We start from the raw sequence: 121,896 nt of genomic DNA on the forward strand, positions 1-121,896 counted from the left end.
CAAAACAATAGTAAAGAATAAAATTGTCAGACATGGAAGAACATAATTTGTTGGGCAAAAGTCAACATGGTTTCTGTAAAGGGAAATCATGTCTTACTAATCTATTAGAATTCTCTGAAGGGGTTAACAAACATGCAGACAAGGGGGATCCAGTGAACATAGTATACCTAGATTTCCAGAAAGCCTTTGACAAAGTCCCTCACCAAAGGCTCTTGTGTAAATTAGATTGTCATGGGATAAGAGGGAAGATCCTTTCATAGGCTGAGAACTGGTTAAAAGACAGGAAACAAAAGGTACGAATAAATGGTAAATTTTCTGAATGGAGAAGGGTAACAAGTGGTGTTCCCCAAGGGTCACTCCTAGGACCAATCCTATTCAACCTATTCATAAATGATCTAGAGAAAGGGGTAAGTAGCAAGGTGGTAAAGTTTGCAGACAATACTAAACTCTTCAAAATAGTCAAGACAAAAGCAGACTGCGAAGAACTTCAAAAAGATCTCAGCAAACTAAGCGACTGGGCAACAAAATGGCAAATGAAATTTAATGTAGATAAGTGTAAAGTAATGCACATTGGAAAATACAACTCCAAATCTACATCCTATGTGATAGGGGCTAATTTAGCTACAACTAATCAGGAAAGAGATCTTGGGGTTATCGTGGATAGTTCTCTGAAAACATCCACACAGTGTGCAGTGGCAGTCAAAAAAGCAAATAAGATATAAGGAATTATTACAAAAGGGACAGAAAATAAGACAAAGAATATTTTACTGCCTCTTTATAAAGCTATGGTACGCCCACATCTTGAATACTACGTACAGATGTGGTCTCCTCACCTCAAAAAAGATATTTTGGCATTAAAAAAGGTTCAGAAAAGGGCAATTAAATGATGAGGGGTTTGGAACGGGTCCCATATGAGGAGAGGCTAAAGAGATTGGGACTTTTCAGTTTAGAAAAGAGGAGACTGATGGGGATATGATAGAGGTATATAAAACCATGAGCAGTGTGGAGAGGGTGAATAAAGAAAAGTGATTTACTTGTTTCAATAATATAAGAACTAGAGGACATGAAATTAAATTAATGGGTAGCAGGTTTAAAACTAATAAAAGAAAGTTTTTCACACAGCACACAGTCAACCTGTGGAACTCCTTGTCAGAGGAGACTGTGAAGGCTAGGACCATAAGACAGTTCAAAGAAGAGCTAGATAAATTCATGGAGGTTAGGTCCATAAAAGGCTATTAGCCAGTAGTTGGGAATGGTGTCCCTGACCTCTGTTTGTCAGAGGCTGGAGATGGATGGCAGAAGACAAATCGCTTGATCATTGTCTTTGGTCCACCCCGTCTGGGGCACCTGGAACTGGCCACTGACCCAGTAATGGCCATTCTTATCTTCTCATGTTCTTATGTTATGTTCTGATACCCATTACAAATATCCCCTGCAGGGAGTTCATGGTTCTGTCTCTATTTTTTTTTGTGCTGCCTGGCGCCAGCCACTGCCCCGCCGCACCACGTGGCAGCAAGGCTGTTGTGGGGGTCATGTTTGCTTGCATAAGACACAGAGAAACTTCTCAGCGGTTTACATTGGTGTGCAAACTCCCCTCCCTTCCACAGAGGCACCACACAATCAGGGCCTTTCCTGCACTCAGCCACATCACATGGGTAGCCCCCGACCCAATAAAAACATGCGCCTGCTGGTCAGAGCTGACCATGCTGACAGGCAGCACCATGTCCTAGCTTGCCCATGTTTAGGGTTCCAAGGGCAGGAAAGAACTCCAGGGACTTGCAGCCACCGAGGAGAAGTCTCCCTTGTGACTCAGATATTTGTGGGCTTGCTGCTGCTGGGGGGAAGTCTCCCCTGGCAGCTAAGATAGTCGGGGGGTGGGAACCACTTCAACTGGCCACCCACTGAACCCCCCACACCCCTAGCAAGGGAGCAGTGGTGCTTGCTGCTGCCGGGGGGGAAGGCTCCCTCAGCGACTAAGGTAGTCGGGGGACTGCTTCATCTACTTCAACCTTCCAAGTGGCTCTGCAGTCTCAGACCACCAAAAATAGTTTCGGGAGCTTGCTGCCCATTGCAGACACCTGCTGGCTTGACACTTCTGTTATAAAGTCCTTTTACTCACATTTCCTATCTCTCTTCGTGCTTCATCCCCTCAGAAACCAGGGGAGCGGGGCACTAGCTGAGATTCCTGTTTCTGTTATAAGGTCAGTGTATGATATTTCACTGCCATCATCCAGGTTGGCAATGTCTGTGTAATGAAGAGGAAAATAAAATAAAATAAAATAAGTAAATTCCTAGAGATTTTTCTATCCTCTTTCTTCTAACTTTGAGAATACTGCCCGGGCCCCCCTATTATTTTCCGGGGTCGGATGCAATGATGAGTGAGGGGACATTCAGTGGATGGCCAATTGAGAACACAGTCGTTGCACAGGGGTCTTATAGTGCACCAAAAAGCCAAAGACTCTTCCCTCAGCAACTCTCTTTTTTGAAAAACTTTCCTATCTTCTCTTTCTACAAGCTTTTCAGGGATAGTTCACTGCCAACACCCGTATTGGCAATTCTGTGTAGTGAAGAGGAAAGTCAAAAAATTTTCCTAGTCTTTTCTATCCTCTTTCTTCTAACTTTGAGAATATAGTCTGGGCCCCTGTATTATTTTCAGGGATCAGATGCAATGATAGGAGCAGGGACCCTCAGCTAATGGCCACTTAAGAACAGAACAGCTTCTGCACTGAAGCCTTATAGTGCACCGGAAAGCCAAAGACTCTCCCTTCAGCAACTCTCTTGCAAAAACTTCCCTATCTTCTCTTTTTCAAGCTTTTCAGGGTCCCTGTATTATTTTCAGGGATCATATGCAATCATGAGAGGAGGAACAACTGAGAATTCAGCTACAGAAGAAAGGCACTTCTGTAAACTTTTTTACCATCTCTGTAGATGCTCTACTTTTGTTTCCTTCCAACAGGAAAAATAGACATTTGCTTACCCTGAGAGGGGAATGAGGAAAATGCAATAAGGGAAGATGATCTCAAAGACCAGCGAGCATACCTAGAATGCCAGAGGGATGAGGAAACTGTGGGATAGATTCCCAAAATGCACTACTGCAACTACTGATGTTTGCCAGTTGAGTGTGGCAGCAATAAGTCACCTTTTCAAGGAGCATGTGGGGAGGTGAGGATAGTCAAACTCAAACTTATAAATTCTGGAATTACAAAATCAATATTAATCCATTCGAATTTCTCTCTTAGTGTAGATGCAGCCTTGGAGAAAGGTGGTCCTGCTTGGACTTGCTTCTGGAAGTCAGGAACCTAAACATCTACAGGACATTAAATGGAACCACGAAAAAGGAAAGCAAAAATCTAGCCATGCAAATAAGCCAGGTCAGATAAATCAAAAATCTAAATACAAAACCACTCAGGCACACATATGGATTTGTGCTACTTTGTGGAAGATTCTGGACCCACAAATCATAAAACATACTCCATTGAGCTATAATTTTTTTTAATTTGTGAAAATTCTAATCTTTCTCCTATACTGCTCATACTATGCAAAGGAAAGCTGCCTTTTCCTTAAGCAATCTGAATTTTCAAATAAGGAGCACCTCTCCATGGCCGTGTCTACACTAGCCCCAAACTTCGAAATGGCCATGCAAATGGCCGTTTCGAAGTTTAGTAATAAAGTGCTGAAATACATATTCAGCGCCTCATTGGCATGCGGGCGGCCGCAGTACTTCGAAATTGACGCAGCTCGCCGCCGCGCAGCTCATCCCAACAGGGCTCCTTTTCGAAAGGACCCCACCTACTTCGAAGTCCCCTTATTCCTATGAGCAGAGGGGAATAAGGGGACTTCGAAGTAGGCGGGGTCCTTTCAAAAAGGAGCCCTGTCTGGACAAGCCGCATCAATTTCGAAGCGCCACGGCCACCTGCATGCTAATGAAGTGCTGAATATGCATTTCAGCGCTTCATTAGTAAACGTCAAAATGGCCATTTGCGTGGCCATTTCGAATTTTGGGGCTAGTGTAGACAAGGCCCATGGGTGAAAATTCATCCCAATGAATACTGTTTTCTGTGTACACTTTCCATCAAAATCACAAACAGTTTGTCAAGTATGTAAAACAAAATTTTACATTAATATTATTATGCCAAGTGTTGACATGGAGAGCCTCTCTATCCATTTTCAGTGCAGTTTTTTACATTTTAGAACTTCATAATGCAAACCACAAACAACATATTACAACACAAGTATAATAGGCAATGTAATTATATGTATGCAGAACAGAAGAGGCAAGGCCCTTATCTAGCCACCTGGAAGGACCCATATATGGAATGTTGAAGTATATTAGGCTAAGATCAGCCTATGGTTATTTATATCGGTTTTAAATAAAGCCTGACAAAAGAATTAATTATTCTCAGCCAAGTGTGATTAAAGTCAATGGAAATATCTGCCCATCCTTCTGCCAGAAGTTGAACTTATGCAAGACAGAATTGTTCCTGGTAGAAGAAATAGATATTTCATAGAGGGCTTAGTAATATAACTTCACCTAACACTTAAGCTGTGTCTACACAAGAGTTCTGTCGACAGAAGTCACTGCTGACAGATATTTCACAACAGAACTTCTATCTACAGAACACATCTACACTTAATAGAAGCTCCCCCGTCAATGCCCTCCGCCAACAGATAGCAGCCAGACTGTCCAGCCCTCTGTCGACAGAGCAGCCAACTGGAAACTCTGCAAACAGGGCAGCCCGATGAACTGGAAGCCCTCTCTGTCAACAGAGACACCCCCACCCCACTCCACCCTAGGAGCATCTACACTATTTTTTGTCGTGTCTGTCAACAGATGCACTATGCCTCACGCAGTCGAGACACAAATCTGCCGGGAAAACTGTTGTGTTCTGTTGACAGATTCTCAACAGAATGCATATGTAGTGTGGATGCTCCCTAGTTTTGTCAACAGAAGGCCTCTCCTGCCAACAGAACTCTTTCGTGTAGACCCAGCTTGAGAGTCAGTCTGCAGACTGCCACAATGCTGCACAGCCTTTGGGTCTCTCAGATGTCTTCTCTGCATCAGAAGCCCCAACAAGCAAGGGATCTCCATTAATCACCAGATCCCTGTCAAGGTTATGGGCCTAATTTCCAAATCTCTCCATGAGCTGAGTGCAAAGCACCTAAAGCAGAGTCTGAAACCTATGGCTCTGAAGCCGCATGTGGCTCTTTAAGAATTCCTTTGTGGCTCCCCAGACCCAGACCATCCCTGCTGACCAAGTCAAAAGCCTTGGTCAAGTCGATGAAGGCTATGTAGAGTGGCTTTCTCTGCTCCCTGCACTTCTCCTGCAGCTGCCTTAGAGAGAAGACCACGTCAACGGTAGACTTCTCTGCGCAGAATGCGCACTGTGATTCAGGGTACACCCTCTCAGCAATCTTCTAGAGTCTGCCAAGGATGACGCGAGCGAACAGTTTACCAGTGACGCTTAGGAGGGAGATTCCACGGTAGTTGGTGCAGTCGCTTCTGTCTCCTTTGTTCTTATACAATGTTACAATGTTAGCATCACGCATATCCTCTGGAACCTCACCCTCTTTCCAGCACAGGCACAGTAGCTCATGCAGGGGTTCCAGGAGTGTGTCCATGGCACATTTGATTACCTCTGGTGGTATACCATCCTGACCAGGGGCCTTTCCTGCTGCAATGCTGTCAATGGCTGTCTTCAGTTCATCCACAGTCGGTTCTTGATCCAGTTCGTCCATTACTGGTAGGAGCTCGACGGCATCGAGGGCTGCGTCAACCACAACGTTCTCGCGTGAGTACAACTCGGAGTAGTGCTCAACCCAGTGCTCCATCTGTTTGGCTTTGTCAGCGATGACTTCACCAGACTTGGATTTCAGAGGTGCCATCTTGTTCTGGGTGGGTCCTAATGCCTTCTTCATACCCTCGTACATTCCTCTGAGATTACCAAAGTCGGCACAGGTCTGGATGCTGCTGCATAGCTGGAGCCAGTGGTTGTTGGCACAGCGCCTGGCTGTCTGCTGTACTGTTCTTCTGGCCTCTCTAAGCGTTTGCTGGGTACTCTGGCTCGGTGAGCGTTTGTACTCCAGGATTGCAGCGTACTTCTTTTCAATGACTGGAAACATCTCATCAGAGTTAGCTTCGAACCAGTCGTTCGTGTTTCTAGCTCTTCTTCCAAACACTGACAAGGCCATGTTGTAAACTGTATCCCTCAGATGTTGCCATTTGGATGTTGCATCGATGCCCCCAGGGCAGCTGCGCAGATTTTCCTGGAGGGTCTCTGAACTTTTCAGCTTTCTCCGAGTTTGCCGTCTTTCTGGCGTCAATGCGGGGCCTTCCAGCAGGTTTAGAGCAGTACAGCTTCTTGGGTCTCAGCTTGAGCTTGGAGCAAACTAGCGAGTGATCTGTATCACAGTCAGCACAATGATAGCTGCGTGTCAGAAGGACGTTTTTGAGGTTATTACGCCTAGTGATGACCACATCTAGTTGATGCCAGTGCTTCGAGCGTGGGTGTCTCCACGACACTCTGTGCTGTGCCTTCGTTTGGAAGAATGTGTTTGTGATGCACAGATTGTGGTACATGCACAGTTCAAGGAGACACTGTCCATTGTCATTCATTTTTCCCACACCAAAGTGTCCTAAGCAGGAAGGCCATGAGGCCCAATCAGCTCCAACTCTTGCATTGAAGTCACCCAAGATGTACAGTTGTTCACGAGCAGGTATTTGCACTACAGCAGCACTAAGCACGTCGTAGAACTTGTCTTTTACTTCTGGTGTGGCGTACAGGGTTGGGGCATAAGCGCTGATCAGGTGGACGGGACCGGCACAAGTTTGAAGCGTGATCCGAAGAAGTCTTGTTCAAACTGCTCCACAAGACAGGCTGTCCTCCACGGTTACTCAAGATGATCCAGTCGTTCCACGAAAACATGAGAGGAACCATCCAATATGACGGCACATTATCGGATGCTTTCAGAATCAGGAGCGGCGTCAAACAAGGATGTGTGCTTGCTCCGACATTGTTTGGGATCTTCTTCGCACTCCTCCTGAAGCATGCCTTTGGATCTTCAACAGAGGGCATCTTGCTGCACACAAGATCTGATGGGAAACTGTTTAACCTTGCAAGGCTGAAAGCTAAGTCTAAGGTGCGAGAAGTCCTCATCAGAGACATGCTGTTCGCAGACGATGCTGCTGTAGTGTCTCACACAGAAGATCAGCTTCAAAAACTGCTGGATCGGTTCTCCAAAGCGTGCAAGGACTTTGGGCTTACCATCAGCCTAAAGAAGATGAACGTACTCGGTCAGGATGTTGCTGAATCCCCATCAATCAGCATTGACAACTATATGTTAGAGGTTGTCCACGAGTTCGTTTACCTCGGGTCCACCATCACTGACACCCTGTCGTTGGACACTGAGCTAAATAGGAGGATCAGAAAAGCGGCCACAACTCTGTCCAGACTCAGCAAGAGAGTGTGGAATAACAACAAGCTGTACACTCACACCAAAATTCAAGTCTACAGAGCCTGCATCCTCAGCACCCTCCTTTATGGCAGCAAGACTTGGACCCTGTATGCCCGCCAGGAAAAGAGGCTGAACGTCTTCCATTTGCGCTGCCTCAGGCGCATCCTTGGAATATCATGGAAGGACAGAGTTACCAACACTGCCGTCCTCGAGCAAGCTGGAATCCCAACCATGCACACCCTCCTCAGGCAGCGTCGACTCTGCTGGCTTGGCCACGTCCACAGGATGAACGATGGAAGGATTCCAAAAGACATCCTGTATGGTGAGCTAGCCTCTGGCAAAAGACCTCCCGGACGCCCCCAGTTGCGTTACAAAGATGTCTGCAAGAGAGACCTCAGAGAGGTAGACGTCGAGCTGGACAACTGGGAAGAACTAGCAGACGACCGCAGCAGATGGAGGCAGGGGCCTTCAGAAGTGCGAGTTGAAGATCAGACAGCTAGCAGAGGAGAAGCGAGCCCACAGAAAGCACAATATGGACTTGCCAGACACCCACTACATCTGCAAGAGATGCAGCAAGGACTGTCACTCTCGTGAGGGTCTTTATAGTCACAATAGACGCTGTAAATGAAGTCCTCAATTTAAACTTTAAAGGGCGCGATCCATAGTCTATGCAGACTGAAGGATGCCTACTACCTACTACTACTGTGGCTCCCCACACTATAATTGCAAAGTAAAAAAAAAAAAATCCTTTTGATGAACAGTGAAAGTCTAAAGCTCACCAATGAACAACTCATATCTAAAAAGCAAACTATATGTGATCTTGAAATGCTGGATAATGCCTTCATTAGTATGCACAGTGCATCGTGGGATATGATACTATTTCTGTGTTTTGATCATGTTGGTAATCAAGTCTTGATTTCGTAAAGGAAAATGAAGCTTGCCACATTCCTGCTGTAAAGTACATCATGCAGTTTTAAGAAAGAAAACAGAAACTAAACGTGAAACTAAAATTGGCATAATTAAAGTGGGGTTGGAATGGCTTCAAAAAAAAAGAGAAAAATCAAAGATGAAAACAGAGAAATTTCAGACTGAATGAACCCAAGCCGCATTTATATCAAGTTCGGCTGGGCTCCATTTATGTCTCATTTGCAATGAGAAATTTACCAACAACAAAAATGCAAACTTGAAAGGCATTTTCTCAAAAAACACACTACTTTTGCCAAAGATTATCCAGCTAGAGATGCCAGGAAGAAAAAAGCTATGGAGGAGCTCTGCGCAAAGCAGAGCAAAGTAAGAACAGGTTCGCTAAATGAGTGAAATCATCAAGTAGTATAACTGAAGCTAGTTTTGTGGCAACTCAAGAGATCGTGAAATAAGGAAAGTCATTTACGAATGGTGAACGTATTAGAGTGCTTTATCAAAGTATCAGAGCAGCTGTACAGTGACTTCAAAAATGACATTGTTCAGAAACTAGTGTCCTCCAGCGAGACAGAAGGTTCAAGAGTGAAAGTCAGGATGATCATGATATAAAGACACATGTAAAGCTGAGGAAATAGAATATGTAAAAAGTTTGTGAATGTCTTGCAGTAAACATGTATCACATTATAAATCATTTTGTGTGTGCTGTTCTTAAAATAAGGGTTACAAAAGTATGGTTTGATAGTATTTATTAAGGACCATCTCATGTTCACATGCATTGAAGCTCTAAAAAGGCTCTTCTTGCTCTTTTAGTTGCCAACCGCTGACCTAAAGCATCGTCTCTTATTTCATAACCAGGCCTCCCACAACAACTTTGCTTCTCAGGAGAAATGGAGACTTAAGGCAGAGTTTTCTCAATGCCAAACTGTGATGGGGTGTTTTTCCCATGCTGTCTGGTGGGGTTAAATAGGTCACACCTGAGGGAGAGTTATGTATCATGTGTAAGCAGTGGTTAAGGACAGAGCCTGAGTAGGAACAAGTGGGCCTAGTATAAAGCCAGGAAGTTTCCAGCAGCAAGGGACTGCAGTACAGTGAGGGAGTCTGCAGTCACACTCTGGTCTTAGAGAGGGAAAAGGAGAAAACCCAGGGGTAGAGCAGGAGTTCTGGGATTCCAGCTGTGAGGGAAAGCAGCATCCAAGCAGCTAATGAAGCAGGAAGCCTAGTAGAGGTGGAGTGGGAAAAGGCTCAGGACGTGGCTGTAAGGTTTGGGATGGTGCAGACTAGCATTGCCTGTAAACTGAGAACCTGGTTGGCTGCTCAGCAGAGAGTCAGGTGCTGCCCAGCTGATGAGCAGAGCACCCACAGCCACCCATCGTTGGCAGCATGTGTGTCCGCTGGTGGCGCACAACCACAGATGCCTCAGTGCAAATAAAATGTATTCCGCTTATGGATGTTAAAAAATAGAGGGAACATGGGCAGACTTTGGCTGCTGATCCATGGGCCTCTCAGCTGGAATCTGAAGTAGTGGATGAAGCCAGACTTCCCTATCAGTCAGTGGGGAAAACAGTAAAGCTTTTACTTGGAGGACTGCCATGAATGTGTTGGGGTTGGCCCTACTTTGAGCAAGTGGTTGGACTGGATGGCCCTTTGAGGTCTCTTCCAACCCTAATCTTCTATGATTCTATGACTGCTACCCAGACAAGAAGTCCAGTCAGATTCTGATATCCCAGGGCCACACCCCAGAGACAGCATCCCGATTCACAATGAGGAAGCAGCGCACGCCTGGAGCTTCCAAGAGCACTCAGCGCAAGCGAGAGGTAAAAGAGGGTATAGAACAGGGCGACACTATTCCCCAGATACAGTCACAAGAGGCACCACAACAGTGGGTAGAGAACCCTGTGAACCAAGTCCACAACTACAGCTACTCCCTCTTGCAGAGACTGGAATGTCCCCAGATCTCACACCCTCATAGATTTTAAGACCAGAAGGGACCAAACCTCGACTGACCTCCTGTATAACAAAGGCCAAAGAATTTCACCTGGTAATCCTACCTCAAAAACCAAAAGCCTGTGAGTGCACTAGACCAGTGCTCCACAAACAATGTGCTGTGAGGCAGTGTGCCTCACAGCTGTGTGCAGTAGTGCCATCCGCCACCCTGCACGTGCCCGTGCCTTGTGGGAGGAGTGTGTGACAGCAGCTCTGGGTTGTCAGCAGCTCTGGGCTGTCAGCAGCAGCAGCTCTGGTGAGTCACCGGCATTGAGTGGAGAGGACTGGGGGTGCCTGGCTCTGGAGGAGGGGAGAGGCATTGGGTTAGAGTGGGAAGCCGGGGGTGCCTGGCTTTGTGGGAAGGGACTGGGTTATAGATAATGGGTGTGCCATGAAGTTATGAACGCTGAAGTGTGCTGCGAGGTGATAAATGTTGCTGAGCCCTGCGCTAGAGCATACCTTAAGACATCCAATCTTTATTTATTAAAGACTCTACCACATCCCTTACTGAGATGTGGCTAATTACTCTCACTTAAAAGTTCCAGTCTGCATTCGTCTAGCTTCAACTTTCTGCTGTTGGCTCTTATTAAGCTGTTGTCCAATAGATTAAACAGTGCAAAAGTATCATGAATCTTCATGTAATGCCATACACAGAGGTACTATCACCTCTCTTCCCCTACTTATATTCCCCCTCTTTATACATCCAAGGACTGCATTAGTCCTCTTGGTCACAGCATTGTATTTGGAGATTGTGTTATCTGCCATGACTCCTAAATCCTTTCCAGTCACTGCTTTCCAGGATACAGCCCTTCAACCAATACTTGTGGCCCACATTCATTGATGATTTCCCAGTAACAAATATATTTTGAGATATATAATTTAGCTATGATTTATCAGCAGCTGTATCATATTGCCCTCAGTTAGAAGCACAAGACCTGTCCCTCTTCCTTAACTTTTTCCTCAACAGCAGTAAAACAAACAAGACACACCAAAGGGAAACAAAAGAGCCTGCTTTATCTGGGTATGTGAGAGAAGCTTTTGACAATGAAGCATCAATTTTATTGTCTTCAAGGGAACTCATGGTTATTTGTGAAGAACTGATAGAGGAAGAATGAGTCACCCTATGAAAATACTCACTCTCTTGGTAAGTGGTGCCAACTGTAGAATTAGTGTCTGAGCATTAAACCTTCTATTCCAATTCAGGAAATACCAGCTCCTTCTCATGTTACTTCACACAGGTAGTTCCACTGCGGTTAATGGGGCTATTCACCAACACGGGCAAAGTTAGGAGGATTTGCCCCAACATAATTCCAATTAGGGGAACAGCAAACAAACAATATAATGCACAAACATTAGCTCAAAAGAACCCTTATTCCTTTTCAGGTCTTTTTGTTCTGAAAGTTTGTTAATTAATGAACCAGCAAACAAATGACATCTCTTTATTCCACCAGCACACTTTTCCTCCAGAAGCAATAAAGCAACAAACTATTTTGGTATAATATGAGATGCACCTGGGATACTGTTGCTTACTTATTTCACTAAACGTTTATGGGATATAAATAAATGTTAAGACATCTGCAGGGGCCATAGCAGGGACACTTTAAAGGTTGCACTCTCAACTGTGTCACTTTAAAGAGCCCAGCAATGTCTAATTTAATTCCCTTTTGGAACTTTTAACTAACTGGAGATGAGGTGTTATTTCCTTTTTGAGGTTGGAAATCCCTTTATTAATGCTGGTGCATCTACCTCATGCTGAATGGGCACTTGTGAAGCAAAACAGAAGCCAGCTAAATAGTGCAGGCAGAAAGAAGGCTGGGGTTTGTCTGTTTTCTCTACTTGATTTGTAAATTCTTTGAGGGCAGAAACTGTCATGTAGTTTGTCTGTACAGCATCCAGCACAGCGCGACCTTGCTCTCAGTCAGGGCTACTCATGCTACTATAATACAGGTTGAACATCTCTAGTCCAGCACCCTTGGGACCTAACCGGTGTCAAACCAGAGACTTTGCCAAACCACAGGGGGTCAATATTGTGTAGTAGCATTATTAACTTTTCCACTGCTTACTGGGCTCTTAAAAGACAGTTAGGGGGTAAAGTACAGCTGAATAACAGCATAGAACACTAAGAGCCAGGACCAGTGGCTGGAAACAAATCTTATGAGACTTGGAAACCATAAGAAGTGCTCATCCGGCTAACTAAAATCATGCCAGACTATGGCTATTGCCAGACCAGAGTGATTCAACCTGTACAAATAAATGATAATGGGAATAACAGGTGGAATATTTAAAAGTAACTAAGTGACTGAAGCACACATTTTGATTTTCAATGGTCCTAGTGCCCCTTAGTCAAATAGATGCTTTTGAAATTTCACCCTCTATTTTCAGAACCTATTGAATGCAGTCTTTTGGGAAGCCTCATGAAGGTGGGGGGTAGTTTTCAAAATACTGTCACAAACAACAATGATCTCTTTAGTGAACTGGGCCCATTAGCTACTTCTACGGAAGCAATACCACGGATTATCCATCCATTATTTCTGGAGTGTTTTTAAAGGAGATGTAACAGCAACAAAGGGTCCTGTGGCACCTTATAGACTAACAGAAAAGTTTTGAGCATGAGCTTTCGTGAGCACAGACTCACTTCATCATATGCAAAGGAGATGGTAACATTATGCCATTTCACGCATAAATAGGCATTATAAAAACTGCCCGTGAATAATTCTGTGTAAGAAAACACTCTTGTTTTCATTTTTGGCTTTGTGATCACAAAGAACTCAGTAAAACAATGAGATAGTTTGAGGCTCTTTAAAGAAAATTTAACTGTTTATAGAACTCTGTCTCAACAAACAGGTTTCAAGTGCAGCAGTATTTGGGAGATAAGTTTATCATTCATGTCACAGATGATCCAAATTTCTATGGATGGCCATATGAGCATGACAGAGAAGATCATTTGAAAAACATTATTTCTTCATTTCTAATACAGTATCACCTTGAGGACCCCAGCTGTGGACTGTCACTAAACTACAATCACTTTTTTTTTGTGTAAGAGATCTTTCTAGAAGGTTGACATAAGCAACAGATGGGCATTTTCTGTGAGTGGTGCTGCCTTGTAACACACTTGCTTCTTTTATCATTGGCATATATGGTTTAAATATATGGTTATATATTAGGTCACAATGACATTAGATCCAAACTAATCTCGTGGGCAATTGTCTATATGAAAACCACTACTAGGCCCTCATGGGTATTTGCCTATATCATGAAAACCACTACTTAAGGTAGCACAATTACATGTATATGCTGAGAAAACACCCAAGATTATAGCAGCAGAATAGAAACAGGTCAGGATGAAGGTGTACTCCTAGAGTTTTACAGAGAACCCCATTTGGTATGTTTAGCTCTAGCCAGGGACATAAGTTTCTCTTTCACAAGCACTGCAATCAAAGTGGTTTCCAAAGCAAACAAACAAACAACCCTTGCTTATGGACCTATATAGTCCTGTTCCAAATTAGAGTCAGGCCATATACAGGTAATAAATATAAGCAAAATGCATCTATGGAAATTACACATTTTTGGTCATGTTTCTTCACAAAGTTTTGAAAATATTTTTGTCTGATACTTCAGATTTCTTACATTTCTTCCAGCCAGTGCTCCTCCACAGGTATTAACTCCTGCTGGAGAATGCAGGCACAGAGGTAATAAACATTCATTTCATTACAACATCTTTAAAAATGTAAAAATTCTAAAAAACCAACTGTAAAATGACCTCCAGCCAAAGTACACATTAATTATACAGCTTAAGTCAGGCGGATGCTCAAGGAAAAGAGAGATAATGTTACACCCAGCTGGATACTTTGTAGTTAATACAAATGTAATATAAAGCGTACCAGAGTTTGTCAAGTGTCTGTCTGGATTTTCAGTTTTCATTAGTACTATAATTAAAACCACATTTTCAGCTATATTGCCTATAACAAGAAAGGAATGAGAAATGAGGTTGTCAAGGTCAGTCGCTTTCTGCTCTTTATTCTGAGTATCTGCAGGCCACAAGTTGTTGAATTTGGTGTAAACCAGAGTAATCGGATGGAATGTCACATTAAACCAAACCTTTGGGGTTGAAAAGACAATCTTATGAGGTCACTTCCTTTTAATTACCAACAGAGCATATACATCTACACTACATGTAAGTTGGGAAGCCTAGCAGCAGATGAGACAGACAGACATATAGAATACGGGGACCCCAAAAACTCATGCTAATATATAGTACAGTTTCCTTTTATTAATTAATGTTTGCTATTAAGCCATAATAATTTTACTCCTCTTTACAACAGCCACTATTGCCAATGACTTTTTTGTACCTTGCAGCTTGTAATTCAGGCCAGAAACATTAACTCTCCTAAAGAAATGTTACAGAGTTTGGTGCATAAACTGGAGACAGGAACTCGCTACAAAATTTAGAGCCAGACCTTGATTTTCGACACCCACAAGTTTGAGGGGTTTGAGTGTTTTGATTAAGGTTTCATTAGACAGAGTCACAAACCATAGGACACAAACAGTAGGAATCACTAACAGCAAGACATACTGAGCCCCATTACAGCAGTGGGTGCCTTAATTAGGACATGCGAGCCCACATCACCAGCTGGTGTAAATCAGCATAGCTCCACTGAGGTCCACACATTAAGTATCTGATCATAAATTATGCATGTGGATGTCTAGGTTATTACTTATTCACATAAATACCTTTTTTAAAAAAACTAACAACTAGTTGCAAATAAGCAGGCCCCTGGCAAGGTACCCACATTTGCAAACTGGTGTATCCGTGTGAAACAAGAGTTTTAAAGGAAAAAAGGTTTCAGTTTTTATAAGATTTCTCTGTGCTAAGGAAAAGCAAGGCAGCCGACCAACCGTGTAAAACATAAATGGATGAAGCATTTGTGATGCTAAAAAAAGGATTTCTGTTTCATTGATAAAAGAATGAGAGAGTGAATCCTCTTAGGAAACAGATGACTGAACTATTATGAAACTGAAAGATCCAAAGATGATATCTCAGAAGATAAGATTCTGAGAATAAAGTGAAAAAGCTGAAATAAAATACAAAAGATGTGTTGTGAGTCAGGATCAGAAGGGCAGACTTTGAGCTTCATCTAGTCATAAATCAAAAGCTTGTTCCCCATCATTCTTGACTATGAGGTCGGCTTTGATTCCCAAGCCATAATTCCCAAAGGATGGAGATATTTCAATTGACAAGTATGTGACTTTCTTCCCCCAGGCTGGCTCTGCCAGTCCGGCTGTCACCATGAACTGTCATTATCTCAATCTCTTTACTGCCCTGGATTGCTCCATCCTGGAGCCATAGGTAACTATCACAGGATTGAGAGGAAAACACAGTAGGAAGACTAAGGGCATTTGCAAGCAGATTCATTCACAAAGATGTTTATCAAGATGAGCCATCTACAATAGCTCAGTCATTCCCTCATTCAAATGTTTTAGCACACTTACTGCAGCAAATTATTTGTTTGAAATATTTTTATTGTTTAAAGTATTCACTAATGCCATTGGAGGAAATACTTCAAAATATAACTATGATAACTTACCTGCACCTTATTTGTGTATTTTGATAACATAAGGCCCATTGGTAAAAACCTAACTCATGTGAATAGTCTTTGTTCACAAGAGCCATCCCATTGTTGTTAATGTACTTGAGTAACAGTTGCTGACTCAGTGCCTTAATTTGCAATCAACTGTCTCCATTCGCAAACATCAAAAACAAATATGCATTTCATGTCAAATTTTTGTCAAAATACATTTTGGATAAAATCACTATCTTACACCTTAGTGGCAAATAAGAAGAAAAATATTAAATCATTTTCATGTTCAAACTTTTTCTCAAAGGCTTGAAAAGTTAATTTTATTTTGCCTCCCAACTATGACCCAAATGCAGTGAATATACATAACATTCCCAAAGCAGCTGATTTTATTATTTGCTTCATCACTCAGAAGAGCTTAACTTTCTTATAGAAATGTTGCAGTGTGCTTTAAAACCTGAGTTATTGCAATTATCTTTAACATAGATAACATTTACAGACACTTGATCCTATATATTTCTAGAGATAAAATCCTCAAATCTTTCTGCTACAGTGTGTAAAAGAAAGGCAGGGTTGATAGGCTTTTAAAGAATTTTGTGCCAATATTTTTAAGACAAGGCTGCCCTCTACTGTTATGAAGCTGTATAGAGGCATATTTTTCAATTTCTCCTCATTTAAAAAGGATTGTCCTTAGACAAAAGAAGCTGTGCTAAGACTTTATATAAAATCTATACTAATTGACTGGAAGACAGGAAATGTAACACTGGTTTAAAAAGGTTCCAGAGGCAATCCTTGAAATTACAGGCCAATGAACCTACTTTCAGTACCAGGCAAACTGGTTGAAATTATAACAACACATAGATAAGCCCAGTTTGTTGAGGGAAGGGGAGGGGGGACATCTCTCTATTACAGTTTTTTGAAAGAATCAACAAGCAAAGTGTATGAGGATGATCCAGTCATTTTATATATTAGGATTTTCAGAAAGTAAATTAAGCAGCCATGGGATAAGGTCCTTTCATGGATCAGTAACCAGCTAAAAGACAGGAAGCAGAGTAGGAATAAATGGTCAGTTTTCACAATAGAGAGTGGTGAACAACAGGGTCCTGCACGGACATGTAGAGAGTCCTATGCTATTCAACTTATTTAAAAAGCTATCCAGTATAGAGGACAGACAGTGAATCGGGAAAATTTCCAGACATTACAAAATACATTCAAGGTAGTTAAGTCCAAAGGTAACTGCATAGAGTCACAGATGGGTTTCACCAAAAAGCTGACTAATGCATCATGGGAAAAAATAATCCCAGCTATCTATATACATACAATGATAGGTTCCAAATCAGCTGTTACCACCCAAGAAAGAGATGTTGGAGTCACCATGGATAGTTCTCTGAAAACTTCTGCTCAATCTGAAGCAACAGTCAAAAAGGCTAACTGTACATCAGGAACTATTAGGAAATGTTATTATTAGGAAATGGATAGAAAATAAGACAGAAATTACTACAATGCCACTATATAAATCATCTTGAATACGGAGTTCAGCTCCTATTGCCCCATGTCAGAAAGGATATAGGAACTGGAAAAATACTCAGAGGAGGACAACAAAGATGTTAAAATGTATGGAACAGCTTCTGTATAAGAAAAAAAACTAGAAAGATTAGGGCTGTTCAGTGTAAAAAGACACACCTAAAGGTCAGTATAACTAAACTCTATAAATCATGAATGGTACAGAAAACAAACAGAAAAGTGTTACTTACTCATTCATAGAGCATTGAAACCAGGAGTCTCTAGATTAAATTAACAGAAAAAAGTCTTGATACATTAAAGGAAGCATTTTTCCACACAACATACAGTAAAACCCCTATTTACAGGATTTTGACTTATGCATTATTTGGATTAACGCAAGTCGGAATCAGCAAGTGAATCTTAAAATGTAAACCCTAGATGCTTGACATCCGCATATATACACGAACATGCGCTCCTGGGGTTCCCAGGGGCCAGCCAGAGTGCAGCCCTGCCGCCAGCTCCCCCACCTGGGGAAGTCAGGGAACAGCCACTCTGCAGTGCCTGTCTGCCCCATCTCCCCAAGCTGGGGGAACCCAGGGAGAAGCCAAACCACCACGCTGGTCCATCTCTCGTTCCTCCATCTGCAGGAGATGGAGCAGATAGCCGCCTGGGTGGTGCAGTCTCACAGCTGCTCTGCTGCCTGGGATTCCCCCTGGCCAGGTGGCTCCGTGGGGGGTGGAGCTGGTGGGAGTTCTAACCCTTTCCCCCCTCCCCTGCAACTTGCGTGAAATTTGACTTACATGTGGTTACCTAGGAAGGCAACTTGCGTGTAAGTCAGGGTTTTACTGTACAACTAACCTGTAGAATTCATTGCCATGGAAAGCTGTGATGGCCAAAAGCATAAGTAAGTTAAAAAAGAACTAGATACGTTTATGAATGACATGCTCATCAAAGGCTGTTGTAAACACGGTCTAAATGAGTTCTGCTTGAACATGTGAGCTAAAAGTTAAAAAAAATAAAAGTTTTGCCATTGCAAGTGTGAGTGTGAACAACACATTGTTAACAGGAGCGCTCTCCTGTCAACAACACGAACACTGCTCATTGGGGGTGGACGTATTTTGTCAGCAAAAGTCCTGACAAACAACAGCTACAATGTCTGACTTTTAGCACCATGACAGTGTTGACAAGACTGCGAGGCTAAAAGATGTGATGTGTAGACAACATTTAGTCTCACTGCCACCTGCTGTTTTGATTACTCCTTGGAGACTTCCTTCTCCTTCATAGGCACAGCTACATAAACAACACTAAACAGAATGTAAATCATTTTGTTTGCATGTAAAACCTTCCTTATTCAAAGCAGTCCAGAGGCTTTCAATAATGAGTGGTAATAAAGCAAGGAAACATGTTTTAATATGTTAACAAAGCACAAGTAGTCTCTTCTGGTAAAAAAGCAAAATAAAATTCGTTTTCGTACAGAAGAAACAATAAAAATTTACTTGTAATTTAGTATATGCAATTGAAGGCCAATTTCAAAGCTGGTTTTGCTGCAACGGGTGCATTTTTTCAGCCTCATCCATTGCATCTTACACATGAAACATTAGTAGTTTATTACTGTTATTTATATTCCAGTAGTTCCCAAATCAGAATATGGTCCCCATTATGCAAGAAATAGAAAAAAGTCTGCCTGTTATGAATCCTCTTGTCAGATAATGTAACTGTGAAACAATGAAAATAATCAGTCCACACACTAAGGAAGGCCTTGCTTTTAAATCGTCATTTATGGGAGTATAGTTTCATCAAAGCCACTATGAAAGGAAAGAAAAGTAATACAGACAGTAAAAGGTAGAAGTTACAGAAATTGTTTTGTTTCCCAAAAACATTAGTGTGCTGTGTTGAGTATAAAAAGGAAAAAACACAGCCTACACTGTGATAATAGGATGAAATTCACTCCTGTACAGAGGAGCAGCATAAGACACATACTTCAGTCCTACTGTTAGATTCCATTGATAGAATTACAGCCAGAAGCAAAATTCCCTTCTGCAAACCTCACTTAATCTCTATTGAAATTCTGCACTCATTCCACTCACAAATGGGTCCATCTGTGCAATAGAGCTCTGCAGTAGAGATGTCAGAATAATTATTTTTCTTTGGACCACTTAATAGGATTCATTGCATGCATTTCAACAGGAGCAGGACTGTACCCTTTTTATAGAATCAAGTGTATGTTATTCTTTGTGCCAATAATGAATATTAATTATATTGAAATAGCATAGGATACTGCTCTAATTTACCATGGTTCTCAGTGGTTAATCTGTACATTTGTAGCTGACCACCAGATACAGGGCCAAATCTCTCCTGTGACTTTCATTTAACCGAGATACAGTCAGTGCAGATCCATCTTGATTGTGACCCCTTCTGTTTTACCCCAGATTTTTACTACTAGGATGCTAAAACATCCATGTCTTTTCTGAGTCCATTACTGTGTCAGAGAAATCATGCCCTTTCGAAGCTGTATTGATGGGGAAGACAGATAATCAATCAGTTTTATAATTCCAACCAATATCTACAACAGATGCACTTGGGTGTTGGCTGAAAGTAATGTAAAAAGAAATAGATGATGCTTCCTCATATTATGCAGTTTCAGTTACTTGCCCTTTTTTGAAATGAGATCTTGCAAACAGTCTGCTGGTGGAAAACAGTTAAACTTTCAGTGTGTGTTCACTACTGACATTGTATTTCTAGCCATCGGAGTGTTGTTGGCAGAGCTCCATAATAAAATCCTATCAAAACATAATCAATTGTTAAACTACGCTTAGGTAAGAGTGTGGAAAACACATAGTATCTCCTAAAAATACCACCAGCAACTTCTCTGAGTTTTTGTGTACCAAGAAAGAAACGTTTGCCAAACATCATCATCAACCATGGGTTCCTGGTGTCTAATGCCTCCCTCACTATTTCCTTCCCTCTATCCCTGCCCATTGTGGAGTGGTTTAGTTTCTGTAGATCAGCTTCACACCAATCTACTATATCATTTCTAAATGACACAATTTTTTATCACATCCAGTATGCGTTGTCCATTGTTTTCTTTATTATCAAGTATAATACAAGCCCTGAGCATAATCACACTCTGCAAACAGAGAATTAGACACAAGACCTTGTGATGAGCTTTTTGCACCTTCGCAATGAATATTCTTGGGACCTGGAATTGTGCAACATTACAGGAGAAATGGGGTTACACCTAATATCACTCTAATGTTGTGGTCCCCAAACTTTTCAGGATCGCTCCACTCTTTACGCCAAATTGCTGGCCTCTCTTCCGGAGCTGGGGCCAGGAGCAGGGCAAGGGAACATGGACAGGAATAAGGAGGCAGAGGCTGGGACCGAAGCTGGGAGTTGGCCAGGAATGGAGACATGGGGAGCCAAGGCTGGAGGTGGGATTGGCCTGGGTGCAGACTCACGGCCAGTTTGTGGATGGGGGCTGAGGCTGGCCGGGGCGGTGCGGGGGGCCTCAGCTGCCAGCAGGCTGGAGCAAAGCTGAGAGGCAGGGCTGGGTGGCATTCCCCCACCCACACCCAAACTTTGTCGAGAAAGCCAAATGGCATTAATATTTTTGAAACATGTTACAATTCTACTTAAACCTCCCCCTTAGTCAGAGCATACTATTCAGAACTTCCCTTAAAAGTGAATGAAATCTCTCATTCTGATCTCCTAAGCCACCCTTTCAAGACTCTTCCCCACCCCTCTCTTTTGACAATGATATGCTGGCTAGTCATACTACCATAATAATGCCCAATATCAGCACCATGCATGTATTCATATGCATCAACTCAGCGTTGCCCAAATGGTGTTCTGCAGAACCCCAGGGCTCCACATGAAAACTTCCTGTAAGAAGTCATTTGCTGCTCTGGATGCTGCCCCCGACATGCCACTGTTGAATCAGCAGAAGTAAATGTAATTGGTTTAACAGCTGGCAAGGTGGGAGGAGGGATCCAGAGGTTAAACCAATTAAATTTAGTTCCATTGTTTCAGTGGTGACAGGGCACAGAGCCAGAGTCTCTCACTCGCCCCACTGATCATCCCTCCAAGCTGCACAGCTGTCGCACACAGATCTGCGACAGCCTCCACTCCCCAGCTCGCTCCCTAGCTCCATGCTAGGTTGGTTCCACTTCTCCTTGTCCCCAGCACAGGGCCGGACTCAGAGAGGGGCTCCAGGCTATGGCTGGTACAGCCACTGTGTTCTGAGCCATCCCTTCTGTGGCTGTGAGAAGGCAGCTCGGCATGCTGCCATTCCCTCCCCCTCAGTGGAGCCATGTCACAGAGGAGAGAAGCTCTGCTACTCAAATAGCCATACCCCTCCAGTGGGCATGACTCGACCTCCACCAGCAGAACACCTCCATGCCAGCCTTCCTTCTGCTGGGCGCATGTGGCCGCCTGGCATAGGCTTCCCAGCCAGTGTCATGGATGGGTTAGTCCCAGGGGCTGGTTTGGGGCTGAGGCGGGTTAATCCTGTGAATGCAGCAAGGCGAGTTTGAGGCTCAGGGGGGTTAAGCCTGTGGATGGGGGGCGGTGTGCAGGGTGGAGTGGGTGAAGCTTGGCAATGGGGAGCTGAGGACTGAGGCGGATAAAGCCTGGAGATGCGGTTCTGCAAAATTCTTTTGAGCTTTAAAGGGCTCCATGGCCAAATAAAATTGGGAAACACTGCATTAACTCATCAAGCACAAATCCTGTAACAGTGCTATAGGCTAAACTGACCTATGCCATAATGCTGTTCATTTATGCTAATTATCTCAAAATTCCTTGTATTAGCTGAAGTAATCATTTAGCATAAGCAGGCAGGAAACTTCAAAATCAAGACACATTCAGTATCTTTATGTAAGCTAAGAAAATACCTTCATGGACTGGCACCAGGATTGATAGTATCCAAAACAAAGATAAGGTAAGAACAGAACAAGTTGTAGATCTGGGACAAACTGACAGGTTTGATTTTTGGTGTCATGTAAAGAGGTCTCTTGTAAAATCATCATATAAATAATACCAGGTGAAATGTGCCAAGGTATGCCTTCTACTTAAATCAAATGTAACATCGCTGCATGGGACTGTTCTTTTGGTACGTATGTAACCCTTCTGCCGGAAGGAATTGGCAGCAACGAAGGTCGGGTTCAACATGGATCTTTTTCATCCATCTCACACGGAACCGGCTCAAGCCCCACCCAGTAGCCTGGGAACATCACACATCCCTAGGCGCCTCGGAGAGGCGATGCTTCCCCACTCGCAAGCACAGAGTCTGAGTGTAGAAAAGGACTTTTAATAAAAGAGGCAGAAAAGTCAATTAGCAAAAGCTTGGGAAAATTATCACATGCAGAGTTTATAATGAGTTCTCAAGTAACTGTCCCAGCTCAAATGAATTGAGCAATGTCCTTGGCCTCTCAGGCTCACCAGTCCAATACTGTAAACAGCCAATCCACACACCCAACTTTCTCTGCACCCCCCAATTCAAATGCCCCACTTACAACTTGATCCAGCCCATGCGGGCACTGACACCTCACACTGATGCGTTCCCTCATGGAACCTGAGAATGCCACCTTTGCACCTGTCCAGTGTTCTGATTCTCCTACTGCGCCGTCTGTCCGCTGCTCCTCCTAGCAGCCACCCACCGGTCATGCCGTCCGTCCACTGCTCCTCCTCGCAGCTGCCCGCCAGTCATGCTGTGCATCCATCCACAGCTCCTCCTACCAGTCACACCATCCATTGCTCCTCCTACCGGCCACCTACCAGTTGCACCATCCATTGTTGTGGGTCAGGCCTGAGGCAAAACCCTGTAATTTCATCTCTTAAGCTGTGTCTACATGTGCACGCTACTTCGAAGTAGCGGCACTAACTTCGAAATAGCGCCCGTCGCGGCTACACGCGTCGGGCGCTATTTCGAAGTTAACTTCGACGTTAGGCAGTGAGACGTCGAAGTCGCTAACCTCATGAGGGGATCGGAATAGCGCCCTACTTCGACGTTCAACGTCGAAGTAGGGACCGTGTAGACGATCCGCGTCCCGCAACGTCGAAATTGTGGGGTCCTCCACGGCAGCCATCAGCTGGGGGGTTGAGAGACGCTGCCTCTCCAGCCTGTGCGGGGCTCTATGGTCACCGTGTGCAGCAGCCCTTAGCCCAGGGCTTCTGGCTGCTGCTGCTGCAGCAGGGGATTCATGCTGCATGCACAGGGTCGGCAACTCGTTGTCGGCTCTGTGTATCTTGTGCTGTTTAGTGCAAGTGTGTCTGGGAGGGGCCCTTTAAGGGAGTGGCTGGCTGTTGAGTCCGCCCTGTGACCCTGTCTGCAGCTGTGCCTGGCACCCTTATTTCGATGTGTGCTACTGTGGCATGCAGACGTTCCCTCGCTGCGCCTATTTCGATGTGGTGCTGCGCAACGTCGATGTTCAACATCGACGTTGCCAGCCCTGGAGGACGTGTAGACGTTATTCATCGAAATAGCCTATTTTGATGTCGCCACATCGAAATAGGCTACTTCGATGTAGGCTTCACGTGTAGACGTAGCCTTAGTAGCCTCAGCTAACATTCTGTAATTCCAGCTCTTGGTGGCTTCATCCACCCTGTAACTTCAGCTCTTGATGTCTATCCACCAAAGTGGAGTCTCATAAAAACACTAGTAGCCAGTAGTATTTTTCAACAGGTGAGGAGGGCTAATCAAACCAGACTTACAACTATATGGCCAAGGCATAGACAAGGCCAAGTCACTGAGCTAGCCGTTTCAATCCATACCCCATCTGCTTTACAATATTTTAAACCAGGGAACCCTGTGTAATCCATGTCTTATGCAGTTATATCGACTGCCCTGTACCCCACAATGACTTGGAACATTGGTGAGATTTCACAATTCTTATACTGAGTGTTAGCATAAATTGTGATTTTACAACGTGTTTACAACAGACAAAATCTTATTGCTTCCTTGCTACCCATCAGTCTTTGTTTGCAAGGTATCACATATGCACACCTTTGCATTCTCATGCAAATGATCTCTGGGAGACACACTATTCCCAGCCTTCAGCAGCATTGAGTTCTTGCTGGCACATTCCTTACACAAAGAACCTTGGAACATTCAGCAGCAGATTTAAAAGCAGCCACCCTGCAACAAAAAAAAAATTCAAAAACAGACTCCAAAGAGAAACCAGAGCTATGGTTTATTTGCAAATTTGACACCATCAATCAAGGACTGAACACATCCTTCGAATGGCTGGCCAACTACAAACGCAGTTTCTCCTCTCTTGGTGTTCACATCTCCATATCTGCTGCTGGAGAAGGGCCACATCCTCCCTGCCAGAACTGACCTGCCCAGCTCTGGCCTTCCTCCATCCCCTTCTTTTCATGAGCCTGTTTTATTAGACCTGCCCTGGAACCTCCATACCAATGCATCTGGCAAATTGGGTCTTTGTCCAGGAAAGCTTATGCTCCAAAAAATCTGTTAGTCTATAAAGTGTCACAGGACTGCTCATTGTCCTTGCTCTTAACCCACACTTGTCTCTGTCCCACTCTGCATTGTGCTCAGCAGATCATTGCTATGACGACCACAGGCACAAAACTGGTGCAACACACACACAGTACACCAGGAACTTTGAATCCTGCAAGGGATTATGGCCACTCTGTGCCTTTCTCCAGAAGAGCCAGTTAGACTCACAGAACAGGGCCATCGATATCCCTCATGGAAGGAGATTATTTTTCTCCCTTTTGGCAGTGGTGGTGATCCAACTCTTCAAATCCCTGTAAAAGGAGCTGTGAGATCCTCACCCTTCTGCCCCGCCTTGGCAGCCATCAGGGCTGAAATGCGCTGCCTTGGCTAGCAAGGATCCTGCTATCTCCTTCATCCCTCAGGAGCCACTTTGCGACCCTACCCCAGCAGAGATAACCCTACTGCTATGTCCCCCGCCCCCCATCCCCTTGGCAGCCATCTTCAGCAGATACTTCCCTAGGCCGAAGGGACTGGACTGGACACCCCCCTCCCACCACTGACACTGCAGCCACCATCTTCCCGACCCCCCCGCGGGCAACTGACAAGAACGCGCACGCGCCCAACCGGCGGTTTTTTTTACCATTCAGCAGCGACCGTCCATAACCCCGCCCCCTCCCCCCAGCTATCTCCAATCCCGTTAGAGTCTGGGTGCGATTTTCCAAACGCCGCCTAATTCGGCCAATCGAGGTGCCCTTCGTACCCGAGGCAAAGCGACTCGTGCGTTGGCAGAGGCGGGGCTTATTTGCGGCCGGCGCGCGGCTACTGCCTCAGCTAATTGGGTGAAAGCGGGAAAGGGCTGACCAATGAGCGGCCAGGTCCGGCCGAACTCTGGGGAGGCCTGTTCAAAGGGCCGCCGGCGGGCGGGGCTGGAGAACGAGGTGAGGGCTCCTCGCGTGCCGGGAGTTGTTCGGCGCCTTGCGCTGTGCTCCTCCCTCGGCCCTCACAGGTCGGCGTGCGGGGGGAGCGTCGCTTGGCCACCTAGCGCCGCCTGGGCGGGGAGCTGCCACCCCCGCGGCCGCCTCAGCCGGGCCGGGGGATGTATGGGACGGGCCCGGACCGGTTACCCCCACCCCGTCCTGAGGCCCGAGGACGGAAACAGGGTTATACCCGGTCAGAGTCCGCTTTTCCGCAGCCTCTTTCCCGGCCTGAGCCCGTTACGTGTCCTCCCTTCCCGTTCTCTCCGTGCCTCCGGGGAAGGGGATCGGCTTATTACCCCCCCCCCCCCCGTGTCCCGCCTCAGCGCCGGTTAGACCTCCCCCCCCCCCCCGTGTCCCGCCTCAGCACCGGTTAGACCTCCCCTGCCCCTCCCCCCCCGTGTCCCGCCTCAGCGCCGGTTAGACCTCCCCTGCCCCTCCCCCCCCCGTGTCCCGCCTCAGCGCCGGTTAGACCTCCCCTGCCCCTCCGTGTCCCGCCTCAGCGCCGGTTAGACCTCCCCTGCCCCTCCCCCCCCCCCGTGTCCCGCCTCAGCGCCGGTTAGACCTCCCCTGCCCCTCCCCCCCCGTGTCCCGCCTCAGCGCCGGTTAGACCTCCCCTGCCCCCCGTGTCCCGCCTCAGCGCCGGTTAGACCTCCCCTGCCCCCCCCCCGTGTCCCGCCTCAGCGCCGGTTAGACCTTCCCTGCCCCTCCCCCCCCGTGTCCCGCCTCAGCGCCGGTTAGACCTCCCCTGCCCCTCCCCCCCCGTGTCCCGCCTCAGCGCCGGTTAGACCTCCCCTGCCCCTCCCCCCCGTGTCCCCGCCTCAGCCCCGATTAGTCGAGCCCCTCCCCAGGGTCCCGCCTCAGCCCTGGTTAGCCCGCCCCTTCCTAAAGCAGGGATTGCGGGGGACAGGGTTATCTTTCCTCCTGCTCTCCTTTTCTGAACTGTGAGAGGAGCGCAGGTCTCCCCTCTGTTCTGTGATAGCTCTCCCCAGTATTTCGTTGCATCCTTAGTGTTCTGGGTCCCTGACATGGGAAGCCAAGAAATGTGACACTCCCCACAGCTCCTACCCTGGGGGAATTGTGTCGCTGCTAAGAAGCTATAGTACCTCAGCTGTAAGGAATGTATATCTGCCATCCTGTTTGCTTCTCCCCCGCCCCAGTTACTATACATGCATGTCTAGTATTATGTGTACTTTGTGCGATTGCAATAGTGCAGGTGAAGTATGGTGCAGCACCACTCACCTCCATGCCTGGGTAATCCTTATAGTAATATCAGGGATCTTTGCTTCTTACACTATTCTGAGATTTTCATAGGGCTGCCACAACCCTTACTCTGTCCCAGATTGGTGCTGCCCTCCTTTGTGTAGTATCCACCTCCACGGCAAGCATGCCCACAGACACTTAAGTTTTTTATTAACTATGGGGCTTATGCCTGCCATGTTGCCTGACCATTTCAGGACACTGTTCTTGTTTCTGCCATGCATGAATATGGAGCCTTTGACATCTAGGGTAACAATTTGAATTGTTCCCTGTTTGGTAGTAGCCAGACTTGTTATTGAATGGCTGTTAGTGATCTATCATTTGAAATTTGTATAGTGTTCTCAGTCCAGTTCAGGTGGCAAACAATCATTATCCTAATTAGCAATAACTTTTTTCTCAATAGAGAAGTCAAGTATCAACTCAGCCTTGGAACTAAATTGCCCTTTCATCCCTAACGATAATCTCTCTAAAATGAGGTTGAGACAAAGACAGAACACAATGAGAGAGCATGCATAGCAGGTGCCAATGTTATATCTGTTCAGTGTGTAACACCAGAGGCAGAGAGATCCCATACTAGGGAGAATGAAGACTTTGCTCCACCCATTTAGTAGCTTGTTTCCTGCCACTTCCTTCAAAATTAGGCATGCTACGTGCAATTACATCTAACAAATTGTTTGCAGTTCTTCCGTTCACTAGCTAGAATGTAAAACACAATCATCTAATGAAATCAAAATAAAAAGAGTCAAGTAGCACTTTAAAGACTAATAAAATATTTTATTTTATTAGGTGATAGGCTTTAAAGTGCTACTTGACTGCTTTTTTCTTTTGATAAAATACAGACTTACACTGCTATCTCTCTGTCACTAACGAAATCAATATGGTGAAGATCATAAAATGAGCTAGCCAGTTTTATTCAGAGCTGTGTTGTCAGGTACCATGCCAAATTTCTAGATGCTAGCTAAGAGCTATAGATTTCCAAACATTCACTGCTTTACCCCTCTCTCATCAACATTTCATAACAGTTGATTCCTCCTATTAGCAATGCACTATTCTGAATCACCATTGAGTCCTCTCACTTCATAGACCATTTTAAAACTTGTTTGAAAAATAAGGCTAGCAAGAATTTTGATGCCCCCATCACTTTGAGGGGAAAAAAGTTCTCATTCCAGCATTAAAATGAGAGGCTATTTCTAATATCTGCATCTTGCATTATGATTGTGTAAATACTTCAGAGTAATAGGTATTTAGAAAGAGAACCTAATGTTTTTTGCTGTTTGAAACCTGAGTTTTTCACAACCATAGTGAATTATTTACATAGATAACTACAGACAAGTACAGGTTGGAACTCCCTGGTCTAGTACCCCCAGGACCTGAGTAGTCCCAAACAAGTGATTTTGCCAGTTATGGGGAGGTCAGGCCTCCAGGCTGGGAGGTGGGGGCACTAGCCTTCCCTGCCAGGTTCCCCACCTCAGCCACCAGGCTCTGCTGCCAGCAGCCCCGTGGGTCCTGCTTCCCCAGCTTCACTCCCTTGGACACACCTGGCTACCTCCATGGCCTCACAGTCTGTCAGCCTGCTGGACTGGTTCCACTCCCAGTCACCAGCAGCTGGAAATGGAACCACCCCCCAACCAAACCATCAGCAACCTCTGCAACTGAGGCTACCTATTCCAGTGGCTCCCTGGTCCAGCAATATCTGTGGTCCTATTGGACCCGAGAGTTACAATCTATATGCAAAATGTGGCACAATGGCTAATGTTCAGTAATGTTGCATTCTTACTGTTTTGAAACTAAATCTTTGAGCAAAATCAAAGTGGTCTTATAAGTAATGCAGCATATGAACAATGGTGACCTTTTACTACAGAAAAAGCTCATCTATTGTAGTGCACATGCAACATAGCAAATGTTGACAAACAATTTCTTATAGCAGTTACTCTTCTACTCAAATCTTGCACAATGCAAGAAAATGAGTTTGACTCATGTGATGAAGAGCCTATTCAAGATGATAAGACACCGCTTCAGATATCATGGTAAGATGAATATTTCTTAAGCAGAAAATCCTCTGTAATCAGATACCCTTGTAGTTGTTTCACTCAGCAATTTTTAACTTTGCAGAAATATCCCAAGTAACACATACAGGGATTGAAGAAAACTGATCTCAGTTTCCATGCTGCTTGCAACTAGATATCTGCAGTAAATGTGGACCTAAATGTTTCATAAAATCACACGGCTGAACAATGGTTAGTACATGTCCTAAAGAAACCTGCAGCATGCCACTGTCTTCCGTTGTATTTCAGAGATTTCATAGACATAGTAATGAAATCAAGCACTGGACATACTAGCAAGTATAGCTACGTAACTGCCATGTCTCTCTGCAACCTGAACATATTAGTCCAGACTCTGTTTAAAAAAGTGAATGACTAAAATCCATTTACTGTAGTTTCCAAGTAACTTAATTGTAAATCATTTCTGACACACTATGAAGATATAGGTTAAGATTTAATCCATAGCTCTCTGGATGGAAGCAACATGGAATTTAATCAGGTAGTAAAATGGTTTGGAATGAAGTATTGATTTTAATGTACACTTTAGAAGTGTTAGAACTTCTTTACTCTGTGTGTGTGTGTGTGTGCGTGCACTTTTATGTACCTCTCCTCACTTAAATATGATAGTAACAGAAAAAGCCGTGTTGGTCTATATACTATCAAAACAAAAAAGCAGTCAAGTAGCACTTTAAAGACTAACAAAAGAATTTGTTAGGTGAGCTTTCGTGGGACAGACCCACTTCTTCAGACCATAGCCATACCAGAACAAACTCAATATTTAAGACACAGAGAACCAAAAACAGTAATCAAGGTGGACAAATCCAGAAAAAAAAATTATCAAGGTGAGCAAATCAGAGAGTAGAGGGGCAGAAGTGGGGTGGAGTCAAGAATTAGATAATGACTTAAGAGTTTGCTTGTTACTGAAGAAGAGTTTTCACAACACTCTTAAAAGAGAGGCTGCTGAACTCTCTTTTATATTCAAATTCTACACATTAACACATGGTTTGAACTGGTATGGGAATTTTCTGGGTCACTGTAGGGGCTCATTTGCATACTTGGCTTAATCTAATTCTTGACACCCCCCACCTTTTGCCCCTCTACTCTCTGATTTGCTCACCTTGATTTTTTTTTTTCTGATTTGTCCACCTTGATTACTGTTTTTGGTTCTCTGTGCCTTAAATATTGAGTCTGTTCTGGTATGGCTATAGTTTGAAGAAGTGGATCTGTCCCATAAAAACTCACCTAATAAATTATTTTGTTAAAGTGCCACTTGACTGCTTTTTGGTTTAAATATGATAGATGTGATCAGAAATGTATTTTAGTAGTGTGGACATGTGTTTACTGATCAGAGAATCACTACATATTTTTCTGGCTGTAATTCTTGTGATTCAAAGTGAACTACTGGTGAATAACTTTTCCACAACCCCACTGAAAAAGTGGCTGTTTAGTACTGAAAACATTAATTGGAGTTGTAGTTTTAGTTTATATTATGCATTTTGTTTTGATAGGTTAGCTCTGTCATCTGTCTATTGTTCCCAGTTCCTGGGAGTATGTTCTCTACCAGGTAAGTAGCACTAGTATTAGAAGTTTGGTAGAAAGCATGTTTTAAAACTGGGAGGAAAATGTGCTGTTTCCGAAGGGCTCAAAGCCCATATTTGCTTAGTGGAGTGATATGTATGCCCTCTGAGCACACAATATTGAAAGGAATGGAGCTATCAGATTCCTTGGTTTGATGCTCAAGACTGTTATGCCTAATCCAGAAGAAGTGATGAAAGGTAACTGCTGATAAACTAGTGTGCTTTCCAAATTGATCATAAATAGTAATGCAAGCCTGTGAAATGGCACTAATCTGGCAAAGTTACATTTTTCTACTAAAAGAAATGGCCAACTAAAAATCATCTAGAATTCTACAATGTTACATTATAGCAGTGTAAGATATTAGTAAAGTATTTTACTTGTTTTTAATCACTAGTTTTCTTTATTGCCTGTATTTCTCCCAGCTTGAAATCAGTTATTGTCTTGTTCTCATGCACTTGCATTCTGCTGTAATGTTTGGGTTGCAAATGTCAAAATAAAGGTGTTTAATTCCAAACAGAAGTGCATGAACACTGTAAATACATCTGTCTAAATCTGTCCAAAATGTTGGTCTTTAAACTGTGTCCCTTCTTAGCGCACATCTGTTCTTTAAACACTGCCAGCCTCTACCTGCTGCACAAAATTTCACCTGTTAGAGGCCAGCAGATATAGTTTCTTACTTGAAAGAACCCAACGCCTCATCTTCAGAAAGGAACAAATGTCTCCCAGACGGTGCCTATTCTTAAGGTCATGAGGGTGGCTTTATAGTTAGTAGACCTAGGGGAGAGAAATGGTTTCAGCAAGCAGTAGGTGGCATACACAATTTAGCCACACACATTTGCCTTATATGCTATATAGCACAATCCATGCATTTGTCAGGCATTTCAGGAGAAGCCATGCCATTTTCTGTCCTGATAACTCTCACTGTTGGGTATATTCATGATGTTAAAAACACTTCTATAGCTCTTATTTGTGGGAGAAAGTGGGAGAAAATAAGGTAATGATGGCACTCCTAGAAGCCAGGTAGGGTGGAGAGTATAATAATCATTTTATGCCAGAACTTGTGTGGGGAGGGAGGGAACCCTATAACTATCCCATTTCTTGCTGATCTTTTGCCAGCGTCAGTTAATCACGGCCAAAGCATGCTCTGGCTTGAGTCCCCCCTCTGCCCCTGACAGGTTGAAATACTAGGGCTGTTGATTAATTGCAGTTAACTCATGTGATCAACTCAAAATATTAATCAAAATTTATTGTAGTTTTATTTGCACCGCAAAACAATAGAATACCAGTTGAAATTTATTAAATATTTTGGATGTTTTTTCACAGTTTCAGTTACACCACAGAATATAATGCATACAATGCTCACTTTATGGTTTGCATATGACAAATATTTGAACTGCAAAAATGAATTATTTTTTATTTAATTCATACAAATAGTCTAGTGCAATTTCTCTATCATAAAAGTGAAACTTGCAAACACAGACTTTGTTTTTGAGTGCAGTTATGTAACAAAGCAAACCTTTAGCGTCTACAGATCCATTCAATCCTATTTCTTGTTCAGCCAATTACAAAGAGAAGAGACTTATTTACATTTGCAGCAGATAGGGCTGACCACTTTTTATATATAGTATTACCAGAAGGTGGAAACAGGTGTTTGCATGGCACTTTTTAAGTAAGCATTGCCAGGTAAACACGTCAGACATTTTTAATGCCCCCTTGTGCTTCAGCCACCATTCCAGAGGACATGCTTCCATGCTGATGCTCATTCAAAATTATGCATTAATTAAATTTGTAACTCAGCTCCTTGGGAGGCCATTGTATGTCTCCTGTTCTGTTTATTACCCACATTCTGTCATGCGTTTCAGAGCAGTCTTGGATGATGAACAAGCATATTGGTCATTTTAAGAAGACTTTCACTGCAGATTTGACAAAATGTAAAGAAGATACCAATAAGAGATTTCTAAAGATAGCTATAGCACTTGACCCCAGATTTAAGAATCTAAAGTGCCACGCCAAATCTGAAGGATAAGGTGTGTGGAACATGCTTTCAGAAGTCTTAAAAGAGTGACACCGTTGTGAAAACTACAGAATCTGAACCACCAAAAAAGGAAATCAACTTTTGCTGGTGGCAACTGACTCAGCTGATGAAATTGAGCATGCATTGGCCTGCATGGCTTGGGATTATCATCAAGCAGAACCCATTAGCAGTACAGAAGCATGTCCTTTGGAATGGTGGTTATCATGAAGGAACTTACGAATCATTAGAGCATCTGGCACGTCAATATTTTGTGATGCTGGCTATAACAATGCCATGAAATTGCCTATCTTTACTTTCAGGTGACATTGTAAACAAGAAGCAGGCAGCGTTATTTCCTACAAATATAAACAATTTTGTTTGTCTGAGTAAACAATAAGTAGTCCTGAGTCGACCTGTAGGCACTGAAGTTTTACACTGTTATTTTTTAATGCAATTCATTTTTGTACGTAATTCTACATTTTGTAATTTCAACTAGCATGATAAAATTATTCTACAATACTTATATTAAATGAACTAAATACTAATTTTCTTTACAGTGCAATTATTTGTAATAAAAAATAGAGCACGGTATCCTTTGTAATTGAAATCCGTTTATTTGAAAATGTAGACCACATCTACCCCTGTTTAAAATGAATTCCATTATTGTTTAACAGTGCAATTAATCATGATTAATTTTAATCACTTGACAGCCTTATTAAAAACCAAATTTTAGTTAGAGGTATTACCATATTAAACATGATGATTCTGTCTGCAGATCCTGCCCAATTATTCTATTTGCAAAAGTGAACTGGTTTTATTTTTTTTTCCCCCAAATGTTTCTGTTCCATACAACTCACCTCTTCATATTTTATTTTAGGTTGTAGGTTCAAGGATGTTAAAAGAAATCTTCAGAATGATATAGGTAAGTTTATGTAAAAGCTAAACACTTGCAAACATACTCACTCTTGATTTACATATAATACATACCACTATGCTAATTTAGAATTTTTTTTCATATTGTAAATAAGCACTTTTGATGCACAGGGCAAATTGAGCATAAATTTGCTATTTTAGTCACTGGAATCTTGACTGAAGATTTTACTGCATAATATCTAACTAGCAAATCTGTGTTTATATATACCATGAGTATCAGCTCAGAAATTATACCATCATAGTGACACATGCAAGTGATTAAAATGTACCATCTGCAGTATTGTTCAGTGTTTCTCTTTTCCAGTATACGTTAGAACACACAAGCATTTTCTTTTACTAGGTGAAAAGTTTCTCAGTGGGTACTGATTTGATAGATTTACCAGGCTTCTGTAGAGCTCAGTGTGCTCAGGGAAATGTGAAGCTGTGGGCAATATTAAATGTATGGAGACAGTTTTACAAGAAAACAACATCACCTCTTACATGGGTTCACTACCAGCTGAGTGTACTCACTGCTGAGCATATGCAGTCTCTGTCCGAAGGCAGTTGTCTTTAGCTTTTACCTCTACCATACGGAAGCTCTGATGATTACAATATAGGCCAGCCAACTTCCCAAGAAGAGCTAGTTCAAAGCTTAAGCACAAATACTTCTAAATCTTTATTGCAATACCTTGTCAACTTCAGAATCCCCTCAATGAGCATAAACAGTGTTCATGGGTAACCCTACAGCTGTGTCTATACTAGAGAGTTTTGTCAACGGAAGGGGCCTTCTCTCAACATAACTCAGGGAGCATCTACACCTTTAAAGCATTGTCAACAGAGTGCTGCATTTGCCTCAACAGTATTATGCCTCCAAAATGTGAGTGGTAACAATCTGTCAGAGTATTGTTGACAGAAGTACAGCGTGGACACTTCTGTCAACAGAGAGGGCTTCCAGTTGCCAGGCAGCCCTCTTTGCAGAGCTGCCATTCTGCTTTCTGGCACCAAAGGGCAATGCAGTCTGGCAATTATGTCGACAGTTGTGTAGAAGCAATCTGTTAACAGAGGTTCTGTCGAGATTTCCCTCGACAGTAACTTCTGTTAACAGATGCTTCCAGTGTAGACATAACCTACCAGTGTATCAGCTTCACACAGGTAAACCATACTAGAACCCATATGTTACCTGACCAGCTGTTGTGCTAAACATGGCACCTCCATTCGTTTAATGCTGCAATAGTTAATGTGATTCCCCAGTCTTTTGTTCTAACACACCTATGCTGTCTAACGCAGACATATATTGTATCAGTAAAAGTCCTCTCCTGACTCTTCAAAGGAGACCAGAAGTGAGACCAGTCTAATGCTGAGACTTTTTAGTTTTGGCTGATTCTTACATTAATTCCTGAAACTGAATTAATTAAGATCTACTTTGGCAAAACAGCTAAACTTGATCGGCTTTATTTGCAAGTGTTTTGGTTTGTTGGCAGAAGAATTGAAGAGGCATGGGACAGAGGATATATTTGTGCTCTGCACCAGAGGAGAACTCTCAAAATATCGGGTGCCAAACTTACTAGACTCCTACCAGCAGCATGGTATTCTTGTACACCACCATCCTATTCCAGATGGAGACACTCCAGACATTGCTACCTGCTTGACCATTCTGGAAGAACTAAGGGGCTGTTTGGAAAGCAACCGGAAAACATTAATACAGTAAGTTCCTATTTCCTTCCTATCTCTGTAATGCATTTATCAACTTCTCTCCAGATAGGGGAACAATCAACATTTTAATATACAAGAAACAGTCAAGACGGGTAGCTGGTTTCCTTTACGGTTAAGTCAAACTGTGTGAGATACCCTCCCTTTCGCTGCCTTCTCCTGGCACACACTTATTGCTGCCTCCATTTCCTTTCCCTTCCCCATTCAGTGAGGTAATATTAAGCCTTCTAAAGCTGGACACAGCTGTCAGAGTGACGTACCTTCAAGCTTTGGGAACCACTAATGGCTACTAATAAATGAGTCTACATAGGGATATTATGGTGTATTTTTCTGATCCATTGAGAAATGGACTTACGGCAGGCATGTTTTGACCCCTAGAGGTAGGATGAGCTATTTCCAGTGGATGCAGTTTTTCTTCTTTTCCACTGGGCACCAGAGAAGCAAAAGGCAGATAATATATCAAAATGATCCTTTCTGTGAATCTAGAACACAACTCTTTGTCAGGGTGGATTTCCACAGGTTTTACCAAATGAATTTTCATAAAATTAATGTCCCAAGCCCAAACTGTTAGCCTTGTTTCCTTAGATTATGGGAGACAAGTGGTATTATGGTCAAGGTGTTCTTGAATTCTTTTCCACTGATCTCGCAAAAGATGGAAGTAACATACAGCCATCTTGATCTCACCCATTTGATTCTGCAAAGATCACCAACCACAATGAGGCCGCAGATCTAATTTGGGACTTCAGGTGCTAGTGCGCTATTTAAAACAAGTCATTCTTTTCTTTCAGCTGTTACGGGGGACTTGGACGCTCATGTCTCAGTAAGCATCTTTTCCCTTCTCCCCGCATCATTGCTTAATTGTGATACTATTTAGCCAGGTCCTTTTCAGATAATAGGCACCAAACTAATGCATATTTGAGTTCTAACAGACTAAAATGCATTATGAACTAGCAGTTTCTGAGGTGAAAATGGTATCTGGTGCCTTTGCACAGTGGAGACCTAATGGAGACATGTATGGAAAATAGTAGTTTTAATAGCCTGCTAAAATAAGAATGATTATAGTGTGACGGGCCTCAGTCACTACATTTATTGGCAGAAATATGGGCAAGAGAACACAGCAGGACTGACCAGGCATCCACTGAAATAAGCAGAGCTGGATCAAGCCAATTTATTTGTGGTTTATGGTACTGAACAAGTGAGAAATTGTTACCTAGTCACTTGTTAAAGAATAAAAGAAAGCCAGTGAACAATGTACCATAACACTAATGTGGATGCCAACAGCCCCTGGCAGAGGTGCCAAAAGTGGCATGCATGCAGATTTTCATCAGTAGATGAGGCAGGAGCTCAGCCCCCTCTCCGTACCCCATGCAGCTGGGAGCTTGCTCAAAGCCAGGCTGCCTATGGATTAACAAAACACCAGCTAATGCTACCAACTACCACCTAAATGGTAAAGATCTGCAGCTTAGTTCATTAATGAAGCTGTTGTATAGGACTACTTGTGACTTTAGAAAGTATCACCAGCACTTGGACAGTACATAGAGGTCAAAAGGTCAAATTTTGGCACTCTGCCTTGGAAAGATTGTTGACCGCTGCTCTAATATGTTCACAAATATATGGAAGTGTGGAGAGATTTCTTGTCTGACTGGTAAGGGAAACAAACCAAACCTTGCCTCTATCTCCTTTTGCATACTGACACTGACTTGCCTCTATTCCTGCCAGAGTGGGGACTGCACTCTGCTCTCAGAGCTGGCTGAGCTCTCTGCATTACCCTCAATGAGGGGGAAGCAGAAGAGACAAATCTCATTTTGCTGCTTTTATTTCCTCCCCTTAGTTCTCTCCCTGAAGCTTGAGGGAGGCCAAAAGCTGCAAACACTCCAGAAGAAGAGCAGATCTGAGACAATCTCCCAAAATGCAAATATAGCCCTCAAGGTGTTAGGGGCCAGATTTCAACTTAGTTTCAAAACTTAAACATTCCCTCCAAAAAACTCCTGCAGCCAGGACACAGGCAGAGCTGCTGGTGATGCAGAGCAAGTTGAGCCAAATTTCCTGCTGATTCTGCCCCCACCTGCCACCTAGCTGAAGTATCCATTGTTGCAGATCTATGGACCTTCGTGTGGTGAAGAAATTCCAGTTCTGAACTGGCCATGAGACTCTGGTGATTGTCTAAGCACAAACCGGTGATTAAAAGCTTTACTAGATACAGAAATGACAGAATGCATATTTATGCAGCTCTTTTCCTTACAGTAGCTGCATGTCTTCTGCTTCAATTATGTGATGCAATTGAACCCCAAGAGGCAATAGAGAGTCTTCGCAACTTAAGAGGATCTGGGGCAATACAGACAATAAAGGTAATGAGGCTATAGGTGCGGAGGGAATACTAAAATGAAGACTGCCCCTTTGTACTAGCATTTCCCTTCAGGAAGGGATGGCTTTGCCTTTCAAAGAGTCAAAGCAGGTCTCTAGTAACTCATCCCCTTACTGTCTTTGTTGGATTTGAGAGCTTTTAAACACATCCTATCAGACCAGTTCAACCAGTCTGTCCACACCAGAGCTTCATATCTTTCCTCCTTTATTAATAGCCTTCTGTCCACCACCTTCACAGGCTCTGTTCTTTACCTCTCTCCTGTTGCACCACCTCCCCCAATTAGGTCTTATCCTAACCGCTAGAGACTTGCATAAACTACAAACTATTTAATATTCTAAATTCTGCATGTTGGTCACATTCACCACTTTTGCTTGGAAGCAGTTTGTTAAAGTATGCAGTTCTTATTCTGAACGTGCTTGTACATTTTTCAGCAGTACAACTATCTCCATGACTTTAGAGAGAACGTGGCTGCACATCTGTCAACAAAAGATGCATTATTAAGATCAGTATCACGATAAACTAACATGGGCATTACAGTATTTGCTTTGTGTACACGCAACAATTTGAGTACAAGTTCTGCATAAAGACATCTTGCACCTATATGAACTTTAATGCTTCATTAGTCACTGCTTCTAAGTATTACCCTAACATTCACTCCCTCTACTGTGAAGATACAAAACTGATGCCAGAAAGGGCCTTGTGAGCTATAGTAACATGTAGCATTACTAAGTTCCATGGAATAATTTCTAAATTCACCCTCTACAAGTATTTCCACCTATAAGGGAAGAAATGCTTATGCTGGTGTCCCCTTCATTTCTAATGAACTTGTTTTTAATACAATAACTTCAAGTTCACTGCTGATACATTAATTCCCTTCAGATATGTCCTTACCAGTATACAAGTCTTGCAACACTGAACTACCATTATGGCTTTTTCTATATGTCATGTTTTATGTATTTACTCAACTGAAAGTATTGTAGTGGATGTCAGAAAAGAAATAAAATGAGTGCATTATATTTGTGCTTTTTTTCTTGTCCTTGGTGGTAAAGGTGTTACTGGCATGGGAAGGAAAGTTTGAAAGGGGAATAAAAAGATTGGATAATAGTGGCAGCTGAGGTTTGAGAGCTAAGGTTACTGTGGGCCAGAAGAGATCACTTCCTACTCTTCTGTTGTGAAGGATTTTGGAAATTCTCCAGAGGTGTAGTCTAGTACTTTCCACAAGCCCTTCATTACTGTACTTTGATAGTATATGCTTGTGTGGGGCAGTCTGATTCAGTACTAAACAAATGGGTCACTACTGTAGTTAAAGTCAGTGAAGTGATCCATAGAGTAAAGAAATACTTTGCCCTCATGCTGAGGGTCCCAACTGAACTCATCTGCTCTGAGTTCTGTGTCCTGTAATTCAAATGAGAAAATAAGGCCTTAATGCTACTTGTTAAGGGACGTAGGAGGGGAAATGCCCAGCAGAGCCTGGCAGTCGTGCGGCACCTGGGAGTCCTGCAAAATCAAAAGAAGTGCTGGTGAAAGGGGGATTAATAGGGGAAATGCACAGCAGCAGCATGGCACAGGGAGGGGTCATGGAAAATGAGAAGAAATGCTGGTTGGAAATGGACATGCAGGGCGGAACCTACCCCCGCAGAGCCTGCAAACTGCACTGTGCGCAGAGGAACAGGGCACCCACCGACTGCTGCAGGCCAATGTAAAGGGGCAGGAAGCAGTTAAAAAAAAATTCCCATGCTTCTGCAGGTTGCCAAAGACGACATCACCCTACTAAAACTAACATATGAAGAAAGACCAAAAGCCTGGACAATTTGCTAAAATGCTGTGTGGTTCCGTGACACCAGATCGCTATCTTGTTGCCTGGTGTGGCAAGGTGTTACTGTGGAAGCTGCAACAAGTCAGGCCTGCCCAAGAACCTTATGAAAAAAATACAAGAGTGCCTGGATGAGGCTTTTGAGGAGATCTCCAAAAAGAAGTGCTCCAGCCCAAGAAACACTAACATGCTGTTCTGAGGGGCACAGAAGCACAGCTAGCAAACCTGTACCTATGCAAAACCCTACAGCTATACCCACCCCCACCCTGCTTCTAGTATGCAGAATAAAGACTCACCTGAAATGCTTGCTTGAGAGGGCTCAGAGACCAGCATGGAGGGGATCGGTTCCAGGTCTATGATGAAGAGCTCCAGGCTGTCCAGAACAACTTCCACTGTCCCCTGCTCATTGCTCCCTTCCTCCTCTCCATTGCCCTCTTCCTCCAGGCCATGCTGCTCCTCCGTGCTTATCCTGGAATCCATACCAGGGCCTCCACAAGTATTGTAATTTAGTTTGGATCCCATGGTGGGGTTGCTCCCCATAAGCATGTGGAGCTGTTGTGAATAGCAGCAGGTCTGTGGAGCTGCCCGACTGCTAGTTGGCTTCCTGGACTTTTTGATAGGCCCGACGGAGTTCTTTAACCTTCACCCAGCACTGCTGAGAGTCCCGGGAATAACCTCGGGCAGCCATAGATGGCTGCGTTTCTTTTGGCCACCTGAAGTCTTTTGGTCACTGATTGTCTCCCCAAATGGCAATGAGATCCAGAATCTCCTGGTGAGTCCAAGCTGGGGCTCTCTTGCAAGCCTGAGAAGTGCTAGTGAGATAATTAGCAGAGTGCTCATGATTGCAGTACAGGGCTATCAATAACTGCTACCGATGTGGTGTGATGCAATGGGCCAAGGGATTTTTTCATTATGGATGGCCTTTTTATTTGCAGGACTGGACCGCTAAATTCCAATGCAATTTCAATCCAAACTTTGCAGGCTTACTTTGACCTTCTTCCTGCACACCTGACAGCAGTGCACAATGAAGCAGCCACACTTGGAGGGTCACCACATAGCTTTGCGCGATACATACGGGACACTTCCGGAGGCTAACGTTCAAATTAAGGACATGCTGCTTCCACACTAGCTTTGATTTGAGATTTTTGAATTCAAGACAGATGCTATATGTCCTCCATAATATCGATATTCTGTAATCGGCATTGTGGCTCAATAAATTAACAGTACTACATGTAAAGGCAGTCATATTTTAATATTGAGCTAAAGCCTTGAAATTCCAATTTATCTCGTAGATGCATCAAACTTGGATTTGTACCAGCATGATGAACTAGGACTGAGATCGGAGCTTCCTGCTGGGTTCTTCTGTATTGCTTAATATTAGCAAAATTCTGCAAACCAAACTCTGACCCCAATTGTACCTATACAACCCCATGGCCAACTAATGGAAGTAACAAGCATGGAGGTGGACATAATTTGTCCTGTAGAAGCTTTAACTAGCAAGAGTAAGGGGTGATACAAAAGATACTAATGGCAAAGTGAGTAATTCTAATAAGGCAATCAGTCAAATAATGGAGACACCTTCCTCTTCCCCCTTGTTTTAAAATAATTGTGTGAGATACACCTGCACGTAAGTTTAACACATGCTTCAAATGGAACTCAGCCTACTCTAGATCCCAATTCCTGACATTTTTCATGAGTTAAGATACAATTCCCAGGGAACTAGTCACATGCCTAAATGCAAAGTACAGGTGGGAAAGGCTGTATAGTCAGGGTGCTAAATAATGGTCAGTTAGAAATACATGGACAGTAATTTTGTTCAGAGAAGAAACTCAAATTTTGCTCCTTAATCCTTTGCGTGTGCAAAAGATTCTGACCATATTTGCCTCCGTAAGAACTATTAAAAATTACATTCAACAAGAAATAAATGTTTTCTGTTAAAGTTTTCACTAGCCGAATCCAATCCACAACTTCTCATGACACAGAAGTCTGACCCTATTTCTTCTTTATAGTCTTCTAAAGTTTCAGAGAACATTCTCCGAGTAACCTAGACACTTCATTTCATTTACTTTTCCAGGAGAACCACATTGAGGCTACGTCTACACCAGCCCAAATCTTTGAAATGGCCATGCAAATAGCCATTTCGAAGATTACTAATGAGGCGCTGAAATGCATATTCAATGCCTCATTAGCATGCCGCCAGCTGCAGCTCTTTGAAATTGCTGCTTTTCGCTGCTGTGCAGCGGATAGGAATAAGGGGATAAACTCAGCAGACAGTGTAGTGTTGTAGTGTAGACACAGCCTGAATGACACATTCAAACCAAAGTTTTGGCTGCAAGTTCATCCTTGGAAAGTTCAGAGTTTGATATGATTTCAAGCCTTCCTAGTCAACATTATGCAAATTCAAGATGATCTGTGCCCCTACTTCTAATTTAGATTATTAAAGACTTACATGGTTTAGGCCTGGCTGGGCAACACCTTTAGCACTCCAAAAATTTGTAAAGTGGTAAAAGGCCACACTTCTCTATTACATTAATGGAGGAGATGTGGAGTGTGGGCACAGGAATGAGCACCTGGCACATAATGGGTTGCAGGAGAGATTTCTGATGTGGGGCAAGAATGTGGTAGGGCAACAGGGTCTGGGAGGGGTTCTGACCTGGGTCAGTGGGTTGGGGTGCGGAGGAGAGTGCCAGGTGCAGGCTCTGGCCTTGGCTGGTAAGTACTTGCTATAGGCAGCTCCAAGCCAGGCGCTCATGCAGGCTGCCTCCATGCTATCATGGCCCCATGCTGCTCAAAGCTACCAGCTGCTGGGGCGTAGTCTCTACCCATTGAGGGAAGAAAAGCAGCAGATCTCTGCATGCTGCCTGTGCCTGCAAGCACCACCCTGGCCAGAAACCATCTAACAGGAGTTGAGGATGGTACCGGAGGCAGGAGCTGTGCTCAGAGACCCACTGCCCACCTCTCACAAGATGCACACTAAATTATGCTTGGTAGCAGCAGCTAGCCATTTCAGGAACAGCATGGCCAGGGCTGCAGCAGGAACACAGACTTCCTGAGCGCCCCACTGGGCTGCAGCACATTTTCCTCTGGCCCCAGCCCAGATCCAGACTATAGGACTTATTTTGCCAGCCCAGGTTTAATTTGGAGCTGACAGACTCGCACTAGACACACTTTAACACAAAGATCAGAAAAATTCAGTACTCCAACTTTTGAATAGTTAAGAGTTGGTGGCAGAACACTTATTGAAGGTATCTCAGTACTAGATTTCATGGTCTGTTAGACAGTTAACCTTTAAGGTACAATGCAAAAAAGTATCACCACAATTTCGTGAGATACTTTGGGAAACCTTTTTAAAAGAGAAACTGTCAAGCCACAAAACGCCATTGAAAGCCATGGCAGCTGGAACTCCATAAAAAATATTAATTTTTATATACTGCTGTGAGATGCAGCTCTTTCCTTGCACCTCAACAGCTTGTCAAATTCATTTTTTCAACTACTGTACTCAAGGGGTGGTGAGAGAAACAAGGAAGCTAGCTTTAGTCCTTTTTTGAAGAGTGCTGTCTATGGTCCTGAGAGCGTATATAATTTAAAGCTCCAATTTCAAATAGTGATTCTGGGGAAAAGACTATACAAATTAGTCACCCTGTCATTAGAATGGCTCAATGGAATTCACAATTATGTACAGTTTACAGTATATTATTCCTTATGAAAATAGACTTAAAAAAAAAAAAACTACAGCTATTTATACCTCCTGGAGGACAAAAATGTATATGCAACAAAATCATGACATTTGATAAAGACACTTCAATTTAAGAAGCTCCTTGATTTTCATTTCATGGATTTATCTATTCTGTCAGTTCTCTCCTTTGATGCGGCTAAAGCAAAAATCATTAACCACGCTGAAAACCATATAAGAGCATCCGGATTCTTTTATTCCAGAACTAAGGGCCAATATTCATCATGAACTGCCTGCACTGACTCTGAAAATTTGGTGCATATCAGGATAGTCAAATACCAATCAATATAAACATATTTTACTATAACCACAGGCACTAGCCAAACCACCACAAAGTTCTGCCTCCTTCCTTAAATTACTTTAAGTGGGAAACATTTTTAAACTTCTGAAGCTAAAATGAACAGTAGCTTATAGCAAAAGGAATTACAATGCAATTCTGTCCATGCACATCTACTTCCACTCTTCTCCCTCTCACTAAAAATTATTTAACACACAGACCAACTGAAAGTATAGGAAATGTGCATCTTAAGTTTAAGTAGCTCTTTTCCAGATATAGCCCATCTCATTATGAAAGGTAATAATAATCCTACTGTCTATTATGAATTAAGCATTAAGTAGAGCACGTAAATTCTTACTTTTTAAAAAAAGGAGGCACTGGAAAAAGTCAACATTTCTAACTGATTTTTTTTTATTTAGTCCACTAAGGAACAGCAGGGCAGTTTCTCAATCTCACTTTGTCTTGGAAATGTCTTTAGTACAAACTGTAAACCCATAGGAACAATATTTTTTACCATTAGATTTGATCTTTCATTAGCAGCCAGTTGGCTAATAAGACTTGCATAAACTTTTAAAAATAAGATCTTTTAAATTCAAATTCATTCCTTTATAGACACCTCAATTCCTCATCACAATAACTTAAGCTTGAAAATTAAAGCAAGAATATTTTGTGTTTGGTGGAAATATGGGAAATTTTAGAACCATGCATACACAGGGAGAAATACCCAAATAGTAAAAAAACAACTACTCTTTCTACGCTTGTATCTGTGAAGAGATCGGCAGGGAAAATACATAAAGCTTTCAGTCCTTCAGAAGCACTTTATAGCTACAACTGATTATATGGAGTTTCAAAAGTCCAAAGTGTGCTACTATAAAGTTCTGTAAACAAAACAAAAAAACCTAGTACACTCAGGACAGTCAGTAATTAACTACTTGAAGAGTTATGGCTGTTCCTTGTGGAGCACAAAGTCAAAACTTCAAAACCAGAGATCATCATTCAATATCATTTATACACTTAATTCTTTTTAATTTCAACGTCCCAGTAAAATATATGAAAACAGTCTTTCCACAAGTATAAAGCATGGAAACATTTTAAAAACAGGGGAGTCATTGTTTTCCTAATGCAACAGTGATCATCAGATTCCATAGCTTAATCTTGGTAACAGATTCTTGTTGGAAAGAATCCTTTTGTTTTGTGGCTTTTGCATGCACTTAACTGGAACCAAGTTTGCAGGGTGTCTTCTTAAGAGCTCACCAAAACATAAATCATGCTAGGAAAAAAATTAAAAATACAGTAAATTTAGATGCAGTAGTTTAATATGTTAACAGTATTATGCATTTTGTTGTATTATGCACAGATGCATTCCCCACTGAAAAAGAGCAGATACACAAGTTTCTGTCATTACAATAAAATACTGGTAGTTCACTTTTTAAAAGCCACACTTTGGCATTAAAAATGAACCCAGGAACAGAAAGGTCATATATATAAGACACTCTAGACTTTGGGACCATGTGGCAGTAACAACAGGGAATCCCACTTGGGCTCAAACACGCTATAAAATCATGGGTCTGGAAGAGACCTCAGCAGGTCATCTACTTCAGTCCTCTGCACACATGGCAGTTTAGACCACCCCGGACAGGAGTTCGTTTAACCTCCTCTTAAGAATTTCCTGTGATGGATGTTCCACAATCTCCCTAAGCAATTTATTCCAGTATTTAACCACCCTGATAGAAAACTTTTCCTGATGGTCAACCTAAATCTCTCTTCTTGTGTTTAAGTCCACTGCTTCTCGTCCTATCCTACAGCATGTTCCCACTCTTACATACTTGAAAACTTATGTGCCCTCTGTGTCTTCTCTTTTCCAGACTTAAACCCAAATTTTTCAGTCTTGCCTTATGGGTCATGTTTTCTAGACCTGTAATCATTTTTGTTGCACTGCTGTGGACTTTTTCAAGCTGACCACTTCTTTCCTGAAATGTGGCATCCAGAACTGGACACAGTACTCACACTGAGGTCTGAGCAATGCAAAGTAGAGTAGAATAACTTCTCATGTCTTAAAATACTGCTGCTAATACAACCCAGAAAGTTTTCGTTTGTTTTTTGCATCAGTGTTACACTCGACTCATGTTTAGCTTGTGGTCCATTATATGCCCTCCAGATCCCTTTCCACAGTACACCTTCCTAGTCAGCCATTTCCAATTTTGTGTGTGAAACTGAGTGTTCCTTCTTTAGTGCAGTACTTGGCATTTTTCCTTATTGAATTACATCCTATTTACTTCAGATCGTTTCTCCAGTTCATTTTGAATTTTAATCCTACCCTCTAAAGCACTTGCAACTCCTCCCAACTTGGTGGTATCTGCAAATTTTTATGTGTACGCTCTCTGCCACTAGCTAAATAATTGATGAACATATTGAACCAAACTGGACCAGACCAGACCCAAAACTGATCCCTATAAAACCCCACTCACTACACCCTACCAATATGACTGTAAACTATTACTAACTACTCTCTGGGAACAGTTATCTAACCATTTATGTACTGCAATATCCTGAAATATCTCCCATGGTGTAGGTACAGCCCTAGTGAGATTAGCCCAGTTAATTTGCCTACATAATTTGTAACTTGTTACTCTCCTATTTTAGCCTCTGATCCTACCTCATTTTCACTGGCATTCAGTACCTTAGATGCCCAATCACCACCAACCCTCTTGGGGAAAACTGAAAAAGTCATGAAGCACTTCTGCCATTTCCACATATTGTTATTATTCTCCCCCTGCTCATTGGAGTTAACAGTCAGACCTGTCCTCAGTCTTCCTCTTGCTTTTAATGTATTTGCAGAATGTTTGCTTGTTACCAGTATGTCTCTTGCTGGTCTGATCTCATTTTGTGCCTTGGCCTTTCTAAGTTTCTCCTTACATACTTATATTTGTATATTCATACTTTTGTAATTTGACCTACTTTCCAGTTTTTGTAGGAGACACTGATTTTTAGATCATTGAAGATCTCCTGGTTAAGCCAGGGTGGTCTCTTGCCATACTTCCTTTCTTTCCTATGCAGTGGGAAAGTTTGCTGTTGTGCCCATAATAATCTCACTTTGAAAAACTGCCAGCTCTTGAAGTATTTTTCCCTAGACTTGTTTCCCATGGGATTTTAACCTACCAGCTCCCTATGGCTATGCCTACATGAGAGTTTTTCCAGCAAAACTTGGGTTTTGGCAGAAAAACCCAAAGCGTCTACACGCAAAATGTACTCTGTCAACAGCCTGTCGACAAAACTCGGCACCTCCGCCAGCACCGTTATATTTCTCCACGTTCAGGTATGACTACTTTCTTGATAGTTTCCCATGCAGACACTCCAGGACCCTTCTGTTGACAGACAGGGCTTCTGGTTCATGGGGCAGTCCTGTTTGCACAGCTTCCAGCCAGCTGTTCAGTCAAGAGAGGGCCAGACAGCCTGGCTTCTCTCTGTCAACAGAGCAGACTGATCTTTTGATTTGCTTTTATGTGTAGATGCAATCTGTCAACAGAAATTTTGCTGGAAAATCCCTTCTGATAGTCACTTCTTGTGTAGGTGTAGCCTCTATGTATATATATTAGAAGAATTATCTTTTTAACCATGATTTTCCTTATCTTTTCATATGATCACATCAAGAAAGGCTGACCTATCAGTTGTGACCTGACTTCTCAAGTAGGTCTATGCAACGTAACAGTATTACAGGAGCATATTAATACCAGCTGTTGCATCCCACAACCCTTTTTTAGATTTTGGCTTTGTGTTCACAGCTTCTATATCTTCTCACCCATGATGTATGAAAATTCTACTGGCAAACTTCAATGAAATCCAAATTTTAAGTCAAAGATGTTGCTTCTTTTAAAATGCTAACATTTCACTTACATTAAAATCCAAATAGTAAAGGGGTATTTTGGTTGTTTGGTTCAGCTTCATTGCTAAAGTATGATCTAAAATAGGGGGAGATGGTTTGCTTTTATTTTACTATACATAGATATTACATCCCACGCTGTGTGTCTGAACAGTTACTTCATGTGTAAAAATATTTTTTCTATTAAGATAAAAATGTATGGAGAATTTTGTCTTTTTTTTTTTAAAGAATGTTTCATATAAATTCAAATTTTCTCTTGAAGTTGAGTTAAAACAAAAAGTTTCGGACTAAAAACTTACCCATATAGGTAGTAAAAAAATGATAGGAGGTAAAATGCTAGTTTGCACCAGCCTTCCTTCTGACAATATGCTAAAATATCTGCATTCATGATGGTTGTAGGATCATAAAGACCTGGTCCACTCATCACAGGTCTGCTCATATACCTGGAAAAGACAAATTAGTTTGCCAGTAAGTTTGGAAAAGAAAGCTATGGGAAAAGCAGGTTTCTCAATCCCCAAACAATAGAAATGCGTATAAGGAACCAGGTACTAAACATCTACTTCATCCTGTAGTTAACAAATCATGAAGCTAAAGTCTAAGACCCTAACCTAATGCCTGGCCTGTACGGGTTAGTGTCACTTGATGACCGCCTATTCTGTTCATTCCTTCTGAGCCATTTGGAATTGGCCACTGTCAAAAAACAGGACAGTGGGCTAGATGGAACATCGGTCTGACCCAGTAGTAGTAGTAGCAGCAGCAGCATCCTTCAGTCTACGTAGACTATGGAACGCGCCCTTCGTAGTTCCATTTAGCATCCTCATTTGCAGCATCAGCTGTGACTGTGAAGACCCACACGAGAGTGACAGTCCTTGCTGCATCTGTTGCATATGTAATGGGTGTCTGGCAGGTCCTTGCTGTGCTTTGTGGGCTCGCTTATCCTTTGCTAGCTGTCTGATCCTCAACTCACCCTTCTGAAGGCCCTTGGATAGTTCCTGCCTCCATCTGCTGCGATCGTCTGCCAGCTCTTCCCAGCTGTCTGGCTTGATGTCTACTTCCCTGAGGTCTCTCTTGCAAACATCTTTGTAGCACAGCTGGGGGCGTCTGAGAGGTCTTCTGCCAGAGGCTAGCTCGCCATACAGGATGTCTTTTGGGATCCTTCCATCATTCATCCTGTGGACGTGGCCAAGCCAGCGGAGCCACCACTGCCTGAGGAGGGTGTGCATGGTTGGGATGCCAGCTTGCACAAGGGCGGCAGTGTTGGGGACACTGTCCTTCCACGATATTCCAAGGACGCGCCTGAGGCAGCGCAAGTGGAAGACGTTCAGCCTCTTTTCCTGGCGGGCGTACAGGGTCCAAGTCTCGCTGCCGTAAAGGAAGGTGCTGAGGATGCAGGCTCTGTAGACTTGCATTTTGGTGTGAGTGTACAGCTTGTTATTCCACACTCTCTTGCTGAGTCTGGACAGAGCTGTGGCTGCTTTACCGATCCTCCTATTTAGCTCAGTCTCCAAGGACAAGGTGTCAGTGATGGTGGACCCGAGATAAACAAACTCGTAGACGACCTCTAACGTATAGTTGTCAATGCTGATTGAGGGAGAATCAGCAATGTCCTGAACAAGTACATTTGTCTTCTTTAGGCTGATGGAGAGCCCAAAGTCCTTGCATGCTTTAGAGAACCAATCCAGCAGCTTCTGAAGCTGGTCTTCTGTGTGTGACACAACAGCAGCGTCATCTGCGAACAGCATATCTCCGATGAGGACTTCCCGCACCTTAGATTTAGCTTTCAGCCTTGCAAGATTAAACAGTTTCCTGACAGATCTTGTGTGCAAAAAGATGCCCTCTGTTGAAGATCCAAAGGCGTGTTTAAGGAGGAGTGCAAAGAAGATCCCGAACAATGTCAGACCAAGGACACATGCTTGTTTGACACTGCTCCTGATGCTGAAAGCATCCAATAATGTGCCATCGTATTGGACGGTTCCTCTCATGTCTTCATGGAAAGACTGGATCATCTTGAGTAACCGTAGCAGACAACCTATCTTGCGGAGCAGTTTGAACAGTCCATCCCTGCTGACCAAGTCGAAGGCCTTGGTTAGGTTGATGAAGGCAATATAGAGTGGCTTCCTCTGCTCCCTGCATTTCTCCTGCAGCTGCCTCAGAGTGAAGACCATGTCGATGGTAGATCTCTCTGCGCAGAATCCGCACTATGATTCAGGATACACCCTCTCAGCAATCTTCTGGAGTCTGCCGAGGAGGACGCGAGCGAACAGTTTACCAGTGATACTTAGGAGGGAGATTCCACGGTAATTGTTGCAGTCGCTTCTGTCTCCTTTGTTCTTATACAAGGTTAGGATGTTAGCGTCACGCATGTCCTGTGGAACCTCTCCCTCTCTCCAGCACAGGCACAGTAGCTCATGTAGGGGTTCCAGGAGAGTGTCTGTGGCACACTTGATTACTTCTGGTGGTATACCATCCTGGCCCGGGGCCTTTCCTACTGCAATGTTGTCAATGGCTTTCTTCAGTCCATCCACAGTTGGTTCCTCGTCCAGTTCGTCCATTACTGGTAGGAGTTCAACGGCATTGAGGGCTGAGTCGACCACAATGTTCTTGCGTGAGTACAGCTCGGAGTTGTGCTCGTCCCAGCACTCCATCTGTTTGGCTTTGTCAGTGATGACTTCACCAGATTTGGACTTCAGAGGTGCCATCTTGTTCTAGGTGGGTCCTAATGCCTTCTTGATGCTTTCGTACATTCCCCTGAGGTTACCAAAGTCAGCACTGGTCTGGATGCTGCTGCATAGCTCGAGCCAGTAGTTGTTACCACAGTGCCTGGCCATCTGCTGTACTGGTTTTCTGGCTGCTCTGAGCGCTTGCAGGGTATTCTGGCTCGTCGAACGTTTGTACTCCAGGAGCGCAGCGCACTTTTTTCAATGGCTAGAATCATCTCATCGGAGTTAGCTTCGAACCAGTCATTTGTGTTTCTAGCTCTTCTTCCAAAGACCGACAAGGCCGTGTTGTACATTGTATCCCTCCAAAGCTGCCATCTGGATGTCACATCGGCACCCCCAGGATTGCTGCACAGATTCTCCTCAAGGGTCGTTCTGAACTTTTCAGCTCTCTCTGAGTTAGTCGTCTTTCTGGCATCGATGTGGGGCCTTCCAGTTGGTTTAGAGCGGTGCAGCTTCTTGGGAATCACTTTGAGTTTGGAGCAAACTAAAGAGTGATCTGTATCGCAGTCAGCACTATGATAGCTGCGTGTCAGAAGGACGTTTTTGAGGTTATCACGTCTAGCGATGACCACGTCTAGTTGATGCCAGTGTTTTGAGCGTGGGTGTCTCCATGACACACTGTGCTGTGGCTTGGTTTGGAAAAATGTGTTTGTGATGCACAGATTGTGGTACGTGCAAAGTTCGAGAAGACGCTGACCATTTTCATTCATTTTTCCCACACCGAAGTGGCCTAAGCAGGAAGGCCACGAGTCACGATCGGCTCCAACTCTCGCATTAAAGTCACCCAGAATGTACAGTTGTTTGTGAGCAGGTATTTGCGCTATGGCAGCACTAAGCACATCATAAAACTTGTCTTTTACTTCCGGTGCGGCGTACAGGGTTGGAGGCGTAAGCGCTGATCAGGTGGACAGGACCAACGCAAGTTTGAAGTATGACCTGAAGGAGTCTTTCTGATCTACCCATGACTAATTCCACTATTTGTAGAAGGGTGTTTCTGGTGGCGAAGCCAACACCATGCTCCCTGGGTTCTTCTAGGGCTTTACCCTGCCAGAAAAAGGTGTAGTCCTTTTCCTTTAGAGATCCTGAATCTGCGAGACGTGTCTCTTGCAGAGCAGCAATGTCAACTTGGAGCCTCTTCAGTTCCTCATCGATGACAGCGGTCTTTCGGGTGTCACTGATGTCCTGAAGATCTTCAGTCAGACCTGTCAGCATGGTCCGCACATTCCAGCAAGCAAGCTTAAAACTTTGAGGGTTTCCTTTTCTTGTTGATTTTCTTATTGGTTTGCCTGGTGCTCAGATTTCAGGTCACTTGTCAGGTTTGGGAACCTTAAGCCTCACGTACCCAGTGAGGCAGGTGAACTGTGGCGGGACAGTATCCTATTGGCTAGGGGCTGCCCAGCTTGAGGCAGGCGGTGACTGTCCAGTAAGATGCGACGATATCTCCCACCATCGGCGGCAACCCCTGGCGCTTGTTCTCTACGGCAGTCAAGCAAGAGCTTATAACCGGTATCCGTTACCTCCCATGTTGGTTCAACACTGTTAGCGATGCTGGAGTACCTCTCCAGGTGCGAGCTTGGGTGATTATTGGGACCCTGGGCTGCCCAGATGCCAGTGTCCCTCTCTCGGCTTTACTGATATAGTCCAAAGGAGAGGATAACGTCTACGTCTGGTACCAGCTCAGCTGCAGGAGTTGCTGGGTCAATGCCAGAAGTTGGCACAGAACCACCTTAGGACTCCTCTCCGTATTTTCTGTCAGGGTTTACTCCCTTAGCCTTGCTCCTTTCCAGGATAACCCACAAGGCAGTGGGGCATGGAGAACGTAGGTAAGGTCATAAGAACATAAGAATGGCCATACTGGGTCAGACCAAAGGTCCATCAAGCCCAGCATCCCATCTGCCGACGGTGGCCAATGCCAGGTGCCCCAGAGAAGGAGAACAGAAGACAATGATCAAGTGATTTATCTCCTGCCATCCATCTCCTGCCCTTGTTATGAAGGCTAGGGCACCATACTTTATCCCTGGCTAATAGCCATTTATGGACCTGACCTGCAAAAATTTATCAAGCTCTTTTTTAAACCCTAATAGAGTCCTGGCCTTCACAGCCTCCTCTGGCAAGGAGTTCCACAGGTTGACTGTGCGCTGTGTGAAGAAAAATTTCCTTTTATTAGTTTTGAACCTACTACCCATCAATTTCATTTGGTGTCCCCTAGTTCTTGTATTATGGGAAAAGGTAAATAATTTTTCTATATTCACTTTCTCCACACCGTTCATGATTTTATATACCTCTATCATATCGCCCCTCAATCGCCTTTTTTCCAAACTGAAAAGTCCCAGTCTCTCTAGCCTCTCCCCATATGGGACCCTTTCCAAGCCCCTAATCATCTTAGTCGCCCTTTTCTGAACCTTTTCTAATGCCAATATATCTTTTTTGAGGTGAGGAGACCACATCTGCACGCAGTACTCGAGATGTGGGCGTACCATAGTTTTATATAGGGGAAGTATGATATCTTTTGTCTTATTATCGATCCCTTTTTTAATAATTCCTAACATCCTATTTGCTTTACTAACTGCCGCTGCACACTGCGTGGATGTCTTCAGAGAACTATCCACTATAACTCCAAGATCCCTTTCCTGATCTGTCGTAGCTAAATTTGACCCCATCATGCAGTACGTGTAATTTGGGTTATTTTTTCCAACATGCATTACCTTACACTTACCCACATTAAATTTCATTTGCCATTTTGCTGCCCAATCACTCAGTTTGCTGAGATCTTTTTGTAGTTCTTCACAATCCCTTTTGCTTTTGACTGTCCTGAACAACTTGGTGTCATCTGCAAACTTTGCCACCTCACTGCTTACCTCATTTTCTAGATCATTGATGAACAAGTTGAACAGGATCAGTCCCAGGACTGAGCCCTGGGGAACACCACTAGTTACCCCCCTCCATTGTGAAAATTTACCATTTATTCCAACCCTTTGTTTTCTGTCTTTTAACCCACTACCTCTTGCACCTCCCTGGCGCCACATGTCCCCAAAGCTCCCCATGACGACCTCCTCGCCTCCCCAGGACCCTCCTCCCCACCCCTCTGCCTCTCATCGGCTACCATCACCCCCCAGATCCTCCCTCCCTGTCCCCTTTTCCCCCATCCACTCCCATGTCTCCTGACTGCCCCACACTGCCCCCATCAGTTCTCGTTGCCCCCTGGTTCCCCTTCCCCTGGCCTCTCCACACCTGGCCACACGCTGGTGCAGCCCCACGTCCTCCAGGAAGGCGCCGATCTCGCAGCCCAGCCGCACCCTGGGTCCCAGCCAAAGCTACCAACTCTTCATCTGGCTACGGCTGTCCCTGGAGCCCCACAGATCTGGTGCGGCGCATGCATGCAGGGAGTGCAGGACTGGGCCTGGAAGCCATGCAGTCTGAGCCAGCACACTGCAAGCAGCCTCCATGGGTGCTGCCATCCTCACAGCTGTACCAGACGCCCCCAAACCACTTCCCACCACTGACACCCCTCGATCTCACCCCCCTGCTCCTCATGCTGCAGCAGTTGAGGATGATGCTGCCCCTTACACCTGAAGAAGTAACTAGCTCCCTCTAAACTCCCCTCTCAAAACTCCCTCCTGTTAGCAACCACCCTGTTAGCAACCACCCTGGTTGCTTGCCAGCAGGGCTTTAGAGCTCGGACCCAGTACAGCTGTTTTTAATGGGATTTTCGGCCCCATAGCTGCACTGCACCAGCAGAGTTTATATCAGCTTCGAACCACACTACATTACCACTTAGTGATGTACCAAGAGTGGGCATGAGAACCCTTTAAAATAAGATGCAGGCTCAAAAGCATCATATTACAGGCATATTAAAGAACTGGAAAAGCTGCACAAGAGAGTAATCTGTACTGCAAAATATTCAGTATAGCTTGTTAACTTCACGCCATTTAAAATCTGTACTGCAGTGCTCTCATTCTCGCTTAGCAAGTTGGAAAAAAAAATTCCTTTGAAAAATAAAAGGAAAATTGTCCTTTTAGTTTTTTTATAACTGCTGTGTAAGATTTTCAGCATCTTATCACAACGGGCCTTACAGTTATTGCTGAAGAAATACAACTATATAATATTAAAAAAGGACAATAAGTTATAATTAACATGAGTAGAGAGATCAAACTCATCAATATTACCTCCAAATATGGTAAGCCAACAAAGGCATATTGAGACCCAGTGTAAGCCACTCTGCTGCACAGAGAAACATAACACAGAAGAATGCATGGATGAGGTACTCTGGAAGTACAAGCTGTAAAAGAAAAATATGCATCAGAACGTAATTAAACTCCATACAGCTTAGTTTGATTTTTTTAAAAAGGTAAATTATCAGTGGAAAAAATCCCTACTACTATATATAGAAAAGCAGTCAAATGGGCAAGTAAACTAGAGAAAGTAAAAACAGCAACTGGAAGAATGTACCCTGAGAGTGACATTAAAATGTACACATTCATGAATACACAAAAAAACGTACATGCTGAAATGCTCAGGTTATGGAAGCTTTTATCACTTAGTAATTGGCTAAGTGCACTGTGAACAGCTTCCACATTTTACGCACCATACTTCTAGGACATAAGATTAGAGCACTGAAATATTTCTGCACATGCCCCAGATCTAAATAGCAATGGGAAAAGTAATTCCAAAGGGTTTATATGCAAGAATTTGTTTTGTATTTTAGTACATCTGAAGCCCTGAACCTGAAACAAATATATGTACAATATTAAAAAAAACTGTTACCAAAACCTTATTTCCTGTGCAAAGCTTTATTAATCAAAAGTAGCATCAACATTGTTACATACACCAATATTCACATATACAAGCAATATGCTTTCAGCAATGTTGGAGGGAACAACAGTAAAATGCACACCCAGTTTGTGGCGTGTTAACTAGTTCCATTTCCCTTTGTACAAGTCTATCTGCCCACAGGCAGGCTTGAACCTAGCAGCTCTGGAGCTTAGTGCAGGCACCACACCTTGAGCTAAAGGCCAGCTGCCTCTCAGCTTAGGCTATAGAGGACACTTAGCCTCTCTCTGTAAAGTGGTCTAGGTACCACTGCATATGACAGTTATCCACACGTAGGTGCATGAGTTACACAAGACCTTTCAAATATCTAACACATGCCTTCTTTGTAACGTTAAGCCTACAGAGGTAATGCTGATTACTCTCAGATTACCAAGAGCATAAAATACTAGGTAACCCTGCCAGTATAAATTAGAGATAAGAAGTATAAAAACATATGGTGACTAAATGTGGGCGATATATTCTAAGACCTCATGCCTATTACAAGAGTAAAATCTTTCTAAGGCAAATATACAAGAGAAAAATTGTACACCTACTCTTTTGAATTACACACTTCTCCCCAAAAGATCATCTATACGTTTGAAATGCTCATACAATAAATAACTACATGCTGTTTAATATAAAAATATTCACTTGATTGAAATATATACTACCAAGGGTTTATCATAAAGTAAAGATTTAAGTCAGAGAGTAGACTCGTTAATTATTTAAGCAAAACACACACGATAACTCACATTCTTTAATTTTACCTGACTTGTGTGTCTAGGATGATAGCTTCCAAATGCATTTTGCACTTTTCTTTAACGCTGTCTATAAGCAGATATTTGTTTTAAACACTTAACAAGGCCTAACTAGAAATCTGTAAACTAGAAGCAGTTTAGTTCCTAATGCACATTCTATTACTTCTTTAAATAGCTATTTTCAAACAAAATCAAATTACATCATCACAAACATAAGTCATCAACTTTCCTGATATTTGTAAAACAATTATACAAGACAATCTGGACAAGCATATTCACCATAAGTAACTTTTAGATGTTATTCAAATTACTTAAAGTAAAAAAAACCCTGACCAAGCAAGGCCCATTTGCTAGACATGAAACCTACAAAAATTAAGACTAACCACACATCTTAAGCCCTTCCATCTAGGATTTTATGTTCCGCCTCTCAAACCAGAATATCAGACTCCCTTTCAAATATTTAGAACTATATTATGTTTTTCTTCATTTCCAGCCTGCATGAAAACTAGCTTGAATAATTTTTCCTAAAGGCTAGGAAGGAAGAAATATTATTTCTAAATACTCAAGAGAAGCTTGGATATTCTTGTGATGGGGGCCCTTTATGGAGAAGGACATACTAAGCATTAAGTGAACCAAAACGGTACTGTAGAGAAGTATTTACTTCTCATGACCAAAAATGTTCTCCCCTAGAACGTAAACTTTAGGAAACGGGCCATGTCTGTTCGTGTATTTTTAAAGTATCACATGCGTCTACCAGTCTTCGAAGAGTAACAATCATAAATTTACCTTTTCATGACTAATCTAACTTCACTAGCATAGCAAAACAGCAGTCCCCTAGCACTTTGAAGACTAACAAAATAATTTATTAGGTGATGAGCTTTTGTGGAACAGACCAATTTCTTCAGATCTATAGAATTTCCAGTCCAGACTCAGTTATATAGTACAGAGGTCCAAAAACAATTGCAATAAAAACTGACAAATCAAATACAGGGAACTGAAAGAGGTAGGGATGTTAAGTGTCTTACCTGAGATATGTAACTTTGTTCTCACCCACAATTATTTCCAATCTGGGGACAACCTATACCTCCAGATTAGCAGCAGTGCTATGGGCACCCGCATAGCCCCACAGTAAGCTAACATTTTTACGGATGGTTTAGAACAATTCCTCAGCTCTCATCCCCTTCTACTCCTCCTTTACTTATGCTACATCCATGACATCTTTATCATTTGGACCCATGATAAAGAGACGCTGGAAGAATTCCACAGATATTTTAACAATCTCAGCCTTAACCATTCCACACAAGAGATACATTTCCTGGGCATCACAGTGCAAATCACTGATGGCCAGATCAACACCACTCTCTACCAGAAATCCACTGACTGCTACTTTTACCTACACATTGGCAGCTTCCACCCAGTACACATCACACAATCCACTGCTTATAGTCAAGCCCTTAGATACAATTGTATCTGCTCCAATCCTACTGACAGAGATCAAAAACTTCAAGATCTTTATGAAGCATTCATAAAACTTAATTACTTACCGGGAGAAGGTAAAAAAAACCAGACTGCCAGGGCCAGACAAATACCCAGAAACCAACTACTTTAAGATAGGACCAAGAAGATCAATAACAGAACACCGCTTGTCATTACCCACAGCCCCCAGCTCAAACCCTTGCAAAGCATCGTTAAAAACTTACAACCTATTCTAGGTCATGATATACTCCAAGAGGCCCTAGGTGACAGGCCTGTTCTTCCCTACAGACAACCTCCTAACCTAATGAAGATTCTCACTAGCAATCACAGACTACACCACAATAATACTAATCCTGGAACTCTTCCTTGCAACAAACCTCATGGCCAACTTTGTCCACTTATTTATTCTTGGGACTCCATCACTTGACCTAACCACATCAATCATAATGAGATCAGAGGCTCATTGTCCTGTACCTCAACCAATGTTTTATGTCATGTGCCAGCAATGCCCCTCTCCTATGCACACTGGACAAAACCGGGCAAACACTTTCCAGAGAACAAATGGACATAGAGCAGACATAAGGAATCTCAATACACACATGCCTGTCAGTGAGCATTCCAGTGCAGTGGGTCATCCTGTTAAAGACCTGAGAATATGCATCCTACAACAGAGTCTTTAAAAGCAGATTACATAGAGACATTAGTGAACTGGGGTTCATACTCACATTCAACACATTTACACTTGGCATGAATAGGGACACCAATTATCTCATGCATTACAAGGACTGTCTCCCTTTCTTGGATGTTCATAATTATCTTAGGAAAGACACCACCACCCATCCTTCCCTCCCCCAACTTCAGTTCCATGTATTTGATTTGTCAGTTTTTATTGGAATTTTTTGGACTTCTGTGCTATATAGCTGAGTCTGAGCTGGAAATGCTATAGATCTGAAGAAGTGGGTCCATCCTACGAAAGCTCATCACCTAATAAATTATTTTATTAGCCTTTAAGTGCTACATGACTGCTGTTTTGTTTTGTTAGACTACAGACTAACACAGCTACCTCTCTGTTACTATTCATCAGCATAGTAAATATCACATTCTTTAAGATTTTCAATTCACATAAAGCTATCATACAAACACCTCATGCATGTATATTAACATTAGGTTAATAAAATATTTGCTTTGAACATGCACATTATAACAACCTTTTATTAAAGTTTGCAATAAGATCATAATACATAAATGAAATGAATATCTGCTTTCCCCCATAATGTTGCAGAAATGACTGTAAAACAGACTGAGTTAGGGAAACTGTTAGATGCATCAGGCACCACTTTGCAACATGCAATCTTCTCTATAACATCCTCTTTCTCCTCACCCACCCATTCATGCTGCAGAGAGCTCTCTGGTTGTCAATTTATCAGCTGCCCAAGTCACCTGCTTCTGCAGCTTTAAAGTCAGTCTCCATTGGTGTGTGTCTGTTTAATTTTGCAAAACACCATGGTGTTAAAGCACAGCTTTTCAGGGGTAAAATTCGTTGCTGTGCTGCTGTCGGTTTTTATCTCAATCTGGCCACTCCATGTCAAAATGAAAGGGATAAATCAGCAAAAAACACAGCACTTTACTGAAAATACTTGCTTTCTAATAAACATCTGTATACATTATTTGTCTATCACAGACACAAGCAAAGTGCTTGAGGCACAGCATTAATTAAAAAAGAAGTGTAATTAGGAGTTGTATCCAAGAGAGTACATAGTATTCAGAAGAAAACTTGGGACAGCCTTGGGAAGCCCACACTCACCCCACAAATCATAAAGCCATATCAGAATTTACTCAGTCAATGCCCTTGTTTCTTCTTCTCTTTTTTAAACAAACTAGTCTCCTGATGTCTCAACAGCAGAAAGTTCAGCAAACCAGAACCAATTTTTATTACATACTTCAGTTGCTGAAACTTGTCATTTTAGGCATATAACAGTTTTCCCCACTTCACTAGGTAAGCAAGCAAAATTATTTTGCACAAAATATGAAAGTTCATGGAGTTATTATAAACCTGAACAGACAAAACAGGCAGATGAACAAGCACACTGAACAAAACATCTTAATAGTAATACAAATGTTCCTAACAAGATGCATGTAAAAGTGGGATTAAAACATTAAACTAAAAAGCAGTACACACCTTTAATGCAATTTTGACTCTTTTAATCTTTTTGACCTTTTCAACTGTCTTTGTGCAGAAAATGTAAAAAGCAGATTGAAAGAATGTTAGTACGACAGCTGACAAGATCATCAGCAGATTAATAATAGTCAGAATATTCAAGATTGAAAGAATCAGATAAAGAATTCTGTCTAGTAGGTCAATCAAATATACTAAGCATTACCAGAACAGAATTTAATAGTAAGATAATGAAAATTATTTATAAATTTAAGCAAAGAGGAATTCTTTATCATGTAACTTACAGGATTGAGTGTATTACATTGGTCTATGGGATTCTTGTAATCAGTCTTCAGCTCATCAAATGCTATAATCTAGAATAAAATTGGAACAGTTAAGATTTTTCAGTCCTAAAGCAGGAAAGATCATCTCACCACAAAATATTTATTGGAGGAGAGCCATAAATACTATGAACACAATCTTAATAAGGCTGTTTCACTCATTTAAAATAAACAATTCCACAAACCGAATCACCCAGAGCTAGAAAGTATTTGAAACAGGTCTGCGTTCGTTTCAAAAACGTTCAAGCACATTTAAATAAGCTTCAAATTATTCTAGACATTTTATATACTCATAATGGTCTGGCATCACATCTTTGCATTTCACTTGTTTTTTCTCTCTACCATATAGAGGAATTATATAGTGTCATTGCAAATAGCATTTAATTTCACACATCATATCCACGGTGCATAAAAAGGGTGGGAGGTTGCATATATGTGACACGCTTGTTCTGTGTTGAGTGCTTGTCGCTAATGCCAGACAGTTAATTAAAAGCAGGGGATAGTCTCTGAAGAGGCTGAATGGATGTTATCTTTGCATCAGTGTGCAAGATGAGAGGCAAGGGAAGTAGATTCATGAAAAATTCAGGAGCATCTTAATGACAAAACCCGTTTACCCATACACTGATGCTTAGGAATAGGTGAACATGCCAGGATGGAATAGAATAATAATAATAAACAAAAACAAACTTGCATAATAAAACAAACTCATTTTGCATTAGCCTTTGAAAATTCTACTCGGCTACAGGTGAATATTGTCAATTTTATAACTTTTTTTTTTTTTTGGTAAACTGGATACCATGGCACCAAACTAGACCATCATTTATAAATAAAAAAATAAGCACTATGGAAAAAATTAATTATGATAGCCATTTATATTCAGTGTAAACCAGGTCTACACAGCCTCCTTTATGTTACAATAAAGACCTTATTAGGTAACTACAAAGCTGAAACTGGACGCATATACTATATGCCCACGCACATGATTCATGCTGGGAAGAAGCATTTCACACATTTTAATTTATTTCATCGCTCAGATCCACTGATACTTCCTGAAATTATTTTATTAGTCTTTAAAGTGCTACAGGACTGCTTTTTTGTTTTGTGAAGATACAGACTAACCCAGCTACCTCTCTGTAACTTGGTTCTTCCAGGTTTGATTAAAGCTGCCTGAGGATGCATTTTTGTGGCATCACCTAGATTATACGAGACTTCTACTAACAGGGATGTTCCAGAATGATGCAACCTGGGAGAGATTCAGCAAACCAAGAAACTACAGTGAATTACTGGATGAGAAAATTCCACAGGAACCAAACCATTATTTTGAAAAAGCCCTTGTAATTCTTCTAATATTACTGGTTTGTCCTCCATGCTTATCAAGTAAAATATCACCCTCAAAAAAAATCCACTCATTCACTATTATGAAGGCCATTCATAAAGATAATCTCCCACCATTGCTTCTCTCCAAAAGCAGGAATTTCACAGCCACTTGAAACTAGGATTTCTAAGTTTCCACCACTAGTCTTTCCCCATATGTGGCAGTAGAAAATCTAAGACCTCAAATAAGTAATAAATATTCAGGATTAAAATTTAAAAAGTTAACATACAGTGGGGAAACCAGGAAAAGCTCACTTCTTCTATTAAATACAAAACTTATTTGACTTGAAACCAATATTTTAAAATATATATTGGTTCAGGTAAAATACCAATATTTAGAAGTATAAGACTCCTACATTTTCTTAAAAATGTTTACTAAAACAAAGTCACTCTGCATTAGCCATTGAAAATTGTACTCAGGTACAGGTGAATACTGTCAAATTTGTAGCATTAAGGTAATGATAAGCAGGCAAGTTATGTATCTGGGCTGGTGAATTTTCAGGTCAATTTTTAAAAATTTTGTTTATGTCAACAGGAAGATACTAATAACATCTGCTAATTATTTTACACATGCCATTCCAAATAGACATAAAACTGACACCATTCCTCAAACCAATAATCTCTAAGAACATTCAGCCATGACCAAAAGTCTAGACTGTTAATTTCTTATGGCCATCCAAAAGAAAAGCCATGCAACAAACATTGAACCAATTACACTTCTCAGGCTAGAAGTGAGAGAAAAGTGCAGAAAGCATTCAGACTGCTCATCTTACACTGTGAGAAAACAAAACAGCAGAAACGTAGCACTTTAAAGACTAATAAAATGATTTATTCAGTGATCAGCTTTACAAGGACTGCTTCCCTTCCTTTGATGCTCATAATTATTTCAGGCAAGACGCTTAACATCCCTCACCCCCTCCTTCAGTTCTATGTACTTTGTCATCTTTTGTTGCAATTTTTTTTTTTGGATCTCTGTACTTAATAGATGTCAGTCTGTACTGGCAATGCGATTGATCTGATGAAGTGGGTCTGTCCCACAAAAGCTCATCACTGAATAAATCATTTAGTTACTCTTTAAAGTGCTACACTTCTGCTGTTTTGTTTCCTTAGAATGCAGACTAACACAGCTACCTCTCTGTTACTATATTGTAAAAAAAAGTGACAAAAGACATGAACATGTTTTAACTACCATACTGTTAACTCTTAGGTCAGGTCTACACTATGGGGGGGGGGGTAAGAAATCGATTTAAGATATTCAGCTTCAGCTACATGAATTGCATATCTGAGTCAATGTATGCTACATTGATTTTTCCTGCAGTCTCCATAGCAGGAGGTTGACAGGAGAAACTCTCCCCTTGACTTCTTTTACACCTTGCAACTGCGAGGAATACCAGGGTCAATAGTGGAGCTTGATTTAGCGCAGCCCTACTAAATGCTCTAAATTGAACCTTGGAAGACAGACCACTGCCATCCCGTCGCTCTTCCAATGAGCGCAGATGTACCCTTAGTGTGGACATTACCGGTCAAGTGTTAAAACAAATCTGTGGTTTCCCCTGACAGCATGAGGGATCCAGTCAGACAGCATAGGGACGGTAATACCTTTTATTGGACCAGTTTCTGCCAGTGAAATAGACAAGCATTTGAGTTTACCATAGAGCTTTTCTTACTGGTCCAATAAAAGATAATTACCTCATCCACCTCGTCTCTCTAATACCTTTGGACAAACACAGCTGCAACAATTAAAACACTGCAAATTACCCTAAATATCATCTACAAACGATGAATCTTCAATGAGGACAAAAGAGACAGAAATGGCTCTGGGAGTGGGGGGATTATCAAAGGGTGCAGAGGTCAGGAAGCAGGGGTAAGATCTTTGTTCCTATTTCCATCCTCAGTGCATGGGGGACTCTGCATGGTGCAGAGTTGATGGCATACTAATATTTACAAGTATAAAGACCCCCCCACACACACACACACATATTTTTCAATTAAAAGATGTTTACTAAAACAAGCAAAGTTTGTGTTAGCCTTTAAAAATCCTACTCAGCTGCAGGTCAGTATTTTGCATCATTGACATAACAATCAGCAAGCCGGTTATGTATTTAGGCTGGTGAGCTTTCAAGCCAATTTTGTAAAACTGATTTACATCAACAGGAAGTCACAAAATGTATCCGATCAATTATTTTACATATACCATTTAATATATACACAAAATTGGGCACCATTCCTCAAACCAATACTGCCTAAGAACACCCAAAGGTTCTGTGCAATCCTGTGCAACTCTGCATCCAGCAGAGTGGGCAGTGAAGAGAGAACGAGCAATGGAAAAATGGCCAAACCCTTGCACGCATCCCCCTGTGTGCAGAAAGTGGGATGGAGCTGGCTCTCTGAGGGAGCAGCAATGGGGGGTTACACCTCTACCCACCCCCCCGTGAATGCATGGGGATTTAAAGATATAGCGGGGGGTATTGGGGGGGCACAGAATTGGCTTTGGGAGGTCAATCTCTGTCCCAGCCCTGTGAGTGCAGGTATCGGGCGATAGAGATGGCACCGGTAGGCATCAATGAAAGTGCGGCTCGACCTTTGTCCACACTCTGAACGCAGGGAGGAGAGCAAGATGGCGGAGGCAGGGAGGGAGGGTCAACACGGGGGGGGGGGGGGGTCTGATCTCTTCCCCCACCCTTGCTGGCACAGGGGCAATGTTTCGGCGGGGGGAGGGGAGACAACAGGGCTTGGTTAGATCTCTGCCACCCAGCAGCGAGCACGCGGAGGGATGGGTTAGGATGGAAAGGGACAGCAATGGGGGGGTTGTTAGATTTCCACCCCCACCGTCGGGCATGAGGGGGAAATGGGTGGGGGAGGACAGTTAGATACGTGCCCCCACCACTGTGTGCATGGTTATGGGGGGCTGGGGCAGCAGCACTGGGGGGTCATTTCTGCCCCCAGTTCTGTGCACGGGGGGGGGGGGGGGGCGGCTCAAATCTCCGCCCTCCCGCTCTGTACACGCGGCAGGGGGATAACAAGGTAGTTCCCATCCCCCACCCGTGCGCGCACGGGAAACGGCCGGGGGGGGGGGGTTAGATCCCTCCCCCCACCCCTGTGCGCGCGCGCGGGAAACGGCCCGGGGCCACGGAGTCGCTCGCGCCGGCCCTGAAGGCACAAGGAGCGGCGCGGGGCGGCTCGGGGCGGGGCGGAACAGGGAGCCCCGCCCCGCCCCGCCCCGCCCCGCCGGCACTCACATGCCAGATGGCGAAGAAGATGAGGGCGGCGGTGAGCAGCAGCGCCAGCATGTAGCAGAAGGCGGCGAAGGTGAAGGCCATGGCGGCGGGAGCGGGCCGCGCGGCCAGCGGGGCAGCAAGAGCGCGAGGGATGCCGGGCCGGATCGCGGCCGAGGCCGGCCCCGAGGACGCGGCAGCGCAGGCGCACTGAGAAGCCGCCGGCACCGCCCCCGCGTCCCGCTGTCTCGGCGAAGATCGCGCACAGCGTCCCCTGCCGGAGTCCGCCGGCGCTACGCCTGCGTGGGGCATCCCAGCCAGCCCCCTGCAGGGGTGTGGGGCCCAGACACGCCCCCGGGCAGGCCCGCCGGCCCCTGCAGAGGCGTGGGGCCCAGCCAACTGTCCGGGACATCCTCACAGCCCCTGCAGGGGTGTGGGGCAGCGACGAGTGCCCGGCGCATTCCCGCCAGCCCCCTGCAGGGGTGTGGGGCACAGATCCCCGCCCAACTCCCAGAAGGGTGTGGGGTACAGGCATCCACCCAGGGCATCCCTGCCACCCCCTGCTGGGATAGGTCAGGCAGGGCCCCCTGGCATCAGCAACCAGCCCTCTGTAGGACTAGGGGGACATAGCCCCCGCCTTAGAGGCATCCTCATCGTCTCCCCTGCACGAATGTGAGGAGCATCCCCACGCCCTGCCTGTGGTCATCCTCACCCCAGCCATCTCGGCAGTGGGGGGACACCTCCCACATGTTGCCCCTCTTTGCCTCAACTTACCCTGTGTAATGAGGGGCAGGTCCCCTTAATCCCAGCACACCACCCTTGTGTGACTCTGTGACATACCCCCAGCGTACAACCTGGAGTTGTGGGACAACTGTTTCCCCCTCAGTTCTTTCTCATCTAGGGTCTAGGCCTCAGTTTCTTTGGCTTTCCACTCTAGACCCACTGATGTGCTAATGCTTCATCTTATTTACAGGCATGTCTTTCTCTCATTATTAGCCTTTATCTCCAGTTCCTTCATTGTTCAGCTGACATTCAGATGGCCGTTCTACACTATGGTGACAGATTTATGTAAATTATTCAGCTTCAGCTATGTGAATAAGATTGCTGACAGTGATGTACTTACTGCAATGTCTACACTTCCATGTGTCGAATGGAGACACTCTCCCATCAAGTTCCCTTTCATGTCTTGTTTTTGTAGCGTACTAGCGATGTCAGACGAACAATCGGTGGTTCATTTATTGTGTCTAGGATAGACACAATAAATTGACTCCTGCTAGATAAATCATTGCATATCCATCCAACCCATACTGAAGACATGCCTGGTGTCTCTCTCTTGCTGCTCCCTGCAGTCTACATCACTTTCTCAAATATGGACACACACTAGCCTTTGTAATCTGAGCAAATTCCACAGGCACATTAGACTGGTTCACTGATGAAACTCTATACTTAATTTTTTTTTCAAATTTTTTTTAGATTTCAAGTAATCATAACTGTGAGGCACAAGAGGTCAAAGTTGGTTACAGAAGAAATAAAAATAAAACAGTCTAAATTCTAACTTTAATAGAGTTTTGAATCAAACAGCTTTTCTCACCCAACTGGATGTTTCAGGCAGTTCAGCAAGAGAGTGTGGAACAACAACAAGCTGTACACTCACACCAAAATGCAAGTCTACAGAGCCTGCATCCTCAGCACCCTCCTTTACGGCAGCGAGACTTGGACCCTGTACGCCCGCCAGGAAAAGAGGCTGAATGTCTTCCACTTGCGCTGCCTCAGGCGCATCCTTGGAATATCATGGAAGGATAGAGTGACCAACACCGCCGGCCTCGAGCAAGCTGGAATCCCAACCACGCACACCTTCCTCAGGCAGCGGCGGCTCCGCTGGCTTGGCCACGTCCACAGGATGAATGATGGAAGGATTCCAAAAGACATCCTGTATGGTGAGCTAGCCTCTGGCAAAAGACCTCCTGGATGCCCCCAGTTGCGCTACAAAGATGTCTGCAAGAGAGACCTCAGAAAGGTAGACGTCGAGCTGGACAACTGGGAAGAACTAGCAGACGACCGCAGCAGATGGAGGCAGGGGTTACACAAGGGCCTTCAGAAGGGCGAGCTAGCAGAGGAGAAGCGAGTGCACAGAAAGCACAATAAGGACTTGGCAGACACCCACTACATCTGCAAGAGATGCAGCAAGGACTGTCACTCTCGTGTGGGTCTTTATAGTCACAATAGATGCTGTAAATGACGTCCTCAATTGAAACTTTAAAGGGCGCGATCCATAGTCTATGCAGACTGAAGGATGCCTACTACTACTACTACAGTTCTTATTACTCAGGTTGAATTACCTCTTATCCTGGGACCGGTCACTTTCCATGAAAACTCATTACCTAATAAATAAATGTGTTAGTCTTTAAGGTGCTACAGGACTGCTTGTTTTTGTGAAGCTACAAACTAACATGGCTACTCCTCTGAGATACTTTTCTTCCGGATGATCTTTCCGCTGTTGAGATGGAGGGAGGAGAGAAGCCAAATGGTGATATTGTTACCCGCACAAATTTCTCATCCCTTCTACACTCAGGGACATATACACCTTTACCCAATCCGTAGGGCTCAAGGTGTGACCCTGTTAATTTAAACTCCCACCCTTACCCAATTCCTAGGGCTCAGGGCATAATTCCCTGTGGGTATGCAGGATCTGTGCCACTGAAAAAGCCTTACACAGTAATATTCTTATTCTCTATTTATTTACAATTACCAAGAAAGCAGGATACATGCTAAGCACACAGTCTCATGCTCACCAATCCTGATAAGGCAGGCAAGCAGACTTCCACTGTTGGAACAGACAAACTCACTCTCTGGATGCTGGTTGCTGCACCTCGGGGTCTTGGGTGTGAGTCCTTTAGGTGTTCTGACTTCCCTCCTGTTTGATGTTCTGTTCCTCTCCCGCCCCTTTGATGTTCTGTTCCTCTTTCTCCTTGGACCCCAGTTTTTAAGTAGTGAAATTTGAGTCCTGCTCAGCTATACCTTGACCAATTATTTTAGCGCAATTTTACTAACCAATTATAGCCTGCGGTAACAGAATTACCTCACCAATCATAACCCACCACCTTAACAGATTTACACCTAACAAAATTAATTATACACTAGACAGGAGCAATTACAAACCAGACAGAGAATATACAGAAAACAGTATACAAAAAACAGTAGAAAAGTAAAGACAATCATCAGATAATGGTGGTTCCACCTCAGCCATTGATAAGTCGTTGCCTGCCAGAAGAAATGCTGTTAATTAAGTTTTCTTTATCCATCTTGTGATCTAAACAAAAAGCAGTCAAGTAGCACTTTAAAGACTAACAAAATAATTTATTAGGTGAGCTTTCATGGGACAGACCAACTTCTTCAGACCATAGCCATACCAGAACAGACTCAATATTTAAGGCACAGAGATCCAAAAATAGTAATCAAGGCGGACAAATCAGAAAAAAAATTATCAAGGTGAGCAAATCAGAGAGTAGAGGGGCACAAGGGGGAATCAAGAATTAGATTTAGGCAAGTAAGCAAACAAGCCCCTATAATGACCCAGAAAATTCCCATCCTGGGTCAAACCACTTGTTAATGTGTCAAATTTGAATATAAAAGAGAGTTCAGCAGCCTCTCTTTCAAGAGTGTTGTGAAAATTCCTCTTCAGTAAGATGCAAACTTTTATGTCATTAACAGAATAGCCCACTCCATTAAAATGCTGGCTGACCGGTTTGTGGATCAGGAGTGCTTTTTGGCTGTTTTGTGCCAAATAACTCTGTCTAAGAGAGTTTGAAGTCTGTCCAATATACAAAGCATCTGGACATTGTTGGCACATGATGGCATATATGATGTTAGTTGAGGAACATGAGAATGTGCCCATGATTCTGTGACCAACCTGGTTAGGTCCAGTGATGGTATCTCCAGAATAGATATGTGGAATAGATTCTAGCTGCCACCACTGCGGTAGTCAGAGCCCTGGACCCTTTAAATCACTGCGGAAGCACTGCAGCAATACCCTGCAGAGCCCTGGTCTGTGCACTCTGGATGGCTCTGAAGAGCAAGTGGGAGGTGAGATGAGGTATAAGCCATGCTGAGGGGCTTCCCCAGCCCCATATCTTCCATCTGAGGAAGTAGAGGGGATCTGGCCCCACATTTTACCCTGGGCCCTGGTGAGGCTGTCAACTTGTTTGGAGTTTTGACTATGATAAAAGATGTTGGTATCTTTTGATGAAGTACATCCCCATATTACCCTAAACATAACAGGAAAAAGGAGAGCAAAAAGTATTTATATGACATGCAAATAAGCAATAGTGTTGTTATTGTTAGTGTTAGCATTTACAATAAAATGCATATGCAATACAGATATGCAACACAGACAGCGTTAGCAATATATTAAATGTATATGTATTATTAGTATTAGTCTGGCTTCAAAAGAATTTGATATTTTACTAGATTTATTACTGACACATTTTTGGACGTCACTAAAATGTAATTATTTTCCAAGGAAACTGGAGGTAAACCAACTGTAATGTTGTACTCCTAGGCTATGTTCAGTGAATATACTCGGGATTATCTTTATAGGACAACAGGAAAACATTTAAAAAAATAATTCTATGAACAATGATCAAACCAATGCTCATTTCATTTATATTTTGACTTTTCAGATCATCAGAAAATTGATTTTATTGTCTCTGAAATTTCACTGTATACACTTCATATGAACACCCCCACACACACACACAGACAAAATAAAACATACAAAACAAATGTTTAAGGATCACAGCACAGAGGCTGGGAGGAGACATATAAGCTTCAATGCGTTAGCAGTATACTTATAGATTCATGAATTTTAATTCTCATATGAATCCCAAGTTAAAATGGCACTGTTTGTTGATTTCACTGTAAATCCATAGAGAGAATTTGTCCACGTCATAAAACAATAATATAATGAGGCATAAATGGGCACGTTTCATCGTCTGATCTTAAAGGGAGGTTTAACCCAGCACTGGCACGGCAAGTCTGTTACAGGTCATGGCTATGGCATATTGTCAGGGCTACGGGGGGAAGTTTGAGCTCACACAGAATTCCCTCTGAATTATACCTAGGTAATAGTAAGTTTCATAAACACCAAATATATCCCAAAAATAGCATCATATTTTCCAATTCTATATTTTGAAGACAATAAATGACACACAGGTTTTCAAATATCACAGCCAAGTATTTTCTCTTATTTTCTCTATTGCAGGTCGTTGTTGCATGGCATGTTTCACCCATGTGCTGCTGTACTTTGAACCTGTCACACCAACAGCATGTGCTTTCCTCCAGTACCAATTAATCGGAGACAAACCCCTGCATTTCTTTTATTTCCTTGGTTTTAAAAGTGCAAGGCGATATTTTAATAGCATGCTCCAGTCGTAAAGAAAAAGAAGAGAGAATTCTAATAGTAAAACAGATGTTCGGAAAAATAAAGAAACACGCCCTTAGCATGGATAAAATGTTCCACATATGTTCATCTGATCAAACATCACCAAAAGTGTACCATTTGCTAAGTACCTTGGAAGTTATTCTGCCTAACAGTCACTTCAAGCAATGCCATGTCCCAGGTTCTGTTGATACAAGGAATTGAAGAACAGGCTATTTGATGTAACTGTGTCCTAGCTTATACAAATGCACTAATTAACTGCTTTCCTTGAGCATCAATCCAATATCACCTCAAAAATGAAAAGCCCAGCTAAAGATAGAGTGAAGCCTTGATTCCATTAAAATATGGGGTAGAATTCTCATGTGTTTTAGTAGGGGTTGGGTCTCACCCATTAAGTCTAAATACATGTAGATAGTTTAGTAGAGAACACTTTTCCACACATCTTCTTCTAAGTCTGGAAACTTCACAGTAGGAGCAATAAGAAAAAAAATTATCATAATTATCCCTTTTATGTTTACTAGTTAAGGACATTAATAGTCAGTAGACAGGCTGAATGGAAAGCTTCCTAGACATGCCATCACATCAATGTTCTTTTCAAATTTTCTAAGATCCTTTCTAGTTGAGCTATACAACCAATCTTGATGAGCTCCTATTTACAGCAAACTCTTTCATATACAGCATTCTATCATCTGGAACTCTCAAATAACTGGCATTTTAACCATAAGTAAATTTTAATTACATTTTCTGTAATTACAGTTTAGTGAAAGTAAATACAAATAAATACAGCAAAAACAGTGTAAGTTTGCAGCGTACAAAACTACTGTTGTTGGTAAATATAGTACTCTGCAGACATTTTCATTTGTTTCTTAATGTCTATTTTTTTTCTTTAGTGTTATGCATTGCTAGGTGTACCTCTCTATTATCCAAAATGTTTGAATATCTGGAAACCTCCCGGTCCTGGGGCTGCTGCATATGAAAGAGTTTACTGTATACTATTGCATTGTGTGTCCAATATAAATTCTCAAGAAAAACTAGAATCACTTCTAAAAATGATTTGTAAATCTATTGCAAAAGCAGATAATCTGTGGCTCTAGGATCTAGTGATGGACTCAATCCCTTGGTTACGTAGTATTACAGACACAATCAGTGTTCTTTAAATAGGCTGGGATAGATGAATAGCATGTTAGCATTTTAATAAGAGATCCTGTTGTCTTACTATATAGCAGTGGTTCCCAAACTTTTCGGCATCACACCCCTCTTGTGATTTTTGAGAAACCCTCATGCCCCCGCACCTCTTCTTTACCATCATCCAACCCCGTTAAGAAAAAATTCAATTCATAAATTAAACACCCAAACTTGATATTAAAATGTTATTTAAAATTAAAAATAAACACAAATAGATTTTCTTGGCCCTTTGCAGATGCCTGGTGCAGCCCCTGCTGTCCAGCTGCCTGAACCCTGTGCCAGCTGCCAGAGCTGCCTGCACCAGCCACCCGCCTGCCCACCCGAGCCTCACACTGCTGTGCCCAGCCAGCTGCCCACCTGCTGGGACCACCTACCTACCACTCACCTGAGCCCTGTGCTGCCAGGGCCAGCCACCCGAGCCCCTCTCCTCTCCCCCCGCCCTGCAAAGCCAGGCACCACCACCCCCACTCTTACTACATCCCCCTCCCCTGAACCAGCCACTCCCAGTCCCCCATCTGCAAACTGAAGCACTGACATGCTGTGTAGCTAGGGGTACTTTGAAGTGCCCTTACTCCCCAAAGTTGCATGGGTACTCCAAAGTGCCCACAGCTACACAGCATGTCAGTGCTTTGAAGTTTGCAACTTTGAAGTTGCTGCAGGGAGAATTAGCCTAATGAGGTGCTGCATATTCATCACAGCACTTTATTATTCCCTGCTCAGGATGATTAAGAAGGGGGCTAGTGTAGACACACGGGGCTGAATGTGGTTGGGGCTTAGAGCAGGTTGTGTGTGAAGTTAAAGCTTCACATGGGCCTTTGGGGGGCATGGGGGTCCAGGTGTAGCTGGTTGTGGCTCAGTGCATTGAGGGCTGGATGCAAGTGGTTTGTCAGGATGGTTGGGGAGCAGGAGGGGCTGGATCTGGTGGGGTTTTGGATGTACAGCTCCTCTACAGTGATCCCTCCCCTTGCAGCTGAGGAGTTTGAAGTTGCTGTGGGGAGAATTAGCCTAATGAGGTGCTGCATATTCATCACAGCACTTCATTATTCACCACTCTGGCTGATTATTGTGCCCTCTTCAAAAAAGGGGGCTGGTGTAAATACAGCTGTGGCATCCCATTACCACTGCACCAAGCACTCCCTACCATGTGCATCCAGATCACCTCCTCCAAACCTTCCACCCTTGGATCCTGCCTGGCTGAGTCTGCTGCCCAAACCTGATGCACCTGGTACAGAGGGGCTTGGGCATGGGATGCTTCTGGAGCAAGCTTGGCCCATGTTCTATGTCAGAGTTGGGTGCAGGGACTTGGGAGGGACAGAGAATGAGTAGTTAAAGGAGTGATCTTCTACCTTGCTGCAGCCAGTGACCTGTGTTCCCCCTGCCATGCTGGAGTTTCCATATTTAACAAATATAATGTTTCATTCTAGGGGTGCAACTGAAGCTACATCAACTGAAGCTGTAGTGTGGACACAAATCAGCTACTGCAGAGTTTCCTCAGAGTAATTTAGCTAAGAGCAGAAGCAGGTCTGGGGAAATCAAAACAGTGGACCTGCTTGACGCTGTCCCGGTCAGTACAGCCTAATGCCCTATAATCCCACCCCTACTCTTGTACTCCCTTTGCACAGACACAGAATGTTACCCTTCTGCTTGGGCCATTTTTTTTTCCCCACTGACCCAGGGAGAAAGGCAATGGAGAAACAGGACTCCATGTGCTTCCTCGGGCTGCAATAAGGTTAAGTAAGGGCAATTAGGCTAGCCCTACTTCATGGAAGATTAAATCTCTCAGGATTAAGAAGTAGAGAGTCTTCCCCAATTACCAGTCAACCTTGATCCCACAGGTAGAGGAAAAAAGAAAGAATCATGCCATGGTACTTGTACTTAGAAGCCCTGTATAGTTGCAAATATCCATAGGTATCTGCATCCACAGATGTGGGTATCCACGATCACGTATCATGTTTGCAGGTGTGGATGTGAATACCAATTTTATCTCTCTCTCTCACACCACACACACAAGTCTACCAACAGCAGGAGAAAATAAAAACCTGGTGTGGGTGCTTTGCAAGTGGGCCATGAATTTAGACCTTGTCTGGTATTCTGCAAGTTGCAAAACAAGGAACAGAACGCTGATTTGCATATTCACATTTTATTTAAACCAATACAAGCACCATGCTTAGCAAAAGATTTGGTTTAAAAATAAACATGCAGTGTGAACTAGCAGAGACTAAATACCACATGGAAATTGTGCCAGTTATTGACATTAACAGTTACATGGAATTGTTAGATTAATCATCAGTATTTCAAACCTCCTGAACATCTTTTCCCATCTCGACCATTGGCAGCTTGCCGTGGTATACATAACCAGCGCACAAAGGTAACATTGTGCGCCTGGCCCAAAACAACAAATGCTACAAAAGAAGGGGAGAATCTCCAGTGGAGCCTTTACTCCCATTACAGTTCACGCTGGAAGTTGGAGCACAATGTTCCAAGACATACTTACACTCCAAACCACAACTGAGAAATCAGATTTAAAATAAAAATATTCCCTTGTTTTTGCATGTTTAACTGAGGCCCTTAACATTAACTAACTTCTGGACTAAATGTGATTTTGTAGTTTAAGACACAAAAATATGATCTTAGTGGGAATGTACAAGGCACCTTTACAAAATACATTGGAAAGGTGTAGGTCCCAGCATTACTGGCCTTCTGGTCTATCAAAAGGAGGCATATGCAGTACAAGAAATAGTTTTACACCAAAATATGGCATTTAATGTCTCCCTCCTCCCCATGAACATATCCAACAGCTCCAGTCTTATGAAGTAAAAACCTGCCAAAATTCTTGTGAGGCAGCTCAGCTTTTCTTCACACCTGGGGTTATAAGCGAGATTCCTGGGCCTTGTCATATACACCTATTTGACATTACAAACAGCAAAATTAAGCAAGGGACAGACTTCCACCTATTGGAGACCTAAATAAAGCTTCTGGCCATGGAAAATTATGGCTGACTTACTGGCTCCTGAAAAAAATAGGAGTAGATACTGGAAAATGCTGATTGACCTTTAATTACAAAGGTTAATACGTGTCATTACAATTATAGCACTCCTCTGCCCCATGTTTTGGAGTACTCTTTTGAGATGGCCAAAAGACTGGCAGAGAAGAGAGGAATTTGATTATATCAGACAGGCTTAAACTAAACTAAAGTGTGATACGTTAGAATATACTGGCTTTCTGAACACTGATGTATCTGCCTCCCGCTAATTTTAGTGGGTAGCTGTAAAGGGACAGTTCCAACAAGATTGGGCAATTAGAGATATGACAGCTTTACAAACCCCATGTCCATAGTATAGATTTGAATGGGGTTAATTACGCCTTATAAAAGATTACACACTACCACATCTCAGAGCCAGTCCTGGGACCCTGGGAACTGAACAGTGAACAGCTGGAGTCTGCACAGTACCTTGAAACATACTGTGTAAATTAGCCCCGAAACACAGCAGCTGTTCTCTGCAAAGACTCCCAGACTGCTAGTAACTGCATTACTTTCCTGCCTGGCACTGAAAAGCTGCCTAAAAAAAGACAGACAAAAATCCCCACAACTGTTCAGAGCAACACTGCTGCCTGGCCTACCCTGGCATTTCAGAGTCCATTGCCTGTGTACGTCCTACCCACCACAGTCAAGTCCATAGGACTGGGAAGTAGGCAAAGGTGGTTCTTGAGGTGTGGCACCAAGGGTAGACTCTGAGATATGGAGAGTAGTAGAGGGAAGTGAGAGGTTCTTGCCACCCTGAGATCTGCACAAGGGGGACGGTGAAGTGCTGAAGGGAATGAGATGGGCTGAGGAGGAGGAAGTGCTCTTGGTAAGGGGGAATCAATATGAGGAGATGACAATATGCAGAGAACTGGTGAAACCCCAGGTGACTCAAATCAAAACTATAAGTACAGTTATAAGTTCTGTGCAGAAAAAAAAAAATCACAAGTTTAAAAATAGTTTGCCCCGCAGGAGAACACTTCCAACTAAGCCCTTGCAAGTCAAAGTGGCTACTGCCAGTCCAATACAGCACACAGAGCGCACTAGTCTAGTCTGAGGATTACAAATCCAGTTTTTCCCCACCACAAACTAGGCTGAACATTAAAGAATGTCACAGGCTCACAGAACGACAGGCAGTTTCCTTCTGCTCCCCTGGATTTTGACATGACAATGTCTTACAGTTCATGCAACACATGAAAGGCAAGACCTTCGAGTTACTTTTAAAAATTGCTTTTGAAAGTAATGCCAGTGTAAGAGACCCAAGCGTTATTTACACAGATCTGCTACTGAGGATATTGGTTGTATTGATCTGTAGCACATAAGACACTGGCATGTTTTTATAATCAATACATGTTCTGCTCAGGGAAATGAGGAAATAATGTTGTTCCAGTTCAACAGATCAGCACAAGGATCTTATTTCCTCCAGTTAAAGTCACTTTTCTGACACTGAACAAATGGTCTTTCAATCGCATCATAACCTGCACACATCAAAAAGCTTCGTTATGTTTGAGTGACGTGTGTGTGAAGGAAGAAGAGTAAGTTAAGCTGAACATGGATTTCTGCCACTGAAGAACACGGCACAGTTCATGTGGGAAGGAAGGGGGGTGGTTCCTGAAACATTCACGTTTAATACTCACACAGCACGTATTTGCTTGCAAACACATGAATTCTTGCAGGAAAGGTTTCAAAGAATGAAATAATAGCCTCCTAATTTAACAATTGTTTCGTTAACTCCTTCACACCAAATTACACACATTAGGGAAGCTATGCTGTAAGCTCCATCTGTTCATGATTGGAAGCTGCTCATGAGAATTCAGCAGCATGACAAAACAGTCATGTAAATCATAACTGAGATACTGTCACAGCAGTACCTGTTTGCCACTGCCTGGGCTAAAGGTGATACCCCAACTCAAACTACTATTCTACTTTGATGTAAAAAAACCCAGACCCTTTAAAGGGTTAGTTTTTAGCTAGATTATAAAAAAGTACAATTTTCATTTTTGCTGTTTTACCAAAAAGAGATAAAACTCAAGATATTGAATGAGGTTATTCACATGAAGACATCTTAAATGGAAAGTAGTTTTGACGGAGAAGCAATTAAGCTTGGAGACCTTCTTTCATTTAAAAGGAAAAAAAAATACAAAGTCTATACAAGGTTTCTCCTCTTTGACAACAAAAAAAATCAAAACTACTCCAAATCACAAGATCTTAAGAGCTTTGAACTTAACTCCCAAGGCATTCCTGATGACAGTAAATAGCTGGCATTTTTATGTAGAGGTGTTTTGTTTTATAAATGTTTAATTGCACCACTATGCATTAGAAAATATTTTACTCAAACAATTTATCAAAAGATTAGTTTTCATCAAATTTGGAGTAAATAGTGTAAAAATTTTAGTCCTTTTAAAGCTAACAAATTAAAGGCACACAGTATTAACAGGTGTTTGTAAAACATGTAATGTGAGCAAATAGGTTAATTTGTAATGAATGTAATATTAAGTCTTTCGTGTAAAAATCAAGAATAGGTAACCAATATTGTTAATTAAGCCCTTAAGAGAGTGATAAACTAGTTTCTATAAGACTTTTATGACTAGTTCTCTCATTGAGCTTTGCCCTGAAATTTAGTTTGACTCACAATCATCTAAGAGACTCATTAAAATTAGAGCATCAGTCCTGAAAAATTCTAAAATAAATTTCAGGTTAAGTTATTTTCCTGTAAATACCTGGTTTCCACTTAACATTAACACTTCCACAGACTTTAATTTGGGAAATTCAAAAGCCATTTAAAAAAAATAAAAAAATTCTCAAATTTAACAAGTGTCAATTTGCTATTGTAACATACAAACATACTAGTATACAATATCTGTCAAAAGAATGAATTTGCAGCTCAATAAAAGTTAGTGTCAGCTTTGAAAAGATGTTGGTAAATTGTTAACTGTTTCTGAACTGTAGTAACTCTAGAAATATTAGTCACAAGAGTGCAAAAAAAAAAAAAAAAAAAAAAGTCCCTGCAGAGAAGTATTCCCTTTTATAGTTATACACAAGGAAACACTGGAAAAGTTTGACTTCAAGGAGACTCATCTTCCTTTCCTTGCCCAAACTTTGTACAAGAAATATACTGCAGGAAGCTGCTGTAAATACAGTGCATTTTTAGCCATAAGTATTCATGACTGGTTCCAGTATTGTCAGGATGGTCTATAAATACTTAATACAGAGGTTCTCTTAATGGAAGTACCCCAGTTTCTCTCGCAGCCATTCTTCAGTTAGGTCTTCTGTATTTCTTATTTCAAATACCTAAACAAAATTGTATTAGGTTAAATATTTACATTCTAGTAGCTGGAAGAACACATTATACCACAACTCTATTGAGAAAATGCATTAGTGTACTTTTAAAAACAGTCAAGATATACCAGGAATACATACATTCTGCTTCATGCACATTTTTGCAAGGACAGATTAACAACCCACAATATGGCCAAATTATGGAGAGCCATAATTGCCATTTCTTGGATTTGAAACCTTGATTTGTAGTTATCTTAAGATTCTACATTATATATGCCAAAGATATAACACAATCAAACAATATTTTAAGTGATTCTGAAGCAGAAGCAGCAGCCAGAGCTCAGGGATGCTATACATTATTATCGTCCGTTAAGGGCTTGCTGTTTGCAATATAATGACCATATTCTAGGCTAAATCAACTCAGAAGCCTTTTAAATTTTTTTCAGTCCAAGATCATAATTAACTTGTAAACAGGCAGAACCCTAGACTACCCTAACATTTTACTTATTTTATACTTACAAGTATCCCATCAGTACTCACTGGCATATTTAATTACATACAAATCTTAACATCAGCAGAAGAATCTTCACTAATCCCCAATGAACTTACCTGTTCATTCCTCCATCCATTCTACCTTTTCCATTTAGGAATCCCCATGTTTCAGGGTTTGCTTTTTTAAAGCAGAAATTGGTATTCCTTTCTTTATATCCACATTTGCATAATTCTGTTTTGTTTTGTTTTTGTTTTCTGTTTTCTCAGCTCCAGTCTACAGACACGGATGCTCATGTTCAGTCAGTTATTCACTGCAGTTCACTAACACATTGGCTTGTTAAGTAAAGTATGGGGGAAAAAAAAAAAAGAGATCAATATGCTAGCACTGACTAGCATATCGGAAAGTAGGCTAATCTACCAAGCCATCAAGAAGTGGTATAAGACAATTAAGTCAGGAGCAAGATTCAGATCAGGAGAAGGCCCCAGCATACACCAGAACGAAGTCACTTTTCAGTCAGGAGGTATGAATAAAGCAGTTTTAAAATCTAAATCTGAAACAGCAACTTAACACCCCAACCTTTGAGTGGCATGGAGTCAGCTCCAGAAGAACAAATCATACAACTAATCCATTCCTTGGCCTTCCTTCAGGAAGTTTTCCAAGGCTTTGTGGTTCCAGCGGCCACAGGTTGCAAAAATGTTGATATTGCCCAGAATGCCCATAGCCTCCACCCTTCCCTGCACCACCACCACCACCACCACCTGCCTAAGGCTCTGAGAGGGAGTTTGGGTGCTAGGTGCAGGCTCTGGACTGGAGCAGGGGATCAGGGGGACAGGATCTGGGAGGGAGTTTGGGAGCCAGAGGGGTGAAACTGTAGGGGCTTGGCTACAGGTACAAGTCTGGGGTACAGGCTGCAGGAGGCAATGCAGATGCAGGTGGGAGTCCAGGATAGCATCTGGGTGCTGGCTGTGGCCAGGGGCAGGGACTGGGGGCTGCAAGGGGAGAGGGTGCAAGCTCTGGAGGAAGTGGGGTGCACAGGGGAGTGCAGGGGTGGGAAGTTGAGGGAGATGCCATATATACATCTTAGCTGGGTGCATCCCCACATGGCAAGGACTCCTGGGAAGGCAGGGGTCTCTGCTACTACTCCCACATATGTCCTCCAGCTCCACCTGCCACCCCCTGGGCAATTTAAGAGACACCCTGAGGAGCCCCACTGAACGTACACCAGGGTGAGGACTGCTTCTAGCTGCTTGCTCACCCTGGCCGCTGGCGTGTACATCCAAACTGCAGGGATGAGTGAGCAGCCAGAAGCAGCTAAAACCGCCAGCAGGCCCGGAGGACGCTGAGGACAGGAGTGCAGGCAGGGGGTGATAAGTTATGATGGAGCCCAGCTTTGGCCCAGCTGCAGGTCCCTATAACTCACCCTCTTTGTGGCATGAACCACACATACACAGCAACCCCACTTGCAGCTGGTCTCCAGCTTCCCTTGCTCCAGGGTGTCTGACCAGTCTCCCTTCTCATTAAGTGAATGAGCTCCAATACCTGATCCAAGATGGTCAGAACCAGTCATCTGTGTCCAGAGGGCACTTCTTCAGTTGGCCTAGACATGCTGAAGTGGGCAATAAAGTTGGCAAGACCCACTCTTCCACTGTGATAAACCAGACATCTGAGTGTTTCACACTTCAGGGATGGTTACGAAAGGTTCATTACAGACATGCACAATTGCACAGATGCCCCTCCTCAGATTTGTAAGAATTTAATGCCTGTTTAAAGGGATGCCCTGGAGCAAAACCGGAATTAAGATTTAAAAAAGCTAATAGATTTAAAGAGATGGAAAGTTTACCTCAGGCCAATGGAATTAAAGATGATTTGGGGGGAGGGGAGGAGGGTGTCCTAGCAAGAAACAAATCAGTTCCAAAATGTTAATTGTTCTGTATTTTAAAATCAGTGTGAACAGACTGACGAGGTGATAAATGAGGAAGTCACTTATACAGAACACTATGGAGCACAGGGAAAGTTGGGGGAAGAAAAAACAAAAACAAACAAAACCACCACCACAGTGGCTGCACCTACACAACAATCCTTCGAAAAGCTCTTCCAGGAGAGATCTTCTGGGGGTGGGGGGGGGGAACTTTTCAAACGATCACATCCACAAACAAAGAAGTGGATTGAAAGATCGATCTGCTCTTTTGATAGAGAGCAGTCACACAGCCCTGCTCTTTCGAAAGAATAGGCCCAAGGAGCATCCACACACACTCTTTTTTAACAAAATCTTTCAGGAAGAGGTGCTCTTCCTTCATCTGGGAGGAGAAGAGGGCTGCTGGGAAAAAAAAAAAAGGCCACATTCTTTTGATTTCAGATAGAAACAGCATCTTGTGTGTGTGTGTAGATGCTCCACAGGTTTTTTGAAAAAGGCCTGATTTTCCCCCAAAAAACTTGCTAGTGTAGATGCAGCCAATGGGTGTTTATGCAACCAAATGGTAGATCACACTTACAGGATGGGGGGATTGTAACAGGGTGACCATCCATTACAGGTAGTAAGAACTGGTAAGTAGGCAACACCAGCATGTTCCTTTAACTCCGGGGACAATGAAGAACTAGGGAAGGCAGAGGGGAAGATGGCTCCAGGGGAACATTTAGGGCTTGGATAAAAATAAACAAACAGTTGTTTGGGTTAAGAGCCTGGCACCAGGACCCTTATAGGATGTGTGGGGCAAGAGACTCCCCTCTCCCCCAGCCAGTCAGGAGAAGCTCTGGAAAGCAGCCGGTGTAATAAGTCTGTCTCTTTCCTCAGAGGAGTCACTAGCAGGGGAATGCCTGGTTGCTGAACCTTCTGGCCTGAAGGTGAAAGGCCAGATGGGGAAAGGGCATGCTGGCTGAGCTGCTACAGCTGGCCTGATTTACAGTTCTAGGAGGAGAGCCGGGGCTTGATGCAAACGGGTAACACTCGAGCTATATGTACACAGCAGCACTATTCTAGAACATCTTATTCCAAAAAGAGCCCAGCTACACACAATGCATTTCAAAGCAGCACTCAGCTGTTCTGAGATAGTGTCTACATGTGGTAGAGCCTATTTCAAAATAGAGCCACTGGACATGCTATGGCTTATTCCGTAATAGACTATTCGCTGTCTACACAGCCCCCACTTCAAAACACCTAGTTCAAAATAGGCGCTTTCCGCATACGAGGTTTATCAACTTTGAAATATGGCACCGACTACTTGGAAATGATTTCAAAAGAGCAGTTGCGTTGGCTTGACACTTGCAAAGATTTTTTTGAAATAGCAGCTGCTATTTCAAAACAATTTTGCTGTGCAGACACACCCTAGGGTAAGACAACTCCAACAGGCAGGGTGGAAAAGGAGGACATTTGGACTCTGAAGTCTATTTTGACTGGAGCAGTTTGTGATAAATCAGGGTATTATTGGAAAAGGAAAGCATAGGTGGAGTTTAAGGAACCCATGAAGACAGAAACTGAGTCAAGGTGCAATAGAGCTACATTCGTCCAGAAAGGGGTACTACAGATACCAAAAGCAGTGGCTAAAACCACTTAGGATACATGGGCAATAGCCAAATGAATAACCAGGGCAATGCTATGTCTAAAAAGCTAATACAAGCCTCAGATGTATACAAAGAAGTAGGGAGTAGGAAGAGATGTATAGAACACTGACTACTACATTAGTTCCACTTGTTTCCCTTTCATATGTTTGAAAAACTGCAGAGCACTCAAGAAGAGCTATAAGCCAGTCAAGTATAGGCATCTAGAAGAATGCCTTCAGGAGCTCAATTTCTCTCATCAGAAGAGAGTTGAGAAGAAACTTGATCATGGCCCACAAGAGCCTACATAAATCTAATACGACAGGGCTCTCAAATCTAGCAGAGAAAAGGCATAAGACCACCAGATGGGTTGAAGTTGCTTATAGAAAAATCAAATTTGGCAATAAAGCACATTTTTAAGGGAAGATAGTTAGACACTGCAATAGCTCATCATGGGATGAAGGTTCTACCCCCCCCATTTGAAATCTTTCAAATCAAGACAATGTATTTCTACTAAAACCATCCTCCTTCAACCATGAATTATAGGGCTCACTGCCAGAATTACTAAGTGAAGGTCAACAGTCTGCACAGCAAATCAGATTAGACGACTGCAAAGACTGCTATTCTTAATCTAAGAATGTGAAAGGTGAAATTTTTTGAGACAACACTTGGCATACAGATACTGTGGGATGGGCACAAAATTCTCAGCACAGATGTAGGATAAACGGATACATAAAAAGTGGGATGAAAGCAGAAAAGAATGCTGTAGAGGCATCAGAAAAAAAATTCTGACATTGTTACATGCAGAACAGTTTCTCCCAAAAAAAAAAGCAACAAAAGTCCCATTACCTGACATTTAGAACTAGACTGGACAAGAAAGTTATACAATTAAGAATCCTGTACAGGCAGGGAGCTGGAAAAAGATCAGCTAGTCTAGATTCTGGGGTTAGCTATTACCAGAAAACAAGCATGTGCCTTGTTTAATTAATGTCATTTTAACATCTGGGGCATAAGTATATTAAAAGCTTCATGCCCCCAGAATTTAGAATAACCCAGTGGTTAGGGCACTGATATAGGAAACCCATATTCAACTCCCTCTTCTACCATGTGACCTTTGTCAAGTCACTTAGTCTTTGAGTAAAATGCTTTTCTACCTCATAAGGCTATGATCAGAACAAATTAAGAGAACAGAGTATTTTGGAGATCTGCTAATAGCTATTTTTAATAACATTCTCACCTATTATAACAGTTAACTCTTATGTTCAGCTGAGCAGTAGATCTCCACTCCTGACCTCTCATTTGTTCCAGTTACACAACACTGAATCCTACAGAGAACAATGATTCCTCAGCTCTCGTCCCCTATTACTCCTCCTCTACTTAAAGATACATTGATGACATCTTTTGATTTGGACTCATGGTATAGAGTCTCTAGAAGAATTCCACAGGGACTTTAACAACCTGCACCCCACCATCAACTTATGCCTCGATTACTCCACGCGAGAGATACGTTTCCTGGACAGTACAGTACAAATCAAGGATGGCCTAATCGGTATCACACACTACTGGAAACCCACTGATCGCTATACTTACCTACACGCTTCTAGCTTCCCTCCTGCACACATAACTAGATCCACTGTTTACAGTCAAGCCCTTAGGTACAATCGCATTTGCTCTGATCCTACTGACAGAGACCGAAAACTACAAGACCTTTACCAAACATTCATAAACCTGAATTACCCACCAGGAGAAATAAAAAACAGGGCCAGACTAATACCCAGAGACCACCTACTCCAAGATAGGGCCAAAAAGGCCAAGAACAGAACACTACTGGTCATTACCTACAGCCCCCAACTCAAACCAATGCAAAGCATTATTAAAAACCTACAACCTATCCTTAATCAGGATGCTACACTCCAGAAGGCCCTAGGTGACAAGCCTGTTCTCTCCTACAGACAACCTCCCAACCTTATGGTGATTCTCACCAACAGCCACAGTCTATATCACAGGAACACCAATCCTGGGACTTTTCCTTGCAACAAAGCCCGCTGCCAGCTTTGTCCACATACCTATCCTGGTGATACCATCACTAGACCTAACCAGGTTAGTCACAGAATCACGGGCACATTCTCATGTTCCTCAACTAACATCATATATGCCATCATGTGCCAACAATGCCTAGAGGCTTTGAATATTGGACAGACTTCAAACTCTCTCAGACAAAGAGTTAATAGGCACAAAAACAGACATCAAAACATTCCTGATCCACAAACCAGTTAGTCTACATTTTAATGGAGTGGACCATTCTGTTAATGACTTAAGAGTTTGCATCGGATTGAAGAATTTTCACACTGCTTTGTAAAGAGACTGCTGAACTGTCTTTCATATACAAATTTGACACATTAACATGTTGTTTGAACTGGGATGGGAATTTTCTGGGTCATTATACTTGACTCCCGCCCCCCACCACCCCCGGCCCCTCTACTCTCTGATTTGCTCACCTTGATTTTTTTTTTTCCTGATTAGTCCACCTTGATTACCATTTTTGGTTCTCTGTGCCTTAAATATTGAATCTGTTCTGGTATGGCTGTGGTCTGAAGTAGGTCTGTTATTTTGTTAGCCTTTAAAGTGCTACTTGACTGCCTTTTTGTGTGTGTGTGTGTGTGTGTGTGTGTGTGTGTGTGTGTGTGTGTCTACAGTACTACATCTGCAAAGGAAGCATAGCCCAGTCAATGTGTATCAACCCCAGGTTGTAATCATACTTCAGGCTTCACCTTATTCTAGAGTGTTTTACTTGTAATTAGGATAGCCTTTTTAACTCCTCCTGACTTGCCAGTGCTTGTGGAGTATTATGTAAAGTATCTCTACCTGTTGGAGGGTATTTTAATACTCACTAAAATTTCTTCTCTTCCTGTCCTCTAAAGCAGTGTTTCTCAATCCAGGGTATGTGTACCTTTGGAGGTACACCAAGGTCTTCCAGGTGTACATCAATTTACCTAGGTCTTTGCCTAGTTCCACAACAGGCTACATAAAAAACACTAGTAAAGTCAGTACAGTCTAAAAATTCCATCAGACAATTACTTGTTTCTACTGTTTCATATCCCTTATGCTGAAACATAAGTACACTATTTCCATTCCAATTTGTTTTCCTGATAAGATGGGAGAAACACAGTAAGTTTTCAGTAGCAGTCTGTGATATTTTGCACATTTCTGCAAGTATTTTAAGTGAGGCGTAACTTGGTGGTATGCAAAACAAATCTGACCCTTGAAAAGGGTTGAGTAATCTGGAAAAAGGTTGAACGGCACTTGTTTCAAAACTTCAGATTACCTTGGGACCATGTTTCTCAACAACTGGTATGCATACCCTTAAGGGTATGTGAGAGAAGTCTAGGGGAATACGGATATTAGATATGTTTAAAAAAAAATCAAAAAAAAAATCACTACTCTAAAGAATCCATGAGACTCCATGCTTATTTTCTTCTTTAGGCTTCCTGTAAGGTAGATCCTTGCTAAATGCAATTTAAAACATGCAAGAAATGATGTTGTTGTGGTACATAAATGTGAGAAATTAGCAAGACTCAACAGTATCTTTTGTACCCATACATTCTTACTTTTTATGAAAGATTCTTGCAGCTGGTCAGTTAGATATTAATATACCTTAGTGAGTTCAGCTGTCTGCACAAGCTTATTCTTGCTCCCAGCATACATCATCTGTTGTTCAGGCTTGCATCCTGTAGGTGTGGGGAAGGAAAGCAAAGCCGAGTTTGACAGTTTGACTGCAATCCAGTAATAAGATTTTTTTTTTTGGAAACTTCTTGTATACAATATGGATTTCAATAAGCGGAATGATCCAATAATTTCTGTGTACACAGTAGCTTTAGTTTTGCTTTGAAGTGGTCTTGAAGGGGGCTGGGTAGGTAGTCGCATGAAGCGATGTCTAAAGAATGCTTAAAACAGTATTCGAGAGCAAGATAACTATCAAGTTTCATTGTGTCACAATGAACAGCACAGCCAGCAAAAGAGGCTAACCCCATCACTCCTCTTCCTGTTATCACATATTCTGTTGATCTACCAAAAAGCAAGTTACCTTTCCTGCTATTCCCAAGGATACCCATTTCCTCCTAAGCCACAAATGCAGTCTTACACAGGGAATGCATTTATCAGAGTCCAGCCACTAATCTTGTACATTTTCAGGGCAAAGAAAGAAAAAAACTGACTGACCGGAAAAAAAAAAACAAACAAACCACCAGCTTTATTTCCTTAACAAGCCATCTTCTACTACAGATAGTTAGGATGTAGTTTTTACCAGATACTGATACTAGAGGGGGGCTTCTGGAAATATGAAGTCTTGGATACCTTGAATTAGTTTCTGTAATTATGAACCATCTTACCACTGGTTGAGCTCTCACAGAATGGAGTTTAACACCAGAGGCATGGCTTATAAATTAGGGATGTTAAAGAGTGAGTAATCTAGTAACTGAGTAACCACCAAAATTTCTGTCAGTTACTCAGTTAACTGCCCCCCTACACCCTGCTGCTCTGCATTTTAACGGCTGAGCTGGCACGCAGGCTGGCTTGGTTTTGGTCCCTGCTGGGGGGGAGAAAAAAAAAAAAAAAAAATCAGGCTCTTTCCTCCCACCCACCCGCCCCTGACACTGTATTTAAAATATAAATGCAGACCAGCAGGGGGATGAGGGACAGGGGAAAAGCCTGATTCCCCATGGCAGGGACAGAAGCTGAACCAGCCTGAATGTCTGCTCAGCCTTTTAAATGCAGAGCAGCAGCTGGGGAAACTCCCTGATCCCAGCACCAGCAAGGACAGAGGCTGAGCTAGCCACTCCCATTGACCTGGGGGAGAAGGGCCTGCGAGTAATCAGTAGCACTAGCCAGTAAACAGATGCTTATCAGTCATGTAACTGGATTCGCTACTATATCCCTACTTAGAACATGTTACAGAAATTAACTACTGAAGAAAGAAAAAAAGGTGTGGACTTTTATTGCTGAACTCTTACACCCAGCTGGTTAGTCTAGCAAGAAGGGTAATGCAAGGTGAAACAACACACTCTGTCTTTCAAGGATCGCAATAAATTCAATAGTTGCAGCAAACTAGCCTATTGCAATTCAGAACATGCAGCCTGCTCTCAAGGGGCCAGTTCTTCTCTGTGTAACAGACGTGCTGAGTTGACTCATCTCACCCTCTTTCATTCCCAGGTTTCCTCAGGGCCACTTTGTCTATGGTACAGATTAAGGCATCTTGAGAGCTGCTTCAATGTGTGCCCCAAGCGCAACAGCTGTTTTGGCAGCTAGGACATGGGAACATTTGATACTGCTGTAGGAGGTAGTATACAGTTGGCGCTGTGCCTGCCAGAGACTCCCCTCCAAGAAATTTGTCCGGGATCCATTAATGTGACCTTTCAGCCCCTTTATGTCAGAATTGGGACAGTGGGGACAACAACTGATGAATATGACCTTAAGTGTGAAAACCACTGATCTTAAGTATTAGGGGTTTTTTTTGTTTGTTTCTTAGATACAAGAATTTCCATATTTATAGGCTATAGCAACTATTATTCACAATATTCACTCACCAACGGGACTGGAGAAGATAAAGCATAATGGGTAGGAAACTCTTCCATCATCATGCTGATACTTGTAACTATACACAACGAATGTTTTCCTGAGGTTAAGGAAACAAACCCCCCCACACACAATTAATTGCTCTCTCCTAGAAAAGGATACTTCCGTTCATTAGCTAAGCTTGAGCATAGGCAAAAAGTCACCCTTTACCATGTGTTTTTTAAAAACAAGCATTTATATTTCTTAGTTTCCATACTGTTTTGTCTTGCTCCCATCTCTATTTCTCTTCCAATTTGAGTTTGAGCCACTGGAAGATTTACCTGCTTTTCCAGTTTGTTAGTGAGAATATTTTGCAAAAGAAAACATTAGTTCTCAAACCTGTCCTTTTCACCCATCAAGTCCTTCACACAAGTGTCTCTCCACAATGTTTTAAATACCTGATTTATCTGAAGTGTCATAAGCAGTCAGATTTTTTTTCCTAAAAACAATTTTTGCTGCTCTTTGAAAAATAAATCTTGGTAGCTCTTTGCGCAAACGTTGGATTATTTCCTGTATTTTAACAACCTTTAAGAGGAGAATCTATAACTGAAGTGTTAATGTAAATCCTTCCGTTGTATTAATGTGCTGAATGTTCCTGCATTTTGAAAGCCACTCAAAAAACAGTGAAAGTAAGCAAGCCTTAGAAGTAAAGGCTTCACTCTACCATCTAAGAAAGTCTTTTTCTAAGAAATGGCATGTGACTACAGAATTTACAGTATCATGAAAACTAATCAATGTGTGAGTTATCAAAGGGAGAATTCTCACTGTAGGCCAATATTAATTTTTAAGAAGTCAATGAAAAATTCAAATTCCAATGCATTTTAGATTCATTTTCTTCAGTAAACAAAACATAATGCAAGCAACATTAGAAAAAGGATATCTAGGTTGTCTCTCAGGCAGCTCATCCTTCAGTTCATCAGGGGAAATGCCCTAATAATAATAAAAAATACAAGACATTTTAAATAGGTGAACTCAGACCTATGCACTATGCAGACTAGAGTACAAGAGTAAAGCAGGGTTAGAAACACTACTACAATTTACAGTTACACATCTACAATTTAACTGAGAACAATTCTTTGTGAACTGTCCCAGAAAAGTGCCGTTAAGTGATTGCTAACCTGCTTTAGCAATTTTGTGTAAGAGATTTAATATTAGTATGAAAAAACCCTGGTTTTGTCCTTGTCAATTTAGGAAACAGATGTTTTCTGGCTTCCCTCTAGTCTTGGAATGTAACTAGCACTCACTACATATTTCAATATCTGATGTTGAACGTAAGTGGGCAAGATGTGACAAACTGATCCTGAAATCTACCTTTTGTCTTCTACTGGTAAGAGACTAATTCCTTAACTAGCGAACAAGCCTCAGGATTCAGTGTCCCACAGGCTCTTCAAATATGTTTTTAAACATTCTTGGAAAGCTATTTCTCAAATCATTGCTTAAGACTTAGTGTTATCCATGAGCCAACATTACACACAGAGATATGTGATTCCCCCTATCTAGGGGATTAAGACGTTCTTAACTAATGGCAAGTCAGCAGAGTCCAGAGTGCAGGCCAGCAAAAGAAATAAAAAGGAATTCTTCCAGAGATACAACAGATAGAAAGAGATGCTTTTTGTATCATTGTTCTGAAAATATAAAGCTTAAACCATTTTGTTTGGAAAATAAGCAATACAAATTGCTACTGTGAAGCTCAGTTAATAGCGCGTCATGATTCACATGCAGACTAACCATACATTAGAAGGAGGTTCTTCACCCAAACGAGATTAACAGTTTGAGAACAATTTGACACTACAGCAGTAGAGGTTGAACCTCCATAATCTGGCAGTCGGAGTTTAGTTCATCAGACAACCACTTCTCATGGGTGTGGCCAAGTTTCCCGTAGTCCCATTAAGTTTCTTTACATCCACCAATCCTGGCTCTCAGTGTTCTGTGCTATTATTTAGTGCTAATTTAGCCCTAAATGTCTTCTAAGAGCCAAGTAAGCAGCAGAAGAGTTGGTAATGTACTAGACAAAATTGACTGCCAGTGGTCTGACCAATTCTCGCATTTGGCACCAGTCAGGTACCAAGGGTGCCAGAGTAGAGAGGTTCAACCTGTATAGTACCTCAGAAACAACACCTCATGGAAAGCTGAAGATATTTTGCATTTAACGAACCTCATGCTCCTCATCCAGTACCACCAGCTGCTTATCCTTGTCAATCTTCACTACAATAAAAACATAACATAGGTGAACTGTGCATCTATGGGGGCTCTCTCCCATCCTTCCTCCACTCTCCCCTGCCTTTTAAATTGAAGGCTACAATTGCAGCTTTTCTAGAAGAACATGTAAATAAAAAGCTGACCATTCTATGCATCTTGCATTATCTTATGCTTCCCACTCCTCCTTCTGCCCCACCCTTCTCTGACAATGAGGTCTGACATCAACTCCCCTGGGGCCAGAATTTCATTCAATGAGAATTTTAACATCAGTGCCCTCAAGACTTATCTTCTCGGAGACACTCCCACCCCCACCCCACCCCAACTGAGTTATAAAACTAGTAGTTTCAAAACAGTCTACTTTAAGAATAGTCTACCAAGAAGGTCAAACTTTGGCTTTTTCTCCACCTTCTTGTGGCCAGAAATACTCTTTCCCCCCCACTTTAACCAGTGGGTATACACATAAGTATTTCTGTTAACAGCAAGTGTGATGGCTTCATTCTGAAAGCTTTAGTTCCATACCATAAAATAATGTTGTTCTATTGTTAAAAGGTAGTGAGAAAATATCAAAGTTAGGGGCCTAGTCCAGGCCATTTTGCAACAGAAGTAAAAGTGATCAAAGATTTTCTGTAAGACCTTTTCACTTTTGTTGGCAATGATTTTAGCTTACTTATAATGGCAGCATTGTTAGTTTCTTTGCGAAATCTGAATTTTCTCAATTTCTCCACCAGATCTTCGGCAACATCACAAACCACTAGAGATTCACTCTATGGAAGGGGGGAAAAAAAAGAGGTTAGCAAAAGGAAAATACGTCATCCTCCTCCACAAAAGTATATGATTACATGAAATTAGCTAATCGATTCAGAATATGCACAAAAAGACAGCATATGTATTAACTGCAGTGAAAAACAGACTTGTGGTACAAGAGAAGTTAATCTGGCCTTATGTTTCCACACAGGGGAAGCTGAAGTTAAAAGAAAGTTAAATATCAGAAAAATGTGAATAAAAATGTCTTCATGTGTTTACTTCTGAAGTCAGAAAATAATTTCTCGACTTCTACCACAAGGAAAACCTATTTCTCCAATTTATAAGTCAAAATAATGAAACAGAAGCAACTGATTCTGCAAGTTTGTTCCTGATATAGGATACCCAGTCAATACCTATTTAAATACACTAATGCCAGTACATCACTGACTATTTAAAGCAACTAGAATAAGTATATATTTCCATAGCATCTAGAAGGCCCCAATCAGGGCCCTGTTAAGCTAGGTATGAAAGCAGAAGTCTGAACCTTCAAGTTTTGCTTACACACCCAATGTTTAACAAAGTACAGCACATGAAATGTACACCCTCTCCCTACTATAATATTTACCAGTAACGTCTTTTAGACTAAGTTTCAAAACAAAATATCAGAAAAAGTTATCTTGTTAAAAAGGTAGGAAAAAGTCATTAGCTTCTTCACAGCCAGCCCTGTAAGTAGTAACCCTTTTTACATAGAATTTCTAATTGCACCACTCTGTCTGCCCATTTCTGCACCATCCTTTACACACACCATTGTCTTGAATGCCTTGTAACAGTCAGCTTCACCTGTCAGCAAGCATTCTGAAACTGTAAGTGGCTTTGACTGAATGCCAAGCATACCAGAACACCAGTGCCAAGGAGAAGGAAGAAAAAATTAATGTACTATATTTAGCTCAATTATATTACTGTAACCACCCTACGGAGTTTTCTTTTTACACTTACTCTTGAGAAGTCAGGGTTAACAAAATCTATATATAAAACTAAATAATCATGACATAAGGAGCAAATCTTAGAAGAAATAAATTAGAGAGTTTTTAAAAGATACTGAAGGTTCTGAGCACATCTGCAACTACACCAAAGTCTGAGTCTACTTATCTTAGTTTACTGAGAGCCTCCTCCATAAAAAAGATTTTATCAAGAATTAATTAGGAAGAGGAGAGTCCCATTGATGTTTCCCTGCAGCTAATGAGGCCTGAAAGATTTTTTTTGCCGGGATAACTTAATTAAAACCTGTCTTAAAATAAAAGCCAACATTCTAAAATTATTGAAATTCACCACCAAATGACTCATTCACAAAAAGAAATGACCACTAGTAGAGTTACTAGAATTTCATCTTTCAATTACAGGCTTGAGCAGTTTACCTAGACAACTTGATTGAGGACAATATTAAAGATTGGAAGACTTCCTAACCAAAGGAAGAGCAAGGGCAAACCTTCTCCTACACTTTTTTCTGGGTTCTCTAGACTTTGCATCTTGGACTCCCACTCCATCTCCCTCTGGAAAATGGTCTTGAATCTGCTCCTTGGAACTGCTGAAAAGGAGCCTTCTTCCTCCAGGAGTCTCATGTAATGGCACTCTCTTATACTCTCTGAGGCTTGGTCTACATTAGGCAGGTAAATTGATTGCAAATATGCAATTGTAGCTACAACTGCATAGCTAGAATCAACTTACCTGTGATCGCCTTAACTGGCCATCTTCTCAGAGGGAGGTCAATGGGAAAAACGCTACACATGATATCGAGGAGTACAGGGGTCGACTAACAAGTCCTGATAGTTTGATTTCACATCTCTACCACGTACACAAAAATCAAACTCTGGAAGATTAACCCTGCCCATGTCACCTTCTGCATAGTCTAGACATAGCCTCAGGCTCGTGCATACTGCAAAGATGAAGATGATGCTCATGTGCTCACTTCCCCCAGACTTTTTTCTGCATCACTTTCATTCATATGCTAAAAGGAGCAGTAGTGGATACTGCTCTTGCAGTAGTATGATTCTATTCTGAAAATGATTAGCTATGGCGCTAGTATCAGAGAGGTAGCCGTGTTAGTCTGTGGCTTTGAGAACAGCAAGAAGTCTTCTGGCACCTTATAGACTAACAGATATTTTATTTTAAAACATCTGTTAGTCTATAAGGTGCCAGAAGACTTCTTACTGTTCTTGAAACTACAGCACTGTAATCCTTGGTCATTTTTTCCTAATTGATACTGCATGTCAAGAAAGTCCTTTCTTCTAACGGCCAGCTCCATAAACTCAACTTGGCATGAGAGTCCATCTAGGTTCTTTCCCCTCCAACATTGATAATAAAGCCCTGCATGACAATTCACTTATGCAACCCCCTTTCCAGGTTAGGGCCAGACTTCACATTCCTCAGAAGGCAACAGCTGAGCCAGCTACCCTTCTCCCAACTGATCACCAAAGAGCGACTTTTAAAACTCTGTTTACACAAACACTACTTCAGCTTCAACAAGAAGTCCTGGGGCACCTGCTAGACTAACAGATATTTTGGAGCACAAGCTTTCGTCGGCAGAGACCCGCTTCAAACATCTGTTAGTCTAAAAGGTGCCTCAGGACTTCCTGCTGAAGCTGAAGATACAGACTAACTCTGCTACCTCGCTCATGCTTCAGCTTGTAACAGCTGTAGGAAGACAAGATGGAAACCTGTTAAAACTCACACAACTAAGAAGCAGTCCTGTGGCAAAGGAGATTAACAAACGTATTCAGTCCTGAGCTTCCACGGGCAAGACCCACTTGTTACCCTGTTTTCCTCCCCCAAAGCCCATCGGGGTCGCGTCTAACCGCACACCAAGGGCAAGGAAGAAATTGAGACAGGCCGGTTTCAGCTGAAGCCTTTATCTCCCGGCACAGCACGGGGTGTCCACAATGAGCTGATTCCCTGGGAAGCCGCGTCCTGACGGCTGAGCACAAATCCACCCACCGCTCCAGCACCTCCCCAGCCCAAACATCACAGCGAAGCCCCCGCGCCCGGGCCCAACTCTGGCTGGGATTCCCGGCCTGCTGCCCTGGCGGTTTTCTGCAGGTGGCTCCGAGAGCCACGCCCGGCCCTCCCCCCGCGCGCACCGAGGCCGGCAGCTGCCGCAGGCGGCGCTCACCATTTTGCACCCGCAGCCGCCACCAGCTCCTTCCGCTCGCACTTTAAGAACGAAAGCGCCGCCGACCTCCTACCGGCGGCTGGCCCCAGTGCGCCTGCGTCGGCGGCCTCCGGAGCCAATCCGCAGGGCTGGTCGGGGTCGTCGGCTGGCTACGGGACCCGAGAAGGTTCAGGCGCCCATCTAGCAGCCGCGCGCTCGAGCGCGGGGGCGGGGGCGGGGCTCTGTGGGCGGAGAGGCTGTGAGCAGCGGGACTGGCTGGGGGGGGGCATGTTCAGGGTGGGGTGGGTCCCACGCCAAGCCAGAGGCCTTCTAGGCTCTGTAGCCTATGGAGAGGGGATCATAGTGAAAACACAGCATCCTGTGTGAGCACCCTTGCGTCATCAGCAGCATCACAACCCCATGACGTCATGTCAGGCCCTAAGTGAGCGTGCAACAGCAGCCCATCACCGCCCCATGCAGTCACATCAGGAGCCAGGTCATATGTGAAAGCAGCTCGTCACAGCCCCATGGCATCATTGTCACGGTACCATGAAATCACATCAGGCACCAACTCACTGTGTAATGACAGTGCATCACAGCCCCGTGACATCATGACATGCTTCCAGGACAGCACAACAGGCACCAAGTCACTGCAACAGCAACATGTTACAGCTCTGTGACATCACAAAAAAGTACTGTGGTATCACAGCACGTGCTAGGTCAGCATGCAACAGCAGCGCATCACAGCCCAGTGACATCATCTCAGCGGGGCATGACATTGCATCAGTGTTTCCCGAACTGGTTTCTGTGGGACATTGGTGTTCTGTGTGAAGTGAACAGGTGTTCCATGGAAAGTATTTGATGCTAGTGATATTTTTCCTTTAACATGTTAAATAAGAAATTATGTGTAAGTATATCAAAAATAGGAAAAAATTTGAATAGTATTTAGATTGTAGGTATATTAATATTTTACTGCATTCATAACAGTATATAGTTATTATGTGACTTGTGCGCAATAGAGATGCGCACTCTTCCCATTAAAAAAAGTCAAATGTTATTTTAATTTTCCAGTGATTTTCTGTAAAAATAATACATTTATATCAAAAACTGAAAATATTTTTCCATACCTAATTTATTTTGCGCTTCTTTTTCATAAAAAAACTTAAGCTTTGAAGAAGTACAGTCCTTTTTTGAACAATATTGTCCTTTCTGGTTTTGTACAAAAGAACAATACTCAGCATCCTTTTTCAACTATTATATTGATGTTTTGTTTTGGGTTTGTACTTAATTTTTGTACTTAATTATAGGGTCGCTAACCATCCTCCTATCACGGGGGTCTGCAACCTGTGCTTCCAGAGCTTCATGTGGCTCTTTAAGGACTGCTTTGTGATTCCCGATGCAATAACTGTAAAGTTAAAGAAAAGATTGCTGATTATTTTCAATGAACGGCAAATGTTTAAAAGCCCAACAATGAACCCAACTCATATCTAAATAGCAAGTGATATGTAATCTCGAAACACTGGATAACTCCCCATTTGATATGTGCAGTACATTGTGGAATATGATACTGTATCTGTGTTTTGATCCTGTTGCTAATAGTCTTGATTTTGAAACCGAAAAGGAAGCATGCTGCATTCTTGCTATGAAGGGCAACAAATACTTTAAGAAAGAAAACTGAAATTAAACGTGAAGTAAAATTGGCGTAATTAATGTGGGTTTGGGAGTGAAAGTCAGGGCGATGGTAGTACAAACACAAGTAAAGTGTAAGAAAATAGAATATATAAAAAGTTTGTGAACGTCCTGCAATAAACATGTATCACATTACAAATCATCGTGTGTGCACTCTTCTTAAAATAGGGTTTACAAAAAAGTATGGTTTGACATTATCTATTAAGGACCATCTATTCACATGCACTGCGGCTCTTGAATTATTATGGTTTTTGCTGAATTTAAAAAAAAAACAGCTCTTCTTGCTATTTGGCTTGCTGACCACTGTCCTATCAGATGGACCTTAGGTGTTCATTCACTGATTTTCTCTTGTTATTTTTTGTTCTTTATAAAATAAAAGACATCTAAAAACTTAACTCTTTTCAACCAACTTTTGAGCATTACATGAGACAATTTTTCAGTATGAACCACCACCACCACCACCACGCAGCATGTATGTGTTCCATCAGTATATTCCAAGTCCAAAAGTGTTCCCTGGCGAAATTAGTTTGGGAAATGCTGCATTACATCATGCACCAAGTAACTGTGCAATAGGAGCACATTACAGCCCCATGACATCACATTCAAGTGCTATGATATCACCTCACACACCAAATCACTGTGAGAGGAGCACATTCCAGAACCATGACACTGGCATTGTGGCATGGCATGGCAGGACTCTGTCACATGGCTCAGATCTATAGCCTGAATTAATGCACCAAATCACTGTAACGCATAACAATGCCATGGCATTATGTCACATGCCAAGTCATGGTGTGACAGCAGCATACCACATTTAGTAGTTCTGCAATATCATATAAGATTATTTTCAGGAATATTGCTGAATACCTATTGTCCTGGTGACTTACTGATATTTAGCTTAAAAACTTCCAGTAGTGACACCTCAGTCTGGCACAGCTCCTCAGATGCGTCACCTTAAAAGGAATGATTCACGTATAGGAATCCTCCCTCACATCCTCAGCAAGGAACTCATTTAAATGTTGTCTGTATTGTACAGTTTTGTTGATAAAAGTCAGGTGTAGTTAATAAAACTATACTCCTCCTGCTGATGTAACTCCCCTGCCAAGCCAACATAATAGAAACACCACAATGTGGTTAGAGTGACCCAATGTCACTGTAGACCTGGTGTCTTAAACAGATGGCCCATGGGCCATCTAAGCCGTGTCTACATGTGCACGCTACTTCGAAGTAGCGGCACTAACTTCGAAATAGCGCCCGTCACGGCTACATGTGTTGGGCGCTATTTCGATGTTAACATCGACGTTAGGCGGCGAGATGTCGAAGCTGCTAACCCCATGAGGGGATGGGAATAGCACCCTACTTCGAAGTTGAACGTCTAAGTAGGGCACGTGTAGACGATCCGCATCCTGCAACATCGAAATAGCGGGGTCCGCCATGGCGGCCATCAGCTGAGGGGTTGAGAGACGCTCTCTCCAGCCCCTGCGGGGCTCTATGGTCACCGTGTGCAGCAGCCCTTAGCCCAGGGGTTCTGGCTGCTGCTGCGGCAGCTGGGGATCCATGCTGCATGCACAGGGTCTGCAACCAGTTGTCGGCTCTGTGGATCTTGTGTTGTTTAGTGCAACTGTGTCTGGGAGGGGCCCTTTAAGGGAGTGGCTTCCTGTTGAGTCCGCCCTGTGACCCTGTCTGCAGCTGTGCCTGGCACCCTTATTTCGATGTGTGCTACTTTGGCGTGTAGACGTTCCCTCGCAGCGCCTATTTCGATGTGGTGCTGCGCAACGTTGATGTTGAACATCGACGTTGCCAGCCCTGGAGGACATGTAGATGTTAGTCATCGAAATAGCCTATTTCGATGTCACTACATCGAAATAAGCTACTTTGATGTAGGCTTCACGTGTAGACGTAGCTCTACAGACCGGAGCATATTCACAATCCAGCCCAGGAGACCAGGGCTACGTCTACACGAGCCCCAAACTTCGAAATGGCCACGCAAATGGCCATTTTGAAGTTTACTAATAAAGCGCTGAAATGCATATTCAGTGCTTCATTAGCATGCGGGCGGCCGCGGCACTTCGAAATTGAAGCGGCTTGGCGTCGCGCATCTCGTCCAGATGGGGTTCCTTTTCAAAAGGACCCCGCCTACTTCGAAGTCCCCTTATTCCCATCAGCTCATGGGAATAAGGGGACTTCGAAGTAGGCGGGGTACTTTCGAAAAGGGGCCCCGTCCGGACGAGACACGTGGTGGCAAGCCGCGTCAATTTCGAAGTGCCGCAGCCGCCCGCATGCTAATGAAGCGCTGAATACGCATTTCAGCGCTTCATTAGTAAACTTCGAAATGGCCATTTGCGTGGCCATTTCGAAGTTTGGGGCACGTGTAGACACGGCCTAGGTGGCCCGGGGGGGGTGGGGCAGGGTGTGTCTGGACCCAGCTTCCTTACGCGTCCTGACACAGCCACACCTTCTCCCCCTATGCAACCCCAACCCCTCAAGGGATCTGGCCTTGGGGATTACTGGTGGGGGGGACTGGAGTGAGGCAACATCAGCAGTCACCCGCGCTCCCCTATAACTCCCTGCAGTGGGAGGAGCTGCAGGGAAGCAGAGCGCACACAGCAGGCACATTCTCTCCACCTTCCTCTGGCTCTTGCGACTGCTCCTTTTAATTTCCATTTAATTATATTCCTTATTTTTGTGAAATTCCTCTTTAGGAAGTTAAATACTACTGTATTTAAACACTACTGTGGTGGGTTTCTTGACATCCCCCATCCCCAAGAATCTTAAATTTAATAACTTTATGGTCGCTATATCTGAGCAGTTCCAATCTATTCACTTCTTGAGCAAGATCCTGTCTCCACCTAGGATTAAACCAAGCATCACCTTTCCCCTTAGGAGTTCCAGGACTAGCTGCCCTAAGAAGCAGTCATTAATGGTGCCCCTTTCTGCAGTAGTATGTATCCAGTCCACAGAGTTTATCACTGGGTCTTCTGTTTTTGTAGTCTCTAATCTAGCTGAACTTTTCACAATAATTGTCCCCATCCTGGTCAGACAGTTGGGAGTATATTCCTATTGCTACATTCTTATTATTCAGTCATGGGATTTCTTGTTCTGTCATCAGCCACCTCTGAGAACAATCTGTCTCCATCCTTTTTGGAAACCCCTTTCAGGTAGTTGAGAATTGCTATCTTTCCCCACCCACACACGTCTCTTCTTTTGCAGACTATATAAGACCAGTTCCCTCAGCCTCTCCTCATAAGTCATGTGCCCCAGTCCCCTAATAATTTTTGTTGCCCTCTGTTGGACTCCCCAATTTCTCCACTTCCCTTCTGTAACGGAGCCCCCAGAACTGGACACAATACTCAAGTTGTGGTCTCACGAGTGCTGAACAGAGGGGAAAAATCACTTCCCTCAATTTGCTAGCAATGCTTCTACTAATGCAGCCCAATACGCCATTAGCCATCTTGGCAACAAGGGCACACTGGTGACTCATATTCACCGTCTCATTTACTGTAATCCCCAGGCCCTTTTCTGCAGAATTGCTGCTTTGCCAGTGGGTCCCCAGCCTGGAGCAGTCCAAGGAATTCTTCTGTCCAGGCACAATGCATAGAGAGTGCATTTGGGGTTACATGCGTCTCTCAGCAACCCCCCTCCACTCGCTGCGCTGCTTCTGGTGAGTGGGAGGTGAGATCCTGCCACTTGTCTGGAGGGGCATGGTCCAAGAGCAGCACCCGCTTGGGCCATGTCACTCCAAGGAAGGGACAGGACGATCCTCACACTCACTGGATGCAGCGCAGTGCTTCCAGAGGATGGGTGGGCAGGGGCAGAGCAAAAGTGGGGAGTGGGCAGGTTTTGGGGTTAAGAGGGGTACATGGCTGGTGCCTGTCCTTCCCGCAGAGCCTTCCTCAGTCACCACTGCTCCTGTCCTAAGCACAGGACTCTGCACTTCAAAACTCACAAGCCAGGCTTCCACAAATCGCGAAACCGATATAAAAATACAGGGCTTTTTGGAAAGAGAACTCCGTGACAGTTGTGTCATTTGGTTTCAGGGTTGCAGAGTTTCCAGTTTCCCCAGCACCCCTATGTGCCTGACGGTGACTCTAAAACAAAAATGAAAGCAGAGCGTCTCAGCTAGTCACCCTGTTCCAGCAGCTGGGCCTTTAAGAGAGCCAGCTCCTAGGGAAACTCCCAGTCCAATCCGGATTGCTAGCAAGCTGCACCGACTCCGCTTCTCCCACCCCTCCCGATCTCCATGCCTTGCCCGTGCATGCACCCTGCCCTGCTCCCGCCCCTGGACCAAGCGCAGGGCAAAGGGCAGAGTAAGGGCAGCGACTTCACTGCAGCCTCACGTTCCACACTGGGCATGTGCACATGCCGTGCACATGCGCAGTAGGGCCACCACAGCCGCGGTCGGAGCCGGCTCGGAGGCCTGGCGGGTGGTTTCCCCGGCAGCCCCCCCCCAATGGCCGCTGTGTTCCTGGTGACGCTCTATGAATACTCCCCGCTCTTCTACATCGCCGTGGTGTTTGTCTGCTTCCTAGTCACCAGCGGCCTGGTGCTGGGCTGGTGAGCGCGGGGTCCGGCCCGGGGCTGGGGGGGCACTAGGGAAACAGGGGCTGATGCACGGGGGGGGGCTGGTGAGCGGGGGAGCCCTGGTACTGGCGGAGGGGGGCTGGTGAGCTGGAGGGCACGGTACTGGGGGTGTGGGTCCGATGACTGGGGGGTACTGGGGTTGGGGGGGCTCGTGAGCTGGGGAGCTGTGGGACTGGGGGGCGGTACTGGAGATGGGGGTCTGGTGAGGGGGGGTGGTACTGAGGGGGGAGGGGGGCTGGGGAGCCGTTGGGGGGATGCTGGTACTGTGAGGGCTGCTGAGAGTCAGGTGGTGGCCTGAGGAGGTGCTCTGGGGACCTAGTTAGGGGAAACAGAATGCTGACCTGGGACGGCGAAGCTCAGGGCCACATGGGGAGAGGGGCAGTATCTTGCATTTGGGGTGCCCTGAGTCTGGCGCAAAGGTCGCTAGGTGGCTGTGCTGAATGCGGGCAGGGCGGGGAGGGCCTCTTGTCAGGATTACGCCGCCTGCTGTGGAAAGGATACAGCATCAGTTTTACTGTTAACAGCTCTCGGAAAGAGATGGGAAACACCTGCTAGAATGCTCTGTCCATTTGTCTGCCAAGGCAGGTTGCTTCCTACAATTTATAATAGGTACAGAGCTTCACCAAACAGTAGGCTGGGATGCAATGCAGTTACAGCTAATGGGCAATTTGGCCATTCCAGCAGAGCCCATTCCCTGATATTGTCTGCGAGTCAGCTGATAAGTAATCAAATCTTACAGATGGCTGTTGTCTGGAGAGTTGTATTTGCATAGGAAATTTTGGATCAGTGAATGGACTCAGCATAGATCTTGCCTCTTTTTTTGAATTAGCATTAATACCTGTAGTACTGTGTCTCAATATTTTCCTTGTCTTTCTTTGAAACCAGTTACTCTGGTTGCTGGTATTGGTGCTTTTGGTAGCTTATAAATATTCTGCCCAAGCTCTCTGTCAGTGAAATGTCCTTTCTATGTTATCACCACTTATTTAGTAGTCATTAGTTTAAATAAATAAATAAATAAATAAATAATATATATATATATAAAACCCAAATTACACGTACAACATGATGGGGTCAAATTTAGCTACGACAGATCAGGAAAGGGATCTTGGAGTTATAGTGGATAGTTCTCTGAAGACATCCATGCAGTGTGCAGCGGCAGTTAATAAAGCAAATAGGATGTTAGGAATTATTAAAAAAGGGATAGATAATAAGACAAAAGATATCATACTTCCCCTATATAAAACTATGGTACGCCCACATCTTGAGTTCTGTGTGCAGATGTGGTCTCCTCACCTCAAAAAAGATATATTGGCATTAGAAAAGGTTCAGAAAAGGGCGACTAAGATGATTTGGGGTTTGGAACAGGTCCCATATGGGGAGAGGCTAGAGAGACTGGGACTTTTCAGTCTGGAAAAGAGGCGATTGAGGGGCGATATGATAGAGGTATATAAAATCATGAATGGTGTGGAGAAAGTGAATATAGAAAAATTATTTACCTTTTCCCATAATACAAGAACTAGGGGACACCAAATGAAATTGATGGGTAGTAGGTTCAAAACTAATAAAAGGAAATTTTTCTTCACACAGCGCACAGTCAACCTGTGGAACTCCTTGCCGGAGGAGGCTGTGAAGGCCAAGACTCTATTAGGGTTTAAAAAAGAGCTCGATAAATTTTTGCAAGTTAGGTCCATAAATGGCTATTAGCCAGGAGTAAAGTATGGTGCCCTAGCCTTCAGTACAAGGGCAGGAGATGGATGGCAGGAGATAAATCACTTGATCATTGTCTTCTGTTCTCCTTCTCTGGGGCACCTGGCATTGGCCACTGTCGGCAGACGGGATACTGGGCTGGATGGACCTTTGGTCTGACCCAGTATGGCCATTCTTATGTTCTTATAGCATCAATATATTTCAGTATTATATTAAGTTACCTCTTGATTTCTTTTCCAATGATTATAAATGTACCTTTTTGTATAGTTGGGATTCTTAAGTACATTTATAGATCAAATTTGTTCAAATTTTTGATTAACTTCTAGTACTGGTGTAAATGAAAGCAGAATTACATCCTTCCTTGCTTGCTGGTCACCACGCCAGCCTTATTAAAATATGAAGCCCTGGGTCTTGTGGGTTCTTGTGAATGCAAATCTCTGTATCTGTAACACAAGCTTTATGAATGCATAGCGGAGATGCTCCATAATTGCAGTGAGTGGGAAAACTTTTCTACAAACTCTACTTTTTCTTCCTTTTAGGATCCCTACCTCATGGATGATACTAATGTTCTAAATTTAATCTGATTGAGACAGAAGAGGAGATTAGTTATAGAAATGCTGTTCTTTTAACCAAATTGTATGCCACAAGCACATCTCATGTTCTCACCAGTTGTTCCTCATATCCCTTTAATGGGGGATGCTTGATGCTCAGCACTTCTGAAAATGAGGGTTCTTATTTAATATAACAGAGAGAAAGCTGTGCTAGTCCATATACTATCAAAATAAAAAAGCAGTCCAGTAGCACTTTAAAGACTAACAGAATAATTTATTAGGTGATGAGCTTTCATGGGACAGACCCACTTCTTCAGACCATAGCCATACCAGAACAGACTCAATATTTAAGGCACAGAGAACCAAAAATAGTAATCAAGGTTGGCAAATCAGAAACATTTGTCAACCTTGATTACTATTTTTGGCTCTCTGTGCCTTAAATAATCAAGGTTGACAAATTTTTCTGACTTGTCAACCTTGATTGCTATTTTTGGTTCTCTGTGCCTTAATACTGTTCTGGTATAGCTATGAGCTGAAGAAATGGGTCTGTTCCACGAAAGCTCATCACCTAATAAATTCTTCTTGTTTAAGTGTGTGAATGCAAGTTCTAATTTTAGGCACCCTCTTTTTGGAAAGTCTTGTTATCTTAAATTCTAAAAATTATAATACTTCTGTCATTGTATTAATCATCACAGAATCTACACAAAGAGTGTAAATCGGAGATTGTCTATCTCGTGGGGCATTGCATCATCTGAAGGAATACCTTATAGGAGTTAAGCATTGTGTGTGCATGGGAGGTAGAATACAATTAAGGTGGTGTTTCCTCTTAAACATTATCGTTCTCTCCTTTCTTCTGCCTGTTTCATGTTCACTTTTAATAGAGTGAGGGGTAGACATGTTAGTTTGAAAAACCAAGCAGTCCTGTAGCACCTTAAAGACTAAGAATTTTATTTATTAGGTAATGAGCTTTTGTGGGTAAGACTCGCTTCATCAGATTTTGGAACAAAAATGAGAATACAAGGTTGGGTGTGTGCATGGGCGTGTGCACACATTTAACCTGGTGCTTAACAGAGATCTCAGTTATCTTATGCATTACAAGGACAATTTCTCCGCCTTTGATACTCATAGGAATAGCACACGTCCTATTTAACTTAATTTACTTTCCACAAGTCACATTGATGACCAATAACTTCCCCCCTTTTTTCTTTTCTTCCTCCCTCTCTCCCACCTGCTATATATAGTACACACACACCCGTGTTCTCATTTTTGCTCGAAAATCTGAAGAAGTGGGTCTTGCGCACAAAAGCTCATTACCTAAAATATGCAATTGTTAGTAGGGTTGTCAAATAACTCGCGCTAATGCCTGTGATTAATGCAGGGTAAACGTAATGTGTTAAAAAAATTAATGTGTTAATCGCAGGCCTTAATGAGTGTTAATTGACAGCCCTACTTCAAAGTGTATACACTGCCCCATCCCCTGCTGGGTCCCAGCAGCTGTGTTGGTATACTCTCCTCAGCCTGGAGGGCCTGAGCCTATTGAAATCAATTGGGGTATGTCTACACTAGCCAGCTACTTCAGAGCAGCTGGCACAACGTCAAAATAGCACACGTCGCGTCTACACACGCCGTGCACTATTTCGACGTTGAAATCGACGTTAGGTGGCGAGACGTGAAAATCGCTATTCCTATCCGAAGATGGGAATAGCTCCCTACTTGGACGTTGAACTTCGAAGTAGGGTGTGTGTAGACAATCTGCGTCCCACTACATTGAGATAGGAGGGTCCTCCATGGCGGCCATCAGCTGAGGGGTTGAGAGACGCTCTGTCCAGCCCCTGCATGGCTCTATGATCGTTGCATGCAGCAATCCTTAGCCCAGGGCTTCTGGCTGCTGCTGCTGCAGCTGGGGGTCCATGCTGTGTGCACGGAGTCTGCAATCGGTTGTCAGCTCTGTGGACCTTGTGCTGTGCAGGTCGAGTGTGTCTGGGAGGGGCCCTTTAAGGGAGCAGCTTGCTCTTGCCCCAGAAGGGCCAGTCTAGCCTGTGATCCCGTCCGCAGCCTTTGCGGTCCCCTTATTTCGACGGAGAGTGCTTGTGTGTGTGGATGCTCCGTATTTCCTTTTGACGTTCCCGTCGCTACTTCAATGTTGAACGTCGACGGCACTGGCCCTGGAGGACATGTAGACAATATGCGTCGAAGTAGCCTATTTCGATGTTCTTACTTCGAAATAGCCTACTTCGACATAGTGTGCTAGTGTAGATGTAGTCTTGGTGTTTCTCTGTCTACTATTTTAGGCTTTGGTTCTGGGTCTGAAGCAGAAACGGAAGCTCCTGATTCAAAGAAACATCTTTATAATCAAGATTAAAATACTAAACCTGGGTCTTGCAGGTCCTTGTGAATGCAAATCTCTGTGTCTGTAACAAAAGCTGTATGAATTCAAGGGCTGCAGGATCAGACTGTAAATTCTTATTGCTGCTGAGAGTATGCAGTGCATCAGGTTTGTCCCAGCAATGAGAGCAGCTTCATTTGCCACTGAGCGACAGCTGCTATAGATATGGCTTTGGGGAAGTTTAGTACAAATGTAACCACTAGAGGGCACCCACCCTCCCCACTACTTTAGCCCTGCAAAACTTAGGAAAAAAGAGAAAATATACTCCCTTCATAAGTTTGTCTATAGCAGGATTTAAAAAAAGAGAGAGAAATTCATGGAGGATAGGCCATTAATGGCTATAAGAAGGACAGCCAGGGGTGGTCTCCTTTGTGTATCTTTGCAAGAAGCTGGGAACAGGCTACAAGAGGTGATCACCTGGTGATTCTCTCTTCTGTTCATTCCCTCTGAAGCATCTGACATTGCCCACTGTTCGTAGACTGGACGCTAGTCTAGATGGACCTTTGGTCTGACCCAGTGTAGCTTTTCTTATGTTCTGACTAGTGTTAAAGATTCCCACTTCTATTACTATAAAACACTGTACTTCATTGCATAGATCCAGTCTTTGGTTGACAATATGTACTGTTCCTGCATCCTAGCAAATATTCTTTGATTCCAAGGTATAGCTCTGTTTGATGTGTTGCTTATTTAGATCTGAACGGCACTTCAAATATTCTATCACTTATACTTTGTTGTTCCATGTTCCTTAGGTTTGGTTGGGATGTTCCTGTGATCCTGAGAAATTCAGAAGAAACCGAATCCAGTGTAAGAGTGTCCAAAAAACAGATGAGACAAGTGAAGAATCCTTTTGGCTTAGAAATTTCTCATCCTGCTGCAGTTTCCATAACAAGTCAGTAGATTTTTTTTTTTGTGTTAGGTTTTATTCAGTGCCCCTATAGCTCCTAGCCCTTGGTTTCACAGCCATAACACCTTCCCTTACACAATCACCATAGACATAGCTATGTTGGTGTAGCCATTGTGTGTTTTAAAATTGCACTGTTGATATTGTAGGTTCAAAATGAGGGGGTTTTTTAATTATGTAAATGTTATTAATAAAATCTGCTCTAGTGACATATTTTCAATAATAAAAACAACTGGAGATAACATACTGGACACAGATTCATCCATTTTGAAGTCCATCCGAACCACTTAAAACCTAGGTAACCAGATGCCATGTAGATGAATTGCAGAAGAGGCAGTTGATCTGTTTCCTCATGCACCAACTGGGAACAGTGAACTGAGCTGACGAGCAGCTTTTCACTGCCCTTATTGCATCTTATGGGCTGGACTTAGGAGCCCTTTCATGCGTGAAGTGTGGGGGCAGCTAGATTTATGCAATGCCTGATCCTGGCCCAGCCCACTTACTACCAGTCTGCTCCAGAATTGCCTTCCATAGGACTGTCCATGCCAGCCTGTGAAGAAAGATATTTGTATGGGCTTGTGATGTAACCCTAAGGTAGCTTGCAGGTGGTTTGGTTTTTTTTTTTAAGTGCTGCTTTGTTCAAACATCCAGTCCATTCCAGGACCTCTGCATAATTCAGGAGATATTCTCCCAGCCCATCTCAAAAGTCCAGCATCAACCCCGTCAAACGTTCCTGTATTCAAATAAAAAGCACTGCATTAATGAGCTCAAGTGTCCTCAGCCCTTTTCCCACAGAGTTTCTTGGCATCACAGGGCCAGAATTTTCAGGAGCACTTACAAATTCCATTTAGGCACCAAAGTAAGTGACTGGAGTTTCGACAGAGCTCAGTATATCGGGTGCTGGGTGTGATTCTAAATCTGAACATTATTTGCTGCTTACATGGGAGTTGAGCTTTTTTGAAAATCTGTCCCAAGCTGTGGGTTCTGAGTCCTTGAAAGCCTGGCCCCCATCTGTTTTTAAAATCTGTTTCTAATGGATCAGAATTGCTATCTACTGCACCGATAACTAAAAGTACAATTTAGTCATAGGTATGTTTTGTAAAAGTCCTGGACAGGTCACGGGCAATAAACACAGATTCATGGCCCATGGCTGTCCACAACTTCTACTGAAAATAACAGTGATTTAAAAACTGGGGGTGTGGTAGAAATCAGGAGAGCCACTCGGGGGGGGGGACAAATGACGGGGAGCTATGGCTGTTCCATCTGGCCACAGCTGGTCCAGCTGCTTGGAAACCACTGCAGGAGGTTGCCAGAGCAGCGTGTGGTGTGGCTGTATCCAGGGGCACTCTAACAGCTGCTAATTTGGCTTCCTTGGGCGCATCTGAGCAGTTAGCCCTGGGTCTCCTGAAGAAGTCATGCAGGTTGTGGAAAGTCGTAGAATCCATGACTTCCATGATCTCCATGACAGAGTCCTACTGATAACAAATGGGGGAAGGAAACTGCGCACACAATCTCATCTCCGCTGTGCACATGCAATAGAGCCTTATTCTTCTGTAGATCGCAGGAGCATGCTAGGATGTGGGTCTAGTTAAGTATCGTTTTCCAAATGGCATAGTCTTTTGGGGGGTGAGTGTGACTCCTGCCCCAGGGAACTAGTGTACTAGAACACTAGTGTCATCAGTAAACCTTGCCCTGCACAAAAGTCATGTGGAGCAGCAAAAGGCACCTCATGGCCTTCCCCTTTTGAGGCCACCAAATCTACTCTAATTAAAAAAAAAAAAATTTGGTTACTGGTATTGCTTTACCTCTACTGCTTCTAAGGACTTACAGCTGGCAAATTCATGATTCTTGTATACTGGTAAGCTGATTAAACTTGCATTGTGGAGGATGCATTTTCTTTTCATGTATTTATATGTTCATTCTCTAAAGTGAGTATCACTCTGGCACCTGATTGTCTGGAAGACTGTATCCTTACGTGCTACTGGGGGTGCAGTGTTCAAAAACTACATGAAGCTTTGCAGAAACACGTCTATTGCTTCCGAATAAAGACTCCCCAGGTGCTAGAAGATGCTCTGTACAGCGAATATATCTATCGACAGCAGTATTTGTATCCTTTTATTTAAAAGAAAATATTTTGACAAACTATGCTAATTTTCTGGCATGAGTTGAATTGAGCCTCGTGAGCAGTCTGCAGTTTTTGGCACAGTATATTTATGAATGAATAAGATTAAGAATACTCTTATTGCAAGTGCCACATTTGTCCTCAGTTGGAATGACATCGATTGTTTTCCTTTACACAAATAAAGCATTAAAAAAAACGACAAGGAAGGAAAATACTGTCAGCTGCCAGAAGACGTTCAAATTGCTGACTTTGGCCCAGTGCCTAGATCTCGTTATCCGCTGGTAGCTTTGTTGACTTTAGCTGAGGAAGAAGACAGAGAGATGTACGACATTGTGAGTTATTTTAGAATGTATGGTACAGTTCCCTGCTTAAGTGTTTGGATGCTTCACAATGTATAAGAGTTCAGTAGTATGGCAGGCTTGCTTTACTTGTGTTGGCCAAAACCAGAATCAAGCCCTCACCCTGCAACAATGGAGGCTTCCTAAACAGGAGAACTTGGGTAGTCCTGCTGTACCCGGGCTAGAGATGAATATACGTGTTGGCCATTCTGGAAGTGTTCATCCTCTGTTCAATACAGAGCTCGTATATGTGGGGGTGTTTGTGTGCTTGCACACTGGAGCAGGGCAAAAAGGCTAAGAAAGTGTCAGGGCCAATGGGTATCAATCACTGTGCAGCGAGACATCCCCAGTACCTGGCAGAACTATCTGGGCTGGTCTCTGGGGAGAAGATTAAGAATGTAAGAACTGCCTTATTACATCAGACCTGCTGTTCATCTTATCCTCTGACAGTGGCCAACGCTGGCTGTTACAGAGAAGGATGTGAAAATTCTGCAGAAGAGGGATACTAAATAATTGACTCTCGTGAAGATCCCCTAAGTCCCAATAGTTAGAGATTATCTTAAATGCTGATGTAAGAGGTTTAATAACCCTACCAGAATGTCCCCTCTCCCCCACACCATGCAGGAATTGATTCTAGTTCCTAAGCATCAAATATACATATTGCACGTTAATTATGTATTTTGTTCAAATAGCTTTAAGTGCATGAACGCTAATGTAGAGTGAGGTAGACACATTTGACGACAAACCCATTAATACACTTGACCTTCTCCACATACTACTATAGAAGTCAGTACTGGCCAAAATAACACTCAGAAGAACGTACACATTTGCTTTCCCCACCTTTTCTGTCCCTCAGCTTCCTGACTCGCCCACCTCCAGCTCCCTTTAAGGGCCTCAATAGAAGATGGTATCTAGCACCTCCCCCCTCCAGTCATTACTTGCTCATAATTCAATTTAGTTTAATTAAGACTAGTGAACACCTAGCATTATCCAAGTCAGAGACTGCACACCCTGCCCGCTGGCCTGGGAAGGAGATCGGGCTGTACACCCTGCTCACCAGCTCTCGCTGGGGTAGAGGGGGGCTGTGCACTGCGACCACTCCCTTATGGCCAGCCTATGGGGCTGGGGTGGATCACACAGGCTGCCTGCTGGTGCACCACGTGGCCAGCCCAGGGCGGCAGGCCTACAGAGCAGCTGGCACCTACTCCCCGGGTCAGGCTAGGCTGTCGGAGACTGTGCTGCCTGCCAGCGAGTCATCCCTGGGGCACTTGCTGCCCCTCCATGGTCACTTGTGAGTGTGACTCTCCCCATGTTTCCTGCACCCCTATGGTCGTGGGTGAATATAACTGTTCCTGCTATGACATCCCTCCCTTTCCTTTTCATATGAAACAGCCTCATCCCATGCAGATCCCATTGTCCTTGCTTTTCCAAACCTTGTCCTTGCTTTAAGTTACGACAAGAGGATGCTGCATACCAAATTTGGGGGTCTAGGAGGAGTTCTTGAACAAACAGGCTCACAGATCCACATTTCTAATATCTATATTTGTCTATATAGATAGATAAAATGTATTTTAACAGACTTGCAAGAATGTATTTTAAATTAACATGAAAAAGTGGGATTGTTTAACTTGGCATTTTTTGCATCACTTACCGGGCTGGGGGGAGAACCTATTTTATTTTCCTTTATTTTTTTGTCTTTTGTAGAAGTTTTTCGTCACTGTTCTTGTCATTGTCAAATACCCTTCAAATGGCCAAAGCGGCAGAAGCAGAATCCATTTTTATATTAAAAGCAAACAGATTCTGGATTTTCATGGTCCAAATGGAAGGGTTGGATCTTACTTCATTGCAAAACGTAAAAAATATAATTACTAAATGAAAACAGCAAATGCTGAAATACTCTTCATCAACAACATTTTTGTTATGTAAATATCTTAAGGAAACAATCTGGTATTTTACCCTTACAATTCATCTGCAGTAAACTTCTGGTACATTCCCATGCAAACTCATGCTTGCCTTTTTTAATAGGTGTCATACAACTGACATTTGTTGGTACCTAAGTAATTTTTAAATTGAGCATGGGCTTGTAAAATCTGTGAGTTTTTATGCATCAAATGCCACGTCTATGCAGAGAAAATGAAATGTATTTATCAGGCATGTCAACTAACACATTTCAAATATCTTTATTATTTAAAAGACCAACAAGTGCATAGACAGTGGGTTGACCATGACCTCACCATGTTTTAAATATCACTGATATTGGCTACCATAATTAACCTTAAAATAGACAGTTTTAAAATTTGAATGTGTTATGTGATATTTTCCCAGTGTAGACAAGGTCAGTACAGTGAATTGTATATAGTGATGATATAGCCTGTCATTCCTGTGTTCTTGCTTTTATTGACTGATCCCTGGTGCACAGCAATGGCTTGAAAGTCCCCTGCACTTATGGTAACACTAAGTATTGGCTAGACTAGTGGTTTTCAAACTGTTTTGGTGACCAGTTGAAGGAAAGTGTTGATGTCCATGACCCCATGGAGCTGGGGATGAGGGCTTTGAGGTGTTGGAGGGGCCTCAGGGCTTGGGCAGAAAGTTGGGGTTCTGGAGGGGGCCAGGGCTCTGAGCAGAGGGTGCAGGCTCTGGGTTGGGGCCAGGGATGAAGGGTTTGGGTTGCTGGAGGGGGATGTGGGTTGGGGAGGGATCAGATCTGGAGGTAGGAGATTAGAGTGTAGATTTGGGGAACGGTCATGATTGGAATGGACTTGAACAAGCACTGAAGAAAAAAAGACAGTTACATGCTTTCTCGTAACTGGTGTTCTTCAAGGTGTGTTGTTCGCATCCATTCCAGTACCCACCCACCCTCCTTCCCCTCTGTTGGAGTAGTTGGCAAGAGGGAACCAAAATGGGGGTCTAGGAGCCACTGGTATATTAAGGCCACAATAATGGTACCACTGTAGGGGGCCCCATAGCTGACTCCAAGGGAAGCTGCTAGGGAAAAAATTTCCAGTGCTCATACCACAAGGTACGCACACCTGATCAAAATATAAGAGTAACTGTGTAAAACTTAATAGCTCGTGGTACATGGGAAGCCTGATATGAAGGTACCTTCTGGTCTTAAACTCTGTGATTCTTATTCACTGCTGCTTCTTCTGGAGTTTTCAGCAGCTTCTGAAACCTAGGGGATAGCGTGTGAATGTGTCGAATGGTAACATGTAACAGCTTCTGGGAAAACATATTAACCTCCCTGGACGCACAGTTACAGACTTAAAAGTTGCCAAACTCAAGCAGCAAAGCTTCAATATTAGGCTACAGCATGAAACTGCTGAGCTGGAATTCATATTCAAATTTAACATGATCAGAATAGGTCTGAATAGAGATTGGGAGTGGCTCACTCATTACCATTTCTAACCATGAAAGCCTATGCCATAAAAAATTGTTAGGTCTTTAAGGTGCCACTATACTCATTGTTTTTGCTGAAACAGACTAACATGGATACTTCTGAAACCTGTTAGAGAGAGATAGTGAGAACCCAAACAGTATTTCTAGGCTGCAGTTAGACACGCTTGGCTGGCTCATACCAGTTGACTTGGCCTGCAGGGCTATCTCATGGCAGCGTAGACTTCTGGGCTGAGGTTGCAGCCTGAGCTCTGGGACCCATGTACCTTGCAGGATCCTAGACCCTGGCCGCCTTCTTGAGTCTAGGGATCCTGTGAGATGGGAGGGTTCCAGACCAGATGGTGCAGCCATGCCCAGAAGCCTGAACTGCAGTGAAACAGCCCTTCAACCCAAGCCGCTCGCACCTGAATCAGCTATAGATTGTTAATTGCAGTATGTAAGTATTTCCAAAGAGGGCTTGCAAACTACTGTATGGGATACTAACCAATATGTGTGCTGTTCTATTATGTTTAGTGAACTAAAACAGCTTTGAGAACAACAAGAAGTCCTGTGGCACCTTATAGACTAACAGATATTTGAGTTTATAAGGTGCCACAGGACTTCGTGTTGTTCTCAAAAATACAGACTAACATGGCTACCTCTCTGATACTTAAAACAGCTTTGGGAGTTTTGATATTGAAACAGTAGGCCAGGTTCTGTTTATTAAGTGGCTATTTAGGTAATAACCTTTGGTTATTGCACATTGACGCAGTGTAATTGCAGTAACAGAACAGGGGCTGTTGGCTCTTTCGTTCTTATCTAACATCAAATCTGCCATTCTGGGTCAGTTTTAGGGGCATCTTGATACCCAAACTAAACAAGTGGATCACTATTAATCTGTAAAATAAATAAAAAATGAGGATCTAGCTAACCCTGGGGGATACTAAAGGTGATTAGTATAAATGAATTAAAACATATGTATTTAATCTCTGCATGCTGTATGTTTCCAATAGTTAACTTGAGGTATTTTAAGTGCATATATGATCCACAAACTTATTAAATAACCTTAAACAAAAAACACAGATTCCATTTTCTCGCGAGAGCCTTGGAATTTCTGATGATATTGGTTTTCTCTTTTTCTCCTTTATAACCCATTTTGGTTGCTGGGTTGTTTCCTTGACTTGAAAACAATACATAAACATAAAATACTGTTATTGTCAGCAAGGTGACTGTAAATATCAGTTCTTCACAGTGACTTTTATGTCCTGTATGTGCTCCATTTACAGGCTGAATGATAGTTCTAAATGCTATCTGGCATCTGACAACCAGCCTTGAGTATTTGTGGCAGGGGAGAGAACACAAAGGGGAAAGGGGTAGTGGAATTGTTCTCCTTTTACATCAGCTATAGATATTGATATTCTACAATTAGAACTTAGCTATTAGTGTTACTGCTAATCATAGAAGAGTAGGACTGGAAGGGACCTCGAGAGGCCATCGAGTCCAGCCCCCTGCCCTCAGGGCAGGACCAAGCACTTTCTAGACCATCCCTGAAAGCCATCTATCTAACCTCTTCTTAAATATCTCCAGTGATGGAGATTCTACCACCTCCCTTGGCAATTCGTTCCAGTGTTTGATCACCCTGACAGTTAGGAACTTTTTCCTAATGTCCAGCCTGAACCTCCCCTGCTGCAATTTAAGTCCATTGCCTCTTGTTCTATCCTCAGAGGCAAGGAAGAGCAAGTTCCCTCCCTCTGCCTTATGACACCCTTTTAGATACCTGAAAACTGCTATCATGTCCCCCCTCAATCTTCTCTTTTCCAAACTAAACAAGCCCAATTCTTTCAGCCTTTCTTCATCGGTCATGTTCTCTAGACCTTTGATCATTCTTGTTGCTCTCCTCCGGGCCCTCTAATGTCCAAGGCAGTGTCGAATCCAGCCCCAGAAGAGCAAGCAGAACTTGATTTGTATTGTATATGATTCTTTAAAGCCAGATTGGGACAGGCTTTTACTTAGTCCTCAAGGAGTTTCCCTCCCCCACTCCCTCTACAGGAGCCAATCAGAATTGCAGTCGTGCTCACTGTGGATGAAATTCATCACTTGCAGAGGTACAGCATGAGGCAAATTCAACAGCAAACAGCAATGTATTATACCTAGGAGCCTTGGTCATTGAGATCATTGTACTGCCATGCAAACACAGAACTCAAAGCCAGCCTCCATCTCAGAGAGGTTACAGTCATCATTAAGTCCCCAGATCACCAAGATACTTGAGCATTTGTCTCCTTTTTCATACTATACTATGCGCTTAAGTGTTTTTCTGGTTGGTGCCCAAGTCTATAATCTTGGAGCAGTAATGGGGGAATCTTCATTGTGGATCAGCCACAGAAGAGTTTACATAGGCGCTGAACACTGAGTGGCTATAGAATTTGACCCTTGGATTGACTGATCGCATGTGCATCAACTACATGGGATAATAGCTTGAACAATCCTTATAAACAAGACAAACTCTTCTTATACAGGCTACAAAGAGGCATAAACTAAACCTTGTACTTATTTTACCTTAACTAATCTCTTAATAGCCCCCCTATGATTTGTATGTGATGTACAGAACATATATAAATTAAGAAGTCCTACACATGGAAGGAGGTACTGCTAAATCATTTTATTTATTTTTTTTAAGATTTCAATGGTGTCCGTAATTCATATTCCCGATGAGAGTTACAGGCTTTCCTGCAGAATATTGTATCAATATCTTCTCCTGGCCCAAGGTCAATTTCATGACCTGAAGGTAAGCTGTGTTCTGAGTCTTTTCACTCTGACTGCAATATTCATTTAGTTTGTGTAGACTACTTACCCTAAATTGGTATCAGGCTTTTTCAGTCTGTTATTATGCAAGGAACTGGATGCTGGTTAAATTTGTCTTGTCCCTACATTAGTTCCAAGCAGACGTACAGTGCACCCTACATTCAGATTGGAAAATATCTGAACTTTCTTACAGAAATCCTTTTTTGTTTAAATATTTCTATTTCAGGCAACCCCAAGTCCTCCTGATTTATCAAAGTGATAGTAACTGGTTGACTCACAGCTAGTAACAGCTGCAATTATTACATAGTATTCAGAATGGGCCTGATCCAAAGCCCACTGAAGTCAGAGTACTTCTGTTAACTTCTGTGACTTTGGGTCAGGCCTACTGTGCAACATAAAATCAGTATGGTGAAAGTGGATATTGAAAGTAATTTATGATCCCTTTTAAAGTCTTTGCTTTTATAGTGTTATAGTAAAATACATTGTCCTTAATACACAGGTAACGTGTGCAGCATATCCATAAATTATAAAGAATGGACTAAATTCATTCCTTCACTGGAACTCAATTGACTTGACGTTTAAATCACAAATAAATATGGCCCAATAAATCCTGCAGTTTCTGTGCTACATATTTGCTCCAGGTAACCCACTCTAAAAAAATCCCCATATGCTTTGTAGTGGACTATTGCTACCCCATCAAACATACTGTTGTTAATAAACAAATAATAATTGATATGCATAATCACTACAGTTTGAATTGTGTGTAGAAATTTGTATTTGTATACACAGTGTGGTAGACCATGGGCTGCATGCAGCAAGAGCCTGGTGGGGGGCAAGTACTTCAGGAGCTGGCTAAATTCCTTCTTGTTCCCCACCTAGGCTCATAGAGTGTGCAGTCCTGCAGCCTGAGCAAGCAGCTGGGGCTCATTAGGAGTCTGTCTGCAACAGGGGCTAATCAGACAACTGTTGCCATTTTAGGCCTCCTGGCTCCCTATAAAAGGCTTCTCCCAGGCAGAAGGGGAAAGGAGTTGAGCGGTGCACAAGGAAGAGAGGCCAGAGGATGGGGTTCAGAAAAGCAAGGTGGTACAGCCAGATACAGGGGGAAGCTACTAGAGGGAAGTGGTGGGGAGTAGTGGCCCAGGAAAAAGGTTGCCGTTTGGGGCAGGGTAAAGCCCCGCCCCCCCCCCCCAGCTGCCTCTCACTTTGGGTCCCTGGGTCAGAGCCCAGAGTAGTGGGCAGGCCTGGGCTCCCACCACCCTTCTCCTGGAGAGCTGCCCTACTGGAAGGACAGGGCATCTGAATCTGCTGAAGGGGGCTTGCCTCTTCTCTTCCCTCCCCCACTGGGACTTGCCTGTGATGGGAATGGCTTGGTAAGCAGAGACCTTGGAATGATCCAAGGCAGCAGAAGGGCCACTGTGAGTTTCTGAGGCACACTAGAATCTGCCAGGAAGCACAGGACCCCAAGAGCGGGGGCTGACAAGGGCACGTCACAATAGATATACATTCTGTGTATGATACCCCAAACTGCTCTTTTCATTAGACTATAAGAGCAGGTTTCCATTCTAATAGGTCAGTAGCCAAAGATCTTCAAAAAGTTCTGTTTCTCCTTGAAATTGGACACTTTAGGAAGCTATTGTAGACTTCAGTCTCAGAGGAGTAGCCATGTTGGTCTGCATCTGCAAAAGCAATGAGGAGACCTTAAGGATGCATCTGACGAAATGGGTTTTACCTATGCAAGCTAATGCCCAATTAAATCTGTTAGTCTTTGAGGTGCCACAGGGCTCCTCGTTATTTTTGTAGACTTCAGCATAACCCATTCTGTTAGTTAGAGTCAAGTATTCCTTTTCCAGTGGCTTGGAATTATATTTGACGTATATCAGCAATGCTGTTTTACACACAGTGTTCATGTAGCTTCATAAGTGGTAGGCAGTTCTCAGCAAATGCAAACACTCCCTGCAAACATGTATACATATACGTCTCATAGAGCTGGAAGGGACCTTGAGAGGTCAAGTCCAGTCCACCGCCCTCACAGCAGAACCTGTGATCATCATCCCTCAGATTTTTTTTAATCTAACCTGCCCCAGACCCTTGAAAGGCTGCTTCAAGGACTGAGCTCACAACCTTGGGTTACAAGGCTGATGCTTTAAACCCACTGACCAGCATCTGATGAAGTGAGTCTGTGCTCACGAAAGCTCATGCTCAAAACTTTTCTGTTAGTCTATAAGGTGCCACAGGACCCTTCGTTGCTGTTACAGATCCAGATTAACACGGCTATCCCTCCGATACTTAACCCCACTGAGTTATCCCTCCTCCCCACTGAAGAAATTGCAGACTAAATAAAATGAGACAGGAAAGCATAAAGGATGATAAAATGTGGTGGATCTGAAGGCAGAGAGAGCATGTGCTTGCTAGAAGAGGCTAGGGCCATAATTCCAAGCTTATGGAGTAGCACGCTACAAAGAACAAAGCCTGGACCAGACCCTCCTCCATTGTAAACCTGTGTAGTTCCACTGAAGTCAATGAACTCCATGGATTTATGGAAGTTGGGGATCTCATCCCCTGTCTCTTTTCTCCTTAGTTTTTCTGTGACTGTTTATCCTCCCAAAATGTACAAACTGAAGTCAAAGGAGTTGTGCCCGTTCATTCCTGGGCAGAATTTGGTCCTGTGTTGAGCACGCTAGGAAGCATGTGTTTAGAGAGAAGAGAGACCCTGTTAGTTCAGATTTGATGCTCTTTTGTAGATCACATGAGAAAACAAAGACAATGTGCAATTACTGAATTCTACTGAAACTGGGTTATGTGTGTTTTGTTCGTAGCAACTCTTCATGTCTGCAAGCAACAGTGTCCCGCCCTTGACCAGTGCTTCTGAAGAAAGCAGCACTGATCAAAGCTTGCTGGAAAAGGTTGGACTGGCAGAAGTTGAATCAGACTTGCATGAAGAAAACAGTAAAGACTGTGTGGTCTGCCAAAATGGAACAGTAAACTGGGTCCTCCTGCCCTGCAGGCATACATGTCTGTGCAATGGGTGTGTGAAGTATTTTCAGCAGTGCCCCATGTGTAGACAGTTCGTTCAAGAATCTTTTCCACTTTGCAGTAAAAAGGAGCAAGACGAAACCAACTACATTTTCCAGGGTGCTCCCCACGGAGCAGTCTTTTAGTGGAAAACCAAGAAGAATCAAGTTGTACTCTCAAATGGGTGATGTCGAACCTAGAGCATGTTCTGTCCATGGCATCTGCAGTGTAATTTTATGGGTTTACTGTTAGTTAAATCTTTTCAAGTCCATGCTGTATGCTGTTACCAGAACACTGCACATACACTGGTAATATGGGAGGAAGAATTATGTAGGATGTGTATGAAGAATGAGTTTTTGACAAATGCATGCTGGATATTCATGAAGTATTAGACATTGTTTTGACATGTAGATTTAGGTGAGCTAAATGTTTAAAAAGAAAAGAACAAAGCCTTACTTACAACTGAAACTGAAAAATAGTTCTCCTTTATAATATGTAGAGAGAGAAGAAGAAAGAACGGGTTTCAAATGTGAAGTTAGAAGAAAATATAATTTTAATGCTGTATAATTTAGATATTTAGCACTTTATAGAATGAAAAAGGAAGGAAATCAAATATTTAAGACTCTGTCCTTAGTTTGGGTATAAATCCATATATATTTATTTTGTGTCTGAAGGAGTCAGCCACAGGAGATGGGGGCCCGCTCAACTCCTATTGGTTACTGGGAGTTAAGGATATTCAGGCTGTTAGTGTGTCTGGATTTCTTGTAATTATATTTTGTTCCTAGTGCTTGAAAAAGATTTTTTGTGCGGATGGGGCTTGATCCAAAGCCAGTGAAGTGACTGGAAATATTTCCTTTGATTTCAGTGAGTTTAGTTCAAGCCCCAACTGACTGTCAAGCAAGTAGATTGTCTGAGTGTGCCTACTGTGAATAGATGGCTGCTCTGCACTCAGGGCTTGAACTCTTGCTGGTGGGAAAGCTGTGGATTGTGAAGGGCTAACCTTTGCAAGTAGAAGAGACCAATTATTTTGTAGATCATGTTTGGGAGCCTGTCATATCCATAACATGGACAGCCTGGTCTGTGGGGTCGCCATCTCTCCCTATGTCATTATCTCTGTGGGGATAAGAACAGGCTAACCATTTTGCCTTCCCTCATATCACTAATAAGAGGAGGAGCTGAAATACAGAAGACAACTGTGTTTTCTGCTGTCTAAATAAATAAGAATGGATGTTGAGAAATTATCCTGTTTGCTTCTTAATAGAAGAAAGACTAGTGTAATTCAGGATGATGTAACTTGTTGGCCAGAAGTTGTCACCTGTGGGAAGAGGCACCAAAGTAAACTTAGCAAACTCCCACTCTCACTGGGATCCTGTGAGAGACAGGCTTGGAGAGTAGGAGCAATTTTCTCCCTCCTTGCTCTGCTGCTGGTCCACTAGTCCCTCCAATCCAATGCAGCTTCTCAGGCTTCCCCCTTCCCAGCACACAGTACTCACTCTATGGAAGGAAAACATGGCTTCAAGAGGCATCTTCCACAGCCTCTTCATCTGGTGCTGCCCTGGAGCATAGCGTTGGGCACAGAAGGCACTTCCAATTCAGAACCCTAAAGTATCTGCAGTTTCTTGCTGTGAGCCCAAATGCAAAACCTTCATGGAATGGATGACGGGAGCTGAAAGGTCATGCCAAGAAGACATGGGGAGGTGAAAGACAATGCACTAGAGCACCTGGGATTTATGAGAAGGATTAACGGTTTATTAGGGAACTGGGATCACCTAGACCTCAAACCTCGGCTCCCCCTTACTCCCGTGGTAACTTGAAGGAAGCGTCACTTCACCATGTGTTAAACAGATAATAACTATGGCTGTTGTGAGGACCAATTAAAGTGTGCAAAAAGCTTTTGAAGGAAAAAAAATGTTGACCGTGTGGGGAGTACTATTATTTCTAATTGAACTGTGTATTAACTGTGACACCATCCCTCACTAGACAGGTGCAATCCCAGAAACAAAGATAGAGAGTCTTAGAGCTTCCTGTCTGAGCCTCCCTGGGCAGGGTTAGCCCCTTCAAACAGTCATTCCTGTATCCAGCAGTCCAGATGCTCTCAAAAGCAGTGATGACTGTGACTGCTGAGCACTTAGGGAAATTTTATCCCAAATATTTATTTCTGCCATGACTCAAAGTGGCACATTTCAGGGCTGTTACAGAAGCACTTTGGACTACACTCTTCAGCTATCAGTGATGAAGTTTCAGGCCCACCTACAAGTCCCACTCTTGAAGTCTCAGAAAGATTTTTCTGAAGCTGACTTTCCTGAGAGGAGAGCTGCTCCCTTCTGCCTCTGGGTGTGATCAGAGCTCTGAACTGGAACAGATTTGCATCAGGGCTTTCTCCCCATTAAGTATTTTGATGCTGGCTGGTGATGGAACATCTGTGTCTACCTAAGACAAGAACAGTCTGATCATAGGAGCAAAAAGCTTGATCCAGCAAACCGAATTTCTTCACAAGAAGTGATTCCCCAGTTCCCTGCATCATCAGATTATACAGGAAGCTATACAGGGACTATTCATTTATTTTACAGGCACCTCAAGAGGCAGCCGCTGAGATCAGGCCCCATTGTGCTGCATGCTGTGTATAGGCAAGGACTGGAGAAGAAGCACAGTTGTAAAGAGGTGAACTGACTTGCTTAAGGACACAGTAGGTCAGTACCAGTGTTGGGAGGAGAACCTAGGCATTCTAATTCCCATTCTAGTGCGTTGGCCATTGGGCCACACGTGGGTGCTTCCTGCCTTACAGTAGAAGGTGCTCCACAATAGAAGGGTATTGTAAGGTAGGAGGACAAATTGCTGCAGGATAACTTAAAGAAGTGCAATGTTGACATTGACACTTGGGAGACACTTACCCAATGGAGAGAAGTCCTACATGAGGTTCTCTGCATTTTGAACTTGCCTGCCAACAAGCGGAGGAGGACAAGAGGCGCAAGAGGAAGGAGCGACTGGCTTCCAGTCATGGTCAACAGCCTCCTGCCATACCTGCAAACATCTGTCTTCACTGTGGTCGAGCTTGTGGATCAAGGATGGGCCTGACTAGCCCACTGAGGATCCACAGCTACTATGGAAGATGATCATACTCGGCAATGAGTGATTGCCATCATCACAGTAGAAGGGCTGGCTTACACAGTTCATGTACTACTTTCAATGTGTCACTTAGGCCATGTCTACACTAGCCAAAAACTTCAGAATTGCCATGCAAATGGCCATTTCGAAGTTTACTAATGAAGCGGTGAAATACACATTCAGCACCTCATTAGCATGCGCGCGGCCGCAGCACTTTGAAATTGACCTGGCTCTCTGCCACACGGCTCGTCCAGACAGGGCTCCTTTTTGAAAGGACCCCAGCTACTTCAAAGTCCCCTTATTCCCATCTGCTCATAGGAATAAGGGTCCTTTCGAAAAGGAGCCCCATTTGGATGAGCCGCACGGCGGCGAGCTGCGTCAATTTTGAAGCTCTGTGGCCGCCCGCATGCTAATGAGGCACTGAATATATATTTCAGCGCTTCATTAGTAAACTTCGAAATGGCCATTTTGAAGTTTGGGGCTAGTGTAGACACGGCCATGAAGTCCTGTTGAGAAGTAGTTGAAAAGCAGCCTCCACATCAGTGCAAAGAGACATTGTTATTGGCAATATGGAACAGAAGTGAAGTGTAATGGTGAGGTAGCCAGATTTGGTACAGACTCTGTGAGAGATCTCAGCAGAAGAGGATTCGATAATCTTGACTCTATCTCCCCTCTACATGTTGCCTCCGAACACAAAGTGACCTTCCTATCCTAGTGGCTAGACTAGTTAATGAGGCTACCGGCTTGTTCACAGCCAAGAACCCCCTTAACTCTCACCAGGCAGTCACAAAAATGGGAAAATATCGCTCAAAGTTATTCATTCCTTATTGAGTTCTGTAATCTTATTTCCATTGTGCAGTATCCAGACATCCTCCTCTGTGCAGGCCTATGCATCAATTTAATAGAACTGGATGAAAGGTTAAAATGAGTTTCACAACAAAAGTTTCTAACTGAAAGGATTCAAAATAAACAAATAATTCTTATTTTGGAAATCTCCATGGATTTTTAATCAAACTGTTTCCTACCTTTTTTTTTTTCAATCATAATGCTGCTTGGCATTTTTTGAGAATTTGAGCCCAGTTTTTATTATACAAACAACCCACACCTCTTCACTAACCACTTAAAGAATATTTTTTATTAAAAATTAGAAAAATTTCACCCAAAAAGAAAATTTTGGACAAGTCAATAATTTATCATGAACAAATCTGCTGTTGAAAAACCAGGGAACATAACACATAATCAGACTGTGGAACTCACTGCCACAAGACACTGTTGAGGCCAAGAACTTAACAGGATTCAGAAAGAGACAGGATAGTTACATGAATATCAAGAGTATCTAGTTATCATAATTCATGATAACACACATTTTGGAAGGTGTATTAAACTTCGTGCTTCTGGCCTTAAGACAATATATTTTACCTATTTCGATAACTACAGGCTGAACCTCTCTAATCCAGCACCCTTGGAATCTGACTGGTGTCAGACGAGAGAATTTGCCGGACCATGGGAGATCAATATTGTCTAGCAATATTACAAACACTGTTGCTGCTTCCTGGTCTCTGAGAAGACATTAGGGATACATTACAGCTAAATAACAGCACAGAATACTAAGAGCCAGGGGTGGTGGCTGGAAACAAATTTATGGGACCACAGGACTCTTGACCATACCCAGGATAAGTGGTCATCCGGCTAACTAAAATCATGGCAACATTTTCTCACCATCTCCAGGAGCACTCCCTGATGCATTCCCATGTCATCTCTTGTCTGATATTAGATTGCAAGCATGCCAGAGCAGGGATTTATTATTCTCTGTGATTCTACAATGCCTAGCACAAGAGGCTTGGGGTGCACGACAGCCACCTAGGTGCCACCAGAACAGAAATAATGCTAATACATAACAGAAGAATAATCAACAAGTTCACTGTGGATTTGAAGAGATTGTAGGCTATGAACTGTTGGCCACACTCTGAATGGCAAGGGTCAAAATAAATCATGAACAGCTGTCTCATCCAACTTGTGCACTCAGGATGAAATTTAGTCCTCTTTTGAGAATAAGGCTTATGAACCCCTAAAATGGTCCTGAAATCTTAAAAAAAAGAAAAACAAGGCCTCTGGTGGACTACTGTGGGGCCCTGGCCTTTTGCCATCTTTCTCCATGGCGCTGAGGTTCACACAAAATGAAACAGGAATCCTTCAGAAAAAATAGCATGTGATCATATTAACGGTTCTGCCATAATACACAATAGGGAGGAGTTAAGGTTGCACGGGTAACCTAAACTGCAGCTTTTTTTTTTTTTTTTTTTACTTCATGGGTTTGACTTTGCAAGTTGATTATCCTTTTATTGTAGTCTTTAATATACATTTTAGTGCATTATATATTTTAATTTT

General features: G+C 43.1%; 4 protein-coding genes across 6 annotated transcripts; 2 read left to right on the plus strand and 2 right to left on the minus strand.

The window, feature by feature from the left end:
* The first annotated feature begins 25,748 nt into the window (after positions 1-25,748).
* On the plus strand, positions 25,749-43,820 carry CDKN3 (cyclin dependent kinase inhibitor 3). 2 transcript variants are annotated; one of them, XM_074996228.1, is made up of 8 exons: positions 25,749-25,826; positions 29,047-29,149; positions 30,673-30,728; positions 33,634-33,678; positions 35,150-35,372; positions 36,167-36,198; positions 37,623-37,726; positions 38,175-43,820. In XM_074996228.1, exons 2-8 carry the CDS (start codon positions 29,076-29,078, stop codon positions 38,259-38,261), a joined length of 621 nt encoding a protein of 206 aa, XP_074852329.1. In that variant the 5' UTR covers positions 25,749-25,826; positions 29,047-29,075; the 3' UTR covers positions 38,262-43,820. The 2 variants fall into 2 exon arrangements, 1 of the variants encoding a protein (XP_074852329.1); XR_012645876.1 differs by lacking the exons at positions 25,749-25,826; positions 29,047-29,149; positions 37,623-37,726; positions 38,175-43,820 and adding an exon at positions 29,233-29,359 and having other exon boundaries at positions 33,634-37,616.
* A 751-nt stretch (positions 43,821-44,571) lies between these two features.
* On the minus strand, positions 44,572-64,484 carry CNIH1 (cornichon family member 1). The gene is made up of 5 exons (XM_074996227.1): positions 64,319-64,484; positions 59,670-59,738; positions 54,333-54,445; positions 47,746-47,889; positions 44,572-44,836 (listed from the first exon to the last, which is right to left on the minus strand). Exons 1-5 carry the CDS (start codon positions 64,397-64,399, stop codon positions 44,809-44,811), a joined length of 435 nt encoding a protein of 144 aa, XP_074852328.1. The 5' UTR covers positions 64,400-64,484; the 3' UTR covers positions 44,572-44,808.
* A 1,206-nt stretch (positions 64,485-65,690) lies between these two features.
* Positions 65,691-93,118, minus strand: GMFB (glia maturation factor beta). Of its 2 annotated transcripts, none has more exons than XM_074996230.1 (7): positions 92,964-93,118; positions 89,721-89,817; positions 89,010-89,059; positions 87,733-87,784; positions 86,827-86,907; positions 84,899-84,972; positions 65,691-66,401 (listed from the first exon to the last, which is right to left on the minus strand). In XM_074996230.1, exons 1-7 carry the CDS (start codon positions 92,964-92,966, stop codon positions 66,375-66,377), a joined length of 384 nt encoding a protein of 127 aa, XP_074852331.1. In that variant the 5' UTR covers positions 92,967-93,118; the 3' UTR covers positions 65,691-66,374. The 2 variants fall into 2 exon arrangements, with proteins under 2 accessions (XP_074852331.1, XP_074852330.1); XM_074996229.1 differs by lacking the exon at positions 65,691-66,401 and adding an exon at positions 71,571-77,229 and having other exon boundaries at positions 92,964-93,111.
* A 5,912-nt stretch (positions 93,119-99,030) lies between these two features.
* On the plus strand, positions 99,031-119,649 carry CGRRF1 (cell growth regulator with ring finger domain 1). The gene is made up of 6 exons (XM_074998529.1): positions 99,031-99,185; positions 104,606-104,745; positions 106,687-106,864; positions 107,064-107,211; positions 113,267-113,374; positions 116,208-119,649. The coding sequence occupies exons 1-6, from the start codon at positions 99,082-99,084 to the stop codon at positions 116,547-116,549; spliced, it is 1,020 nt and encodes a 339-aa protein (XP_074854630.1). The 5' UTR covers positions 99,031-99,081; the 3' UTR covers positions 116,550-119,649.
* Positions 119,650-121,896: the final 2,247 nt, after the last annotated feature.

Source organism: Carettochelys insculpta, chromosome 6, assembly GCF_033958435.1.
Source record: "Carettochelys insculpta isolate YL-2023 chromosome 6, ASM3395843v1, whole genome shotgun sequence".
Taxonomy (NCBI): domain Eukaryota; kingdom Metazoa; phylum Chordata; order Testudines; family Carettochelyidae; genus Carettochelys; species Carettochelys insculpta.

Excerpts from the sequence above, each read along its gene's own strand:
- CDKN3 (XM_074996228.1), top strand. The coding sequence starts at position 29,076 with ATGCAAGAAAATGAGTTTGACTCATGTGATGAAGAGCCTATTCAAGAT. Across the intron at positions 29,150-30,672 it reads ACACCGCTTCAGATATCATG|GTTAGCTCTGTCATCTGTCT; the intron begins GTAAGATGAATA and ends TTGTTTTGATAG. Across the intron at positions 35,373-36,166 it reads AACCGGAAAACATTAATACA|CTGTTACGGGGGACTTGGAC; the intron begins GTAAGTTCCTAT and ends CTTTTCTTTCAG.
- GMFB (XM_074996229.1), bottom strand. Across the intron at positions 89,060-89,720 it reads TAACAATGCTGCCATTATAA|TGAAGATTGACAAGGATAAG; the intron begins GTAAGCTAAAAT and ends TTTTTATTGTAG. Across the intron at positions 87,785-89,009 it reads TACTGGATGAGGAGCATGAG|GGCATTTCCCCTGATGAACT; the intron begins GTTCGTTAAATG and ends TATTATTATTAG.
- CGRRF1 (XM_074998529.1), top strand. The coding sequence starts at position 99,082 with ATGGCCGCTGTGTTCCTGGTGACGCTCTATGAATACTCCCCGCTCTTC. Across the intron at positions 104,746-106,686 it reads TGCTGCAGTTTCCATAACAA|TGAGTATCACTCTGGCACCT; the intron begins GTCAGTAGATTT and ends CATTCTCTAAAG. Across the intron at positions 107,212-113,266 it reads ACAGAGAGATGTACGACATT|ATTTCAATGGTGTCCGTAAT; the intron begins GTGAGTTATTTT and ends ATTTTTTTTAAG.
- CNIH1 (XM_074996227.1), bottom strand. The coding sequence starts at position 64,399 with ATGGCCTTCACCTTCGCCGCCTTCTGCTACATGCTGGCGCTGCTGCTC. Across the intron at positions 59,739-64,318 it reads TCTTCTTCGCCATCTGGCAT|ATTATAGCATTTGATGAGCT; the intron begins GTGAGTGCCGGC and ends ATTTTATTCTAG. Across the intron at positions 47,890-54,332 it reads TTGGCTTACCATATTTGGAG|GTATATGAGCAGACCTGTGA; the intron begins GTAATATTGATG and ends TGTCTTTTCCAG.